The sequence below is a fragment of the Oryzias latipes genome, chromosome 9 (genome assembly GCF_053564925.1).
Source record: "Oryzias latipes strain Hd-rR chromosome 9, Olatipes_Hd-rR_3.1".
Taxonomy (NCBI): Eukaryota; Metazoa; Chordata; class Actinopteri; order Beloniformes; family Adrianichthyidae; genus Oryzias; species Oryzias latipes.
The window spans coordinates 15179732-15323597 of NC_136245.1; the positions used below are offsets into that span (position 1 = coordinate 15179732).

Below are 143866 nucleotides of genomic sequence, written 5' to 3' on the forward strand. Positions count from 1 at the left end.
GGCGGAAAGAGTGGTGGCCATGCTAGGTTCTAAGCTAAGGCTAGCGGTGTTTAGGTAAAGAGAAGTGGTTTATTTAGCAAAAATAGAAAGTGAACAGCAAGCGGTTTAACAGTGGTGTATTCGCTAATAAAAGGTACTAGATGTGAATATTTACCCAGATAACCCTTAGAGTAAGCAATAGTAGTCAGGCTAATGCCAAACAAGAGGACAGCAGTCAGACACGACTAGTACTGGGAATAGCTCACCCGGAAATGACGTCACAGGAACCACCACCACCACCATCAGAAGGGTTCTCCAACAGCCCAGGACCACTCGTGGAGAGCTCTGTCCTGCGAAATGGCCGAGCGTGGTGTTGAACCTTTCCTGCGATTAATTTTTTCCTTTATAACAATGGTCAGACCGAAGGGGGAGACCGAAGGGGGATACTCCTTTGGGGTTCACTTCCCCGTTCGGACCCTCAGATTCTCCAGAGCGGGTTAATAAACAGTCAGTAGCAGTTCTTCAGGGGAACCCTTCTTTTATTATCGTTCTCCTTCCTCCGGAACACACAACATGAATGCGTGCCCCCAACACACTTCTGCTGCCCCCTCTCACTCCTTCCTGCACTGAATGCAGGAAGGAGTGAGAGGGGGCTCTATCCTCTCTCTTAAACACACGCGCACGGCCCCAGCACACACACGTCCCCATTCCACAACAGTGGGTACAGACGATCCTGCCTCCAATGCCTTCTTAAAATGAGAAGATTGTAATTATGCTGGCTCCTTTGTGAAAATGAATTTAAAAATGCAAAAAGAGCTCAACTGTTGACAACACTGTTGTTGCAACCATTGTTAACGTTAGCCACTTCCGCAAACAACGAGTGACGTCGTTTACCGTTGAGTACTCTTCTGCGCACTTCGGGATCATTTCACGGTCACACAGGAGATCACAAAAGTTTGCATTTAATTGGAAATGTGAACGGCCTTGCAAAAAATTCAAATTCTTTCAAAAAATCGGAATGTCGCATTAAGTCCTGCAGTGTGAACGTAGCAAAAAAGACTTTGAAGGCAACTGGTGATTGGACAACCACATTCCATCCTAGAATGTTGTGGTGATGCTAATACTAATTAGCAAGCAATCTGGATCAGACAAGTGTTTCACAGTTTCCCATTTGTTTATGCATGTTTACAATTGTTGAAAAATTGACATAACTGACTGTTCTGTAGTAGAGACAATGTTCCTTTTTTAGAAGTAGCATACAAGTAAATGAAAGGCCTACAGTTGGTTTTATTAAAATGTGGTTGCAGAAGAGAGCAAAGTTTGGTTCTGGATAAAATTGAATAGCATCTGTTCCATGGATGTTTTCATGGTGACTCTAAAAACATGCAAGCATCTAATGACCAGTCATAGTCAGATGTGGTCTTACTCTTTACAGTCCCAAATCATTTATTGATCTGTTTTAAAAGCCTTCCCAGTGGTCTTTTGATTAGGTTTTTGCTGTTTTTAGCCAACATAAAAAAACCTGTTGTTTTCTAGAATGTAGTATCTGCAGAGCGGAAGGAGTTCATTTGAAATTAACCTCTGAGTTGTGGGTGGAAATGTTGGCGCAGAGTAAGCCCTTCCCAGTGTCCCATCATTCATTTATTTACACTCTCTCTAGCTTACAGCCCATCACAACCCTGACCTAACATTGGCAGTGCAACAAAAATTGCCTACTAGATAAAGCAGTATTAGAGATACTTCTGTGGCCATTGTAGGGTAGGAAAGATGGATACATACTTTTTGAGAGATAGTTCCAGCCATTGACTGTATATGAGAACTGGATTGAGTGTTGCCTCCCCCCTTGAGTTCCAAACAGGAAGTACCCACTAGTACAGAGAAGCCAAATTTCAAAGACTGCCGTTGGTAAATAATCAGCTATTACTCAGCCATTCTATTTGTCAGAATAACCATTCTTGCTCTGTTACTTTATTACTTTTTTTTCACATGTTCTTGATAATTCTAAATTTTAAATGATATACTGTCTGGGGAGCAAGTTATTCAAATTATAAAATGACCAATCAAATCCCACAGTAAAAGTTTGAGGTCTTATGGTGAAACGTTCAAAACGTTTGAAATGTTTGACAAACAGATTCTTCAGAGCCCGCTTTCAAGTGAAGGGTGTGGACTTCAAACAAGTTCCCTTCTGATTGGGGAGAGTGGTTGCTATAGAAACGTTGACTTGGACCAATCGCTGCTAGTGCACACTGACAGATAGTAATGTAGAAGTAAGTAAGAATGAGAGATTTATCTGTAGCTTTCACAGGTTAAATCACGACGTGCTTTACAGAGTAAAACAAATTTAAAACAAGATTAAAACAGTAAACAAAACAGACCACAGAACGATTAACAGCTTTAAGAACAGCATCTTGAGCTCTTTATTAAAGACAGTGTTGGGTGAGGTAAGGTTCAAACCAGAGGTAAGACGAGGACGACTGGAGACATCCGGTACCAACATTTAGGAAATATAATTAGGGACCTAACCATTTAGAGCTCAAAAAATCAAAACTAAAATCTTAAAATCAGTTCTAAAATGTATAGGTAGCCGATGTAAAGAAATAAAACCAGTGAAATATGAGCCCTTTGTACCATTTTGTACTTACTGCAGGCGAGTAACCCTTGTGCTATCCTAGGCACTATAAAATTGGGAGTTGGGTCATCCAGACCCACTAGACAGTGCGCTGAACCTTTTTTCTTCAATGATTTGTGATCTTCACTGGTGTCCATGGATTACATGAAATCTTTCCACCTTTATCCACCTTTGTCATGGTAGGGAGAACACATCAATGCAAGGGTGGGGTCATCTAAGATAGCACAAGGGGTTAACTGTGGATTTATAAAAAAACAAGCAAAAATAGAATAGCATTAGTATAAGTGTGATGAGATAAAGGCATAGCTTACAATCTCCAGATCATCTTTAGTTACCACTTTTCTCAGTTTAGGAATGTTTCTTTAATGACCAAGAGCACCTCAGTGGTGTTTAATAAGGGATACTATGTTTTCATTGGCTTCCGTTTTCCTTTTCATTTAGTTATAGGTAAGACAGTGTTTAAGCCACATGAAAGTAAATGTAAAAATGACAGAAATGTAATAATTATAGAAGGACTAATTATGGAAGAGTGGGATTAGTAAATTTGAGACTCCGAGAGTATGTTTTTTTCCTTTAAGCTTCTTTCAAACTAACAAACAACTGATGTGACATTATTTTAAATTGATCGAAAAGTGCTGTGAGATGTAAAAATAAAACAGTTTCTTTTGTTAACCTTTTTCAGCCATATCCCACTGTTCTTTAACCTACTAGTATTTACTAGTGGACCCATTAAAATCTTTAAATTGTAATTATAAACTGGACCATTTTTGGGTAATAATTGCCTAATATAGATTATTAAGTTTTAACTTTTGATCTGAAAACTTAATTCGTGTAAAAAAAGGGTGTGGTTTTTAAAACATCAACATCGCAAAAAATTATTTAACTCAGAATAGATCCTGAAAATGTCCCATGTTTTCTATAAGTTGATCTGAAACTTGTTTTATTTTTTGACTAGAAAAGTTTGAAAACACCCTAAAAACTTTTGCACAGGCAAAAGTGGAGCACATGATGGCAGTGCTAAAGCATAAAAGAGTGTGACTGTGTACTTTACTTAGTGTCTTCAGAGACTGGAGTGCTGCCATGAGCCCTGGGTTTCCCCCTAACTCTGTGAGCATTTCATGTTGGACACCCTTGAACTCCCTTTCCTGTTTTCCTGCCTGAGCATGTCGCATTGAAGCACGCCATTCTGTCTGCACAGGTGATCTTACGTACAGGATATGGAAACTCAGAATGTGCTTCGTGTGTGTATGTACATTGGTTGGGGGGGGGCTTGAAATGGGATATGTTGGGAATAACACAAAGCACAAAAAAGTGTCACATGATCTGAAGCACAGGGTTGATTTATTTGGCTTCAGAAAGAATCTGTTGCATGTGGTTTGGAGGAGTGAATGTTTTCCCTCTTTGCTCCCTGTGTGCTCAGACACAACACATGGAAACATTTTCTGAGAGGCCATGGGTCTACGAAAAAAAAAGAAAAACCGTAGCCGTTTTATTTCTTCTCAGTGCTTTTCGCATTTTTCTCTTCAAACTGATTGAATTACATACATCTGCAGACCATATGCACAAAAATCCCTCCACTAATGAATATTTGCAACATGTTCAATGATTGTAATTTTCTGTTATTAGATGTATTAATATATAATCAGCTATTGGAATTTTGCACCAAGTACAGAACTGGTCATTATGTCTCTGCAATTTATCAAGGAACATCCTATTTACAGGCTCTGTTTCCTTCTGTAATAAATACACTTGCACTCATATGAGACAGTTGCATGTCTGCTCTATTGTCTGCCATAAATATGCTGGAAGGATAGGTTAAATATTGATAACGCCAAATTTCTGTGCCCCCCCCCACCACCGCCCCACCCGCCACTGCATACCCCACTCAGTCTCCCTCCATTCCAGCGCATACACATTCTAAACCCCTCCTTCTTTTTCTTCTTCTATCTCGTGCTTATTTCACCCTCACAGTAACCTTGCTTATGCATATTGCATATGTAAATAAAGCCCCCCGCCTCTGAAGTAATTGCGTGCTTCTTACAGAGCTGCATATCTCAGCTGCGGGTAGAGAGGGCAGCACTATGGAGGGAACGGATCCTCTTTGTTTAGGGATGTTTCTTTTTTGTCTGATTTATTTGTTAAAAACTATAGATTTATTGAGTAACAACATATCTACAAGTAGTATTTGACCTACTTTTTTTGCACCACAAGAAATGGCCTAAAATATTATTTAGTACTTTTGTGCTGCTTTTTCCATGTATTTAATGGATATGACCTAAATTTAAAAAATAAACATCTCCTCTTGTGCTGTGGGTTTATTAAACTGTTGTCTTTCATCATTAAAATTTTGAGGTTGTTAGCTCATTGCACTGAATGCACATATTTTGGTTAATGGTTGCATTGCTTTATAGTTTACTTTTGTTGCGTCATTGCAAATTTCCGGGTGAACACGCTGTAAAAGAAAATAAATAAATAAAACACCAGACCCTAATGATTTTTATTCATTAGGCAGCCCCCTTCTTTGTTACATCCATGGTTGTCCACATAATTTCAAATATATTGGGAAGAAGTTGCTGATTTTTTTTATTGAATTAGTCTAAAGGCATTCACAACTGCCAAGTCTTTATGCATTTATAGTATTACAAGTACAAAACAAACACAATAATTTCATCAGATGTCAAATGCTGCACAAAAAAAGACTATTCTGTGCTTAGTTTTTCTGTTATTTTTCTTTCTTTTATCTGGCAAACTCAGTTTATGCTGCAGCTGTCATACTGTTATGTGATGCACCAAAGGCATCATAGTCTCATTTTGTACAATGAAATGAAAATATATCAAATGTTAAAGCTTAAACTATAGAGGTCCGAAGACAAAGACAAGTTCATACATGCCCTAAAGCATCATTTTGATCTTTCTTTGAGTAGTTTACATGCTTCCCATATCCCTTTTGGGGTCGAGGGGCTGCCAAACCCTGTCCTGGCTATTGTTGGGCAAAGGTGGGGTACACCCTAGACAGATCCCCAGTCTGTTGCAGGGCACATAATCACTCACACATGCACACTTTCGAGTTACCACTTAACCTATGAAGCATGTTTTTTGAGCTGTGGGAGTAAGCCGGAGTGCTCGGAGAAAACCCACACATGCACGGGGAGAACATGTGAACCCCTGTGAGGCAAGAGTACTAACCACTGCGGCACTTGAGTAGCTTACATGTATTTTGATCATTCCATAGGTAAAGACTGTGGCCTTTTCCCATTACATGAGTAGGTGTAAAAACCCTATCAGTTCCCAAATGCTGCACTTGTATTCAAAAACTGTTCTTAAAAAACTTTACAGTATGGTTAAAAAAGATCTTAATGCAAGTAACACCATTTAAGACCCGCTCTGATTCAAATCATGCTTTTGGTCTTTACAACATGTTCTTGTGACATTCTTCTCTTGATGGAGAACATATAAAGAAAGTTAATGTTCATACTGCATTTCTGAGTATTTCTTTTTTTCAAATTGTCATGAATCAGGAGCAGAGGAAAAATGCTCTTGGAAAAAGATTGTGGTGTGACGCAGAACCAACAAAGACAAGCCACAAGCTCCCTGCTCCACTCCATTTAGATGCATCTTGCTACAGAGGCTACATGTACGTCTTTGTTATCCTGGGCGGAGCAGGCATCTGACACAAAACTGCACGGCTGGATAGCTCCAATATTTCTAGACATTTTTGTTGCGCTGCTAATGTCCGTTTGGGGTTGTGAGGAGCTATAAGCTAGCAGGAGAGTGTAACAGATGGATGACGGGAAGGGGAGTAAATCTTACTCTGCAACAGTGATCCTACCCACAACTCAGAGGCAAATTTCTGACAAAACTACTGCCACTCTGTTGAAACTATGTCATAGATAACAATACAGATTTTTTTTAATTTGGCTAAAAACAGCATAATCATTATTAAAAGACCACCGGGAGCGCTTTTACTAAAGCTCAAAAGATGAACGGCGTGGGACTAAAAAGCAAACAATGGTGACAAAACAAAAAAGATAAAAAATAGCTTTAGAAAGATAAAACTACAGACCATTCATTGTACTAAAAAATGAAAAGCCAACAGACTACATAAAATTATAGTTGTGGAAGATTTCAGCAAAAAAAAAAAAAAATCCTTTGGAGGATAATTTTTGTTCGGGTCTCCCATAATGAAAAATATTCACATATGCCATTTATTTAGGTCACAAGAAATATATATTGATTTGTTCCTAAATCTTTAATCCAAAAAAATGATAAAGTTAAAAAGAAATGTATACCTTCTTCTAATATTCACTTAAAGTCTCACTTTGAGACCATTTTGCACATCTAAGAGAATTATTGAGAATGTTCAGTCACTACAAATCATAAGCATCATTTACAATACATGAGCTAATTTGTCTTCATCTCTCTGGGACAGAAGCATTCACAGTTCTATTTTGCAGAAACCCAACTGTTGTTAAAATCTATTTGTGTGACATACAAGGCTAATTCTGATCAATAGTGTTAGTTTTCATTCAAGGTACTAATCATTCTTTAAACTAAAAGACCAAGGACTCAGCTTTACCCTATTATCTAGACAAAATTTGAGGAAAAAACAGCTTTGAAAAAATTGCGATATGAATTTTTTTTTAATTCTTGAAATAGCTGCAGATACTCTACATTTTTAACTGCTAAAAGCAGTTTAGTATTAAACATTTTTTGTCAACTTCACTTGCTTTATACATAACTTATTCTTTTATTTGTAGTTTACTTTTTCACATTGCCTACTTGGACTATCATAAAACAGATCTATTGTTCTGCAACATTTTTTTTAATAGGACAATAACCTGAATGCTTTTTACATTTCTTCCAAATTATCATCAAGGCAGCTAATATGAAAATGCCTGTGTCATGTTTTATCCTGCATCCATCATTTCATAATCCAACTCTCCTCCTTCAAACTTTACATCAATCTGCCCTCCTGTTTTCCGACAAAATTCCCTGAAGACCAGATGTGTCGGACTCCAATTTACAGTATTATCAGAGCATGATAAGCATAATAGTTGCTGTCCTACTAATTTACTTCTTTGGCAGGAAATCAAAGTCCCTTCCAGGTGTTCAGGATGATGTCAGCCATCTGTGTGTATATACATACACAGATGTGACGCACAGATGACAGATAATCTCTATTCACACAGTTCTTTCACACAGGTGAGTGTAGAGAAAATGTTTTTTGTTACAAGCAGAAGTCCTGATGATAGAATTGTTTGCTTCCACCTGTAAACTGATGCGAACTAGAGTCTATATGGAAACAGTATATTTACTTTAGCAAACGTGTGCTACATACGATGTGAAGACAACAAACTGATGGTGCGGTTCAGCCTGGCGTAGCAGGATAAATCTTAGAGGAACACAGAGAATGACATGTCTTGCAGTGCTCAGGTTGTGAATTTGAATCTGTAACACTTGTGCTATCCTAGGCACTTTAACAATGGGAGTTGGGTCATCTAGACCCCACAAGACAGTGAACTGAACCTTTTTCTAAAATGATTTGTGATCTTCACTGGTGTCCATGGAATAAATGAAATTCTCTTCACCTTTACACACCTTTGTCATGGTAGGAAGAACACATCAGTGTAAGCGTGGGGTCATAGGAAAGCACAAGGGGTATATTTGGAATAGAACAATATTGATCTACTTAGGCAAAACCAAATGATTTTTTTTAAATTGGAAGAAGAAGAAGAAAAAGATAAATTTTGAAAAATGATCTACATGTAAAAATAACAGCAGTATCAGTTGGAAAATCGCTAAAATTAATAATTTGTGGCCATGAATTCGTATGCTGTGCACTCAAATTAGTATTTGGGCATTTATTTATTTAATTTAATGTTTATTTTGTGTACAGAAATGAGTGTTTTGTGGACACAAAGAAGTATTTTGTGGCAATACATTCGTAGAATGAATTGACACAAAAATATTAATTTGTGCACGAAATATTAATTTGAGTGCACAAATTCGAATTTACGCTAAAAAAATATTAATTTGTGTGCACAAAATGCTTATTTTTGCCCACAGAGTAATTTTAATTTATGCACACAAAACAATAATTTGTGTGCACAAAATGCAAATTTACACCCACAAAATTGTAATTTGTGGGCAAAAAGTGCTATTTTTTGTTTAGAAAGTATAAATTTGTTCCATCAAATGTTAATAAAATCCCAATTTGTTGCCAAAATATACCAATTTGTGCCTACAAAATACTAATTTGTGGCCACAAATTGTTAAATTGAGGAAACTATTTTTTTCTTTTCCTTTACTGTCATGTCCAAATTATGTTGTTATAAAGGTATAAAATGGAACAGGAAGTAATCAATTAGTTCCTGACAAACTTTGTCAATGTATTTTACTGTTGCGTCTGTTTATGACGGAGCCTGTGTCCTGACATGGAAAAAATAAAACATATCTTGTTCCCACAAATTAATATTCCGTTCCCACGAAATATTATTTCATTCCCTCGAAATAATTAATTCGTGCGAACGAAAAAAAATTTCACGTCATAAGTCATTCATAAACATGTATGTGCTCTCCGTCCTGCCACAAAAGCCGCTTTTAGCGGTAACTACCGTGTCTCTGTGACCCACATTCGTTCAAGAAAGGAAAAAGAAAAACAAGAATTTATTATTGTCTCAATGAATATAAGAAAAATATCAGACGATTTAGGATGCCCAAGCTTCGCCATACCACAGCGATTCTCCAGACATAGCTCCTAGCTCCACCGCAGAGCTCTTTTTCTTGTTATGCCGGCATTCGGGCAGCTGGCTGGCCGTCTACCGAAGGCTAGTAGGCTACATGCTACATAGCCTATCATTTGTCCTATTGTCTTTGAATGCATCACAGTTACAGGGCCACGGTGATTGGTCGAGATGCATTATGGGATATGTGTGATGCATGATGGGATGCGCAGCATGTAGCCTTCGGATGTTAAGTGACTACTAAAGAGTATGTTAATAAAAGACAAGTCCTGAATGTTATTATTCCTATTCGACCCTCAACTACAATATTCCATACCGCAGCTGGCTGTCCGTCTACCGGCCAGCCAGCAGTCCGGATGCCGGCATGACAAGCAAAAGAGCTCTGGGAGCTCTAGGAGCTATGTCTGGAGAATCGCTGTGGTCATATTTCATAATCATATTTTTCTTATATTCATTGAGAATAATAAATTGATCATTCTTGTTTTTCTTTTTCTTTTCTTGAACGAATGTGGGTCACAGAGACACGAAAGCGGCTTTTGTGGCAGGACAGAGAACGCATCCGTGTTTATGAATGACTTATGACGTGAATAATTTTTTCATTCGCACTAATTAATTATTTTCGAGGGAACGAAATGCTATTTCGAGGGAACAAAATAGTATTTTGTGGGAACGGGATATTATTTTGTGGAAACAAGATATTAATTTGTGGGAACGAGATATGTTTTATTTTTTTCATGTCAGGACACGGGCTCCGTAGTTTATCTACATGTGATCCAAACAAATAGACATCCAATCACAAGCTTGCACCTACCAAGTCGGGTTGATTATAATTGGCTGAAAGTGAACCACAGTGAAGTGTTGTGTGCAATAAACACATGATAACCCTTTTTCCCAGCACTGCAAACAATACCTGAACACATCAAAATGACCCTTTTTTTTAACCACAAAAGAGCCAAATAGGTATATTTTTGTGTTAAACGCTGTTTTTTTTAAAAGACATTTAGTTTTTGTTGGTTTAAATAAAAACAAGAAAACAAATGTTGAAATAGAACAAATAATCATGCCACCTAGATTAATGAGTCAGGTAACTTCTGCAATTCCTACTTTTTAAAATTACTATTAAGATTTCATAATAAACCAAAGTCCAACATAATACTTTGCAAGTATCATGTTAGGTGTTGTAAAACTGTATTTACATGCCCTGACATTTAGCATGGCAACTGTTAATACATTCTAACTGTAAATGTTTTTTGGATTACTCTTACTTGAATTGCTTCTTGTTACATTTTATTCAGGACCTTAAAGCGGTGTGGGGATTAGAACTAACCTCACACTGGAAGAAAGCCCTGGTTCAGAACCTGTTCTTCCTGTGTGCTGTTTGCATGTTCTCTCTGAGCCCATTTGGGTTTTCTCTGGGAACTTCAGCCTTCTTCCAGGCTAAAAACACATTTCACAAGTTAAATAGAGATTCTAAATTGCCCCTTAGGAGTGAGCATATGTGTGCGTGTGTTGCTCTGTGTGTGTCTGTAGCATGAGCCTGCGACCTATTCAGGGTGTACCCTGCATCTGCCCAAAAGACGACTGGGATGGGCTCCAGAGTCCAGCAACCCGTGATACCTACAATGAAAAGCAGGATAGAAAATGGATAAACAATTATCTTATATGTATAATAAAAAGTACTTTGAAAAACCTTGCTTAAATGTTTCTGTATGACGTTGATCCCCCATTTTCAAATGTTTATATGAATTTTTAATCATTTGGAACAGCTTATTCTGCACTGTTTTATTCTATATGATGAATTATTTTCCATTATCCCCCTTTTTGTTTGAAAATAGATCTATTTTATGTTTCACATACCTAACTTTATTTGTTCATGTAAATGTAAACATTCTCCGTCAATAGCTTCAAATTATTTTTACTTTATTAGTTATCATTTATAAAGGACACTTTGTACATTTTTGTGTGCCATATTATTAACTTCTTTGCTTATAAACAAAACCCTAAAAACTCCTCATTTTTGTTGTCACTGGGAGATCAGAACACGTTTTAGGAAACTGCAGCAGGCCTGCTCCTCCGCGCATTTTGAATGAGAGCCTGCTTGTGATATTTGCGTGTAACTGAGGCACCTCCTCCCTCCCATTGGACAATGTCTGGGGGAGGGCGTGGCAAGGAAAGATGAGAGTTAAAAATCCATGCCCTTACTGGGAAGACATGGAGCGCTATGGACACAGTCTACACGAGTCTAGTAGATTTTTGTACTAAAAACAACCAACATTTTTCTCTTCTTGCATAGAGCAACGCTTTGAGAGACTGCAGGGAAAGATCGGGCGGCCCTTTTGAGAATGGAGTGTGCATTTGAAGCACAGAATTTGATCTCCATTTCTTTAAGGAAAATCCAAAGCTCCAGGACGCAAAGAGGAGGCATCAAGCTCCATAAGAACTTGCTGGTAACATACGTTCTGAGGAACGCCAGGCAGTTTTATATGAACAAAAACGTGTCGCAGGCGCAGAGATCGCCTCCCTATGAGGATGCAGCGGCAGTCCGTGAAAAGCAAGAATACCTGGAATTGACGGGGAGCTTCACGGAGTTGGCGGATGACTTCTACTGCAACTTTACCGGGGCTGAGTCTGACTCTTGGCACTGCGGAGCGCACCAACACAACGGCCAGCTGACGGAGGTGCAGCACCAGGACGCATCCTCGTGCGTATTGGTCTCACCAAACGACTCTGATCTCATGCTTTCCGAAGCCTGTTGGAGCTGTGCGGACAAATCCTGGGAGTTACCTGTCCCGAACACGCAAGCCAACCAAAAGACTGTCCTGGACTTGGACACGCATGTGGTGACTACTGTCTCCAACGGTTACTTCCACTCAGACTGTTGCGCGCAACCAAGACAGCCGCAGGGCGCGCAGTGCCACAAAAAGCGAAAGATGGACACAAGTTATTTTATTGTTGACCCAGAGTTTTATTTGCCAGACTTTGTGCCAGTGCCATTCAAAAGAATGAGGAGTGACGATGATTCCCATTCAGACTCGGACCAGTTGGACAACACAAACATATCCAACCTGATCTCGGTGCTGGGTTCAGGTGGACTATCCGAGTTTGTGAGTTGGCAGCAGACGGACCTTGAGCAAATATTCGGGACTCAAACTATTTGTTTAAAACACACGCTGTTTACAGGCAGTGGCTGGACCAGAGCGATCGAAGCGTTTTGATTTGTATGTCTTGTTTTTTTTCTTTGTATCATTTTAATTTTGTGGATTTCAAATAAACAATGACACGACTGCAATTCTCACAATTTGTGCCCTCTTATTGAAGAACACACCTGAGTGTTAATTCATGCACCTTGAATTTAGAAATAATCGGATTTCTACACACTGCGTGAATAAGTGTATGTTCTCATGCGTGGTTGGGGTACTGGATATGTGGCTTTGGTTTGTGGGAGTAAAAAAGAAAAGAAAAAAAAAAATCAAAGTTACTTCTAGGATGTTGGTTGAGCACCATCATGTGGCCAGTAGAACGACGTGCACCAGCTTAATGCAGTTTTATTTGTAAATCTATTTATATTTTTTCTGTCAAGAAGCTGCTTTAATAAATCAATAAAGTGTGCAAAACCTAAAAAAGAGGCTGATGCGAAGGCTTTGAATAGTAATTGCTTTCATATTTAATTGTTTTATTTTTTTAATTGATTTAAAAAAACACACCCAAGCAGATTTGCGATGTTGATACTCTTTTTTTTTTAAATAATTTTTAGTTTTTTGTGGATTCTCGTATATGAGTCCCCCACAGACACGTATTCTATTTTTTATTTATTTATTATATATTATTTTTTTATTTTTGTTAACGCAGTTGACACATTTTCTATAATAAAAATAAAAGTCATGAATGAAAAGAGAGGGGGGGGGAGTGGTTTAATCAGGAAGTTGATTGTCAGATGCGCACGTGAGCTGAGTTTTGAAGCTGCAGTTCTCGCGCGCGTGCGCTTCAGTGTTTACAGACACACGCATTTCCCAAGCTTCCAAGCTTGACGCTTGTTTTTGCTCCGCGGGGCCGAGGGGGGGCGGACAGCTGAGGATTCACCGTGTCCTTGAGATATGACAACCCGAGGGTTTCCCATCTTTCTTCCCCGGACAGTTGAAGACTACTTGGGCGCGCCTTTTTGACAAGATGCTGGGTTTTTTCGTCAGAGCGGCGGTAAGTTTCAGGCCTTTCATGTCTTTGAGCAGCCCACCCACCCCGCCGGTATGCTTGCTGTTTGTGGGTGGGGCGATGTCGGACAACAACATTTAAAGGTCAACGTGTAGAATTCGCGTTTTTCAGACGTATGTTGTGGTAAAAAATGCGTGATTCCTAATTTTCCTAATCCAGATTTTTTTTTAGGGGCATCGTAGCTGCGTCTTTGTTTTACGCAATGTTAGCTTGATCAAGCTGATAGCATTAGTAAGTGTCCTTACTGCAGCTAATGCTGCATTAAGTGAACTGCAAAATGCATGCATACAGAAGCCGTTGTTAATATGACCAACTTTGACATTTTTGACGCAGTGGCATGAAGAGGTTATCGGCAATTAAACAAATTTAAAAAGAGGTACTGGTAATAGTTTTATTTTGGAAAGGCCGACCGGAAACGTTACTGTATTTTTCAATCAACTGAACAGACCTGAATGTTTCATAACTGAAAACCTACGTAGGCCTCCTAATATATGATATACGTAAACTTGGCCTTATTTAAATTCATCTTTACATTTATTTAAAGTACATAAATATTAAACAGATAGTGATTTAATTAAAAAACCTAAACATATGTAGGAACTACAAGTTTTGGGTTCAAATGTAAGTCTGTTTAAAAAAAACTGCCTTAAAGGTTCAGCTGTGTGAGCCTCCTATTTATAGACCAACACAAGTTACACCAGTGGCCATGAACAAATAGTGCAACAGGTCTATTAAGGTGCTTTGGTGTCAGTTTTCAAACCCCACATCATATCAACAAAAGAGAATATGTGCTTTAGTAAATAATATATAAAGCTGTTGACAAAGGTCTACTTCTTATTTCAAATAATTAAAAACAAAACAAAATCCAGGTACAATTTTCCTCATAAAAAAAAAGAAGATTTCTGGTTCCTGTCACTGCAATCGCCACAAATCTCAGTTTAAAACCAAACCATATACCACTGAATGGAATTGTGGTGAAGGTAAATTGTGGCATCTGTACTGCATACAGATGTTGAACTTGTCAAACACGTGTGGTACTACATCCAAGGATTCATAATTTATTGTTTTATTACATGACACCAGGTGAAGAATAATCTAAATTAGAGGGTTTTCTTCATTGTTACTTGGTTATTAGTTTATAAATAATAGATTTTTCTGATTTTTGTTGTTGTTTTGTAATACACAAATCATATAATAAACCCGAAACAAAACTGTGACGCAAAGTGAACCAGATCAATAAATCAATAAATCGATTTCTATTTCTTCGATTCAATCAGAGGCGAGTTGTTAATCCAATACTATTTAAAAAATTGTTTCAGAATGATATAAATCGGTCACATTGATATTGGAAAATACCATTTAGATCGAGGCACGCTACATTTATTTTACTATAACTAAAAAAACAACCAAGTGCATCACAGCAGACAGCACAGACGTAATGACATCAAAAAATGAACAATCCATCATTCCAGTCCAACGTGTGGAAACACAAAGACATGTGACCATACAGTGTGCTAGAATGTTCTAATAATGTTCAGTTTGTATTATTTTGATGGAGGGGAAAAAACAGCAGTGGGCTGAACCACAGGAAACTAAAATGTGAATGGATTCATTCTTATTTACTTGTTTTTTTTGGACACATTTTTAATTTACACTTAATTATCTTGCAAGAAATACAAGGAATCTGGAAAACTTCCACAGCACAGTGTCCATGTATGTATCTCTGAGTCACACTGGATGAACGTTTGGCTAAAGATGTCGTGGATCACTTTTATGTCAGTGAATTGTTCAAAATGAACCACTATCAACTATGAACCGTAGCATCAACCACAAATCTTGATATGAACGGAATTGTTAAAATGAATTGTTCCAACCCTATTATATAACTACAGTAAAGCAGATGTTTCGTGCTAATTGTCTTGTGTTTCTTATCTGTTCTGCCTTTAAGATCCACTGTTTTGTCCTTCCGTGTCTTTTAGCAGCGGCCTAGCGTTGTAAATCCATGCCGCTTGCTCAGAGCTGTAACACAGATCCCAGAGCGGTCCTATGTGCATCAGGAGGGTTTACCCAAGCTGCCCGTGCCACCCCTGAAGCAGACATGTGAGCGCTACCTCGCCATTCTGGAACCTATTGTGAGTAAGGAAGAGCTAGAACACACCCGACAATTAGTACAGGAGTTCCTCAAGGGTGGAGTGGGTGAAAGACTTCAGAAGGAACTGGAGAGGCGTGCACGAAAGACCGACAACTGGGTAGGTATTCAGATTCATTCATGGTTTTTTTTTGACTTAAAAGCAAAGGGAAACAGAACGACTCTGGGGGATGTTTGAGCATATCACCAAAATGTCAAGTCGTATATCCCAAAACATCTTGACAGTATTTATTGAAGGAAAAACATAAAACAAAATGCAAAGGGATTGTGTTAGCATTATAACTCTTCTATGGTATCAGTAGCTCCAATGCTAAAATGAAAACTAAAGAACTACATCTTTCACTCTATAGAATTGGTTTGTTAAAGGTTTGTTCATAAGTAACATTAAAGTAGGACATAATTATGATCATATAAAGATCCACTCCGATGAAAATTGTGTTTTTGTTGTTTTTACCATGTTTTTTAAGCATTTTTCCCACAACGTGAGCACATAAGTTGACAATTAAGCTGAATACTGCATTTCTGAGTTTTCCTTTATTTAAACTGTTGTAAATCAGGAGCAGACAAAAAAAATACTGTTCAACAAAAGATCGTATTTGTGACGTGGTAAATGGGCGGGCCACAAGATTTCTCCTTTGCTCCCTTCTGATGCATCCACTTGTAGACGCCTAAATCCATGTACGTCTTTGTTTTCCTCGTCTGAGCTGGCATCTGTTTTAAAACTGCATCGCGTGATAGCTCCAGTATTGCTGGTCATTTTCATCGCACCAGTAATGCTAGGGTTGGGACTGTGAGGAGTTGTAAGCTAGAGAGTGTAAACAGCTCTCAGTCATGATCTGTCAGTCATGGATGACGGCGCTCTGCAACATTAGTCCCGCCCACAACTCCGTGGCAAAATTTCTAATTAACTACTGCCGCTCAGCAAAAACTATTTTCTATTTAGGAAACGACCCAGGTTTATTTTAATTTGCCTAAAAATGGCACAATCATGATCAACACTTTAACAATATACCAAAAGATTATTAGAGTGGGACTTTAAATGGTAGCAAGAAAATAATGTCTCTCTTCCTAAATACCTTACCACAAAGTGAAGATATTTTGTCAAGCATGGCGGTAGAGAGGTCATGATTTGAGATTGTTTAGTATACACAGAACCTGAACATAGTTCATGACTGGAAAAATCCTTTGTGCCGGACCAAGCCAGCTTCATTTGTTCCCATCACATTTCAATGAGTTCCTCTGTATCATCGCTGTGGTGTTTTGACATTATTTTAAGAGTATTCTTTTAAGGAAACTACAAGGTAGATTTATAGGATGACGTGGCTTTTAGGATGATCTCATAGCCACGCCGGGGGCGTGCAGTGTAACGAGACACAGAAAAGCATGTAAGAAACATTTTCAGCTATGTTCAAATAAATTTTCTAACTAGGAATTGGACTCTTTATTTTTATTTTTTTCTGTTTGATATGACAGTCGTTGCTTTATATTTGTCTGCAGCTCATTCATTGCGTTATTCCTACTTTTGATACTCTTTAACTTGTTTTGTCATGACAGTACATACCATGATCTTTTTATCACACTAGCGTTTGTTCCTGTAGTTATCAGAGTGGTGGATGCAGTCGGCATATCTGGACTGCCGCATGCCATTAGCAGTTTACACGAGCCCCGGAGTGGTCCTTCCTCGGTTGCACTTTCAAGATCGACAAGGCCAGATGAGGTGAGAAACCAGAGCAAGAACCATGAAAGAGCAGTCACTCCGTCTAAACGACACACATTACAAAGTACATTAGCTTGAGCCATTCGAAAGAAGAGCTTGTTCTGCGATTGCACACCCTTCATCTTTGTGTTACAAGAATACATTTGAAGAATCATGTTTTGATTTAGTCTTTCACAAATGCAGTCATATAAGTGTTTCCTGTTTTTCTTAAGGTACAGTGAAAGCACACTCCTATATACAGTTTCAATTCGTGCCTGCCAAAGTCTCCAATTCCAAAGCTGACGGTGTTATTTAAAGCTCTTTGGACGCTCTACCATTGCTCAGCTGTTTTTAACTGCTGTGACACACAAGGCATGCTGCGAACTTAGTAGTCCCATGAAGACATAACACAGTGTTGTACTGTGTTTTTTTATGTGTTACTAACAACACTGGGTGTTAGCGTAGTCACAGTAAAGTTTGTGTTAGCGGTATCAGACGTGTTTTTTACATGTTCCAAACAAGGTTGAGTGTTATTGTGAACATGCTAATGCAGCTAACGTGTAACGGACTGCTTCTTTTTTTTGTTTGTTTAAATGTTACCTTCAATATTGGGAGTTAGCATTGTCACAGTAATGTCTTTTTTAGCTGTTTCAGTCGGTTTTTTACATGTTGCTAACAAGGTTGGGTTTTATTGTGAATACGCTAAAGTGACTAACGTGTTGCAGTGTCGGACTATGTTTTTGTTTATATTTTACTAACAAGCTTGGGAGTTAGCATAGTCACAGTAACATTTGTTTTCAGTCTGTCTTTTTTTGGGACTACGCTAATGTAGCTAACATGTAGTGGGTTACAAACAAGTTATAGAATTACTGTGATGGCAGTAAATAAATTCTGACAGATGGATTTATTTCTGACTCTTGTTTTGCTCGATGCGCCTTATATATCCCATACGCTTAAAAGTAGGCCATTCATTAGCATTGCGCAATTTAACCTCCTAAATTTCACAAACCTCCATTTAAATGTGGATGTATTTAAATTGTTGTTGTTTATTGTATTTTAGATACTGTGTTTATGTTGTACGGCAACCTTGAGGGCTCAGAAAAGCATCTTATAAATGAATGAATGTGTTTTCTACATTTTGTTTGGATTATAGCTGTGATGTCAAAATAGAATCCATCATGTAAGCTTTTTTTTTTTTTTTTTACTTCTTGCAGATTTGCAGCCAAACTGATTGCAGGAGTTTTGGACTTCAAAAGAATGATCGACACGTGAGTTTGCTTCGCATTAATACAAACTCTGTGCTACTCAAAATGTCCATTTTCAGTTTTGTTTCTTTAATTTGAAAACACCTATGATTGTGCCTCAGTGAAACGCTGCCAGTAGAGTATTTGAGTGGGAAGTCTCTCTGCATGGACCAGTATTATCAGATCCTTTCTTCCTGCCGAATCCCTGGACCAAAGAGAGACACTGTTGTAAATCATGCTGTAGGGAAGACACCTCCCACTCACATTGCAGTGGTCCACAACTTTCAGGTTCGCTGCAAGGCTGCACTTTTTTGCACTTCTTAATTTTACAAACCCCACAGGTGGCAGAAGAAACGCATGAATGTCTTCTTTTTTTTTCTGCAGTTTTTTGTCTTGGATGTGTACAACAGCGATGGCACGCCACTAACGGTGGATCAGATATACATGCAGCTGGAGAAGATCTGGAATTCCTCTCTGCAGACTAATAAGGAACCCATCGGCATCCTTACATCTCAGCACCGGAACACCTGGGGAAAAGCTTATAACAACCTAATAAAGGGTGAGCAGCAAACTCATTGCATTTTTTTTGAAAAGTAGATTTAAAAAAAAAAAGAAGTTTTTTTTCTGTTGGATTTAATGTTTTTTTTCCCCCCAGATAAGACAAATAAGGAGTCGGTCCGTGCCATCCAGAAAAGTATCTTTGCAGTATGTTTGGACGCTCCGCTGCCTCGAGTGTCAGACGAGCTGTATCTCAGCCGTGTGACTGCTCAGATGCTCCACGGAGGGGGGGCCCGCTGGAACAGCGGCAATCGCTGGTTTGATAAGACGTTGCAGGTCTGTTTGTGACACCTCAGGTGACATATGAACTATTTAGCAGGACTCTGATACTGTGGGAGAACTTGAATATACTTCAAAATGATCCTCAGTTCATTGTTGGGGAAGACGGTTCATGTGGACTGGTTTATGAACATGCTCCCGCTGAGGGTCCACCCATTGTGTTTCTCATCGATCACGTTGTTAAATACATGTAAGTTTTGATCAAATTTAGACAAGTGCTTTCTTTGCTTTAAAATTGAAATGGTTTCACATTTTTTCAACAGGCAGAACATACAAATGGTCCGCTCTCCCATGGTTCCGTTGCCCATGCCTCAGAAACTGCGATTCAACATCACACCAGAAATTAAGAGAGACATTGAGAATGCTAAACAGAACATGAACATGTGTGTAAAATGAAGTGTACTGATCATATTTAGCTTTTAATGACATTTTTCTAAACACCTTATTTTTGCTTTATTAGAATGGTTCATGACTTGGATGTGAAAGTGCTCAGATTTCCTCATTTTGGTAAAAAATTACCAAAGCAATATAAGCTAAGTCCAGATGGCTTTGTGCAAATGGCTCTACAGCTGGCATACTTCAGGTAAGAAGCCTTCTCTTGCTGTAAAATGTGTTCACCAAAGTGTAAACGTCATCTCTCTTGTCTTTGATTTGAAGGATGTACAATTGCTGCTGCTCCACCTATGAAAGTGCATCGCTCAGAATGTTTAAATATGGACGAACAGATGCCATCCGTTCCACCACAGCAGACTCGCTTCAGTTTGTCAAGGCGATGCAAGACTCTACAAAGCAGGTAGGGAGAGGCCACTTTAGCTGAATCCCAGTTTGAGCCCTTTGGCCGTACTCCATCACTGAGCGTTGCCTCTCAACAGCACTGTCTCCAACATTTTTACTGGGTTGGCCAAGGTTTGGTGGCTGTGGTTTGGTAAACCATAAAGAAATTAAAATGATCATAATATATTTGATGTCTTGTTTTTTTAAATTTTTAAATTCTTTTTTCTCAGATACTACTTTACATGTCAATTTGATTGTTCTGAACCCAGAAAGCTTCTCAGCAGGTTCAAAAAATGCATGAATGAATGGATTATATTAAAAATAACCTTTGGATATTTACTTTTTGTTCTAGAAACACTGCAAACATTAATATACAAATCTGCTTTAGAACAGAAGTATTTCTGTGTCTTGAAGTTGAGTCATAGCATATGGACTGAAAGGTTTCTCTTCTTGAAACGTTTCACCACTCATCCAAGTAGCTTCATCATCAGTCGACAGGCATACATGTCAAAAAACCTATAAACGCCATTAGTTTTCATTACATAAAAACATTTTTATTGCGTAAGCTCCACAATACAAGAGAAAAACTGCAAGACAACATTGAATCAGGTAATCAGTATTTGTCTCTTTGAGAATATCAAGGCTTTTGGACTTAACCAACCACAAACCAGAGTTTTCCCTTGTTGTGGCTGGAGAGGCGGCCTTTAAAATGAATGATGTGGCAATACACCCCTGACCCAGCCCCTGTACTGACTCTTAAACTACGTTCACTGCTGGCATTTAGCCCATGGTGTTCACACTGGACAAGCAGGGAGGGGCTCCTTCTTTTTCTGCTATTTACTAGCGCATGTCTGCCACCTACAGTTGGAAGAGGCTTGGTTTGAAATTTCAAAGTGGTGCAAAACGGTTCGTTTTATTGCTAGTATCCTTGCAATGGCGGATATGGATTACCATCATGTCAAGAGAGTGGTCTTGGTTTAATTTTATTTTAATTAAACAAAGGCAGACGTTGTCAAACTTGTTGCAAAGTCTGGTTCACCAGATAAACCATATCCATATTTCACTGCCAAATCTAAGTCCCTGATTGGTCTGACTTGGTTTAATTGGCATTGCGGATTGAATGGCCATGCGTTTTGTACATAGAGTCTAAAAACGGTTGTTGAAACTCGCGTAGCTACAAATGAATGCAATAGTTTTGAGCGTGTACCTTTATATAGACTTATCATTAAAAGTGGCCTCTTACACGCTGTCGAGGGTGACGTGGAGGTAGCTTTACTATGTAGGTTCGGTAGCGGCAGAAATGTAAAGATACAAGTCAGCATTCAGTACCATGATAATTAATGAGATTGGTGAATATATTTTTTCATTCATTCAGATTCTTAACCCGGTTTTTCCCATTCGGGGGTCACATCCCGGCCACTCATGGGCCAAGGCAGGGGACATCCTGGATAGGTCGCCAGTCTGTTGCAGGGCCACACTAATCACACACCCATGCAGACTCACATTAGGGGCAATTTATGGTAACCAATTAACCTATGGAGCATGTTTTTGGACAATTGGAGAAAGCCGGAGTCCCCGGATAAAACCCACGCATGCACTGGGAGAACATGCAAACTCCACACAGAGAGGTCCCCCATTTGTGTTCTGTTTCAGGTCCCCACCCGAGGGGCCTTCTTGCTGTGAGGCAGCGTGCAGCCCTAGTAAATATACTGAACATATAAAACAAGCCTTTAAAAGTTCGGCACAAACAGTGCAACAAAAATTCAAACGTGTCATCTTTATTGCCACCAGCAGTAAATGCATGACTACATGAGCAAACTCTTCGGATTGCTTACAATTTTTTTGGCATCCAAAACATTATAGTTGTTAATTCAATGTTTAGCTTTGGTTGCTGAATACTTTTTAAAATCTTTTGATGTGTCTTAGCCTGAGGCAATACAGAAACCCAAAGGGGTGGGGCTAAAGGGTAGAACTGAGGTTCAGCAGAAAGCCTTTGAGTCAGTATATTTTCCTTGACATGTATTACGGTTCACTGAGCTGCAAATGTCTGCCCTACAGAAAGAAGAGAAGGTTGCAATGCTGGAGAAAGCTGTCCAAACACACAAGGAAAACACATACAATGTGAGATCCAGATTTTTCTAGCAATGGAAAAGAATAAAACAATTCAAAATGTAACATACTTCCGTTTGTCTTCAGGCTATTCATGGACAGGCCATAGACAGACACCTTCTTGGGTTGAGGATGCAGAGTATTACTGACCTGACCTCTATGCCCGAGATATTCATGGATACCTCCTATGCTGTGGCTAATCATTTTAATCTCTCCACCAGCCAGGTATGTTTGTGTTTAAGAAAACCAACAATCTGCTATTACAGTTATCAGTTTGAATCATCCATATCAATATTTGCTTTTCCCCTCATCTCTACATCCAGGTTGGCTCCAAAACAGACTGTGTTATGTGCTTTGGCCCAGTGGTGCCAGATGGCTATGGAGTGTGTTACAATCCCATGGATGAGCACATAAACATTGCCATCACAGCCTTCAACAGCTGCGAGGAGACAAATGCTGCCAACTTTGCCCAGGCTGTAGAGGATTCACTGTTGGACATGAGAGCTCTCCTGGAAGACGCAGCCGTGACCAGACAGTGATCCCACACAGCAGTCTGGCTTGCCGGGCAGTGACGGGAACTGAAACGGAATCGAGTCATTGCCAGAGCTGTTGGCAGAATGCCTCACTGGCATAAACGTGCAATGTGCTAAGAAGAAACCTGCTTCCAGGGAACCTGCTGGAGGGAAGTTTAGAGTGTCAGGGCAAAAAGAATAATTTAAGAGAATGAAATATTTTAATATTTTGTGGGAACATTTGTGTTATGTTACAGATGCTTCTTTCCTTCTTTAATACACAAGATGTTTGTAGTAAAGCGTTAGCTTTACTCTGTGGATGTTGAGTGTCTGCTTTTTCATAGGTCAAAACAATGACAACATACTTTATGAACAGCATTTAAATGAAACAAACAGGTTCCTTTTACACCACAGAGGTTGGTTATTCTAACAAAAAATGTAAGTATTGCAAACAAATATTACATGAAGACACTGAAATGTGTAGACTCAAAAGTGCACGAATGAATATTTCGCTCTGAAAGCTCCTTTGGAATGAAGGTAGTCACCATGAAATTCCACCTCGGCCATGTTTCCAGAGGAGCGCCACGTGAACAGCTGCGAGCCTTTGAACACGTTGGTTTTCAACACATCCGTGTCCCGTATCTGCACCAGAAACACAGGTATGATGATGGATTATCACGCTTTTCCTTACTTAGTGCGCGGCGGACTGCAAGGTGATTATGCATACCATAATGTAGGACGTTTTGGAGTTGGTGGCGTTGAGTTCTAATCCTATATGCAAGGCTTGAATTCTGATCTTCACTAGTGGCGGGGCGCTGATGAGCACTCGGCAGGTGTGGTTGTTGCTTTGCGTCGTTGGGTTCTCAAAGGTGCCACTCTGAGAAAACAGCTGAATGTCACAGCCTGTGGAAAAGATAAGATACTCTTTAACTAAATAAAACACTATCTGTGTAGAACTCAAAAATGAAAGCACTTTCCAAAAGAAAAACCCAAAAGTTTTTCAAACTTCTATAGATTCTGATTTTTCTACACTGACACCGCATGTTTCTTATCTAGGGGTATTACCATTCATTTTAACAACAATTCTATTCGTAGCATAATTGATGGTTGACGATCCTATTCGTAGTTGATTTTAGTTCGTTTTGAATGATCCCATTCACTGATTGACATCCCTGAAATGGATCCAGCCAAAACTTGGCTGAAGATGTTTATACCAGTGTGACTCAGAGATAGCTACCTGGGTACTGAACAGTGCAGGTAAGGTTTTCCAGATTCCTTGTCTTTCTTTCAAGATAATCAAGTATAAATAAATATGTGTCCAAGCAAACAAGTACGGTAAACACGTATTAATAACAACTAGTTTCATAAAGTTCAGCCCATTGTTGTTTTTTCACATCAAAATAATACAAAATAGAAAATTATTGGAACATTCTAGCACACTGTATGGTCACATACATCAAATTCAGTGTTTCCACACATTGGACTGAATTGATTGATCATTATTTGCTGTCATAACATATGTATTGTCCACTGTTATGCACTTGGAGGTTTTTACATAATAATAAAATAAACCCACTGGTGCCTCAATCCAAATGGTATTTTCCATGATCAATTATAATTGATTCATTTTGTTTTGAAATGATTTTATGATCGTATTGGTCGATTTGATTAATGATTTGCCTCAGACAGATTGATCAGGTTGGAACATTGGAATATAAATTGATTCATCGACTAAGTTGACTGATCGTTACACCCCTATTCCTACCCTGATGGTGGCTCCTCTTCACATTCTTCTGTGAGCTGTAGGTGAACACAACGCCATCTCCAGGAGTGAACAAAGTTTGCCGAACAAGCAAGACATTGGTTCTTGTTGTCAGTTCACTGCCTGTTATCTGCTCACACTTCCTCACAAAAGCTAGCCGGTCAAAAAAAGCCAAAGACTCCTCTGCAAGAAAAAACATGCTGGAGTTACTGTCTTCTGCCTGTAAGAGAGAGGAATTGGTATAGTTTTTAAACAAAACCTACTTCTCCTGCAATTTAAAGAGCTTGATACCACTTTAATGTGGACGACTTCGTCAAGGGGTCGACCTATGGAGAGTGTGCAGCGACCGGTCACATTCCTCAAGTCCACTGTTCCTGATTCTTGCAGAAGTAGTTGTCCACATGCATCTACAAAAGGTAAAGTGTTCTTGACAGAGTCACACTTTAAGATCTTAAAGACTATGAAAGAATCATATGGGCACTAACTAGATGCAGGTGTTGGTTGGGTGACTGTTGGGGCCTCAGTTGGAGGTAGATGACCCCGTGGAGTAGAAATGTGGATCAGAGCAGGAGTTGGGTGAGGTCCCCCTGTGATTTCTGTGGTTTCAGAAGTTGCATCTCCGCACACGCCCGTGTAGCAGCCCTGGATGGTGATTGGTTTGGGCATGTGCATGCACAGCAGGGGGCTGAGGGGGGCTGGCTTTGACGGACCCATGCAGGACACTGCTCTGGACTGGATGCCATATCCACAAGGAACTGAACACTGAATGGTGACGATAAAATGTTTTTAGGTGGAGATTTTACAGAAATTGGATTTTTAACAAAGAAGCGCATTTTTGCAGAAGATTATGATGATTTAACTACAACTGCTTTTTTTTAAATTGTCCTGTGATAGTCTTTATAACAATTTTTTTTTAATTCTGTGAATTCCCATTTTAGAGGAACTATTATAATCCCGTCCTGTGAACATCACCTGGCTCCAAGGCTTCACCTCCCACCTGATGGTGCAGACTTGCACCAGACAGGGCACCATTGCTGCAGGTTTGATAGCTGCCTTGCACCTTTCCTCCAGCACCACGTTCTCCTTGCCATGAATATACTGAACGCAAGACACATTTCTCTGAGCTACACCCAGGTCACAGGACGCAGAGCAAGGGGACGTACTGAGCACCTTCCACCTGGATGAGCAAAACTAACGATTAGGTGGTTCTGCCTTTAAGAAAACACTGGTGTGGTGGTTTGTGGGTCATTTACTTAGCAGGGCAGCTGTGAGTGTTACATGCAACCACTGATGGGGGTTTGGGCAAGTCGCTGCAGTTGGAATCTTCCACCACCTCCCCCTCTTCCTCTCTCGCTCCAGCACAGTACAGCACCCTATTGGCTACTCCTCCTCCACATGTAACACTGCAAACTCCTTGCTTATAGCGCCACCTAGTTGTTTAACATGAAGAAACAGCTGAAATGTGCAAATGTGTTACGGCACTACAGTATATATGTAGCTTAAATACATGATGTCACGATGTCTCACTTTGGAGGACAAGGCTGTGTGCCACATATCTCAGCCTGGGGCTCAGGTTTGGTAGAAGCTTCACAGTTAGAGTCAAGGACCCCCAGTTTGGTCTGGTGATCCACACAAGAAGAAAATATCTGCCGGGTTCCTGCATTGCAAGAGTGTTAAGCTTTAAAATACTGTACACAAGAAAAAACATCTATTGTTTTTAGGGGAAAACCAGTTTTTAAAATAACTTAAAACTCACCATTGCCACAGGTCTGAGAACACTGGCTGATAACAGGGCTCCACACATACACAGGAGCCTGTCTGGAGCGTGGCATCAAAGCAGACTTCAAAAAGTGCCCTTCCTGGTCACAAGAGAGACACCATTTCCAAAGGCTTTTTGACAGTAGAAGCATTTAGGAGATATTTTTACCACTTTCTACCTCACCTCCCCCTTTGAGTCCCAGCCGATAGGACAAACGTCAACCACACATGCCACAGAATCAGACGGTTTGACCTGTTTAGCACAGAGACTTTCATGTAATTCAACATCTACACCGTCCTCTGCCCGGACGCATGACACAACACGTTTTGCTTGGCCTGGCCCGCACACCGCAGAACAGTTTGCTGCCTCTGACACACGCCATCTGCAAAGAAAGTAAAGGGGGTTCTAAGATAGTGAAATAAAAAAATTAATGAAAAAAATTGAAACAGTACTAGTGGTTGCTCGGAGCTGATTAAACGTAACGGCAGGCTTATTAATCTTAACAAGGTCTCTTTCAAGACTCTCCTTGTTCATTTTTCTCCTATAATTCTCTAAAAATACATTTTTGTTAAAAATAAATGATAAATCTTTCAATTTTGCATAATAGAAGAAGTGAAAAGTAACAACAAAAGGAGACACTGACCTTTCACCAGGTTAGACAAGTAAAGAAAAAATAAATATATGAAAAACATCATCTCGTATTTTCGATTGTTAACAAAACAACATCTGAACTCAGCAGAGCACTATTACATTTTTAAGACCACGGCAATAAACAGTCTTTGTACGTTTGAGAACTAAAGCTCATTTGAACATCTTCTAATCCAGTCAGGTGTTTTTTTCCACATCAGCATTCATTTTAGAACTAAGAAATTAATTTTGAAAGAATGAAAAGAGAACAAAGCATTATCAAACCAATGGGAGGAGTAACTGCTCCGCAATGGTGGAGCTGGAATATTTTATAGAGGGGGTGGGAGGGGGCAGAAGACCTTGGTAGGGTGGCAAATAAGGACAGCAGAGTGCAAGGCCATTACAAATGACAGGATCAACAATACATATTTCAAACCATTTTATTACTGAAGCAAATAGTTTAAGGAGCTCAAGATTTGCAAAGCTTGTATTGATGATTTGTAAATCTTTGTCAATAATTGTACTAATATTGACTCAAAAATTGTGTGTGTGTGTGTGTGGGGGGGGGGGGGGTGTCAAAGCTTCTTACTTGCCCCGCCCTGTAGCGTTTCCCACTAAAAATGGGGCTCCTTCTCCTGCTGAACCCTTTGGTAGTCTCTACACTCAATGCTGCATTTGACAATCGTATTCGTATAAGTCATTTAAAATGATGTACGAATGATACAGACCAGCCACAGTTCGATTCAAAATTTAATGTGAACGTTCAAGTTATGAGCTTTGGAATTTGGGGTTTAAGACAAACATAACAAGAGTTCTGACACATATGTGATACTCCTTAAAATAAAGGTTTTCAAATGGTTTTGGAGAGTTTCACCTGTTTCTTAAAATTCATTTTTCAGAACGTTTGAACCGTGTCTTTGCTTTTTTGAGGGATTTATTCGTTTGCATCAAATTTTTTGAATGTTGATCTTTGTAAAAACTGCTTAATCTCAATTGTGATCTTCTTCTTTCTCTTTCGGCTTTTCCCATCAGGGGTCGCCACAGCGAATCATCCTTTTCCACCTCACTCTATCATGGACATCTTCTACCCTAACATTAGCCAACTTCATGTCCTCTGTTAAGACATCCAGAGGACAATCTGTTAAGACATCCAAGACATCCAGAGGCTTAATCTCAATTGTGATATGTGTAGTAAAAACACTCAAAATGTTGTTATTTGACAGTCTAGGGTTTATTTTTGAATTATTACATAACATAATGAAAACATGTCAATTAAAAAAATGGTTTTACCAAAAATATGGTTGTAAGGCATGGTCACAAAAAACTGTTTAAAGATAAATTATTGAAAGTTGTAAAAAGAAAATGCAAAAACCCTGGATTACTAAGGGTTAAACCACTTTAAACCTCTCCATTTAAACTACTTGTTCATCCAGAATCTATTTTCCAACTATTTATTTTTAAACTGATTTACTTGTTTTTTATGTTTCTGTAGACGAATCTTTTATATTTTGGGATAATTGGAGTGTATGTGTTATTGAAACACTTGGATCTGACCTCCTACTGTTGGTTAGGTGGTACATGAACTTTACCTGGCAGGACAGTTTTGTAGGCTGCACTTTTCAGTGGTGGAAGGGGCGTTATCAGCGGAGCACTCAGAGTCTGAAACTTTTACCACATCTGATCCTTGTTTCTGAACACATCGCACGGGACGCACTCGCACTCCTCCGCCACAGGAGGCGCTACAAGTCCCAAACTTTCCTGCCATCCATCTGCAGAAAAGTAAACATTTTACTCCTATTTGGACTAGCAAACAGCAGATCTGAGGTTGTAATTCACCTTGGGGGACAGAATGAGAGCTGACAAGTTGTGGGGAGGGGAGCAGCTGGAAGAGGGGCGGAACAGTCGTCTTCTTTTAAGCGGCTGTTGGTATTTTCATCTACACAGATGTGTATGTGCTTCTGTACACCTGTAAAGATGATTAAAAAAAGAGGGAAAATATACAGTAGAGTTGTAGTCTTAGAAAAAAATTTACAAAAAATTCAAAGGTTGTTATAACAATTGGTGGAAAGATAGATGAAATAAAGAATAAAGCTAGACTTTTGCTTTGTAGCCTTTGTAATAGATAGAAAAAATTGGTTAGATATTGATTCATCATGGATATATTTCATTGGCAAAGACAGAGGTCAAAGGTTTCCTGTAGGTTTTCATCAGGTTTGCACTAGAGCTGCTATTTTGATCCATTTACCCATGCAGATCTTCTCAAGGGTTGTGATGTTTTGAGGCTGTTGCAAGGCAACATGCACTTTCTCCTCCATCCACAGATTACTGTATCTATTGGATTGAGGTCCAGAGACTGGCAAGGCCACTCCAGAACCTTGAACCTTTTAGGTAACCACCCCGTTCCTGTTATATTTGGGATATTTGTCATGCTATAGAAGTTCCAGCCACGTTTCACCCTCAATGGTCTCACTGATGGAAGGAAGTTTTTGCCAAAAATTTCTCCATGCATGGCCCCATTCATCCTTTGACATGTCCCTTTTGCAGGAAAGCAGCTCCAAAGCATAATGCTTCGCTGCCGTCATGGTGGGCCGCTCAACATTCTTCGCCATCCAAATACGGCGAGCGGCATTTCTACCAAAGTGTTCCATTTTGATCTCATCTGACCACATGACCTTTTCCCAATCCTCCTCTGAATCATCCAGATGGTCTCTGGTAACCTCTAGACAGACCTAGACACGTCCTGGCTTAAGCGGGAGGACCTTTGGAGCTCTGAAGGATTTAAATCCATCATGGAACAGACTATAGTAACCTTTGTTACTGTGGTACCTGCTCTCTTCAGGTCACTGACCAGTTCCCCCGTGTAGTTCTGGGCTTTTTCCTCAAGATTCTCTAGATCAGTTGTACACTCCACCAGGTGAGGTTTGACATAGAGCTTCCAGAAATCATACAATGTGGTTTCCTGTGTTCTTTGTTTACATTACAGTTGAAGTGCATCTATGATGAACATTACAGACCTCTCATCCTTTTATGGCAGACAACAGAACCAGTGACTGATAAATACTTTGTTGCCCTCTGTAGGCTAAAACCCATTCCTAAATTTTGTATTACCATATTTATTGTCTCATTTGAAAACTTTTACTTCCTAAAATCTATTGTAGCACATTGAAACTATCCATTATAGATGGAAATAAAATACTGTATCCAACATTACTTACCTGCTCCACAGGTCACCGAGCAGGGTGTTGTGAAACGGACCCATTGTCCACTTGGTTTGAAGCTTGTTAGAGGCTTACTATTTTTATTTGGCTCATAAAACTGATAGCTAACATTTGGATTCGTTCTTTCACCATATTCTTTTCCATATTTGCGATAGATCTGAAATAACGAAAAAGATAATGCATAATTTAAGGTTCACACTTAGGTTCTTTTTTTGAGAGAAAGTTGATGTTTTGGATCATGAGTCCTCAGTTTTTTATGACTTTTTTTTAAACTCCTGACCTGTACTTTTATTTCTCGTTGCAGCGGTCCAGGCACCAGCACCTCCTCCATCTCAGGTAGAAGGTCAGGTGTCAGGTGGAGAAGGTACTTTAGATGGTTTTCCAAAAGGGAGGGATGTGTTATGTTCAGGGCCATGCTGCCTTTTCCAGACACAATGTACTGATCTCCAATCATTACAGCTGTGGGTACAAAACACGTGAGTGGTTAAAGACGTTCTTCATGACTCAAAAATGTGGTTGCAGCATGATTACTCACCCGTATGGGTGAAAAGAGGTGCCCTGTTGACAATATGAACCTGTGTGGCATTCACTGGCAGAGTCAGAAAGGTGCTGTACTCTGAAACATCAACATTTTTAACCATTTGAAGCAATTATGTTAGTCTATCTGTTGTAAGAAGGAGTTCATCAACTTACCTTTAGCCTGACCACCAGTGTAGAAACCAGATATCAAACTGCAGGTTGATCCGTCTCCACCACACACTCCGCACACATCGTGCACCTTCCCAGAATGCAGCACACCATCACACCCAAACAGCTGTGCAGAAATCAGGCGACTAAGTCAGGAGCCAAATGGGACTCCAAACATTTGTAATGTACAATGAAACAAATACATATTTGAAGACCCTGTGATTTTGCAAGTTCTCCCACTTAGAAATCATGGAGGGGTCTGACATTGTCTACCTTGAGAGACAAAACCAAAAGAAATTGCATGATTTTTATAAAATAAAGGCTTGCGCACACTGCAGGAGGGATTTTGTCCCATTTATCCACACAGATCTTCTCTAGGTCAGTCAGGTTTTATGGCTTTTGCTGAGAAACACAAAGTTTGAGCTCTCTCCAAAGATTTTCTATTGGGTTGAGGTCTGAAGACTGGCTTTGCCACTCCAGTACCTTGATATGGTTCTTATGAAGCCACTCCTTGGTTATCCTGGCGCTGTGCTTCGGGTCATTGTCATGTTAAAAAGACCCAGCAATGACCCATCTTCAATGCTCTAACTGAAGGACAGAAGTTCTTCTCCAAAATCTTGCAACACATCGCCCTGGTCATCCTCTCCTTAATACAGTGTAGTCGTTCTTTCCCATGTGCAGAGAAACACCCCCATAGCATGATGCTACCACCCCCTGTTTCATGGTAGGGATGGTGTTCTTGGGATGGTACTCATCATCCTTCTTCCTCCAAACACAGCAAATAGAATTAGAACCAAAAAGTTCTATTTTGGTCTCATCTGACCACATGACTTTCTCCCATGACTCCTCTGGATCATCCAAATGTTCACTGGCAAACGTACGACAGGCCTGGATGTTCTGGTTTAGGAATCTGCCGCGCCGTGCATGATTTCAAACCATGACATCTTAGTTTATTACCAACAGTAACCTTGGAAACAATGGTTCAGGTTCTATTCAGGTCATTGACCACATGGGGGGTCATTGACCCCCCATGTAGTTCTGGGCTGAGTCCTTGCCCTTCTTAGAATCACTGAGACCGCACGAGGTGAGATCTTGCATGGAGCCCTAGTCTGAGGGAGATTGACATTCATGTTTAGCTTCTTCCATTTTCTAACAATGCTCCAATTGGGGATCTTTTTTCACCAAGCTGCTTGGCAACCTCCCCATAGCCGTTCCCAGCCTTGAGGAGGTCTACAATTTTGTCTCAGGTGTCTATGGACAGCTCTTTAGCCTTGCCCATTTTAGTAGTTGGAGTCTTACTGATTTTATGAGGTGGACGGGTGTCTTTATGCAGATAACAACCTCAAGTATTTCTAATTTAGGATAATAAAAGGGGAATGGAGGTGGACTATTTAAAGCCAGACGAAAGGCCGCAGTGCATCTTTATTGCAGTGCGCTGACACAAATAAATCATAAAAAGTTTATTAATCAATCACAATGTTTATTTCGCCTCCGTCATGTCCGTGGTCCACGTCCAGCCCGCCACAACGCAATGTAAGCCTTACGCAGGAGTTTTATTTCCAGTTACCGGTAATTTATGCAACGATGTCACAATAAAAAGCCGGGGAACTGAAAACAGATCTGGGTTTCAAAATAAAAACTTTGCTGTACTTTAAAAATATAACTTTAATATTTTTGGTGCCCTGCTCACGTGATTGTTATTGTTGCACTTGTCCTGCATACTTGTTCTATATGTTCTGTACAATAGAGTATAGAAAAAAAGAGCGCAGATAACACCACCATGGATGAGGAAAGTCTAATTGAGGAGGTTTAGAAACTTGACTTCATCTACAGCACTAAACACGTATTTTACAAGGACACAGTTAGGAAGCAGAGGGCATGAGATTTGATCATTTAAGTGTTGGATGAGCGAGGAGAGCAGGATGAACTACTTGACACAGGGATGACCGGACAAACCACTCCTCCCTGATCCAGGGGGGAGTGGGGGCAGACCAAAGACGCAACGAAGTCGATGTAAATTAACACAACGGAGACACCGCAGTGTAAATTTGGGGTAACAGGTCTTTGAGGGTCAGATCTAGCTGATAAACAGGTATTCAAATACTTATTTGCAGCAGTAGCAAACAAATAAATTATTTAAAAAAAAGATGAAATGTGATTTCCAGAATGCCAGATTGTCTCTACATGATTTCTGAGTGGGAGACTTGCAAAATCACAGGGTGTTAGAAATACTAGTTTGCCTTCTTTACCATGCATTTTCCTTGTACACAAGCAGCCGTGGTGCCATAAGAAGATGGGTTGTCAAACTCACAGCGAGTCCCATCAATGAACTGAACGCCGCGACTCACTATGAAGTTTTCACCATTGGACTGGCACATGTATCTGCACTGCTCATCTCCTAATTGTGATCAAAAGAAGAACAACATGTTAGAGAAAGTGGTTTTGGTTTCTGACAATGAAGGAAGGAATTTTTGGTGCCTACCTTTAACAAAACCAAGAGCAGGGATCCAGGTGTAGAAAGAGGCAGTGTTTGGCAGCAGGTAAAGGGGCAGCATATCTGTTTGGGAACACTGTTCTGCCATGAAATCCAATTGGGTTCGCACACAAGGCTGCATTACATGTGATGACATTGAGAAAGTATTAGAAACAACAACTTTGCCCCACACACTGTTAAAGCTGTTTAAACTCATACATCACACTTTTAAAGTTTAGCTGGCAAAAGGACAAAATACATCATTTTTGAGTTCACTATTTTTCACTATATTAAATAAATGTGTACAATTAAATAAATATATTAACTATATTAAATAGATATATAGGTTGAATAAAAATATTAACTGTATTAAATAAATAGAATAAAAACTCTAAAAGACATGTAAAAAATCAGTATCTAATTGTTTTTGAGACTAACCTCTACAGTAGCCCACATTTTACAAGTCTGGTACTGTTACATTTTTTGCAGTTTTGCTGTTTTACCTGCCTAGAAATTGAAATGACACTTATTATTATAGCTCAGTTGGCTGGGTGTTGGACTGATGTGCAGGAAACCAGGGTTTGCTTCCCAGAGGGTGTTAATGAGCTTCATCCAGTGTGGGTCCATGGGCAAGACTCTTCACACTACTACCTTACTATACAAGGGACCCAAGTCTGTGTATTTTATCCCAGCCTGGATAAAATACACAGTTTCTTTCCTCAGGTAGGACATCCGGCATAAAACTCTCTGCCAAAACCACCAGTCAAAGCTGATTCGCTGTGGCGACCTCTGTAGGGATATGCCGAAAGGTAAATAACAGTATTTTTTATATCCAAACTCATATTTAGTGAAACTTTTTAGTCACAGTCCCATACAGCCATGCACACACACATTCACACACCGATGGTGGCTACACTGCAGAACACTAAAGCCAACCTAAAAGGTTGCCCAAGGAAACTTCAGAACTCGGGTGGGCAAAGCAGAGCTGAACCAGAAATCTTCTGATCAGAGGTCAAAGGCTCTTAGCTCTGCACCGCACCTATCAGCAGATGATTACATGCATGACTTGGTAAACATGACTCAGTAGAATATTATTCTAATGCAAAAGCTTTAGTTTAGAAAAAAAGGAACAAAGGTTTATTCCTATTTATTTTCTAACTGTGGATAACAATAGACATGACCACAGGCTAAGAAGGATTTTCAGGTTTTAGCAGACATTTAAGCCATGTATAAGAGACTTAGTCAAAATCCTTATGGTTTACAAAAATTAAAAATCACAAAAAACAAATAAAAATAAACATCAAAGTTTCATGTAAAAGTCTACATTTTTAATATGGCACAATAGATCCCTTAAAAGTTTTTGAAATGTACATAATCTTGTTATTTCCTTTCAACAAATTGTTGATAAAGTTAGTACTTCAGAATAATAAGAAGTACTTTGTACCAAAAGTAGTTTGCCCTTTTTTAATACCCATTTCTTAAAATGTGATGACGTATGCATTCCTTATTTTAACAAAAACTCATAATGAAAATTAAGTAAAACATAAACTGCTCTAATGAACATTTTCCTTTAAATAACAAACATGTTTATTCTTTTTTTTAAACCTGCAAGTTCCATCACTTTGCTCAAAAATAGATTTTGGACGTAATTAACAATAAAAAAATCTCCTATTGCAGATTTGGTTTTTTGATTTCTTCCCAAAAAAGTGGCAGCTCTGTTTGGGGATGCTGCACTGATATTTCCTAAAAATCTTGCTGTGGTGTGCAGACAATTATTTTTTCTAAAATAGATGTACATGTTAAACACAGACGATTCAATATTTGACTGACAGGTTTTGTAAAGAATCTGTCTTTATTAACTTGATTTTTATCCACTTTCTTACTTTTTCAGTGTCATTTGAGAGAGCACACGGGATCATCTCTTTCCAAGACAAAATGGAGTTTGACACATCCTTTAACTCCATCCATGCTTCACAGCTCCAACTGACAAGCCTGAGCTTTATTAAAATGAGCTGTGGAAGCTGTCAGTTCTCTTATTTAAACTTTATATTTTGCTGACCATATTTGAAAGCCAGAGTTGCCGGAGAAAATCCACACATGCATGAGGAGAACATGCAACATGCTGGGATTCAAACCAGAACCTTTCTTGCTGTGAGGCGAGAGTCCTTCCCACCACCCCACTGTGCAGCTCCTCTTCTATATATGTTTGTATATGTTTATATATGTCTTCTATAAGTATGTTAATTACTCTTAACACCTTTCTTAAAAAGTAATGTTTGCCATTGTTTTTAAAGGGGCCAAAGCATCAGAGTTTTAGAATTTCCTCAACCTCTCTTCCCTGCTGGGGTGCTAAAGTAAATGTAGCTGCCCCTCCCACGCACAATTTGTCACTAATTTATCTGAAAGACAATGTTGAACCGTTGAAGAGTCCACAAAGAGCCATTTTGGTAATAAGTGAGTTTGGTAATAAATGTATTTTCTCTTTAGCATATCTTTCTTACGCTTTTATAAAATTGGGCAGGTTGACTTTCTTTGATGATCATTAATAAGGAATGTTCTTCTCAGTAACTAACATTTATGATATAATGTACATCCTCAGTTACCAATAAAGGAACATTGGCTGGAAGTGAGACCAGAAAAGAATTAAAGTTTGTGTTGGAAATGCAAATTGAAAGAAAAAATAAACAGAAAGGAAATGTTGAAATGTGCTACAGAACTAGATGTCATTTTGAATATGTAATTAGGTCACTGGAACAAAACACAGAACTTTTATTTCGTTATTCTGCATAGACACAAAAGCCTAACTATGTATCAAAACCCTAATTTGGGCTCTTTACGTGATTCTATAACAAATCATTAAAACCTTTGACTTAGAAAAATCCACTGGCTTAATAGCACTGATCTGTGTTGCATTTAGAGGTCTACAGTAAACATGAGCAGTGAGAACTTGCCTGTTGGTTACAAAGTTCAGCCTGAATGTTTGGACCTTTGCAATCAGCCCCTCCAAAAGCAGGTCTAAAAATGAGAACAAGCTTCTTTAAATAAAAGAAGTGAGAAATAAGAATGTTTTGATCCTACAAGACGTTTGTCACCGTGGGTTGTTGCACTGCCGTGTGCGCAGAGTGACCCCCCCACCACATGTCCGAGAGCAGGACGAAAAGTCCGACCAGCTGGACCAGGAGCCGTGAACCACAGCAGAGGAGCCCAGATCCCCCGGAGACACGCAGCGGCCCTTCAGACACCACTGCAAGAGAAGTTTGGAGGAGCAGAGCACTTGTCACTGATACATCTCTGTCATAGTGCCTGCACTGAAAAGACTCACTAAACATACAAGCAGCAGCACCTGGTTAAGAGCACACTCTGTTCCATCCAGCAGAGGAACTAGAAGGCGTTTGCACGAACTGTCATCATCAGGGTTCACATGGCAGGACAGAACTCGACAAGCTGGCTGACAGAGAACAAAAACACATCTATGAACCCAAATGAACCAACGAAACCACATACGTACTAATATTTTGACATGGGATGTCCCCTGAGGGCATTTCTTATATGCCAGGTGGCATACCAGGTCAGGATTAGTGAAGGAGCAGGCTCTTGCAGAGCTGCCAAAAGCTATACGGCACTGGTCATCAATGCCGTAGTACAAGCCAGGCTTCCAGTCCTGCAGGGAGCCCTCCATTGCAGGGACATCTTTTACGCATTCTGCTTTCCCGTCACTTAAAAAAAAACAAAGCAAGAGACGATTCAAGCACACCAATACTTCAGAACCCACTGACAGTGCATACCAGCTTTAAGATTTAACAGGAAAATTGAAAGTATCACTGTTGGCAGAATGGCCATTTAATCGTGATGATCATTTAATGCATTTTCATGCACAGCTGCTCTGAACACCTGAAAAATGTGAGGAATTGCTGTCGGCTACACGCAGACCAGGTCAAATCAACGCTGTTGTAGCCTCCGTCAGAGGCCATCATGAAGCCACTCCTGCTGCAGGTGTTTCCCACGCCGTCGTGGTCAATTCCAAAACTGAGTGAAAGGAAACACGATTTACAAATATGATAACTGGAAGTTATTGTAGAGTAACAACATACAAAAAGAATACCTCACATAAGGAAATATGAATTCAAAATATCATTTCAAAAGCTTGTTTGTGATATTATTGTATCAATTCTATTTTGAGTTATATAGGATAAACTTTTAAAAACGTACAGTTTGTTCATTAGAATAAGAGTCAGAAACAACAATCCTCCAAAAGGAAAAATATTTCCCTACTATACTGCCAATGCAAAGATTGAGGCTGGGTATCACCAATCATTTCCAGGACTAATTCAATTCAACTCACCAGAGCCTGGATCGATTTAATCAACAATTTTGTTTCGCTTCTTTCAATCCACTCGATTTGATTCAATTCAATGTGGAATTTACACAGTTTACATATTTAGACATACTTGCATTAGAAATGCATGAATAATCTGTAGACGTTTTAAAGATATTCCGATTAAACACAATTTTTCATTTGAGTGGGTCTTTAAAGGTTAACAGCTATCTTTGATATTTTCAATTTACATAAAAAAATCTCCCTCCGTTTTTCCCAAATAGATGTATAACACAAAAAAGCTTTTACCTTTGAATCATTTTTCCATGATTAATTTTACACAAATTGAATCTATTGTTATTAATCTGTAATAAAATGTAAACACTGTAAACTACAAAGGAAAGAATGCCCTCTTTTTTGCACATACTGTCCTGTTTGTCGAGTCTTGATGTGAAATGCATGTATGGGAAAGTGCAGCACTAGAGCAACTACCCTATAATTTGAACTACATTATGTTCCCTCAAAATGTTTAGAAAAGTGTCTTAAAACTTCCGACCCCCAAATTAAATAATTATTTAAAGGGCACGCATGCTTTAATGACTATATTAAACTGCATAATACACATTACCAGCAGGTGAAGTCTACTTTTGTTTTACCTGTGGCCAAGTTCGTGAGCAATGGTGATCCCCAGATCAAAGCCCGTGTCCTCTGTGATCACACAGCTCCATTCACTGGAGCAGGCTCCCCCCAGCTGTGCTACTCCTCTGACCTGATTATTCCCATTGGGCAACACCAGATCATACCTGTGTTAAAGCATTACCCGGTTTGTGTGTACACAAAGCACAACAGGTCAACTTGCAGCACAGTCACAGCATACATGGAACCGTCATACCTTGTAATGTAGAGCAGGAGATCAGCGTGTAGGGGGTCTGTGTCATTGGAGGGGTTGATCCTTCTGCCCCAGTCACACACACTTTTGAGAGAAGAAGTGATGTTGTTGGACATTAGGATCTCAGGCTGGAAGAGAAAGCACAGAGATGCCATGTGGAGTAGAAATCATAGAAGCAGAATGAACAAACTAAGAGGCAGTTTGCTATTACAAGGCGTTTTCTGTGGCAAAATAAAAGTCCTTAACTCACTTCTGGCTCTGAAAGGATGATCATGCGAACCAGATGCACCCTCATGTTAGCACCCAGAGTTATATCTCTCAACAGCTCAGAGGCCTGTTAGAAAATTAGAATAAAAAGTTTGTTATTACACTTTAGACTACGGGTCTGCAATCTGTGGCTCTGGAGCCACAAGTGGCCCTGGGACCCCCACTTTTGTGGTTGAAAAATAATAAAATAGTTTTAATTTGAGATGGAAATGTAATTGTCATGACTGCATATGGCTTCAAGTGAAACAAAAAACAAAACAGTCAGATAAGCCAAACTTTATTCAACATAACAGTAATCCAGCCAGGCTCCCGACTACACTACCCACAATGCACTAACAATCCATCACGCAGTGGGCCAAATTTAAAGATTTTGACAGATTTTTGAGCCTCGTGTTCCACGAAAAACTTCAGGTCAGTAAGCACACAGCCAGAATTCCTACTTAAGGCACATCAGATTTTAAGGTGGACTGTCTATTATTAAATAAAATTCAGGGATTTAAAGTACCCCAGCTGGTCTAAAAAAATCCAGCTGGAGTCATTTGATTAGCTCAGATTGGATTTTAGTTTGTTAGATTTAGGAATTTCTGGCAGAAATCCACCAACAACAATAAAATAAACTGTCTATAGTTTTTTTTCACTGCTGACATTACACTACTACTATGTTGTCTAGATTGAGATGGTACAGGGTGTCTTTTTTTTTTTTTAAAGAAACTCACATGAACTTCCTTTAAACATGAACTAGTTCATATTTGAAAAAAAAAAATCTGTTTCTGTTTTAACTATGCAAAAAAAAAAGTTTAATTATATTTATCATATTAGTAACATTAACTTTAATACAAATTTGTGTCTTATTTTTCTAAATGCTGAATTAAGATTTTGTGGTTCTTACTGGGTTGTTGTCAATGAGAAATTGACCCGAATGGGTTTTTTAAATGTTGAAGGTTGCAGACTCCTGAATTAGAGGAGTTAGACTTGAGATCTATAGATGGTAAGGAAAATTTGACATCATGAATTGCGTAAACAAATTCTTCTCCTTCTAATAGACTTCAAATGTTCAGCATCATTTGACCTTTACTCTACCTCCTTTAACACTATGTGATAAAAACACGTGTTTTCTGTCTGTCTGTGCTCAGACTTACAATATTAAGGTTGGTGAGGATGTATCTCTCTGTATCTTGCTTGTGAAACTGCTGCACGTCGGGCCCCACCACCACCAAAAGCTCCAGATGTGTGATATCAGGCATCACAGCAGAGCGATGCAGACGGAAACCCCCTGTGAGAAAAAAGAAAAAGATGGAGGTACATTAGGAAAGGTGAACACCTTACAAGCCCTAATTTTTATTTTTAATAGAATTGATCTTCATTTCATTTTTTAAAAGAACACAGAAATGTGTCTGTGTTTGCTTCATGCACATACCTGAAGTTTCAGAAGAAGAACTTGAGGAAGAAACATGTTTTGGGCTGGTAGAAAGAATAAGAGGTTTCTGAAAGAAAAAGAACACTAAATAGCTAGTGGTAGCCAAAGTGTCCGCTTGTACTGTATACATGTCTACTATAGGTATTACAGGTGAAACTCCCATAGTCAGATTTATCATTAGGTCATAGTGCTAAAATAGTAGCTTTTTCTGTCAAAACAGTCTTCTCAAAATGGATTTTCACTTGCAAAATAGGGGGAATTCATTCGTGGATGTTCATTCTGCAACATCTGCTTTAGATAAATAACAAAAACAGAAAGCTATCCAGTTAGATGGCAAGTGAGCTGGTGTTCTCTCAGCCTTTTTACCTTTAAATTCAGAGATTATCACCTATTTGTCAAATGCATTTCAAAATGCATTTGGGGAGGCTGTAGTGCAAAGGTAAACCTGTGATCAGGAGGTTGCCGGTTTTAGATTCTGCTTTGCCTGCTTATTTGTCTTTGGGTAAGACGCTGAACCCCATATTACTGCTAGTAGTTGGTCTATGACACAAGAATGGAACATGTGACTGTGAACAATCTAATTTTCACATTACGCCATAATCTAGTTTGTTCTCTTAGTCATTTGGTTTTAAACTGAACCTCAATTTGTTCTTTCTGTATTCCAAACTTAAAATATCCCAATACAATACAATACAATACAAATGACAGACTCTACCTGCAATCAATGAACACAAGAAAACATCTACTGATTTTGAATGGCTATTAATAAAGTCAGATAAAAATACTAAGAAAGTTCTCAATCTAACACAATTTGACCACTTAATATGAAATGAGTGATGTTTGTTCTGTGTATAAGCATGGAGAAGCCTGATGTTGGCCAACATCTAAAACTAACCAAAGCAGGAACTATACATAGTGCTGGCAAGCTCTTTTTCTACTTTACAATTTCCTTCATTCATTTATTTAAAAAGTACAACCCCAGCTTCTTTTTTGCAGATTTCTTTTTCATTGTATTACACAATAATTACACAACAAACCTGAAACTGTCCGAAATCTCAATTCCATGTGGTAAATGTTATCAATTTTTTAACTGCAAAAATCACAATAAATTGAGATGAAACAGTTTTATGCTTTATAGCAAAAGAGCAAACATGCAAAGACAACATAAAAATGTATAAATGCACAAACAAGTCAAATACAAGGTCAAAATACTGTAAAAAAAAACAATAAAAAAAAACATAGGAAACTCCTTTGAACACAAACCACAAAATTCCAAGGATTTATTCCAAAACCACAAATTTCATTCCCATTAAACTCTGAATTACATCAATGCTAAAGGGGGATCCGTTTCATTTCTGTCATTGTAATTAGCCAAAGCGATTGGCAAACCCACTTCTGCTGGAACACTCATGATTAATTTAAAAAAATAAAGTCAGGGGAAATAAAAGCATTAATAAAATTTGAAAAAAGTAGAACCACTTAAAAAGGATTTTAAAAAAAAAAAAAAAAAAAAAAAATCATATACCATAACTACTTAAAGTGACTTCAAAAGGTGTACTTGATACTTAAATGACCTGACTTTGTAATGCAAATAATAAGGATATATCACATAATAAAAGATTCTTGATGTGGTTTCTTGATGACCAACTTTTTACAGTTGAAGAGTTCAGTGCACTTTGTCAACCTAACGGCACATTCTGCTGTCCCAGACCTCCTTTCTGCCAGTAAGTTTCCACCTACCTCGTCTAGTAGAGTCCCCCTGAGAGCATTGAATCCAGGCCACAGCAGCAGAAAACACAGTGGAGCCATCAAAACCATGGCTGCCCACTATCTGTTTGTGAGTTTGTTTTGTTTTAATGAAATCCTCACTTGCTCATACAGGACAGAGCCCAGCACAGGGGGCTATGAGAAACAGCCGTTTAAGCAAACAAAAGGGCAGGGTAAAGTTGATGGTCGTCACATGTTATTGGCCTTTTTTTCCTCATTGTAGACTGAAAGAAAAACACTCATTGGTTGACCTCTTTTGCATGTACAATGAATAATTTTTGGAATTTTTTGCTTTATAACAGCCTAACTAGAAAGCAAAAAACTAAAATACAATACTTTTTTATATTTTGCAAATCAATACAATGCTTAAAATAAAACCTCACCACAAATGTATAATAGTGGGGGTAATCAAAGCAAGATCAAATGTGTATCTGTCTAAATCTCAAAATGTTGTTACCCATTTTAGCCGTTAGAGGGCAGACATGTCCCTCTCATTATCAACAAAATGCCAATAGGAGATAACCTATTGAAGATAACTGTGTAACAAGTGGGCAGGTTTTTAGGCAAGTTTTTGACTAAAAGTAGTAGAAATAGTCAGGAATTGCTATAATTTATGGGTTAAAATTAGTCAACATTTAGATTTAGCTTGAAATACACCTTGTTGTCATTGTCTCTAGCACAATGAAATTCAAAAAGTGCTCCCTGGTCCATGCAACACTCAGGCATTAAAACAACAATTTATCGTGGTAAAACTTGAATCAAAATAATAGATAATACATACAAATACATAAAATTAAGTTGTTGCCGGATAAAAATGCCTTAGTCATAAAAAAGGACACACAATTAATAAGTGTTAAAAATGTTTTAACCAGATAAAATAAGAAATATAAAAGAAAATACCACATGACCACATTGCTGTTCGTTCTAACTCCGTGGACTTAATTGTTACGATAATCTATTTATAGCAAAGAAGATATATTTCAGTAAAAAAAAATGTAAAAAATCTTTTTAGTGGCGTAAAATGTTCATTCTTTCTTTAACCCTTGTGTGGTGTTCATATTGTTGTTACTCAGCCAGTGTTCGTGGGTCTGGTGGACCCCGTTGCATGTTGTGGTTTTTAATGCATCACAATCAAACACTTTGATGTTAAAATACTCGACAGATGTTTACTTCATCCAATTACAAGCAGTATATTAATAATATTTGCCCTTTACCTTTACCTGTTAGAAAATCAATTAAAATCAGGATATGAGTGGAAACACATTCTCAAGTGAAGCAAGGGTTTTCAAAACTTCTGACTTGTTTATCCGTATTGTTCCCACCATGGTCAGCCTCCTCTTTAGGAGCTCCTGTCCCAGCTTGTGCGAGGTAAAAAAATTGTCGCAATGATGTTGTGTCCACTGAGTCCCTGAGACATGTCCAGGACAACTCTCATTCCTTGGTTTTTCTTAGGGGCTCCTCCATCAGGTTTCCCTGTGTAGACTTGTAAATTTCCAAGCATATGAGGAAGTGGCATCACAGGCAGCCCAGATCTTTATACCATATTTTGCAGATTTAGATGGTATATACTGCTGAAAGGGGCAGCGACTGTCTTGTTCTGGTCCTGTGGCTGGGTGCTGACGGTTTTGTTTTGGAACTGGCTGATGTTCAATCTCATCATCTTCTTCAGAGTCACTGTCAGACTCTGAATTTTCAGAAATGTGATCCTCTAATTCTAAAACCTCTTTTGAATCCTCTCCCTCTACATCATCATCAAAAACTGCTCTCTCTGCTAAAATCAATTCCAGGGCCCTCTGCGCAGAAAGTCTTTTGGCCATCTTGATCAGTTCTGATAAGAAAGCACACTGGCAAAGCTATATTTATAGTGTCCCACCTCCAATTTGTAGCAGATAAAGAGTAAGAAATTAAAAATTCCCGGAGGAAAGTCAAATGGTCAAATGTGCGGGAGAACGAGAGCGAAAAGAGTTGATGCTTGAATTTTGCATCGATGTTGCAACCTTGTGCGGGAACCGCAGGTGCAGAAACACAGAACTCACATTTACAGTAAAACTCTCTCTCTCTTTGTCACTGGTCACTCACACACACACACACCCACACACACACACACACACACACACAGCAGGCCCAGACAGGTGGAGGACAGAGTGTAGGTACACAAAACACCAATTTCCACACTTCTATTAGCCCCGGGTCCAGTGGACCCGAACATCTTATATGTAATAGAAATGTGTTGGGGGGGTATACGGTGTGTGGTCATTAAAAATGTATTCTGATATATGTTCTTCACAGAAATTGAGCCAAGGCCAGTGAGTCTGAGTTTGAAAAGTTAATTATTTGTTTCATCTTTCTTTTAATAAAAAATGAAAACGGGTCCCACAGACCCGAACACCATATAAGGGTTAAAATTCTTTTAAAATTCTTGTGGATTAAAATTCCATTTTGCTTTGTCACATAAAAAATAGGTCTGCATCTTTTCCAGCATTTAAAGTTCTTTCATCTTCTTCTGTCTCTGCTCCTCTTTCCCCACTTTTTCCTGAGGGGATACACTTTATCTCCAGGACTCAAGTTTCATCTAGCATTGGTCTGTCCGCCAGATATCTGTCCATTGTCAGTCTGAATTACCAAGTTGTTGTCAGAGGCATTAGACTGCATCTCTGCTGCAGCAAAGCCTCATAGCCATGTGAGATTTAACGAGCACAACAGACCGGAATAAGTGTTGTTGGATACTGATCCCCACGTCTGTTCGCTCAGAGGAGGGCAGCGATTGTATATTTATGATGTCCTAAATTATATATAACTAGCCATATGGGATACTCGAGTGGGCACAGCAGATTACGCCTCAGGAAATTCTCCTTTGGCTGCAGTTTCGGAAAAAGGGAAAAAAAAAAAACAGTTTTTGATACTAGCTTTCTCTTTGACATCCTTTAAAGTCATTTGTAGGGATTGCACAGTAGAAAAAGGTTTTTGACTCACCCTTTTCCATACCTGAATATGATTTTTGCTGCAAGGCTCGGCCACTATTAGAGATGTACTTGTATAAAATAGATTTAGTTTGTAAATAATAGGATCCTCTGCTCCTCTGTCCATCTGTTACAATCCCTATATTTGGGTGTTTATCTGAAATGTTGTCTGCCATTCAAAGGATTTTCACTGACACTGGTGTGTTATTTTGAGTGCACACAAAAAACAGGTTTTTAAATAATGACATCTAGAATGTCTTCAATAAAGCATGTCATTGAAGCTACATGCAAAGGTAGGCATGGGACTATTTATAAAGCTGCCAAAGCGATGGACCAGATGACTCAAACTTACAGCTGTGTGTAAAAATAGCACTAAACAGCCTTGTGACATCTATTTTATCCGCATTTCTCTGCCATTATTGTGTTTGTTTATCTCACTCTATAAGTTGTCATATAAGGACATCTGTAAACCCTGCTGATAATGTCTTTCCTGCCTTCCTGGATTTTTTTTTCTCTGCAAATGAAGACAAATAATGTGGCGATCCCATATTGTCAGCCATGGCAATGATCAGCGCTCAGCCTGAAATGATGCTCTCTCCAGATTGTAAACATGTTTCAGAACGGCAAATCACAGCAGTGAAAGACATTGCAAGGGCATTTTATGATTCGCTTCTGTTGATAATTTGTGAATTGTGATCACAACACAGCAACTGTGCAGAATCCCTTTCAGAAGAAAGCAGTTTTTGCATGTTTCACTAAAGGAATGATGGATGAAAAAGGGGAACTGGATTCTCTTTGTTGCTTCAGAGGATTCTGCTGTAGGTTTTGCTCTGTTCTGAATGCAAATGATTATCAGCTACCTAAAAGAAGAGTAGGAGTCCCATGCTGCACTGACATGTGTCTGGATGTGTGGGCTTAATTTTTCTGATAAATATGTGTGGGATGCCTTCAAATGTGCTGCATGTTCTCCTGCGTCTTCTATCAGTGACACAGCCGTAAACAAAAAGGAATGTAAATAGTGCCCTGAGGTAATTGCAATTAAAAAAAAAAAAGAAAGCTCTGGGAGAGCAGCTTTTATGTGTTTGCTTTCCAGTGAAAACGCCCACATCCTTCGCGCAAAACACAATAGTATTTATGCAAATGGAACTTTGAAATGAAGGTATAATTTACTGGTTGAGGGAAAATGCTTTATGTTGGTATACTTTGCAAGTAGAAAAAAATATGTATTTTTATTAAAGTGGGTAGTTTCTGTTTGCAACAGCAATTGAATAAAAAAAAAAAAAACTTTTCATTTTCTTTTTCTTCCACTTGAAGCCTGGCTTAATTTGTTGAGCATGCTTCAAGAAATGAATAGAAAAAATGGCACAGACTGTGAAACTGTCCCTGCCACAGGCTACAAAGTGATGCTACAGCTGCTGTTTACAGACAAATATAGAGAGTTAAGATTAACTCTTAGAGTAGAATTTAAATGGGCTGCACTTGAAAAGAGCTGACAACAAGCTTTAGATTCAAGCGTTAATGAAAAACAACTCAAATAAAGAAAATATTTATTTGGCTGCATAATTTACACGGCCTAAGAAGCAGCTGATACATGCGAAGACAGGCGAACACTCATCTTTCAAACCCATGCTCTCCTTTGCTTTTGAGAAAATCAGTAATGAATGTAAAGTAAATTGGCAAAGTGTCTCTCAGGAGGAGTAGCATTTCACACATCAGCAGCACTAGAGGGCTAATGTAGAAAACTACTCATAAAATCATCAGCATGATGTTTGTTGCTTCAAAAGGGAATATTTTATTGTGAAGGGATGCAGCCTGAAGATCAGCTTACAACAGAATTTAAACTGGAGCAAGAATTCTCAGAGAATTGATTACATTTATCAACTAGAGCATTCACTTTAATATAAATAAGGGGCATATAAGAGGGATGTAATTTGATTCATTCCATGTATAAATATTTGCAATAGAATGTTAAGGCATGAAAAAAAGATGCCAGAGAGAAGCAAGGCTACCCCAAAATACAATAAATTCAGAAATAATATAAAATAAAACAAAGAAAATGTGGGTACACACACCAAAGATCATTTCATGATAAAGGCTGACATCTTAATAAGAAGATGTAACCAAAAATTTGCCCACTTCGTCTCATTTTAGTAGTGGTGTTATACGGAACCTTGGACATGACATAAAACAAAAAAAAAAAACGTTATTTCAAATCAATAATTTGTTGTCACAAATTAGTATTTTGTGGGAACAGATAAGTATTTTGTGGCCCCAAATGAGCATTTTATTAGCATTTAAGGGCACAAATTAGTTTTCTCTGTGCACAAACGTGTATGTTTGTATCTTCAATTCCTACTACTATTACTAGTTTGTGTCCCTAAATACTAATTTCTGAGCCCATAATGCAAATTTGCGCACACTAAATGCCAATCTTTGCCTACAATAAAGACATTTATGTGCACAAAATGCAAATTTTGTGCCCACGATAAGCTAATTTGTGCCCACAAAATATGGATTTGTGCACACAAAGCTCTAATTTGTGCCAACAAAATTTGAAATACGAATTTGTGCACACAAAATTTTACTTTGCGCCCACAAAATGCTCATTTGTGCTCCAAAAAAATACAAATTTGTCCCAGCAAATACAAAAGCGTATGCACAAAATGAGAATTTTATGCGCAATAAAATGCCAATTTGCAGCCACAGAATACAAATTTATTCACATAAAATTTGTATTTGAGCATACAAAATTCTAATGTGTGCACATAAAATGCAAATGTTTGCCCACAAAATCCATATTTGTACCCACAACATTCCAAAATGTTAATTTGTACCCTCAAGGTGCTCATTTGTGCCTACAAAATGCCCATTTGTTCGCACCAATAATTGTTCACAATATTATTTTGAGGGAACAATTTTGTTTTAATGTCATGCTCAGGGCTCCGTAGTTTCTTGATGTGAACAACTGTAGATTTTTCCCCCTGTTTTTGTACACAGCTAGCTGCCTTTTTTATGATTTTTCTGAACAAGACTAAAAGTAACTTCTTGGTGCCCTATAGTCCCTCCTCCCGTTAGAAAAAAAAAGAAAAAGAAACTTGAATAGAGACAGTCTCCCTTCAAGGAGTTTACGGTTGTAAATCAGCTCTTTCATAGAGTAACAGCCAGTAGTGAGTGCAGACAGAAAGTCAGTGTGTGGACGTCGGTACCGCCGCGTCAGCGTCTCCGCTTGTGAGCTGACTCTGTCGGGCTATCGAGCGGCGTCACTCCCAGACGGCGCGGCGTCGGAGCGAGAGGCGGCCGGAACTCGACGGAAGCAGACAGGGTAGGACCGCGGCTCCCTGCTGCCGCTCACGCTTTCTTTGGACGGCGACTGTGAGCTCCTCCTGCTTCAGGTAACAACACCACGAGAGCGCCAAAAAGAAATCCATTACGGGGTTCCATCTACCCCCCCCCCCCCCGAAATAAATACCCGGCGTGGGTACTTTAAACCCTACGCGTAAACACTGACTGTCGAGCTCTTTGCATGATTGTCGCCGTTGTTGTCCTGGAGCCATTACCTGCGTTGCTATGGCACTGCCAGGCAACATCCCACCTGCTGCTGCCGTGACTCTTTACATTTCTTTTTACCTGTTAAATGTGTATTTTTTACTTAAAAAACATGTCAGTACAACTGTGTAGATGACTTACTGTACTCATAATACAGCTATCTAAAGCAGTATTGTCGGATATTCGTGTTTTTGCAGGTTTAACAATTCTGCTTTCTTTGAAACACAGACACATTTGTGAACCCTAAAAGCTCTATTTTTTGTCTTTCTCTCCCAGCAACTTGGTTAAACCCTGAAGACTTAAGCAAACAGAAGATGGTGATTTGCAGCAGGACGTCCCCCAGAAGGACCCCCCATGCTGCGGACACAGAGAGCAGATGTTTGCACTGAAGGTGCCCACTAGTGCACACAGTGGTTCCTGTCCTGTTCCCCAGAGAGCTGCTGTGGTTCATTCCAACGCAATGGTTGCACAGAAAATGCACTACATGTCCTCTGGTCCGCTGAGGCCAGAAGAGACCTATGAGTCAGAATGTAGGAGGAAGAGGAAAACTCTCACTCTTCAAATAGTAAACTTGGTGGACAGTTGTTTATTTTTAAAGCAGCTCGTAGGGGAGTCGTGATTAATCAACTTAATCGATGAATTGATTTCTGTTCCTAAAATCCAACCAGTTCGATCTGTCTGAGGAAAGTTATTTATCCAATCAACCTATACCATTATAAAATGGGTTCAAAATGATATAAATCGATTGTAATCAATAATGGAAAATACCATTTGGATGGAGGCACAGTAGGATAAAAATAACTTAGTACCATCGCAGCAGACAACACACATGCGATAGCAGCAATCTGTGAGTCACACTGGTTGAATTTTTGTCTAAAGATGTCCTGGATTGATTTTGGTTCAATGACTCGAATCGTTTAAAATGAACCAATATCGGCTATAAATTGTATCAGCAAACACAAATTGAGATATAAATCGAATTGTGGTTAAAATCAATCGTTACACCCCTAGCAGCTCTAGATCTAAAATTTCCTTGGCATTTGTAAAGGGCAACAGACACATTTTGTATACATTCTCACGTTCATGAATTACAGTTGAATGAGTGCAGAACTCAGGGCAAGGGAAGACTTTTAAGGTTCTATCTATTGTGTTTTAGTGTACACATCTTATCACAGCTGTCAAGGGGGAGGGATTTTGTACTTCAGTAACTTACCCGGAGCAGTAGAGATAGCGATGGGGAAGGGAAAAGTAGGAGGGGGTTAGGAGAGTGGAGAATGACTGTGAGGGAGTAATCTTGCTTTACCCAGCCTTTAAGTGACTCTTGTATCCAAGGACGAAGGTAGCAACGCATCAGAACGCCACTCTTCGCCCACGGACTGCTGTGGAGAAATGAGGCGAACACATAGGCTCTTGGCAACGCTTACTTTAACCCAACAACCTGCTGGCCCTGCTTCACAGAGCCCCTGGGGTTTGATGCATCTGTTTGGAGAGCGGGGACCGATGACTGAGCAGATCATGACCGCAGCTACACTGAAACTACTAGAAGGATAGGATCCCATCTTGAATGGGTGCTTCTCCTCTTTTTTTTCATGCTCAACTCCGTCAAAGCGAACATAAAAAGTCTGGTTGTCTTTCCTTCGTTGCCCGTTCGGCCACTGAGGCTCAAACGTCCCACGTTTGCTGTATGTTTTTGGCAGAGGAGAACACTGGAAAGGAGGAGGTAACAGGTGCCTGCTTGCCAAGGTGAATTTGGAGGAACATCATGGGGAAATCAAACAGCAAGCTCAAACCCGAGGTGGTTGAGGAACTGACAAGGAAAACATACTGTGAGTACTGACAGCTCTTTTTTTTAAAGCTTTTCTTTATGTTGGAAAAAAAAATACAGAAATTCTTTTAAAGGATGTGATGGGTGGAAACTTAGTCTTTGAATCAAGCTAAGAACATCTTTATATAGATCTTCTCTGCTTATTAATCCTCTGTGTAGAATGTGGAGAGGATCAAATTCCCAGTCCAATCATCTTTTTTTAAAATCTATTTTAAGTGTTCCAAGTGGTCTTTTAATTATAGTTAGGCCGTTTTTAGACAAAAACCTGTGTGGTTTTCTCGGACATAGTATCTCAAAGTGGCAGGAGTTCATTAGAAATTTGCCTCTGAGTTGTGGACAGGACTGTTATCCCTGCTTCCCGACATCCATCTCTCGCGCTAGCTTATAGTCCGTCACAACCTCAGCCTAACATTACTGGTTCAACAAAAATGGCGAGCAATATTGGAGCCATCTAGCCAGACAGTTTTGAGCCAGTTGCGAACACGGACGCGGAAAACGAACACGTATGCAGATCTTCCCCTTCTTTAAGTCGATGGAGCCAAGCAGGGAGCTTGCCGCTTGCCGTACTTCACACCTACAAGCCTTTTCCAGCTGTATTTTGTCATTTGTTTTTTATTTATCATGAGTTGAAGAAACAATCACTAAGATATTTCATTTAAAAAAAATGTTCTTTCTATGTGTCCTCCATTATCAGAAAAATGCCACAAGAACATGTTAAAAACACAAACAACACTATTTTCACCGGAGTGGGTCTTTAAATGTAACATTATTTCCTCTCTTCCTTACCTGCATCAATTCTAAATGAATTTCCCACATGATACACAGTGTCATAAAAGCTAAAGTTTTTTAGCTAAAATTTCAACTATGTTTCCTTGCAGTTTTCAACACATACGAGGAAACCTCACATTCACAGATATGGCAAACGGGACTATTTTAATCATGTCTGTGTGTTCTTTCTGCGGCACCGTTATTATTATTTGAGCAGTACAGCGTGCAGGTGTGGGTGGGAGAAGACATCCACTGGTTGCTTAATAACAGTGTTATTTATGTTGGGGGGGTCTGTCTTCAACAGAAGCAAGGAAGGCGGTTGTAGCAGGAAATTGCAGTGGAGGAAGATTAGGCATCACGCTGGGCTGGTCTGCTTTCTGCTGCCCTTCTCATTCTTTCTCTGCCTTTCACCCCGTCCTCCTTGCTTTTACCCCCTAATTTGCCCTTCTGGAGCAGGCTCTGGAATAGTGTAATTACTATCTTATTGGGTTCACGTCTCTGAGAGGGATTCCTATATTCTCTCCCAGTGTGATGCTTCTCTTTGCTTGTGTTGCTGCCTGACTTCAGAGTCTTGTCTTTTCTCTGCTGTCTTTCATCCTATTGCGTCTTTCTCTTGCTCTCCCACGAGAAGCCTTTTCTGCCTTTTTAGTCACTGCTTTCTTTTGGTTCTTGACAGATTGGGGACTTAAATTTCTCTGAACCTATATCTTTTTTCTCCAGTGGCAGAAGGAGCATGGTGGTTCTTGAATTATACAGTGTTGACAGAAAAACCAAAAATAACACCAGAATATGGGTCCTTTGCTTTATTTTTAGCTTACGCATTCTTAAAAAAAAATAAAGTTATGATTTTCTTTTAAATTGAATACTGACTATTCTGGAAAAAAAAACCTGAGATTTCTTTTATTTAAGGGTGCTAAACTGACTCCATTGGCATCCCATGCACAGACCAGCAGCCCTGTGAAAATTCCTGGGGGGGATGTAGGGCAAGCCCATGCAATACATGAGAATTTTGTAAGTTGTCAAAGATGCAGTGGCACTTCTAGTGACAGAGTCACAAGCCGAACGTGTTCAAGCAGACCCTGCAGGGCCAACGCGGCAGAGTGGACCCTGTAATTGGCTGATTGTATTATTGCCACTGCCTGAGTTATGTAAGACTTTTTTTTTATTATTATTAAATCGTGGCCTTGGTAAATTGCCTCTACTTTTGGCTGCATTGACTTTTCAGGCCAATTTAATGGTAGCTTGGCTTCACTAACAGTTGTGAGATTGACCTGACGTTTATTGCACAGGAGGAGGTCACATGATGGGAATTCTTGGTGAAACGCTGAGCAGAACAAATTAGGATGGAGATACACGCATGCAAAAGCAGTCTGACCTGGCCTGCTTATCTATAGCTTCTGCATGATTCAGCTCATTAGGAAAGGTGCTTTAGAAACCTCACAACAAAACAGACGAACTCACGTTCCATCTATATGATAATATTTTATTTGTCATTGTTCTCTCACTCATTTTATGGTTCAGAATGTTTTCCTTTTCCAGGGTCTCTGCGGATCCTTAAAAAGTGATTATGTTTAATTGAATTGCAATAAGGTCTGGAAAAGAATTTTCTCGTCAGCTGAATGTGACCTCCTGTTACGAAATAAACATTTCCAGTGTTACAAGGACATGAATTGGTTATGAATAGAAAACGAAATTTTCTGATTATACTATTATGAATAAATATTTAGAACAACAATGATAGTTTATAATTTATAATATTCAAGAAGTGCTACACTGGTTTAATATTTTGTCGTGCTCTTAGACTATTTACTGGTTGCATCTATGTTCGCAAAAGTACTGGTAGACATGTTAATTTTCTTTGTATATTTGGTCTTAAATTAGATCTCAAATTGTCATTAAAGTCTGAAGCCTTAAATTTAACTTCTGTAAATCTGCAGACACCCTGTTTTTGGTCAAACAGGTTAAACATTTCAGTCAATAAATTAGAGTTTAACCAGAATGCTTTATTTGTACTGGACAGCCTTGCTTCATGCCACGTCTTGGATGAATGGCAGCAGACAAAGTCTCTTCTAAAGCTTCAGTAGAGGAAATATTAAGACCTCAAAAAATCTTTCTCTGGATTTTATAGAAAAATATTGATTTTTATGATTCTTTTCGATATTTAACTCTAGAGCCCAAAAAGCTGTAATCTGCTTCAGTTGGGTCATAGAAAGCAAAGGGGTCCAGGAAATCCTCTGGTGTGAGTGCATGATAACACACCATGCTGTCTCAAACTGTCCTTTATTCTTAAATCGGTGGCTGACCTTCATTCTTTCAGCTTAGTGGCGTTCTGAGGTTAACGCTCACTTATCCACTAAAACCCTAACAAGCAGGAATGCTTATTTCTACCCTTTGAATGACAGAAGTCAGTTGTACCCTTTCTTCTTTTATAACACTAGCAGTGTTACATTTTGGTTATATTTGAAAGAATGACATCTGTAAAACTTTTTTCTCTTAAGCTACATCCACGCCGCTCTCGGCAACGCGTGTTCAAGTGGCCGCTTCCACTGAAAAGTCTTTGTAAAAACCTGCAATTGCACGTTCAGGCTTCTGCTTTCAAAACTGTTGCATTCATTGCGTAGCTAAGCAAGTTCCTACGACCGTTTTTGGGCTCTGCATACAAAATGCACGGCAATTGAAGTGAAACCAATCAGGGACACGGATTTGGTAATGACGTATGGATGGCGTCCCTTTTAATTCATAAAAGTGACAACCATTTAAAAATTGATCATGAAGGAGAAATTGATAATAATCTTGAATTACAACACAATAATTTAAGTAATTCATCTTTGTCATGTGTTTTATTGAAACCTAAGGATTCTTAATTCTGTCTGATAAAAGCTAGGAACTGGAAAATGATAAACCATGTAATAAAATGATTACGGTATAACGGAGTGGGATTATATAAGTTCGCTACCTTCCACTCCCTTTCAAGCAATATTTAATTTTATGTTTAATTATCCTAAGTTTGATGCTTCATTGTATGAATGTATAACTGATGATTTTAATGTTTTTGTGTATTATTCTTATTTGATTGCTTGAAATAAACCATTTCAAATCAAATCAAAATTATTTGAGACCAAGTCTTTTGTATATCTATATCGGAAGAGAGCTTTGAAAGAAGAAGCCTGGAGCAAGATTCACAACTTTTGTACCCCTTCAACATTTCCCACCAACTGTAGGTGGCTGACATGCGTTTGTAAGCAGTAGAAGAAGCCCCTCCATGCTTTTCCATTGTGAACACCATGGGGTAAATGCGTTTTCAAGAACCCGCATTTAGCACGTCCTTGAACGTACCCCACATGCCCCGGTGTGTCTGTACCCTAACAGTCAAAGTCTTCATCTTGGCTAACACCACCTTTCCTTCTCTTGCAGTTACGGAGAAAGAGGTGCAGCAGTGGTAAGTGTGTTCATATCCATTTAAGAAGAATCATAGTTTTCTCTTTTTTTGATTTTCTGCTCAGTGCCATTACTGTAGATTTGAAGTCATCCTCCTCACATTTCCCTGAAGACAGACAAGTTTCTGAAAATAGAAGTACTTTGAATCCTCACAAGCCTGAATGGCTTTAAAGGCTGATAGTGCAGATACAAACATTTCCATGATGCATTCCTCCTCAACCTTTTTACTCCATTTGCAAAAGAGCTGTCTGATAAGTGATGAAGGCTGAGGATGGTGCGGGGTTGCATCACTGTTTGGCTTTCATGAATGTATGACCAGAGAGCCTCCACATGGCTGCAGATTAGTCAAATTTTCTGTGAGATTGTGTTTCTGTTAATGAGTGTGACCCTCTACAGCATCACCTTTGCAAAGGTTTTCTTTGTTTGGTAAATGATGCGTTAGAATTCTTCACAAATGAAAAGTAATAGACTTTCTTTTTCTTTCTCCTGAAAAGAAAGTGTGACAGCTGTTGGCCCAAAGATAATAAACAATGCATCTTCATTAAATAGATGACTCAAGCATGAGAGTTTCTCTCCGTGGAATGCAGCTGTTAAAACAAAAAAGAGTTTATTTCGGATGTAATAAAGCAATCACTTTCCCCTGTTTACACTTGAGTTACTCTGCCTAGAATTTGTATTTCAGTGCCTAATTCTGCATGCATGAAACAGGTTTAGTCCTAAAGAGCTATAGTTGATCTTCTTGTCCTCTTATTTGGAGACAGGTTTGTGGCCTCGCTCACACACGCATCATTTTTCGAAATCCAAAGTCACTCCTAAGTATAAGTCGCAAGCACACACACACCCACACACACCCACACACACACACACACACACACACACACAAAGAAAGCATAATTAAAAAAATAACATGTATAACATTCAAAATCATATTGTAATGATATGTGATATCACATATAAGTCGCACTTTTGGGAGAAATTATGTGAAAAAATACGGGACCAAGAAAAGACATTTCATCTTGAAAGGCAAATCATAATACCAGCACAGCTAACAATAATAAACCAAATGTTTTCACGCTTCACTACCATCAGACATTGTTGCTAATTAAGTTTCATGAAACACAGGAGGAATTTAGTGGGCAACATATAAACAATTATTCAGATAACCATAACATAAAGAACATGCTAACAAGTCAACTAATTTATGTGAGTCAAATCACTAAATCTATTGAATTCTTGATCCTCTGCGTCGCTTTGGAGCAACTCCACCGCAGCCAGTGTTATTTTTATGTACACACCACCCTTGGCAGCGCATGTTCAAGCGATCACTTTCAATCAAAAGTCTATGTAAATGTACGCATATTTGCAGTTCGGGCTTCCACATTAAAAACTCCCTTTTTTGGACTCTGAGTGCATAACATGTGCCCATTGAACGCGTTTTGAAAGTCAAACCAGTTGAACATTGACCAGTCAGGGACTTGGATTTGGTAGCAATGGTTGGATAGCTTTCTTTTTCATTCATGGAAGTGCCAACCTTTGAAAATTGATAGTGAGAAGAACGAAGAGAAATTAACAGTTGCGGTTTGTACCTGGCTGGATTTACATGACACCAAGTCTTTGATATATCGGAATAAAGCTATGAAAGAAAAAACCTGAAGCAAGATTCTTGAGATTTCCACCCCATCAATATTTTGCACCAAACCTCTTCAACTGTAGACACATGCAGGTATTGGGTAGTGACAGTCCAGTGTGAAATACCACATGGTAAAAACGTGATCAAGAACACACGTTCAGCATATTATAGACCTTAACCTGGTGTGAACGCAGCATAAGATTGAGCGGTGCTTTTTCTGCGTTTCAGACAGTAGCAAATATTGATAAACACTCCTAGAGTGCCCCCTTGTGGTTATGAGTTAGAAGATAACTAGCACACAACCCTAACAATATTTTTGAAATCACATGCAAGTTGCATCTGAGTATAAGTTGCCAAAAAAGTTGCTAAAAAACACAACTTATGCGCCAAAAAGCAGGGTATATGCTAATCAATCCATAAAGGTAGAGAACTTTTATGACTTTCCTTTTCCGGTGACCTAACACATAACAGCAGCAAAAGCCAAAGTCTGCTAGCTTGATGCTAGCGTGACGTAACATGGATTTCCAATAGGACGGCTAATGCTAACGTTCGTTCCACCTAAACATACAATTGCTGACTAAATGAACAGCTTTATATACTCACAGGCATGCATTTTCCATGCATTTTTAAGTAACCATATGTGCTCAATCTTTTGGAATAAAGTGTAATGCTATGGCCCTATAAAATATTTCTTCCCCCTTTTTTATACTTGTAACCCACCGACTGTGCAGCTTGCTAGCTCACCATCAGTTTCAGTGTCTTTCACAGAAAAGTTTGCATGAGATCTCACTTGATGATTGGTAGCAATCAACACAGCTGAGTGTGAGCGATGAGAGAGGGAATTTTACCAGGGGAAATGCCAGATGGCGTGTAATTAGAGCACAGGCACAGACACAGTAGAATAAGAAGGGTTAGATAAATGCCTGTGTTGTGCATTAAATTTGTCCCTCTTTCTAATTCTCCTCTAAGGGAACATCATTAGTATGCCTGAAGCCTACCTGAAATCAATAACAAAATGCCATGGCTCAGTGATGTTCCTGCCAGAGGGACAGCAGCAAGCGAAACACAGCTTTTTGCTAAACCACCATGGTAGATGCTAATAAGAAGCAACCAGTGACATTAATAAATAGTTTATCACGCCAGACCTCCTGTGTGGTCTGATACACTATGAGGCATCTGTTATGTCAAGTTACATTGTTACACTTTTTCAAGTACAGGCTGATTGTGTGCGCTATCACTACTGCTGTCACCACAAAGAGCTCTTGAGCACGAAGAAGCAAAGCAAAGGGATTCTGACGGTGAATCCAAGCAGTAACTGCCAATGCAAACTCTGCAAAAACTGTGAGTCAGGGCTTGCTGTACCCACACTGCATAAAAATATCTACATTTACATGCTCTTCTAAAATAAAGTACTGTATTAAAACTAGCAAACCAATCACATTTGAGGTTACAATCAAATAAAAAATAACGCACTTCTATTAAAATCATTTCCAAATAACATTATTGCACTTTTCTGTAATGTCTTACTACTGTACTGTCAGAAAGAAAATATTTTAGAATATTTACTTTACTTTGCTGGTTGATAGATGTCAGCTGTAGTGATTTAAAAAAGGTTCCAGACTTAGTGCATGACTGTTTTGTTTTTCCGGTTTAAACAAAGTAGGTCTGAGTTCATTTAAAAAATCTATAGAATTCAAGTAACAAAGGAGGGACTTGAGTGATTAAACACTTCAGCATTTTAGAAAAAGAAAATTAGAGTTAAAAGTAAAAGAAATTGTTTTGTATTGGAGCAAAGATTTTCCTAGTTTTAATTAAACTGCCTTTAATTGAATTTCTCGTTACAATGAGTTGTAATTCAAAAGGTGTGAATCTATTTTTTTTGTAATCTGTGCCGAATTCCACAAAATTACCTAGCTGTTTAAAGGTATTGAATGCTCCCTTTTGATGGTTATGTCCAGGAGAGGGCAGACTAGTACAGGGGCAAAAGTTAGAAATTGTATTCATAAACTTGTTTCAGGGTGTTTATATTAGTCAAATTTCTAATTTGATTGCTTAAATTGTCTAGCATGGTCTGCATACAAACTAGCTGTAAGCATCCAAGTCTATTTCCTTTTTTTTAATTTAAAAGTTTTTTGAGGAGAAAGTAATCTCCCTGTTATTCTATTCCTGTTCTCAATTGATCTGTTTGGTTGGTAACATATCATTTTAGCTTATCTATCATTTTGCAATTTGTTTTGATTGCATTGATGTTCAGCCTTTTTTGCAAAGGTTTATAGGATATTTAAACATCTTTTTTTTATTTTATCTAATGCACATAGATACCAACCATGAAAAGTCTATTACCCGGGTTTAAAAATATAACAAAAACAGAATTTGGAATTTTTAAATATTCTGTTTAGTTTTCTCCTGTAAAGGAGTAAGGTGATGTGCTCAAGTTTTATTTATCTGTGATACGAGTAAGTGTCTATATAAAAGTTATAAAATCAATTTAGAAACATTTTTGTCATTTCTTCTGCTCATTTCTAATATTTTAACAGGGAAGTAAGTTAATTTGGATATCTTAATGTTCCTCTGTTTTCTAATTTATAACAGTCATTTATTGTTGTGAGAAAACATTAAAGTTAAATTTAGGTGGATAAGAATATACATCTGAACACTTCATGTCACCATTTCCTCAACAAGAACTGCAGAAGCACTGTAAAAAACAACTACACCCCTGACTCAGCAGTTTTTAAAACCACCTTTTAGAGCGGACCTGAGCCAAGGCAGATGACTCCCTGCCAGTGTTGAAATCAGATCTACTCTGATTGGTAATACAACTATAAACTTTGTGCTGGCTGACTTTCATCTGACTCACTGTTCTCAGATGTTATTTACTGTCTATGCCATTGACTGTATAACAGAACTGGACCTAGTGAATGAGACGTCACCCATAGAAAATGACTTACTTCTGGCTCCAACCAAATGAAGCCAAATCAGCCGCCATTTTTTCTTGATACAGATTTCAAAAGATTAGAGTTAGACGATGTCAGTAAGCAGTGATTGGGCCGAGTCAGTATGAGTCGACGCTTCTATGGCAACCACTCTCACCAATCAGGAGTGAGCTTGTTGGAAGTCCACACCCTCTTCCAATGAAAATGGACTCGGGAAAAATCTATCAAACATTTTGAGCGTTCAATGTGGGGGCCAGCGGGCACCACATGTTTTTAGTGCGTAATCTAATCGTTCAGCTTAGAATTTGATTAACTTACAATGAAGAAAAACATATCATAAAAAAGTAGGGATGAGTTGATGCAATGGATTAATCAATCTGAATCAATCTAAGCTTAATAAACAAACATTTACCTAACGCATAACAGCAGCAAAGTCCGCTAGCTTGATGCTAACGTATAAGGGAATTCCCCATAGGACGGCTAATGCTAACACTCATTTGACCTAAACATACATTGCTGACTAATTGAACAGCTTTATATACTCACAGGCAGGACTTTTCCAAACTCTTTTAAGGAAAGAGTTTAAGGAAACAAACTGATTGTTTTATTATTTCACTAATACATTTCACAGTAGATTTCCAACAAACTAATTCCTGACTGGCAAGAGTGGTTACCAAAGAAACATTGACTCAGACCAACTCAGACCAATCACTGCTAAGTGATGTTGTCGAGGCGCATATGGCGATATGTGCCATATAAAAAACGGCGACTGAATTGACTTATTTTGCTGGAGCCGGAAATAAGCTATTCTCTATGGATGACGTCACACTCGCTCCGATTAGTTATCATACAGTCAGGTGAAATCCTTTTATCTCTGTTCCTGTAATTTGTGTTTATCTTTGAAACAAAAAATCAGCCTCAAAACAAAGAACTTATCTTCAAAGAACAAAGATCTTTGCTGGTTTTATCACACATGGATTTATGCGTACGGTGGTTTGTTATGCGACACAGATTTCTGAAGGTTATGCCAACCCTTTTGCAGCAGAGGATCACACCCACTGTTTTCTTTCCTGCAGACTCAGTCTAAGCACCCCCTGATTTATGAAGCAATTTTGTGGCAAATCCAGTTTTATATTGAGTTACATTCAGAAAGGGGTCCTGAAATAATGCGAACAAACAAAACCTTCACAGCCATATTTCTTTTCCTTTGCTGCTGCCTGGGGAAAACTTTCAACAGCTTGAACATTTTGAGATTTTTTTTAATTAGAAAAACTTAAAACTCTGGACTTTTAACATAGGTTACAGGATTTGAACACTTACCCCCCTAGGAACTGATGTAAAATTAGTTGGTTGTGGAACATATGTTAAATGTCCAGCACTGCATTACAGAGAGCTGGACTTTCATTTTTCCTCATATCTCTAGATAATTCAAATTCAAGAATTAGAATGTTTTTTGCTGCTGCTACTCCACTGATTGAACTTGTTTCCAGCTCCTGCTCAAAGTGGCTCCTCGACCCTTTGACTATATGAAGCTGACTTTATCTTTTAGGCAGATTAAAAGAAACGCCAAGAGACGGCTTGTACAAAAAAAGCTTTGGCGTTTCATTTTTCATCAGCACCGTCTCTATATAACCTTATTTATAACCCTGATTTGGAGATGAACATGCTAAGCTCCCTTGTGTTATCAGTATTTTTTAGAATTTTTTTTCTTATAGATACAGTCCCTCGATTTCCATTATATGGTAGCACAAAACCTAATAAAAAAAAGCCTCATGCTCCTGGTTGTCTTTGACCTTTCAGTTTCTGCTCCACAATGGTTATTTTCAAAGACATTCCAGGAATCGGCCTACCTGTTAGTAGCTGCTCTTCAGGTTGCTTATGAGTTGCTTCTATATTTAGGCTAATAGAAATGTTAAGTCGCTCTTTAGAAATGCCGTCTCCAGGGGGAAAAAGGAAGCTCTCAGGCCTATCTTTCATCCATGCATATTATCAAAAGAGAAGCAGAGAGAAATTTGATTAGTCAAGCACTCTGGGGTTGCTATTGGATTAAGACAATTATCTTATCTTATGAATGAGACAAATGGCTTTGCACTTTGGCTTTATGATCTGGCACACTCATTCAAAAGGAAACGGTAATGCCTTCTTTGAAAGTGAAGAGAGAAATGTCCTCATTTATAGTCTTGTCTTGGTTATAAATTATTTGCATTATTTTCTGCACTCAGACGTTCAGCAACGAAACATTGGACCAATCGTATGGCATGAACGATGCATTTTGCATGTAAACAAGACAACCTGTTAAAATTCTACTCAATGTCAACTTCATTGACATTAAAGATGGTAAAGATGGATCTGAATTCTAAAATATTCAGACTACCACATCTGGCACTAGCAGCCACTTATTGGTAAAAACTTCAGCCCTATTCCTAATTGCTCATTTTTAACTTCAGCAGATTGTCTTCAATTTCTCATCGTGTGAAAATACTTTCAGTATTTGCTACATTTGCTCCAGAGTACGTCTAAAATGGTTCAAAAAGTAGCATCTGTTGAGAATTATAGTCAGTACGGTATATCTTTTAACATGTTAACCTTTTTTCATTTTTTTCAGGTACAAAGGTTTCATCAAGGATTGTCCAAGTGGGCAGCTGGACGCTGTGGGATTTCAAAAGATATACAAACAGTTTTTTCCTTTTGGAGATCCTACAAAGTTTGCTTCCTTCGTCTTCAATGTGTTTGATGAAAATAAGGTTGGTATTTATTTTTATTAGTATTTGTATTTTTTGTAACATTAAACTGAATATTATTGGATAAAATTGTGCTAAAAGGCCGACGTGAAGATCTGGACTCAATCAGCCTCTTTGTCCCACCAGTGGTTAAAATACAATAAAATGCCAGCATCTTTTGGCAAAGCATCTAATTTAAGTACTTTATGGTTAATGTATTCTTAATACTGGAGCATTCAATATTGTTTATACTTTTATTTTTAGTAAAAAAGTTCAGTCAAGTATTAAAATAGTTTGCACTTTAAACTTTCAGTGATTGACACCTAAAAACACATCCATGTTCATAAAAAGCCTTAAAGACTCACTCTTGTTTTTGGTGTTCTTAACATGTTTTTTTGGCATTTTTATGATGATAGAGGACGTGTATTAAGAAAAATTAGATTCCAAATTGTTTTCTGAGCATTTCTATATTCGAATCGTTGTGAAACAGGAGCCGACAAAAAAATCCAGTTTGTGACAGAAAATACACTGTGTGGGTCACAAACTCCAAGTGAGAAAAGGAGTGAATTTCTAATGATCTGCTACAGAAACTATGTCCTAGAAAGCGACATACTGCAGGTCTTTTGATTTTGTCTAAAAACTTCAAAATCTTAATTTAAATAGCACTGGAAACAGTTTTAAAATATATCAAAAAATGATAGAACTGGGTTTTTAACATTTTCTGATTTGCAACATCATTAAAGAAGCCTTAAAAGAATTACTATTTAATCTAATCTAATCTTTTTTTTCTCATATTAAATTATGTTTCTTTTTCACATCACAAAAAAAAAGACGACATGATCATAAAAATCAAATCTGCATTTCATAACACTTGATTGGTTTAGTGAGTGGGGATGAAAAATGAAAAATGATCCTCCAAATGAATTTAGTGCTTCAGAATGTCAGCGTGACGGATGATTCGATTTGCCAGGCTGTCGGAGTTTGGAGTTGAGGATTAGTCACAGCATCAACTGCGCCATAAATGTCCAACTCTTCAATTTGTGTAGCAAACTCTTCTCTGAGACGTTTTTTTTCCTTCTACCCACAAGTGTTTGTGCTTTTGTGATGTCAGGCTGTTGCCGCTTTTATGATCACACCAAGGATTTCAGGATGTGATGACAAAGGAAGTTTTCAAAGGCAGGCTGTTATTTATACATTCGTTTGAGGTCATCTCCCCCGCTGTCCTTCCATCATCACAGCTGGACGTGATTATTCAAACCACTTATAAATGGTTTGTGTGCAGCAGCACAGCAAGCCTCTGGATATGTATTGACATGTGTTTAGAGGCTTTGTGTGATGATCTGAGTGATCAGACAACCTCCTCATCAGATGCTAACTGTGACCCTCATTTGGAATCAGACACCCCGCTGTAATAGAATGCATTGATCTTAATAGTCATTATGGTTTATGTAATCGGCTGGGAATGACCTCAGCATTTTTCTGGCAAGATGAATGTCTGCGAGATATGCATTCAGCTGACTTAAGCAGCCTGGTCCCACCGGTACTTTTCTTTTTTAAACTTAAAGTGGGGAGGACCACTGAGGATTACAGGTAATCAGCTGGTGTTTTGGAAAAGAAGTAACCTTTAATTATGATGCAGAATCTTTTGGTATTTGTTGAGAATAAAGTCCTGATGGTTTTCATTTGTTAATTTTCCTAAGAAACAGTTGTTTTCACTTTGAAAATGATTAATTTGTTCTTTTCTTTTTGGGTTGCATTTGCTCTTTTTTAAAGTGTTGTTTCCAGTTGTCAAAGACAGATGTTGGTGTCACTTAAATGTTCCTCTCATGGATAATCACATTCCATATGTGCAGAACTTTTTTTTTGCAAAAAAATAAATAAAAAGAGCACATTTTCTTGAGGGAATTTTTGTGAGACATAATACGTGTGGCCTAAAAACGGGAAGTCAAAGAAATTGTTGGACAGCTTAATCTCCTGAGCTCATTCACAATGAAAAATAGTTGTTGTTGTTGTGATGTTCATGTTTAAATGAGCCACTAACATCCATCTAACTAATGATCAGAGATGACATGATTCAGGTCTTAGAGAGAACCAGGTGCAGGGCAGAAAATAGCTTGGAGAGAACGACTGACCCTGTTTCCAGCAGAAATCCAGTGAGGATTCTCACGAGGAGCAAGGAGGAGTTTAAGAAAGCACAGCAAAAGAAGTTGGGAGCGCAACAAATTAAGACATTTATGTTTTTTTCCTTTTTACAGAAAAGTCTTTCTTGAATTCTTTTTTTTCTTACATAGGATGGACGCATCGAGTTCTCAGAGTTCATCCAGGCCTTGTCAGTGACCTCCAGGGGGACTCTGGATGAGAAGCTGAGATGTAAGAAGATACTTCCTCTCCTATCATTTTTATAAAAAAAGAATCACAACTAAGCAATCTGCTTGAAATAAATGTAAATATCTGTCTTTTTGAAAGCAAGGATTATAGTGTTCCCTCGTTTATCACAAAGGTTATGTTTAAACGGTTAAATCTGCAAAGTAGCGTTATAGATGTTTTAAGGCTGTAAAGCCCCTCACTACACACTTTATACACTTTTCTCTCTTGTTTAAACTCTCAAAGTTCAATCAAAGCAGAAAAATGAGTCCAGTATTATAGAATTAAAACAAAAACCTGACCATGATCGAAGATTTATGTAAATATGGCTAAATGATTGTGTTTAAGGAGAAGATTGAGTCACAAGGTCTACAGCCAATCAGGATGCAGAGTGCAAAAAATGTTACGCTTCCCAGCTTGGCAAGCAGGGGGCGGAACACTACTAGAGCACCTATTTATTGATAGAAGATTCATAACACCCCAGGAACTTCAAGAGAAACATAGAACAAATAACTTCTTGGAATATCAGCAACTTAAATCTATTATTACTAAAAAGATAAATACAAAGACAATGACTGCGAAAGCTGAAACGCAATATAGCGAGAGACCAGTGTATACGTCAATCTTTTTTATATTGCAGATAGAAATGTTTTGTTGAGCTTGTAATTAGTCTCTGACTGCCGCAGCAAATGTTTCCACCGAGATATTTCTATTTCTATATATTTTTCTATTTTTATTTCTATTTTACCATATTTTTCTTCATGGAGAGTTATATGTTTTGACATTTTGTCTTTTTTTTCTACAGGGGCTTTTAAATTGTATGACCTCGACAATGACGGCTATATAACTCGTGATGAAATGCTAAACATCGTAGATGCCATATACCAAATGGTGGTAAGTTTAGAAACACATCCCCTCTGTTTACCTGCACTAGCATCACGGTTCACAGTGTAATGATGTGATGTCTAAGGGAAACACTGTGGAATTGCCAGAGGAGGAGAACACACCAGAAAAGCGAGTCGACCGCATTTTTGCAATGATGGACAAGGTTAGTATTGAACTAGACCTGACAAACAGCAAATTAAAGCAGAGAATTGCATCAATTGGTCCGACCTTTTAGAGGTCAGTATGAGCGCTTGACAGCATCAAGTGCAGTATTCATTGAATCACTTGTTTAAGAGTAATAGGACTGAGTGTAGCCTTACTGGCACCCTTGGGGCTCTAATACAGACACTGTTAAACTGAGAGCTCTCTGTAGCCATTTCAGCAGCATCACTTACACCACCTGCACTTATACTCATCTCCACTATTAGCCTTTACTGCCCACTCCATCTGCCCCCAGACTCTTTGCAGCTCTGGTAATAGATGAAACAGTATTGTCATATTAGATCCGCCTGTAGAGCTAACTCTACAGCCTGCACTATTTATTTGTCATTTTGTTAATGGCCAAGGCAGGATTTTTTGGGGAAAAAAAACAAATATATGAGAATAAAGTCGAAAAATGTTTAAAAAAAAAAGTCTAATTTTATGAAGATAAAGTCATAGCCTACAATGCTGAGAAAAAGCTTATTACTGTTCTGAAAAAAAAGTCAAATGATTTCTGAAAAAAGGCAGAATTATCAAGAGATGTCAACAATTTATGAGAATAAGGTAATTAATTTTACAAGGAAAAAGTCTTTTATTTTTGAAAATAAAATAACATTTTTAGCTTTTAAAATGTTTCAACACATTTCGAACATTACCCTTTTAATCAATGTTGCAAACAAATCAGAGAAATTGGATGGAGATCTGCTCCAAAAATCTTGCTGAATTTGCTTTACCTTTGTGTTGTAATAATAATGATAATAATAATACATTTTATTTCAAGCACCTTTCAGGTCACCCAAGGTCACTGTACAAGGTTTAAGAATAAGAAAAAAACAGAATAAAACATCAATTGTAAATATACAACTTTATTTTCATCAAATTCCAACTTTATTTTTGAAAAAGCACAACTTTTTCCGTGCAAAAATTATGACTTTTTAAATCTTAAAATTATTATTTTGTTCTTGAATAATGTAGATTTTTTTTAATTATTGCACAACTTTATTTTTGTCAAGTTTTGGCTTTTTTCTCAGAATGTATGACTATTCTCATGTATTTATGTTCTTTTATGGTTTCACCAAACACTTGTTTTATTTTAGAGATCAGCCAGTTCTACTTCAGACAGAAATCCCTTTTTGCCCTCTGCTGGCATATCTTTGCTAAACATTTTAATCTTGAGGGTCATTTTTGCTCCTCCTTGCAGAATGCAGATGGAAAGCTGACTCTGCAAGAGTTTCAGGAGGGCTCGAAGGCAGACCCCTCCATTGTTCAGGCCCTGTCTCTATATGATGGACTTGTGTAGGAATGGAAGGTGAGTGACAGATTGATGGACTGGTTCATGCATGCTTCTCATTGGGAATGCCATTTCCTAGTCACGCCTGAGTTCAGCTCTAATACACTCTAATGCTTTAAAAAAAAATCAGAAAAGATATTCAGTCCATGTGCTGAAACTCAGGGGTGTAAGCCAATTTCTGCTCTCAGTTTGTTCTTATGAATTATTCAGATGGCCCACTTGTTTTCTGGCAGCTTGATAGTCTTGCAGTGATGAATGAGGAGGGAGACATCCCTATCCTCTCACTGCCTGATGTCATATTCTGGCTGCTGACAATTGTTGCTAACATCCTGCTCAGCGTTTAATCAACTGTGAAGTGAGCTTATAAAGACATGTATCTTCAGTAAAGCTGTTTAGCCATTGTCTACCATGTTATAAGCACTCATGTATGATCACACTTTTCATCATGACTGTTTAAACTAATACAGTCTCTTCTCTTCTCAGATGGGACCATTTAGCATCCTCCTGCTGATAGTCAACAATCCAGCACCATCACCCTGCAGCAGGCGGAAACGCTTACTTAACTTTCATCACCAAGGGAGCGCACTATAAAGCTTTGTCGCATGGCCAAACGACACCTGTGCTGTAGCAGTTCATCCACATCGTTGTTGAGGACAGAGGACAATGACTTTCCTTGGCGTGAAGGAGGAGACAAACTTGTCAGCACACGTGCCATCGTTTGCTTCTGCAGCTATGTAGCGCCATGCACATTGCTCAGTGCTGGAGCATCTCTAGAAGGGCAGCGTTGGTCCTGGACGATCCGGAGAACTGAATCCCCACAGAGATGTGTCTTTGCCGCAAAGCAACAGCTGCCACGTGTGGAAATGTGTAACCCCCACATGATGGCATGATGGACTTCAAATCTCACTCCTAAAGATGATGATAAGAAAATGAACTTAAAATTATGAAGCAGTGTGGGGGTATGTTATATATTATAAAAACAAAAACAAAAAAACAATGCTAAATTATTTTCTGCCCTGCTGCATTTATGAGTATTTCCTCATAAAAATGGAATGGATCGTTATTTTTTATCAGAAGTGTTGAAATGTATTGCACTGCATTTTGCCATGGTTATTATTGTGTCATTTCTTTTCTCTTCACTTCCTTAGGTTGAGTTTTCCCTTAAGACATTCTGGGTTTTCTTTAAGGAGGAATGTTTAGGTAGCACAGAGTTTAGTAAGGATTCCTTTACTACGTTTACCGTCTGTGCTCCCTGTTGTTTCTTTCTTCCTTCCAGCACGACTGTAGTGTCTGCCCTGTTGCACGGTTACATCCTGAACTTACAGCTTTGCATCTGAATTGAGTCTGGGAGCATCACACTCCTCTCTCAACAACATAAAGCCCTGGTCATTGTGAGGAAAAGGAGGGCATCAATTCTGGTTGTAAAGCTTTTGTGAGGGCTGTGGCTGTAATTGTCACCTTAGTATTTATACTGTGTGAGACCAGAGCATGTGCCCAAACCTTTGATTTCTGATTGGAATGATTCTTATGCAGCAGTTAGATATAATGCTGATTTGTTTCTGCCTTCTGCAAATTTAGATTTACTGTATTATTGTAATTTATCTGTTAACAGTTTAGGAGCACAGAATGAAATGCTAATGCTAATAATACGTGGCCATTAAGTCATATTTTGCCCACAGAAATTAATATTTTGTATCTACAAATTAGCATGTTGCATTTTTTGCACACAAATAAGTATTTCATGGCCACAAATTATTAAATTATTAGTATTTTGTGCACAGACATTTTTTGTGGCTACAAATTAGCATTTTTTGCACACACATTAATATGTTAGTATCTTCAATTCCTACTGCTAATTTGTGGGCCCAAAATACTCATTTGTGGCCTGATAAAACTAACTTTTTGTGCCCAAAATATCAATTTTTGACTACGAAATGATAACTTGTGCCCACAAAATCCTAACAAAAGGCTAATTTGAAGCTACAAATTATTATTTTGAGTGAACAATTTTTGTTAATAATTTCTTTTTGTCATTTTCTACTTTTGTTTGGTTAAAAATTGTGTTTTATTTGATATATATGTTTTGCATCCCATGTTTTGTTTTTTTAATTGGTGCGATTTTTACGGATGATCATAATTCCATGTCAAGAAAAGGTTGCACGGTTAAGTAATGTATTGTTGGGTGCTGCGTCCAGTATTGCTTTAGCATTGAAAATGAAGGTGTCATGTTCAGCTTTAGTGCCTGTTGTGCTTTTCAGTCAGTCTAACCTGCCCACTGGATGGATGTGGAATTAACAACAATTGCTACTCTGGACGGTGTTGCCTTTACATGGATGGATGGATGGATGAGTTCCTGGACAGATAATAAAAGAGGACATGGTCAGAGCTTTAAGGGGGCTCTGCTCTGCTTTTGCTGCATCCTTGATTTTTTTGTATTTACAACACGTGTTCCTCAGTGGAGTAAATCACAAGTGTATTTTTAAATGACTGCTTCTTGTTTTTTTTTAATGTTTTCGTAACCCTTGTGCTATCCTAGGCACTTTAACATTGGGAGTTGGGTCATCTAGACCCCACGAAACAGTGCGCTGAACCTTTTTTCTTCAATGATTTGTGATCTTCAGTGGTTTCCATGGATTACATGAAATCCTCTTTACCTTTATCCACCTTTGTCATGGTAGGAAGAACACGTCAATGTAAGGGTGGGGTCATAGTAGCACAAGGGTTAAATGTTCCAGATCATCACAAGCTCCAGTTTCAATGTTCAACATTCTATACAGTTGGCTGTTCACATAATATAAGCAGCTATTTCTCAGCTGCGTATAAAATTAGACTGGTGTCATGAGTGTTTATAAAAAGAAGGCTGTCACTGAGACAATGTCCGAACACAGACTGCAGTCTGCCTCGTGGAGAAATGGAAATGAATGGGGGGTTGTGGGATGAGGTTAAAGCCTGGAAATCACTGTGGGCTCGAGTTTCACACACATTCACACGCGCATGCAAAAAAAAAAAAAAAACAGGTTGGGTCTTGAGAACCTTTTAAAATCCATCTCCGCCCCCGTTTGGAGCGTCAGAGCTCTCCTGGGGGCTCACCGGCGCAGAGCAAGCCCACACGCTCCAAACTTTTACGCGCCGATCTGTGGAATTACTCAAAACTTTACGCGTTCAAAAGATAGGATCTAAGATATTTCTATATCACCTGGAAACAATTTTGGTTGGAGTTTTTTCATCTGTCTCTTAGAATTATTATCGTTTCTGTTATTGAATTGTCTTTTTTTTACGCGATTCGTTTTATTCCAGCATACAAATGCAGTAAATCCGAGAGGAAAGGAGGGAAAAAGATGTCTGCATTGAAATGCCTGGTCTTGGTGGTTTTCATCAGCGCGCCCGGGCTCCTGGCTGAGCCGCTGGTTCCGATTGGGGAGGGGGATGAATCCGGTGACAGCGCCTCCAGTTTGGCCTTTGTGTTCGACGTTACCGGCTCCATGTATGACGATTTGAAACAGGTGATTGAGGGAGCCTCTCGGATCCTGGAAAAGACTCTGAGTCGGAGGACCAGACCCATCAAGAACTTTATCCTGGTTCCATTTCATGACCCAGGTATATGAAGTCTGGCAAACATGCTTTTATTGCACCTTCATCATATTTCCCCATGTCTAGATCCCTTCCTGTAGCTTTTAATAATAATAATTTAAAAAAAAGTCTTACATATCAGAGCTGCAGCACATTTATTCCAGCATTTTGTGAAGCCACACATTAAACCTAAATTGATGCAGCAACATCAGACAGGAATGTGGGAGCCTGCAGAGTGACTCATGGAGCAGGTAAGCTTCTTGGCCCTCCAGCATGTACCCTATGTGGCAGAGCTTCAGCTTGAAAACAAGAGTGCTCCACTGGTGTTTGTGCGATGATGAGAAGCATATGCTTTCTGCATGTGTGTAATTACCCCAATCACCCCCACACCACCACTCCTCCCTCACCCTCCGGAAAACCCTCACAGCCCCCAGCTAACCTGGGGGGTGAGCGGGCGGGAGTGCAACACCACACATGTTGTCTGTGTTTAATGTGCCCTGCCCGGAGGGGACCTTGTTAACTTCCAAGACTGCAAAGAAAAGACAGTAATGACAAAAAAAGGGAATGGCTGTCTTACTATGAGGAGGGACACTTGAAAGGCAGTGGTAGGAAATGTCAAAATAGAATGAAAAGATGTCCCTGATAAATGCATATATATATTGCAATGCAAGAACCAGACTTTCTCTGTGTTGTGGCTGATGTGTGTTTCTCCATCAATTGACCCAAGAGGAGGTCAAAGTGAGTGTCAGATGCTGACAAGCCCATCATCCATCCATCCATCATGCCTGGGACCAAAATACTGAGTACAGCTGTGGAATACAATTATTCTGCCATCATGAAATTGAAATGTTTTTTTGGTTTACACCTTATTTATGTGTGTTGAATTAGATTAGATTAGATTTGCTTTACTTTCATTGTCCGTAGTTGAATGATTTGCACTTTGATGACAAAGAATAATTTAGGTTCTGACTATTTAAACTTTGTCTTATCAGATACTTTAACCCTATATGATCATTTGTATCGTATTTGATAAATACATTTGTGAGACCTCTGTCTCGTTAACATGATCAAAGCTTAAAAAAGAAAAAAAGATATATAACGTTCCATGTTTTCTGTCCTGTAGTTCATCATCTGTCCTTTAGAGGCAGTAGAACGGCTTTCCTCCTCATTTCAAAATAGCTGCTTCTGTCAAATCTCAAAAACACTTGACGAGAAAAGTTGAGCTAGTTTTCAAATATTTATGGAGAGAATAACTCATTTATTAATATTCGTTTTTTAAAATGTCAACTTGCTGTATTAAAAAAAACTGTAGAGTTTGTTTTTAATAATTCTTTATAACACAGTTACGTCATATTAAAGTATGTGAATCAAATTTGCGTCATTGGGTGATTTTTCTTTAACACTTGTAAATGTTTTTGCATCTTAAAGTAACATTGTTGTCAGGAAAAAATTACCAAATCACCAATTATTTATAATTGTTACTATCTTTAAAAAAATGAGATTGCAATTTATGTTTCAAAAACATTTGAATTCCAAAAAATGTAAAATTTATGTCAATTCTTTGTTAGAAGATGTTTTCTGGGTTAATGATAGTCGTCTGGGGAAGTATGTTGAAAAAAAAAGAAATTCCTCGTCATGAGTAAAAACTTCTTTTTCATAGGAAGATGCAGCCACACCAGAACCACAGTAAACTAAAACAACCTGCTGTAATTTTCTGTCTTTTGTATCTTTTTTGTTATTTACTTTTGACAACATTTTTTGTGATTTTCATTTATAACTTTTTAGAGATTGGCCCCGTGTCCATCACTACTGACCCAAAGAGGTTCCAACAAGATTTGCAGGAGCTGTTTGTTCAGGTGAGAAACAAAATACAAAGAAGTTATTCAATTGGACAACTGTTGTGTCACTAAATCAAACTATAATAGTTATGTAAATTGTGTCAATTTTCTAATAAAGTTACAAAAAACTGTTAGAGAAAGGTCAACAGGTTGAGTATAAATTGGATCTTACAGCCGTGTTTGCTCAGAGCTGCTGTGCCGAATCTTGTGTTTTCACCAGCTGTGTTCAACATGATGTGACATGTGTCTTTTCTTGAATGACACACCCTACTCCACTGTTACAGTATAAAGCAAGACAAAGTGAACATTTACAGATGGATCTTTTCCTTTGAACAGTGTGTGATCATGTGTTGCTGTATCATGCAGGGAGGGGGAGACTGCCCTGAGATGAGCATAGGAGCCATAAAAAAAGCCTTGGAGGTTTCCCTCCCTGGATCCTTCATCTACGTCTTCACTGACGCTCGAGCCAAAGACTACCGTCTGAAAAGAGATGTTCTGCAGCTGGTGCAGCTCCGTCAATCACAGGTAAACAGACATTAGTCGACCAAATGTCGACTCTAATGAGCAGCTGTACCAAGAAAATATGCAGCAATTTCTTATCTTTATCTTAATGATTTTTAGCTTGTGCTATTAGGAGTAACCCATAAACACAGAGAAAACCTTCAGAGGGTTTACTGCTTCCATGTTTATTAAATTCTGCAGTGATGCTTTGCAAGATCTGAATTCCAGCTGTGTTTGAGTGCTTTTAGGAAGATAAAAAAGATACCTCCGTCCAAATCCGTACTTAAGGCATAACAATTAGAGTCTTTCTCAGGAGCAGGCCCAGATTTAGCCAGCCCCAAGTCTAGGCGTGCTTACAGTTTGGGGTGTCACAGCCCTCTGAGCCCCTAAAATGCAAAAAGAATCACGCTATCATCATCTCACTTCATCTATTCATATATCTATGTCCTAGAATAATTATATATTATTTATCTGCGCTTTTCAAGACACTCAAAGCGCTTACATTGTGTCCATTATTCATTCACTCCTCATTCATACTTGGTGATGGTAAGCTACGGTTGTAGCCACAACTGCCCTGGGGCAGACTGACAGAGGCGTGGCTGCCAGTTCGCGCCTACGGCCCCTCTGACCATCACCGGGATCATTCATGCACATTCACACACCAGTGGAGCCACACTGGAGGTAAGGAGGGTGAAGTGTCTTGCCCAAGGACAAAACGACATTTTGGCTGGTGGGAGCGGGGATCGAACCGCCAACCCTTCAATCATTGGACGACCCGCTCAACCACCTGAGCCACTGTCGCTGTTATTTTGAACGCTCCTCCTGATACTACCAAAGCATTTTTTTGGTCTTGGAACAGGCACAAGAAGGACACTGGTCTGAGCTCTGTTAAGGCTTTTTTCCCCCATTTATTTAGATCTTTGGATGTTTTTTGCTTTGGATTTTTTTTTTATTAGGCTAGCAGGAAAGCATGAAAACAGAGAGCTCTCAGCAATGTTTTTTTCTCTATATCTGTGCCCATTTGTCCATCTCTCTGTCCGTCTGTCCTTAAACGTCTGTGTGTTTTATACAATTTTCCTCTTTTACAGGGTTTTTTTGTTGCTTTAATTTTTATCTGGGGTGGCAGTTACGACATTTTAAGCCCCCCCCTGCCCATGCCTATATTTGGTCATGCTTAGGAGCCAACCAAAAAGCAAATCAGTGAAAAGAAGACGCTGCGGAGCAGACATCCACCTAACTCCACCCTTTTTGTTCCCAGGTTGTGTTTGTGTTGACTGGAGATTGCGGGGACCGCTCCCAGCCTGGATACCGGGCCTATGAGGAGATAGCTGCAACTTCGTCAGGACAAATTTTTCACTTGGACAAGCAGCAGGTTAATGAGGTGAGAGGTTGATGAGTTTTAATCAAAAACCTCATGTGTACATAATTGTTAACAAATGAAAAAATATGTAGCTGGATCAAATAAATGTTAAGATTAGAAAAGTAATTATTATTTGAATTTTGATCTTATCTTTACCCTGCAGGGTCTCTAAGCTCATAATTAAGGTAATTTAAATTTTTAACCGCGTGGTTTATCTCTGAGATTGTAAAAAAAAAAAGACCAACAATAAAACATGTAAATGCTTGGAATACTTAAAATCTTTTAAATCCCCGATATATGTCCTTACATGTCAAAAACGGAGTCTTGAGGAAGTAAAAAGAGCTTTGTTTCAATAAAATTCAGTTTTTCAAGAAAATGATCTTGTCACAAAAGTTTTTCAAATGAAAATTAGTCTTAGTTTGAGTAAACATGTCTTAGTGACTATAGCGTTTTCCTTAAAACAAGAATTCTTAAGAATTGCCAGATTTCTCTTTTTTTTTTGCTTATTTAAAGAAAATTTGTCAATGGGATCAGAATTTTTGTTTTATTTCTAAGTGGTCTGTTTTTGCAGAGCAGTGCAATGAGGCCCTTTAGCTTTGCTTTATGTGTGTATTTTTTTTAAAGAAACTATACTTTATTATAACAAAATTCCTCCTCGGTTGTGTAAAACTACGTTTTAAAACAAGCCTGGAAAATTTTAGAAAGATTTTCAGGCAGTGAGTAGGCCTTGCTTCAAATGCATGTTCTCCTCCCACAGTCCAAAAACTTGCTCTATAGGTTTAAAAATGGTAACTTTAAATTGCCCCTAGGTGTGAATGCGTGTGTACGGTTGGGTGACGAACGGGCGACATGTTTTGTATGTCTCCTGTCTTCCCCAGACAGTAACCAGGATAGGCTCCAGCAACCCCAAAAGGGATTAATCATGTTTGGAAAATGGATGGATGGATTCTCAGGTTGGGCTTTGATCATGTTGCTTAAAGATATTTCTGAACAGTCATGATTGTTTTTTTGTGATACAATCAACCAAAAAAATTTAAAAAAGAGAAAAACACGAAATGTTTAGCTTACAGCAGGAAAGCACTTTTGTGGTATGCAATGTGTTTCCAATGATTCACTTTAGTTTATCCATTTAGAAGCTTAAATTGTAGCCAGCTCTTGCTAATCATCTGTTCTTGATGAATGGCAGCACCTGCTTTTTTTCTGATCATGTATCTGGAATTTTTTTTTAAAAAGTTCCAGAAGGCTAAATGTGCAGTTTATTGTTGAACAAAGAGATAGATTAGCGATGAAAGATTGTAGTGGAGTTGCCAGTTTTGCTTGTTGTCAATGTACCAGGAGATGTATTTCAACTGTAGATCAAAGAAATGCAAAGGAAAAGAGCTGCAGACATCTCTGAGCAAGTTAAAAAGTTGAAAAGCCCTGACAGCACAGCCAGAAGACCGAATAAGTATGGTTTGTTTCAAAGAATGGATTCAACAAAGGGCATTGTTTGTGAAAAGGATGTGGAGTTATCACAGAATCTTTCAAAACGGCATCATGAAGGAATGAAAAAAACTACAGAGCAGGGTACTATGCACAGATGTGAGCTTGGCCACGTTTGGCAAAACCACACACAGCGGTTTAGTAGACTTTTTTGATTTGACTTGATTTATTTAAGTGTCATGCACTAATGTGCCCAGCCCACACGGGCTTATATGACACTGAAAGACAAAATACATAATACATAAAGATACATGCCCATCACAAAAATCCAATAGACACTGCCAATACCAACTGTCAAGCACGGCGATGGAGTGTAATAGTTGGTGCTTTTACTGTCTTGTAGCTAAAATCTAATAAGAGGTCAAACATGGTGTCCAGGGCAAAGGTTGTATTGTATTTGGGGGTAAATGAAAAATAAAAGATCTTTTTCTAACCTAAGTTCTCAGTGCTCAGATCTTCTAATAAAACATATGAGCAGTCGCAGGAACATATGAGAAGTGGCAGGACAGTCAGAACGACCTGCTGATGAAACAGCAGATTTCATTTGGTGGGATTCCAGCTCTGCAACTGAACTTCCTGTTCATGTGATGCGGCGGAGTGGGTCATCTTAGATCGGAAGTAGTATGCAACACAAGCCTCGCCCCAGAGGCCAGACACAGCGGGACTCACTTCCCAAAGTAAATGTGAAAGAGGCCTGAGTTTCCTCTGGATTGACACTGCTATCCTGCACGTCAACACAGGAGAAAGCTGGACAGCACTGAGCTGGAGCCAGCTTCTCTCTGCACTGGTGGCCCATTGAACCCCTGAACCCAGATGTGTGTGTATGTGGGTCTGTTTCCTGTCAGGTTGTGCTTGTATGTAGTAAAGCAAGCAGTGCCTGTGTGGAGAGTGGCTCAGTTCATTATCACACCATAATCCTGCAAGCTGTTTACAGAGAGCATGAATGTTAGTTTTTTGTGATGCAGGGTAAAGAGGTCAAGTTGTGTTTAGCTCTCACACCTTGGTGACTTTCCATAGCTTGAATGTTTCATAAAAAACAAGTGCACACATTTGAGTTTTTGCATTTATCCAGTCATCCAAGCAAGTGTAGGGGTGCTCATCTAAACCTGTGTGATTATAACTCTGAGCTCACAGGATTTTTTACAGTTAAATGCAAATCCTTTAATTCCCTCCAAACCTGCTTCAGTTCCAAATCAGAGTTTCAAATCTAACCAAAATATTCCTCGTAATAGCAGTTTCACAAAAGACACACACAGCATTTTGTTCTGGTCTCCAAGGGAGATTGGGCATAAAGCAGAAAGTGTATTTTACCCGCTAATCCCAGAATATGATCTGTTGTGGTTTTCCCACTTCCAACACATTTCCAGAGGTTTGGGGCTCAGTCCTCAAACAGCAACACATTGTCTTCTTTACATGATCAGAAAGAGGAAGAGTGAACAGGAAACAGCTGCATTACTGCGCTGTCAAACTGGGTGTAATTCCTTGACAGTAATCCGAGATCTTTGTCATCAGAGGACAACAGCGCTCATCAAAAGTTCACCGCAGCTTCCAAACAACCCCTGTGGTTATGTCCTGCAGAGGCAGGAAGTTTTTAAGAATGTTAGTGTTAGAAAGGAAAACCTTTCTACTTTTGGGTTTTCAGGTTTAATCACATTTTCAGTGTGGATGTAGAACTCTTAATTTAGTCATTTAAAAGTACAGTCTTCAATTGAATGTTATAATATTTGGCTAATTCCTTAAGAACAAGCAGTTGTCTTTTGATAAAAGAAAAAAACTTTCTAACAATCATTGAAAATAACCTCTAAAATGTTATGTGGCTCTGGGGAACCTTTATAATTGTTGTAACTCTGTAACTCTTGTGCCATCCTAGGCACTTTAACATTGGGAGTTGGGTCATCTAGACCCACTAGACAGTGCCCGGGATCTTTTTTCTTCAAAGATTTGTGAACCTCACTGGTGTCCATGGATTACATGAAATCTTTCCACCTTTATCTACCTTTGTCATGGTAGGGAGAACACGTCAATGTAAAGGCCCGTACACACCGGGACGAATTTCGCGCATGATTTTCGTCGATGTTTAAAGGCCTGTTCACACCGGGACGAATTTCGCCGGCGATTTTTGCCGACGTTTAACGCCTCGTGACTAAACAAAGGGCACCAATGTGAGTGTGCACACCGACGCGAAAAAACGCCACGCGCCAAAGCGCCAAAAAAAAAAAACGCCTCGGGTTCGTTTTTTTTTTTCGACGCGTCGCGTCGAAATCTATTCGACCAATGAGAATTGCGCTTTTGCACACGTGTCTGGAGCTTCTGAAGTTACAGTAAAACACAACTTGGGGGCGCTCAAACACAAAACTGCCTTGCTGAGCACACATACCAGCGAAGAAGATAGACGCCAAGTAGCGTCTACACTGCCGCGAAGAAATAATGACGGACATTCTTAAATATCCCCTTACCAAGTACCAGTTGGAGCTACTGATGCTTGAAATATTCATGTTTTCTTTGTATGATTCTGACAAGCGCGTAAATACTTGCTCTCTTCTTCTGAGTGAAAAGCGACTTTAAGAATCGTAAAGTTGCGCAGCGCCACCTTGTGTAAAGGAGTATTTCTGTTTACATTAAGCGCCATCTAATGTCAGGGAATGAAATTGCATGTTCGCTCGGCTCATCGTCAGCGAAAATCGCCTGGGTGTGAACACAAAAGACGTTGGGAAAAACGCTGGCGAATAACGCCTGGCGAATATTCGTCCCGGTGTGTACGGGCCTTAACGCCTCGTGACTAAACAAAGGGCACCAATGAGAGTGTGCACACCGACGCAAAAAAAACGCCACGCGTCAAAGCGTCAAAAAAAAAAAAAAACGCCTCGGGTTCGTTTTGTTTTTTTGACGCGTCGCGTCGAAATCTATTCGACCAATGAGAACGGTGCTTTTGCACACGTGTCTGGAGCTTCTGAAGTTACAGTAAAACACAACTTGCCGCGAAGAAATAATGACGGACATTCTAAAATATCCCCGAACCAAGCACCAGTTGGAGCAACTGGTGCTTGAAATATTCATGCTTTCTTTGTATGATTCTGACAAGCGCGTAAATACTTGCTCTCTTCTTTTGAGGGAAAAGCGACTTTAAGAAGCGTAAAGTTGCGCAGCGCCACCTTGTGTACAGGAGTATTTCTGTTTTACATTAAGCACCATCTAATGTCAGGGAATGAAATTGCATGTTCGCTCGGCTCATCGTCAGCGAAAATCGCCTGGGTGTGAACACAAAAAACGTGGCGAGAAAAGCTGGCGAATAATGCCTGGCGAATATTCGTCCCGGTGTGTACGGGCCTGGGGTGGGGTCATCTAAAATAGCACAAAGGTTAAAATTGTGTGGAGTTCAAGAAAAGAAATTAACCTGCAAATTTCACCCCCAAAAAAATAATTAAATTGAGGATATTTGAAGGCTGCTCCAGTTTTTATTTCTTAAAATAAATCTCAGGGTGATCCTAGATCAGGGGTCTGGAACCTTTAACATTTAAAGAGCCATTTCTTATTGACAAAAACCCATAGGAGCCACAAAGTCTTATTTCAAAATAAAAGTTAAACTTTTACCATACAGGAATATTTGAATGCAGCAAATGTAGAAGTAGGCAGTGTAATGTCAGAAGTGAAAAAAACACAAACTTTTCGTTTTGCCGTAGTTTTCAGCCAGAAATTTATAAAATAAAATAATAATCTGAAAAAAAATCTGTTTTTGTCTTTTTTTTGGAGAAAAAAGGTAGAATACAAAACCCAAAATATAATTATTTTTTTTATTTTAACCATGCCAAGTTGGCACCTCATGAAGTTTTCCATGTTGAAGGCAACCAACTAGGCACACATAATCTGCTCGACTCCATGCATTGCTGGGAGAACAGGTTTTAACCAAAAAAATCCCTTTTTTTTAACAAACAAAATGAGTTTTTATGCTCTGAAATAGCTTAGATCATGGCCTCTAGCTTTTTAAAATTCATCCAATGGTATACACTCACAGTCCGACCTCTTTGTTGTGAAGCCGTGGGAGCCAGAGAGTTTCTCTTGGGTAATAACATCGAAGGCCACCGCGATAAAGAGCTCTCAGAGCAGTGGTCTGTGAAACATCAAACCCAGAAGAAGCTGCAGACATCTTTGCAGACATCCAGAGATCCTTTTTACGTCTCTCAACATTTCCCCTTCAGAGTCTGAAAGTCTTTCAACTGTGGCCAACAATGTTTTATAAAGAGTTAGTATTCTGGTTCTCTGCAGTGATGCAATGAACAGATATATTGCCAACACTGAAACGTGTAGAAAAAGCAGTATAGCATTAATGCTAAAGTTTATAAAAAGGATTTTGTTATGCCATATTAAACCTAAACAGAGATCATTTTCCCACCACAGTTGCATTAAAAATATAGCTGCTTTTTTATATGCAGAAATAGTTCTTATATTTATATTAACATGAGCTAAACTGCTGAAAACAAGAACCTTGAAGAGTCATTTGAGCATCACCCTTATGGTTTCCTCATTATGAGAATTCAGTTTCAAGCGAAGGGATGGTAATGTTTGTCGAGCATATAATGTAATTTCACCAACATTTGTGCTCAGCCGCCCCTCAGAGTGTGCAAAACAGATGCCCCCCTCTCCCTGCTGTAAGAGCTACTTGACAGTGAGGGCCTCTGTGTGTCGAGACTCCTGCTGAGAAGGAGCAGGAGCTCCATCTGGTACTGGTCGACTCGATTTGCAGTGCAAGATTCTACCGTAAATGTTAGTGGTTGTAGTTTTTTAACCTGTGTAAAGACTGAGCTGACCCATGCTCACTGGGACGTCTGCAGCTTAATCACAGCACAGTCGCTCTTTTTTCTCCCTTGTTTACACGTTAGGGGAATGTAACATTAACCCAGCTTTTGCTCCATCTGTCACACTCCTATGAAAAGGAGAAGGGGGTCCTGGGGTCTGGGGTTTCACGTAAGGTCTTCCGCTTTCCAGCGATTCACAGAGACACAGTTCAAAGTGACCAGCAAAAACAGCATCACCTTCACCTTGCTTCACTTCTAGGTCCAGATTAGTTCTCAAGCTTCTCTTGCATAAGAAATGGACACAGTTCTGGTGCAGATGTGGGTCACTTGGTTGCAGCTTCCTGCTCTGTTGGCAGCCACTGCACATGTGGCAGACATTACAGCTGTTTCCAGTAGTAAAATGGTGAGAGGGACCAGCTGCTGTCGGCGCTCGGTGGAGTTAATAGAGGAAAAGTTGAAGGCGACGATTAAATTAAAGGTTTTCCTTGTTTTGTTTTTTTCATAAAAGTAATAAAAGGTGTTACAGTCGGGTCCTTTCCCCTAAGAACTTGCTGCAGAAGAGTTTTCAGCATGTTTCCTTTCAGAAGGAACTCCGCCATAACGCTTTTGTCTTGCTCATTCGGTCAATTTAAATCATTCATTTTAGTCAAAACAAAGAGGAGCTGATAATGATAATACGCGGTGGGTCAAGCTGCTGTCAAAACTGAGAGTCAAATATGTCCTCTGAGGGACTTGATCTTTTAAGTAATGACTGTTTTTACTATTGAGTGAAATCAACCTGTTCATGGTTATTTAAGCCTTGGGGTGATCTCTCCTTTCAGTGTTCACATAGTTCTAATGTGTCACTCTGACCTCATGCGGATTGCTAAAATATAGCCCACGCAGCTAGACCTTTCTGTTTTTAAAATGATGATTTTTTTATGTTTGTTTTGGTGCATATACTGTTTTTTTTTTCTCTAAAATGAAACCAAACCAGCACACCTCCATATCCACAGATGATTTAATTCTCAGGAACAAACTGTGTGATTCATGAAAGCTGCTGGCCGAGAGACGCCCTTCAGGATTTCTATCCTTCAGGGTGCAGAAAACTGTATGTTATCAGTTTGACAGCTGAGCTCTTTTACTTTTTATCTGTTTAGGCAAAAACTTTTTTTTTCTTCAATAAAAGAATAGTTAAAAGATAAAGAGCAGCAAAGAGAAAGGCCCACTGGGGTTTCTTTTGGATAGTCTGACTCAAGTCTTTCCTGTCCCTGCTGTGTCTTTCTTAGTCATCCCCAGTTTGACGACTCTCACAGTATGCTTTTCTTTTGTATGTTTTAGGAGTTTTGCTCCTGTTAATTTGTTTGTTTTTCACTTTTCAGGTTTTAAAGTGGGTAGAAGAGACAGTTCAGGCCATGAAAGTACACCTGCTGTCCTCCAACCATGACAGGGCCCAGGAAAACAAATGGGAAGTGCCTTTTGACCCCAGCCTCAGAGAGGTCACGGTGTCACTCAGTGGACCGGCGCCACAGATTGAGCTGAGTGATCCCTTTGGTAATTGCGCATTCTTTTCCTTACAACCATCCTAATAACTGTAGAGCCTCCTCCTCAGTGCTCAAGAACATTTCAATACACGCCAGGAGGTAAATAACCACGTCTTTGATCCTCTTGATCCAGGGCGGGTTGTTGGTGAGGAGCAGGGCCTGAAAGAGCTGTTGAATATTCCTAACTCGGCTCTTGTTGTCAACTTAAAATTTCCCAGACCTGGATCCTGGAAACTCAAGGTTACTGTCATGCAAACAGAAACCATAAATGTGTTTTTAATTGTTGTTCCATTGTAACTTGTCTTTATTTTTCTTTTGATTAAGGTCAGCTGCAGTGGCCGTCATACTTTGAGGGTCACAGGGGTCAGCAATCTGGACTTCAGAGCTGGCTTTTCCACCATTTCCGTTTCAAAGTTCAACCAGACCAGAGAGAGACCAGTCAAAGGTTCATACAACTTTCTTTTAACTTCATGAGTCTTCTTTGATTGACAGCTTATCTGGATGGATCTTTTTTTGTGTGTGTGTGTCCCTCAGGGCTTCCAGCACACGTTTTGCTCAAATGTACAGGCCTTAAGCCTCCAGGTTTTCTGAGCCATGTGGAGCTAATGTCAGGCTCCGGCCGCTCATTACGCACAATCCCTGTCCCTCTGCCCTATGACCTCGGCCAACAAGGTCTCTGGAGTCTCCCCGAGTTCCGCACCCCTCCACAGAGTTTCTTTCTCAAGATAACGGGTAAAGATGAGGAGGGTTTCCGCTTCCAGAGGCTGTCCAGCGTATCCTACACTAACATCATTCCAGGCAAGACACCTCCTGCAGGCATATGTCTCACCAGTGTTTCCCACACCTCATCAATCTCGCCGCTCAACCCTTTCCTCCCTTGTGTAGATCCTCCATTTGTGAGAATGCCTGATGCAGTGAAAGGCTTTTACATGCAGCCAGTGGTGATTGGCTGCTCAGTGCAAAGTGACATTCCCTACAGGCTAAGATTCACCAGAAGTGGGATTTCTCTTGGAGAGGAGAAGCTCTTTCAGTGAGTATTTTCCCATGTTTCCTCAGAACTCTGTAAAATGTGCCTCCTTCTGAGGCTGCACCCATGCCCTGCTTCAAAGACGGTAGTTGGTTGCTTATCTAAGCAGTTAGCCCTTCAGGCATTAGTGCTGCCAGACTCAAGCATTTTATCATCTCATCTGTTGAGAAACATTTGTGAACTGTTTATTTTGTAAACATTCCATAGTAGATTTGTCATCTCGGAAATCTGGAAAAAAGTGTTAATTTGTCCCCTCGTTTTGTGCTGAAATACATTTTTGATGTGAAAATCCATTTCTGTGAAATTTGTGTACCAGACTCACAAGTGAAAGCTCACACTGTGAGTGCTGCGTCTCACACAATAAGGCTCCCTCTTTACAAAATATATCCATCTGTTCATTTTCCTGACTCGTTGAATCTCTTTTGGGGTCATGGGGTCGACTGAGCCCGTCCCACCTACTGTTGGTGGGACAGGTTGCCAGTCTGCGGCAGGGCCACACAATCATTCAGACATTCACACATAGGGATCATTTAGAGCAGTGTTTCCCAACCCTCGGCCTCGGGTCACACTGTCCTGCATGTTTTCCATGTTGCCCCGTTTACGCACACCGGATTCAGCTCATCATCAGGCTCCCTGACAATGACAGTCATCAAAGGCAGGTGTGTTTGAGCAGCATCGGATTAAAAGAATGCAGGACAGTTTGCCCCAAGGACCAGGGTCGGGAAACACTGATTTTAGAGACACCAATTTAGAGAGGGATGGCATGAGGGAAGAACATGCAAACTCGGCATAGAACGATCTCAAGTGGAATTTGAGCCAGGGCCTTCTTGCTGTGAGGCGAGAGCGCTAACCACTGTCCCATCGTGCAGCCCTACTAAATATACAGGACACAAAAAAGAGAAAGAAAAAAAAAAAGGTCTAACTTCTTTTGTCTGCATTAGGATGTCAGCTGTTGCATCATGGGAGATTGCCCGTGCTTCTGCTAATGATGAAGGTTTGTACGAGTGCATAGCAACGAGCACTGTAGGACAAGGCCGGGCTTTAACTCAGCTAACTGTTCAGGGTAAGTCACAAAGCAACTCTCTGATGTTTTAGCACACATTCCTCCATTACTGTCCTATTAAATCTTTGAAACATGTCCAAAACTTGTTTTGTGTCTGCTTTAAATCGAAACCCAGATGGGAAAGATTCTAGCACAAACATTTAGTCTTAAGGGTAAACACAGTGTTCTGATAACACTTGTTTTTGTCATGTTTCTACAAAAACAGAGCCTCCTCCGGTTCTGAGACCCACAGTAAATGTGACTTCCTCTGTGGGCGGTGTGGCTGTGCTGTCCTGTCAGGTGGAAGGTAGCGTGCGCCACAACTTGACATGGCACAGAGCGGCTCGTACCATCCAAGCACACGTGGGAAGGGTGAAGCTGCTGTCTGACTCATCCCTGCAGATCAGTGGGGTTCGGACTCAGGATGCTGGAGAATACCACTGTGTAGCCAGCAATGCCCACGGAGAAAACAGAATCGCCGTGTGGCTTTTTGTCCCAGGTATGGTAGGACGACACCCTGCAGGTCATCTGCTTAAACACTTAAGTGCGCGGGGATTCCTCCCTGGGCCCCGTCATCTGGTTTCCATTCCTGCGTTAACCTCCTCGCAGTCAGATTAAGCCACTTCCTCTAAAGGAATAAAAAAAAAAGCATCACATGAGCCAAAACTGATGTTTAGTGAAAATTGCTGCTTTTCTTGTGGGCATGTCCTCAGATGTTTGTAATAAGCTTCAAAAGCAGCCAGACAAATGCAAAACTTGTCCTCATCATGCCATGATGTCAGACATGAAGTGCTGGGTAATTGCATCAAGTTGACTGTTTTTAATCTGGCGCTGTGGAAGATATAAATGACTTCACACAGCCTTGATAGAGCCCTGTCATAGCCAACTTTTTTTATTTTTTGCTTGTGTTTTACTGCGAATACAGAGGCTCCATCTGTGGTGGTTCACCCCCCGAGCCAGGCCTTCACCCTGGGGGATGAGATCCGCTTAGTCTGTTCGGCGTCCGGCTCCCCCCCTCCCCGGCTCCTCTGGAGCCACGGAAACATGTTTCTTACTAATCTGCCGAGGTAAGGGAGCTCTCGGCCCACTCAGCACCTCCAGCGCAGAGAACTCCGAGAATCAGTTTTTTCTAATTTTGCTGCGCACACTGTGGATGTCCTGTTTGTGTATCCAAATGAAAAGTTTATTCTTACATGATTGAAACTTCCATCTTTTAACAGAACATTACTACCAAGCATACAAAGACATTTAAAAAATAAACTGCACATGTTCTCGTCATCATGATGAGTTAATAAAAAGGACTTTGTTGATTGAATGCTACAGGTTTGGCCAAAATAATGGAATTTTGACCATCGGAGGAGCTGTTCCAGACGATGCTGGGAACTACACTTGCACGGCAACCAATGATGCTGGGACTGCCTCTCAGTCTGTGGCACTTACGTATGCAGGTAGTCTTGAAGGAGCTGATGTGTTTTATATCATCTTTTGACATTTTTAGTAAGTCTACCTTTAGCCAGTGGACATGAAGGAGGGTCTAAGGGCAGGGAAGCCCAGTTTAGTTTAGTCAGTTTAGTTTAGTTTAGCAATTAGCTATAGAAGTCCATGACTTTATGTTCTTTATGATTCATGTTTATTATACAATCACAGGCATGAGCCCATTGATGACTATTGTAGTAAATATTGGGCTATATAAGTAAAATTGAATTGAATTGAAGATGAACCACAAAATCAGAGCTTGATTGTGGACAGTTTCAGTCAAAGTATTGATTCGGTGCCTGACACTTTACCTTTCAATGTGAATGACAGATATTTTGACACTACGGTGGGGCTCACATTTATGAAGCCAAATGCCATTTTTGTGGCTTGATGAGTTTGTGAGCAGCCTGTTAGACAGATAATCTCTTCTATTCAAATGTCAGTGTTTGAAATGGATCCGTCACTTCAGACTTTTAGAGTCTTATGGAGCAAAGATGCATAAAAATACATGTATTTTCAGCTAAACTATACTGCTTCTGTTGATCCAGAGGTGCCAAAAATCACAGTTCCGCAGCAGGTCATACTTTCATCTGTTGGTGCTGACGCAACTCTGGAGTGTAAAGCCACAGGCATCCCTCCTCCACTTGTCCGCTGGTACAAAAGTAAGTTAAGGCCAAACACATTGACTAAATGAAACAGTCTTTTTTTTTTTGCCCTTTCTGGAGGCCAGAAATCTTATTTAGTTTGTATTTTCAGGTGCACTTGAGGTTGGGTCCGCTCCTTTTGTAGAACAGGATGTACACCGCGGGACCTTGCATATTCGAGCTGTGCAGGAGGTCGACGCCGGTCAGTACAGCTGTGTGGCAAGCAGCTCTGCTGGAACCTCGTCTGGTACTGTCAGCCTAGTGGTTGGAGGTGAGACCTCTGTGTTCCACATGAAGGTTTTTTTTTCTTCAGTATACACAAAGGAAAAACTCATTTATTGCCACTCATACTTGCACAGCGAGCCCTTTGTTCTCGGAGGAACCGACTGATGTTACAGCCAATGTGGGGGAGAATATCACCCTTCCATGTGTTGCCCGGGGTCTCCCACAACCAACAGTGACCTGGCACCGACAGAACGGCAGGCAGGTTCTGCCTTGGACAGACAGTCACAGCAGGACCACACAAAAGGAGAATGGACATCTAGAAATCCGAAGTGAGTTTTTGATGAGGAAGAATTGTGAAGCTATGGACACACCGACGGATGTAACATGCATTCAAGAATGCGCTTAGCACGGGTTCTTGAACACGCATATGGCAGTCATGCTATAGGGTTCACACCGGACAAGCAGGGAGGGGCTTCTTCTTTGTTTTCTGTTTACTAGTGCATGTCTGGCACCTACAGTTGGAAGAGGTTTGGTGCAAAATGTGAAAAACGGTACAAATATAACAAATCTTGCTCCAGGCTTTTTCTTTCACTGCTCCATTCTGATATAGGAAAGATTTGGTGTCATATTATTCCAGTCGGGCATTTACATTTTAACTTTACTTTTACTTTAAGGTGTATGCGGAGGGCGGTGTGAACGTGGTGTCACTTCAAAGAGAGTGCAGGCAAACATCATGGCTTTGCCTACACTGGCATGACTCAAGCCTTAACCCTTGTGCTATCTTAGATGACCCCACCCTTACATTGACGTGTTCTCCCTACCATGACAAAGGTGGATAAAGGTAGAAAGATTTCATGTAATCCATGGACACCAGTAAAGATCACAAATCATTGAAGAAAAAAGGTTCAGAGTACTGTCTAGTGGGTCTAGATGACCCAACGCCCAATGTTAAAGTGCCTAGGATAGCACAAGGGTTACAAATGACTATACATTTTATATTAAATTCAACTTACGTTTGTGACAGTAACTTTAAAGAGCCTAAAGTGTCTGCCCTGATAAAAAAAAAAGTTTCCTCTCTAATGATTTCAATAATATTTACTATTTTTGTGGGATTTCTTGTTACTACTTAGCAACCGTTGAGCCTGAAATAGGTCTAAATTTAGATGCTTCCCTTGTTCTCCCAGGACTAAAAGTTTACATGTAACATAAAACTAGAAAGGAATGAGCATTTCTGCATGGGCTACTTGTGTCACTGTTTCCATTTGTGTCTCCCGTCTGACCTAATTTGATCAATGTGTTACACATGGCTTCAGTTTATACCTGTCATTGTTGTAGAAAGTGCTTGTCCAAACTGTATAATTCACAAAGCCTCTCACCATCCTGCCCAGTCTGTTTTTACCCCATACTTTATGTCTTTTCATCACATATTCTAACAATGATCTGACTAGCTAAACAAGTGAGCTGAATTATGGGTCAATTGTCCCACATATGATCTCTGAGGAACTCAGCAAGCGGAGCATTTTTGTCAGTGGCAGGCAGCTGGGCCAAAACCATTAATCTAGTGGGTTTCTATTTTTAACTGGTACTATAATTTCACATTTAAAGGATACTCTCCCCTATTATTGGGACAGATTTTTCTATTCTCAATGAAGATGCTGCACATTGTGATGCTTCTGCTCACGTGTGTTTGACTGCAGGTATCTGGGTGGACGATGAAGGGTTGTACATCTGCGAGGCAAAAAACCAGTTTGGGACCATCAAAGCTGAAGCCACAGTTACTGTCACTGGACTGGGTAGGCTAGTTGGCTCTGCTCCTGATCCCATATGACCCACTGTTCATTTTCAGAACACTGCTATGCCAGTTGTGGCTTTGTCACGTCCAACATTGCTTTCTTTCACAGAGCCTCCTCTCTTGGCCCACACCACGCCAGTCATCACCACTGGTATCGGCCAATCCCTAAGCATCCCTTGCATGCTTTTGAATGGAATCCCTCTTCCAGAAAGATTCTGGTCTCGAAACGGAAAACCCGTAAGTCTAACTTAAATGCAAACAGGACTTGGGTCATACAAGTGAAGACTGTGTTTTGTTTGGATCAGGTTCAGCAGGATCGGAGGAGGTTTTTAAGGAGCGATGGCAGTTTGTACATAGAGAAAGCCATCCCACAAGACGCTGGGACTTACATTTGCACAGCAGAGAATGTAGCTGGGTCTGCCAACATCACAGTCAGCCTAGAGGTCCAAGGTATGAGAGCAATACAAAGCAAAGAAATCTTTTTTTTAAGTCGTTTTCTTTTTGGAAACCCACAAATTGATACCAAGGTTTTATGGGACTAAGTGTTATCTCACCTGTGCAAACTATCAAAAGCAGCACACATGAGGTAAAGTAAGAAAGCAGGCTTTATATTTACTAACTGAATAACAAAAATCTCACTTTGGCTTCTTATTTCATGAGTGCTAATGGATTTCATTTCTCTTAGAGAACTTTCACAAACAGCTGAACAGCGTTTGCTGAACACAGGCTTGCTTGGCAATGAAATAAAATTCATATGGCAAGGTCAGGATATGCTGATGCAGCATGAAAACAATTCCATGTTGATGGTTTGACCACCTGCTGTCATCGTCATGTGTGTGTGTGTGTGTGTGGGGGGGTCATTTACTGCAGGCTTTGATGAATGCAGTGCATTTAGTTCCTTGGCACACAGTGATGGACACGAATCAGCGAGGCTCATCATCACTTTGTAATGAAAACATACTTCACATACTGGTGTTGGCTGGCTGCAGCCAGCGGTAATGCTCTGCATGGTTTTTTCTCTCTGTTAAATCAGACAGCTGTTTTTTTTATAACCCACTTCCTTCCCAGTGCCCCCAGAGATTAATGCTGGTCCATACCACTACATAGCCAATGAGGGTGTAGCCATCACACTGTCATGTGAGGCCACCGGAGTTCCCAAACCAACTGTTGTCTGGTCTAAGGTAGGAAATCCTTTATTCGCATGCATACAGAGGGTCATACCTAACATTATTATTAATGTGTTGGAAAAACATGTTGAATCATGCACAATATATAACTGCAACCTTTAGCGCTATAAGGGCTATTGGGTCCAGTTTCTTAATAACCATAACCCAGCCAGGAGACACAAAGTTTAGAAAAACAACACTTTTTTTGTGGACATTAAGTCCTTCATTTTCAAAATGTAGCTTTTAAATATTACAATAATTTATAAAAGTGTTATATTTTTTTAATTTCCTTTACTTCTGACAGCAGCACATTCAAGGTTCTTTCAAAATAAAGTATACCCTGTGTCAAATAAGATCCTCTCGCCTAATTAAAAATGTAAGAAAGCCAAGCAAACATGGCATTTTCTATTATTATGATTTGGGGGAACTTTCTTTTATTTTTTTTCTTATTTTATTATCATTTATGAATATAATATTGGCTTAGAATCCAATTAAAACAAGAACATTGTGAGCATAATGCAAAAATTATACAAAGAAAAACAGCAATTAACCATTCTGAAAGTCATTTTAATCTTGTACCATCATTATTGGTTATCTGACATGTTAAAAATCTAAACCTAAATGACAGAACTAAATAACCAAAAACAAAGTAACCCAAACTACAAACCCTTTTTATTATTTAAATCGAATTTTTTTCAAAACAAAAATGGTCAAAATGGAGGATGAGAGAACCTCTAATATGGCTCAGGATACAGACCCCTGTTCTAGTTCATTTATTTAAAGTATCGTCATGTCAAAGGTAATTGTTTTTAAAAGCATAATTTATTTACTTGTCTATTGCCGGAAAAGGTTTTCATATCAAGAGCAATTTAAAGTCTATTTAGAAGAGGGAAAAAAGCCCAAACATTAAGAACGACTGTGAAATGGTATAATTACATTTACATGAAAGTTTTATTTTTATTTTTATTTGTTTTAATTTTATTTGCCGGAGCACTCCAAAACCAAAATACAACAGTTTGCGCTGCAATCAGACTTTGATTAATATGAGCAGGGACGATGTAACCATAGCAACCTAACCATCATGCAGCCCTGCTGTGAGCACAAACTAAGTATTGTATAGTGCTTTTTGGAATCTGTTTGAAGCCTCAGACACAATGCTTTTTTGTATCCTGAGAGGAAAACCCAAACATTTGTGTGGATTAAAGCAGAAACAAAACTTCCAAACCTCGACTTTATCCTCTGATAGTATCACTGCAGCCACCAGGCGGTTTGAGACTTGTGTTTGTCTTGCTGACTTCAACAATAGTCCAATCACTACAGAAATAATGGCATTTGGGAAAGTGCTTGAAGTGAATTTAAAAGAACACTTTTCCACAAAGATCTAAAGAATAAAAAACATGTAAAAATCTGTTCATTGCACTCTTACTCGTCTGCAGCACAGATAAAAGTAACCAGACTGTTGCATACTGCACACTGCTAAACTGAGCCAGACCTGCCTGCCTCATTTTTCCTCCAGCTTTTGGAGTGATTCCCTCTTGTCTAGTACATTTTTTCTTCTTGTCAGATAAAAGAGAATCTTTGAAAGTAGTTTGTGTTAAAAGTAAGTTCTTGCACAGCAAGTTGCATTCTTGTGTGTCTATTGCAGATGTGGAGGATTTCAGCGGCTGGTCTGTAATTACATTAGACATCAAAGGTTGTAAGTCAAAGCTTAGTTAAGCCTGTCTGCTCTGTTATGCAGCTAATTAGTTTAACTGCATTAAGCAATCAAACTAATGTGTTTGATTAATGCATATGATTTGTTTCTCCTGAATTCAGCCACTCGACTATCAAAAACTTTGGCTTATTGTCGCTCTCTGCAGCAAACCTTTCAGCAACTTTGAGTTTTTGCAGCAGTTTGCAGCAACATTTGGATTTTGGGAATTGTATCCTGGTATTTGCCACAGCTTTCCTCTTGTTCCATTCCTCCAGGGGAGGCAGCCTCTGCCTAGAGACCGCTCCTCGCTTCAGCCTGACTCTGACGGACACTTCCACATTCCACACCCCACCTCTGCCGATGCAGGCATCTACATCTGCACTGCCACCAGTCACGTTGGGTACGCGAGCAGGGAGATTCAGCTCAGTGTGAACAGTAAGCCAGAAATACTAATAATGGTCATACGGCTATAGTATTTTTTGTAACAAGAAAGCTCATTTTGCGTCTTTTAAGCCATGCCAACCATCCTGGGTGTGAGCAGCCATGACACCGTTATCAAGATGTCTGCAGAGGTGGGGACAGAAGTTGTTCTCCCCTGTGAGGTGCAGGGCAGCCCCTCTCCACTGGTCACATGGAGCCGAAATGGGCACCCCATCCCCCCTGTCACAGCTGGGTAATGACAAATCTCTGCTCTTTTTGCAAATCAAACATGAATTGACAATGCAGTAAGAGTTCTTTCTCAGCGTTGCCATGCCAATGCCCAACTCATCCTACCAAGATAGGTTACCATCCCATATTGCTGCTTTTGTTTGGTGAATCTCCTCCTAGTTCTGGTCGGTTGCAGAATCCACTTCACTGCAAAGATTGCATCTTTAGAAAGTAAAGGTTATTGCTTCAAGAATAAAATTCCTATTTTTGGTTTGGCAACAAAACAAATTATCTTACAAAGAAAGTTTTTCAATAGAAAAATAATCTTAGTTTTAGAAAAAATAGAATTCTTGGTGAGACAACTTTTCTGACGGATTTGTATTGCTAATTTATAGAATTTTTTTTCAAATTTTAAGAATTTTTGACGTATTTCTAGGGGCCTGTTTTTGCAGTGTGAAAGCCTTATGGGAATCCGAGTGGGAGCATCTAGTTTTTATGGGCTGCTTTCTGATTCTCATGTGTGGTCACTCGACATGCCGACAAACCGTCTGACTTCAAACATATGTTGGAAAGATGACTGACAAACTCTTACGGCAAGACACCAGACGAAGTAACGATGACTCAGATCGATGACCCACACCGGTTAGAAGGAAACAAGTAAGGCTGGAGTGGGCCATGCCGGGAAGATGGGAGAAATATGAACTAAGAGAAAAAGAGATACAAGCACTGTCTGCCTCTGGTTCCCTGGAGTGTTTTAACAGTAAAACAACGTGCTGACTCTTTACTACTCCTGTCTGATGAGAATAACACATCTCTGTGAACAGCCCCCGCACTTCATGCCTCACATGTGCTGGACCTGCGGAAAGAGGCAGGCTGCGTAGTATGAAATGTATTCTCTGGATGCTTTCTGTGGGTCAGAAGTGATCACGAGCTGCTGACTGTAGCAATAACAGGAACAGTGGGCAGTAAGGCCTCCATCTTTAGCTTTGAACCGAATACACCGCAGACAGCAAAAACACGGAGGAAGGAGTTCATTCTACACCTAATCCATGGCTACTTTTTGTGCTAGCTATTGAACCACAGATGACTTGACACTAACTGTGTGTAAAGTAATGGATGAGCATGAGGGCTTGTTCTTGTCCTAAGCAGTGGGCTGACCAGTGGAGAGTCAGTCATTTAGTTCATGTTAGATGTTGCCTCCTTTTCTTACGGCTGTTTGAGGAGGTGGGGGAGACATTACACCATGTGGACAGCTGAAATGGAAAGCTCTTTGTGTTTCCAGGCCTTTTCCACTTACATAAATGTGTTATTGTTATTATACAGTTGCTTAGCAGACACACATATCTCAGATAAATACGATAAATGATAGAGATGTGTTTACTTTTCTGTTGAATATAATTTTGTACAGCTGCATAGCTTCTGGTGGAATATTTGTTCTCTTTTACATCCCTGACCTACATTTAACTTCTGTAACCTGCAGGAAATTGCTGCTGTTTTTTAGACACAAATGCAGGTTTGTTTGCAGGGTTATTTATATCAAAAATGATTATGAAGTTAGACAAAAGCTTTGCTTTCTGCCATTTCTTTTTAAAGAACAAAACTTCAAGATGCACTGCAAAAACAGGCCCTTTAGAATAAGTTAAAAATTCTTACCCCTTTAATAGATTTTCTTCAAATAAGCTAAATAATCTGCCAATGGGTTAAGAAAAGTAAATAATTCTTATTTTAACAAAAAATTCTTGTCACTAAAATTATTTTTCTCTATCAAAAATTATTTAGCTATTGAAAAACTTTTATTAAAAGATTACTTTTATTGGAACCACAGGTCTTTTTGCTTTCCTAAGATTCCGTTTTTGCCGCTGCAAAAATAAGCAGCTTAAACATAAGACTAGAACACTAATCTTAAGAAGAAAAATTACTAGAAAGTAGTAAAATGATATTATAACTTAACAAGAAGTCTAAAAATAAATTGTAAAAATCTAGAAACAAGGTGTTTCAAACCAGCCTTCAAAAAGAGAAAAGTTAAAAAAAAGGCATCTGTGAGATGGAATTACTTCAAATTGAATGTTATACAGCCCAATAATAAGATTTTTTGATAGTACTAGTAAGCAAATGGTTTGTATTTTTTGAGTTTTTTTTAACCTAATTGTTTTTTTAGTTTTGGTTACAGTAAACAGATCCCTAGTGTAATTAGTGGAAACAAATCATTTTAGAACAAAATGTGAACAATATGAGAATACCATCTTATTACAAATTAGCCCATCTTAATAATTGCTAAAAAAAATCTAAACTTAGCACTTATTTTTAGAATATAAATCTAATTTTTGTTTCCAAAATAACAGCAATGGATGACAGTCTAAAATTTACTGAACTTTAAACTATAATCCTTAAAAATATAACCCAAAATTACAGTGAAAGTTTTTCGAGTATTAAAAATCATTTTAATTTATTTGAATAATCATATCCTTATTTTTTAGACCAAAGCTCTTAAAGAGACAACTCATTCTCAATTGTGCTGATTTAAAAAAAAAGCTTGGAAAGGTGTAGAGCAAAAATAGCGGTAAGCTAAAGCAACCTAAAACCTGAAAAAATGTTATCTAAAAATAGTTTGCAGTGTGTGCATCAAAACATTAAGGGAATCTTATTTTGTTTTCAAAAGGAAGAAATGCATAGATCTTTTTGAATATGTATTTTTCCCACAGTGATATCATCAAGATACTCACCACTCTGCACAATGGCTGTTCAGCTGGATGATTACTGGAAAACTGTTCTGTTCCAGATTTCTCTTGCTCATATCTGCCGGTCCTTAAAGAAATCTGTTTTCCTCCGCACAGTTAAAAAGCAGCCAGTAAATAGGTGCAAAAGCAGCTGCTTGAACATATGATTCAGCTCCTGGGTTCCTGTAATCCTCCTCTAAGTGTTTCCAATCTTGTAGCACTAGATCCACAAACATCAGGTTTTATTTTAGAATGACCCTGATTTAAATGTATATTTTAATGTCTATGTGCTACTAAAAACTTGTTTTTGCTACACAAGAAGTACAAAACACCTTTTAAAGAGGGTTATTTCGTTGCAGAAGCGTTTTCCTGAGCTACAGAGTCTAATAAATGGTTTGGTCCATTTCTTTACCTCTGCTCCTCAGGTTCACTATTTTGCCTTCAGGCTCTCTAAGGATCATTGATGTGCGCCTGATGGATAGTAAACTCTATACTTGCACTGCAGAAAACCCAGCAGGAAACGTGTCTGTTGGCTACAATTTACATGTTCAAGGTAACTCCTTCATAAGCAAACCAAACTTCTTATGGGATTTTTTTGCATTCTTCCCCTTTAATCTAAATAAAAAAAAACACTTTCTTTACTGTCTTCAGCTAAGCCAAGGATTCAGCCAGCACCCACCATCCTTAAAGTGCTGCTTGGACAAACGGTGACTCTGCCTTGTGTGGCTCAAGGAGAACCAAGCCCTGAGATCAGCTGGTTTCACAACGGACAGCCTGTTGGCGTGAAGAACTCTACGCTTCTAAGGATTCAGCGAGTCGACGTTGTCCACCAGGGCGCCTACCAATGTGTGGCAAAGAACAGTGCAGGACAGGAGACCCTGGAGATCCAGCTGGAAGTTCTTGGTAAACATTATACTTTAAATCTTCAGTTGTTTGATCAGAACAGAGAAACCTGCCGTTTAGATATCATGTAAGAATTTTTTCTGATTCAGGCTGTGGCTGATATTACAGATACTTTTCTCCTGGTCTCCTATTCTGAAGGTGAATAAGAAATTGTGCATTTCAAATATTGAGATGTTAAATATGAAAAGCACTTTGGGTTTTGGACTGGATATGCCCCCGGATGGGGTTTTCTGAAGCTAGATAGTCTTCCAACAAACTGTTATCAAGGAGGACAACAACCACTCCTTGTTTTGCTAAGGCAGCCCAAACATCTGTAGATGTTCTTGTGTGCATAGCAACTCCGTCTCGTTTTTGTTGTGTCTCATCACAACAATGGAGAAAATTGAGGCAATGGTGGTGCTACTGGGTCTCCTATCTCCAGTTTTCACTAAAGTGGTGACATTGAATAGTTACAAACGTAAACAGATTTATTTTAAAGCCTTTCGGGGGAAAAACGCTGAGGAGGATTTGAGGACATTTAGTTTTAGATGGAAAATTCAACACATTTGCCGTTTTACCTACTTTCCAGGTCCGGTCAGTTAGAACTAGACATGCAACGATTCCCTTTCCCCAAAATTCAGTTCAAACCTCGACTTTTGGTTCATATTTTTGTTTATTTGTGTATGACAAAACAACAACACAAAACTCAGAAATTCAGAAAATCCCTTTTTAATCCTTAAAAACACATAACGAATAAAAACCTTTCAGTTGGCTCTTACTAAGCCTGGTGTAATGTAATAATGCAATAAATAATACATACTTCTTAAACTTAGCACAATGTGTGTTCTGAACATAAACATAGTGGTTTGCAGAAGGGATGCAACGATTCACTTTCCCCAGGATGCGGTTCAACGATATAACACAGTACGGTTTTAAACTCCCTAATTAGAAGCACAGCCTCATGAGTTCTAAAAAAGCACACCATGAATCAGCATGGATCAAGACTGTGCAGAACAGAGCAGGGCTTATAGGTAAGCAATTACACAATACATGATCCTCTCATATTTGGGCGCCTATCCATCTTCAGCCTTCCAGTGTTTTTTTTATTTATTTATATTTTACTAAAATGGCTTAACACAGACTCATTTTGCTTCTCATTCCATGATTTCCTGGCGGTAACCCATTCATCAAATTCTATATCCATAGAGCACGCACCAAAGCCTCAAAGTCTTGTTTCCTGTACTTCCTCTCACCCCAGCAATGAATTTTACTCATCACTCATTCTTGATCTAAAACTCCACCTCTTGTCTTTACAGAGGCTCCATCTTTTGCAGAGCCTGGAGATGTCATCATGGAGAAAGTGGTGAACAGCAAGGTGACCATTCCTTGTCGTGCCAAAGGTAAGACTTGATTTCTACATAAGAAAGCCATGAACTAACAAAAATGTGATATTTACCGGGCTTGACGTATATTTTGTGAATGTCACGACAAGCAAAAAAAAAGTTTGGGTATCGATAACATGAGTGAAAATGAATTTTTAGATGATCATGGTCCTTTTCAAAAGAGCTCCTCTTTGTTGGAGTTTGAAGACACAAGTCCAAACATACATATTTGTGCTAATCCTGCAGTATTACAAGAACTCCCCTCTCAGACGTTTTCTCACAGTGCCTGCAATCAGGTATTGTTTGTGGGTTGTGCCATAGATACCAGCTGAGGGTGTGTCTAATGTGGCGCAACAGCTGGAACATCAGTCTGGCTCCTGCCTCACTGAGCCACATCTGCTTTCCTTTCCACCGCGGCCCGCTGAGAGAGGAATCCTAATTACAGGCTGCTGCTGGCAGATAAAGGACAGAAATGTCTCTGTGAGGTAGAGTAGGAGGAGGAAGAGACGCATGAACCCACGCTAGCCCACCTTTCATCCAGGCCATACAGTTGGGCAGCATTTCAAGTAAAAAATCCTCGCCACTCTTGATTAAAAAAAAGGGTCTTAAGAAACTGTCAGCAGCAGGAAGCAAAAATTCTCTCATTATTCACAAGAGTTCCATCTAAAGGAGACAAAAAAAAAGGTCTCAAACGGAAGGATATCATTAATTCAACAACAAGCACTGGTTTGGTTTTGTCTGAGCCAATAGTCTGAGAGGCACATGGAAGAGATATGCTCTAACTGTTGGCATGGGCAGTATGAATAGATCAATAAATAAATAAAATCAACCTTCTAATGAGATCTGTTAGCATCTAAAACGGAACATCTGCATGCATTTCCTCCCAGCGATGAGATAATGAATTTGCTTCAGAGCTCTTTAACTGTAAACATGTGTTCTGAACGCCAGCACTCGCTAACATCATCCTACAGTTGTAGCGGTCTCCTGTGGTTGCGGTTTCTTGGATCGGGGAAAGGTGCCGTGTTTGATTTCGCGCCTCCTCTGTTGGGTGTGAATGTAATACCTCTCTGAATACATGGGGATGTGTTTTCCTTCTTTTTTTTTTTTTTTTTGCTACTGCTCCATCAAAGTCAATCGCACTGTTGTGATGCTCATATTTTTCTCCTATTAACTGATTCCAAGTCTTTTCATTTTATCTTTTTTACCCACAGATCACATCTATTTTAGGCTCTGGAGCGAAGAAGTCTTTGAACTTCTAGTTTGGCCACTCCTTCTGTTTAAAGCTCTCAATTTTGGTTATAAATTTTAGGGTCTTCAATATTGCATCCCACATTACCCCAGCAAGCTGCACTATGTTCTCTTTTTTATGTGCTACTAACCTTGGGAGTCTTAAGCCTGCGAGCTACAAAAACTCCAACCACTTTGGAGTTGTCTTCCCTGCTGTGCTGCAGATAAATCGAGAGCTCGCGTTTTTTTCAGTCTGGGCTCCTTCCGCGATAAGTTCTACAGAAGCTGGGGTATCTGGGTGACTTATTTCTCTGTCAATAAAGCCTATTTTCTGCTCTGAATCGTTTTTCCCCCTTACCCTTGGAACTGCAGGCTCACCTCGTCCCAAGGTGCGGTGGTTCAAAAATGGCTTGGAGATACACCCGGAACAATCGGAGTTTTCTGTGGCGAAGGATGGAGCGCTTGTAATTAGCACAGCATCTGCCAGCCACAGTGGGGACTTCAAGTGTGTAGCAACCAATGAGGCAGGCTCTGTGGAGAAAAAGACCAGGCTGAAAGTAAATGGTGGGAATGTATTAATAGCTCTTAGGTTACTCCCTCTTTTCCTAACATAATGTATAAAATGGGATTTTTTTTCTTTGTTTCAGTTCCTCCAGAGATTCAAGATGATGGTCAGCCGCTAAACCTCACTGTCACCTTGAAGCAGCCCCTCACTCTGGGGTGTGATGCTTCTGGGATCCCCTCTCCATCAATAACCTGGACCAAAGATGGTCACCCTGTGAGTGCACCACCCAGGAACCATTTCTGCTTGATCTCTAGTTGCACAATGCCACCAAGTGGCTGTTAAATCAACAACAGTCAGATGGATTTTCTGTGTGCAGGTGGACAGCCCTGGGGTGTATGTGCAGAATGGAAACAGGTTCCTCAGAATCTACAGAGTCCAGCCTGAACATGCAGGACAGTTTGCCTGCACGGCTCAAAACTCTGCGGGAGAGGCACGGAGAAAATACAACATAGTGGTAGAAGGTGAGCTCATAAACCCACTGTCACACAGGAATGTGGGAACTGTGAGAAGCTGCGAAGATTCAAACCACAAATCTTGGGTTATGATTTCCAAATGATCTGAATGTCCCTCACTTTAACTCATGTTTGTGTAGCTTAAGTAAAAAAACAAAAAACAATAAAATGTCATACGGACAACACCTTGAATCCTCATAAACCTCAGTAAGAACTGGTTGACCCTCAAAAATTACATATATTTTTTTAAATTTTCTCCTAACTCAGTTATGCCTCTTTGTAAATGGTATTTGTTTATTTTTGTTTATTAATTTTGACTAAATTTGGGATTTTTTTGCAGCTCCTCCGGTGATTTCTGGAACATCCCAGCTGCAGGAGCTAACAGTAGCACAGGAACAGGAAGTGGAGTTTCAGTGTCGGGTCAGTGGACGACCAGCTCCCAGAGTGGAGTGGAGCCGCGATGGAGAGTAAGGACCCCCAACAGTTCACTGCTGCAGCCTTCAGACAAAACACATTACAACCAAGCTGTCTATTGAATCATTGGTCCATTTCTGTCTGTGTTAGGGTTCTGTCTCGTGATGGAGACCCTCATGTGGAGTTTCTGGAGGAAGGTCAGGTGCTGAAGGTCAAGTCGGTGAGACTGAGAGACCAGGGGCTTTACCAGTGTCTGGCCAGGAACAATGCAGGGACTCAGATGCGGCAGTTTAGACTCACAGTGCAAGGTTTGGGTCTGTTTTTGCTTTTAATTTCCCATGTATAAACACATTTTCATTAAAAAAATGTAAGTATGGCTGATGTGCCATAATTTGGCTTCCTGAAAGTGAGTTTTTTTTTTTTTTAAACTGCTGCTGTAGACTAAAGAAACCTTTCCCACCTCAAAAACAGATTATACCGGTGGTACATTGTCATCACTACATTGTGTGTTTATTAATCCCATCTCCATTCAACATTCTTTCTTTTTTTTTCTAGTTCCTCCAACCATTAAAGGAGGAAATGAGAGCACAGAGATGTCTGTGGTTCTGGGTTTCCCTACTGTTCTTCCCTGTGAGGTGGAAGGTTCACCAACACCCGGCATTACATGGCTGAAGGACAATCAGCCAATCGTGTCGTCTCCCCAGCTCACATACAGCCGTAATGGTCAGGCTCTGCGACTGGGATCAGCACAGGGAGACAGCAGCGGCCTGTACTCCTGCAGGGCCACAAATCCAGCTGGCATAGCCGTTAAACACTACTCTCTCAGTGTTCTGGGTAGGACGCAGTTATAACACTCACAGGTGAGCTATACCCAACAGAAAACTAATTTACATGTGACTCTTTGCCTGCATTTATTAGTTCCCCCACAGATTGAAGGAGACTCTTCAACCTTTACTTTTGCGGGTCAGGAAGAGAAAGTGCGCATCAATGGAAGTTTAGCTCTGTCTTGTGTGGCCAAAGGTTTCCCGGAACCAAAAGTGCGTTGGTTCAAAGATGGACAGGTTGGTGCGTTTTTCATATAAATTGCACATCTAAAATCCAGAAATTTGATGAGGAATTTACTGAAAATCAACCTTTGTCGGCCTCTGCTGGCAAATAGGCCGAATTACAGGCATTACGACAGAATGGAGATCCTCTGCATCCTCCTCTGCCTCCGCTCTGATGACTAAGACAGTTAGTTAGATCCGAGGCATTTATAAAAAAAAGACTGTGGTATTTAACATCACGACTCCAATGCAACCCCCCCCCCCTTCACCTGAAACTTCATATGTTTTTCTTGAACAAAAAAAGTGATGAGTCTATGTACTTTTATTCTGAATATTGTTTTCACATAAATGCAATGGGGATTGAAAGACTATAATTAATAGCAGAAAAAATAATTGAACAACTACTTTTTCATCAATTCAGTATAGTAAAATCAAATAAAAAAAGAGAAAAACATTATGTATTCAGTCTGATCAAATAACTTGTTTTATTTTCTCAAGATTTGTATTAATTGTCACATTGTCGAACTTGTATATTAAAATCTGATATATTTGGTGTGTGTGTGTGTGTGTGAAGTTGCTGAGTGGAAAGCACCATGCTGGCATTCAACACCATGGCAACTTCCTCCACATAGAGCCCGCCATGCTGTCCCACGAGGGACAGTACACCTGTGTGGTTACCAACTCAGCCGGAGAGGACAAGAGAGACTTTCACGTCACAATTCAAGGTAAAACTACGTTGCTAATAGATCTTGTTTGTAGAGGTAGAATTGTTGTTGATTCTCCATTTTCTTTTAGTTCCTCCAATCTTCCAGCGAGTAACCAACAGAGAAGCAGCCTGGGGTCTGGGGCACGAGGGGGATGATCACGAGGAAGAAATGACCGAAAAGAAGGAGGTCGTCTTGGGTCATTCTGTCAGTCTGTCTTGTGAAAACAATGCCATTCCCCCACCAAAACTTAGCTGGTACAAGGATGGAAGGAAACTCACCTCTGCTGATGGATTGGTGCTCCACCCAGGTGAGAATTGTTTTGTTTTTTGTTTGTTTGACTCCAACTTCATAGTTTTTTTTCTGGATACAACCAGTATATGTTATGGCTGCATCCTATCAGGAGGTCAGGTGCTACAAATCCCTCGAGTACGAAAGGAGGACACCGGAAAGTATACATGCAAGGCTGTTAATGAGGCAGGGGAGGACCACATGCATTTTGAACTAGAAGTCCTCAGTAAGTAATCACACCTTCTTTATGTGGTAGTATTTAGGCCTAAACAATGTACTGATATATAATACTTTTCATTGTTTTTCACCTCCTTAGTCCCCCCTGTCATTATGGGTACCTCTGAGTTCATGGAGGAGATGGGAGCGGTGGTCAACAGCACAGTGGTTTTACACTGTGAGGTGACAGGACATCCGGCTCCAGCCATCTCCTGGCTGAAAGATGGGCAGCCGGTGTACAAAGACTCTCAGCATCACATTAGCAGCGATGGCACACAACTCCAGGTGGGTTGTTGCTGATTTTGATACGTTGAGGACAGATCCTGCTTGAAGGAGTAACCCTTTTTGTCTGAACCTTCAGCTCAGCAGTGTCCAGGTTTCAGACATGGCTGGGTATATGTGTGTGGCTGAAAATAAGGTTGGGACGGTTGAGAAGCTATTCAGTCTTACAGTGCAAGGTAGGACACGGCTTTACCTCTGTGCCGCAATAAATACCTTTTATGAAGAAAACACACAAATTAACCAAACAAATGTGCAGTTCCTCCTACAATAACTGGGCCAAGAGAAGAGTCTGTGAGTGTAATCGAGGGCCATATGGCGTCATTGCTGTGTGATGTCCAAGCGTACCCTCCACCAGAGATCACCTGGACCAGAGATGGGCAGGTTCTCCAATTTAGCACCGGCGTTCATATTCTGCCTGGTCAGGACCTGCATTGTTTGCAGCTTTTCTCTGAATCCAATTGTGGAACTTTTATCACATTATTTAAACGGATTTATCTGCACTGCATGAAAGGTGGCCAGATGTTACAGTTGCCTCGGGCAAGACTGGAAGATGCAGGGCAGTATGTGTGCACAGCCAGCAACTCAGCAGGGCAGGACCAGAAGAGTTTTCTGCTCAGCATTTATGGTGAGTGAACGCCTCATGACCCATCTGCACAGAGCGGCTTTATATACACATGATCCAATTTCCAAACAACATCCGCACAAGAAGAAATGTTTATCTGTAGGTAGCTGTGATTGATGAAAGTTCAGGAACAAATCTTTTCAACACTAAATTGATCTAACAGTCCATTGTATATGTGTGTGTGTGTGTGTGTGTTTGTGTAAACAGTCTTGCCCACCCTGAAGCCCCTGCATGATGCTGAGTCAGAGTCGATGACCCCTCAGCTTGGCTCCTCTGTTACTTTGCGATGTGTAGCTAATGGATTCCCAAAGCCAGAGGTCACATGGTACAAGAACGGGCAGCAACTAGCTGCAGGAAACGGGCTGAAGATGAACAGCAACCAGCTGGAGATCATAGGAGTGCAGGTCACTATATTACACATGTCAGGCTGCAAAACAAAATACTCCTTTTAGGACCTCTTTGGCTTGTTGTGCAGATTTGAGTTTGCCTTATTCCTGTTTGTCTTCTACTGCATATGTAACACACATGTGAGGTTGGTGCAGAAACGCTAACGCTCACTGCTGTCTAGATTTCTGATGGAGGTACATACACTTGTAAAGTTTCTAATATGGCTGGCCAAGTGGACAGGACTTTCAAGCTGGCAGTTCATAGTAAGAAAACCACAGCTCCATTTCTGAACAGTTTCTAAGAAGGTTGCGTTCAGTAGTTTTGGACGTATCTCACAAAAATGTTTCCACAGTCCCACCTGTGCTTGATGGGCCACTGCGGGAGTCAATTAATTCCACACTGGGTTCCCATGTTGCCCTGCTGTGTGAAGCAACGGGAGTACCTGTTCCCAGCATCACCTGGCTCAAAGATGGAAGCCCAATTGGTAAATAAAGGGCAATTTAAAATCATGGATTTGTGTGACTGCTGGAGTGATCAGATGTGCTTGGCTTTTCAGAAAGTAGTCTGCAGTGGCAGTGGTCAGTTCGAGGCAACCGGCTGGAGCTGGGTCCTCTCAGTCTGTCTCACGCCGGAACATACACATGCGTGGCCAAGAACAGTGAGGGGCAAACACAGAAGGACTATACCCTCACAGTGCAAGGTAATTACCCTTCTTTTTACATGTCAGAGACAAAACCCGGAAGGACCACTAATGCTTCATTTGTGTGGCTCCCAGTATCCCCCACCATTCTAGATTCAGACCAAGCGTCTGACGTGAGTGCACCCATGGGGGAGGAGGTCACCCTGGATTGCAGAGTCAATGGAATCCCCACCCCCCGCATCAGCTGGCTGAAAGACGGAGTGACCCTGGTTGAGTCAAACTCCCATCACATCTCGTAAGCAATTTAAACTGAGTAGACCTGAAAGTATCCAGACTATTTCAGTGCTGTATATGACATGATAAACAAATTTCCCTTAAGGTTTGACTTAAACCCCATTAATCATTTCAGAGAACTACGCGGATGACTGAAGGATGTGTGGACGGACAAACAGTTTACAGTCCTTGTCTGTTTTTACGATGAACAGCTGTTTTCCAGCTGTTCGTGAGCTGATAAGGTTCACTGTAGCCAAATCAGCCAAACATAAAAAAATCACATCTATATGGGTTTTTGTCTAAAAAAGCTTGGGCAGTGATCATGATGAGCAAAATACATATTTAAATCAAAGGAAGGGGGTAGAATAAGATTAAAACGTAAAATCAATGTCACAAAATAATGTTTAATTTTTCTATTTGTACAGGTTGAGCCCCGATGGAGGCAAACTAACCTTCCTACGACTAAGTGCTGAGGATTCTGGGACATACACATGCTTGGCTGTCAGCACCGTCGGTCAAGATACCAAAATCTACACCGTCTATGTTCTTGGTAAATTTAAATTTACTATTTGTATCATTTTGTTTGGGTTCAGTTGTTTATTATTTGGTGCTCTCATTTGTCACAGTTCCTCCATCTATATCTGATGAGTCAACAATTCCCAGAGAGGTCCAGGTGACGCAGGACAGCGTGGTGACGCTGGAGTGTCGTGCAGCAGGACACCCACCTCCTCAGATCAGCTGGATGAAGAATGGCCGGCCGCTGCTCCTCTCGCCTCGGACACGCCTCCTCTCTGGTGACTCTTTGCTGAGGTCGGGTCAGACTCTTGCAGCTATCATGCTTAGCGGAATGCATGATTTTTACTGAAACAGTTCTGCTGTTTTTTTTGAAAAACATTAGGATTGCTCATGTGCAGCAGTCTGATTCTGGAGTCTACACTTGTGTGGCACGCAGTCGAGCCGGTCTGGCCGAGTTAAGCTATGATGTCCAAGTCCAAGGTACAATAAACTCACACCATCAACTGAAAAGACAAGAGGAAACTCTTTGGATTGACAGGTGTCATTTAGTGTGCGTTTGCGGTCTGCAGTGCCCCCTGGTGTGGATCATGTGGAACCAGTAGAGCCAGTCACAGTGGTTCAGGGATCCCTGGTGACCCTGACCTGTGAGGCACATGGTGTCCCTCCCCCCACTCTGACATGGATGAAAGATGGTCAGCCGCTGTCCCTGCACCGCAACCTGCTGCTGGATGGACAGGAAACGCGGCTGCAGCTGCCGGATGTAGCTCCTTCAGATGCAGGCCTCTACAGCTGTGTGGCAAGCAACCAGGCTGGAAGCAGCACCAAGAGCTTCAACCTCACCGTGCTCGGTAGTTGTCTTTATTCAATGTACCCCGGCTTTTAAAGCATTCGTGTAAATAATGAAAATAAATCCAAAACGTTCCGTTTTCTCATTCAGAGCCTCCTAAAATAATCAGCTCCAGTTTCCCAGTGGAGCTGACTTTAGCAGTGAACAGTCCTCTAGAGTTGGAGTGTTCTGCAGAGGGAGTCCCACCTCCAACCCTCAGCTGGCTCAAGGACGGCCGTCCCTTGGAAAGAAGTGACATTGTTCATCAGGATGGAAACTTTGTTCGGATCAGCAAAGTACAGGTACAATACACACTTAAAGCATACTGTATATACAATTGTGATCAGCATATTCACTGATCAAATTAAATGTGGCCATAAGGGGGCCCAAGACCAGGTGTCATAAACGCAGAGGGTTGTGTCAGGAAGGACATCCAATGTAAAATATTTGCCAAACCAAATTGCAAATCAGACCTATAGGAAACTGATTCGCTGGGGTGTCCCCTGAAAGAAAAATCTAAAAGGAAAGAAAGATATTCAGAAACTAAATTGCATTCTAAAATAATGCAGCTAAAACCAACCATTCATGCTTTTGGATTTTTTCTATGTTTTTTATTAAAATTACTATTAAAATGACAAAGAAATTATTAAAATGTTTGCAACATCAATATGAATATGGTCGCAGTTAAAATTCACATCACATTCATCATCGTCCATCCAGGCAAACTGTTGTGTTACGCAGGAAGCACTCAAGAAGATGAATGTGCTCTTTTTTAAGGTTGAGGATGCTGGACTGTACACCTGCTTAGCCAGCAGCCTGGCTGGAGAGGATGGAAAAAACACCTGGGTCAGAGTCCAAGGTGAAACCATGTGTTCTTATTTAAAACTGCATTTTGTGTCTTCTTCAGCTTCTTTAAACTTGATGAGACTGAAAATTGTGCTTTTCGGTTTCTGCAACTTGATATATACGTGTTGATACGCGTTAAAATTAATCATTTTAGTTTTAATTGGATTAATGACTTAGCTTTTCCATCTTCTCCTAATTTCTGAGAAAAATGATACCACAAAGAGGCACAATCTTTGAGCTTTTGTGTGCCAGACTTAAATCTGAGTAAATGCAGAGGGCTGTGTCAGGAAGGCAAAACCAAAGTCAAGGTTTGTTATCTGAATCACAAACTGGATCCGTCATGGCAATGGCAACTGCCGCCTCTTGCATAGGGTGGTGGTGTGTAGGATGACTTTGATGGTGAAGAAGATGAAGAGGCCAAGGGAAGAGCATTAGGAGACGTTTTAGATAAGGAGACTGTCCCACATGATTGGGCAGCCACAGCTAAAGTGATCACAGAGACTGAGTCATCTGCCATGTGTCATCTGGAAAGAAAGAAGGCCGATCGGGACACTTGGAGATGGAATGAAGAAGTTCAGTAGTAGGTTGAGAGGAAAAGGTTTGCTAAGGAAAAGTGCAACACTAAGAGGACAAAAGGCAGGGTACTGTGAGATGCTGAGCAAGGTAAATGTGGTAAAGGCTTGAAGAATGCAGGAGAAGTGTTTTCATGTCTATTTTTAAAAGGAAATGGAGATTTATGGAAACTAAAAATGAATGAAGTTATTGGAGAGTAGAGTGAACTTTTGTTCCCTTAACCCTTATGCTATCCTAGGCACTTTAACATTGGGAGTTGGGTCATCTAGACCCCACAACCTTTTTCTTCAATGATTTGTGATCTTCACTGGTGTCCATGGATTACATGAAATCCTCTTCACCTTTATCCACCTTTGTCATGGTAGGGAGACCACGTCAATGTAAGGGTGGAGTCATAGGATAACACAAGGTTTAAGCAAACCACCACTTTAATAAAAAGCTCATAAGCTTTATATCTGTTTGCAGAGAGTATCTGTTTACTGTTTTCTTTTTGATTTGTTTGGGGGTCAAATCTCAATCCTGGATGCCTGAATTAATTCACCAGGTGAAAAGACCTCAATTTCTTTTTGTGCTTCAGTCCCACCAACGCTTCTTGGTTCTGGCGATGTAAGGACGTTATCAGTTCCACTGAATGGGCACCTGACCATGGAGTGCCTGGCTGATAGTGACCCCCCTCCAGATATACAGTGGTACAAAGATGAAGTCAAACTGCAGGTACACACTGAAAAATGGGATTAAATATTTATCTTTTTTCACCATTTACTCACTCCCTCTTTCCTTGTCTTTGCCTACATCAGTTGGGTGGTCGTGTCCAGCGGCTGGCAGGTGGTCAGTATCTGGAGATACAAGAGATGAGGCCTGAAGACGGCGGACAGTACAGCTGTGTTGTTACCAACATGGCTGGAAGCAGCAGTCTCTTTTTTACAATAGACATTGTTTGTAAGTCTTACTTGGATAAGTTACTTTTTCCAGGTCATTCTTTTCTTTAAGTGTTATTACGGGTTTAGTTTGTAATAAGATTTGTGCTTTCATGATTTTTTCCCATGATTTCTTTGAGGAGAAATCACTGTAGATACATATTAGACCTGAATGAAAAAAAAGCTTTCTGTGCTGTAAGCTATTTTAATGATGTACTCAGAATTATAGGAAGGCTGTAAGTTGCTTTTTGAAATTCAAAGACTTCCATTTAGAGTATCTTGTGACATAAAACTGATGTGTGCGTCTCTGCATTCCCAGTGCCGCCTGTAATAAAGGAGAGCAGTTCTGTGGTGACCGTACGGGTGAACCAGGATGCTGTTTTATCCTGTGAGGTTGAAGGTGACTCTTCACCTTCAGTCATGTGGAGGAAAGACGGCTTCCCTCTGCCTAAACATAACAAGTATGATGGCATAAAAACTATTATTGGCTCAGTGTGTTGGTAAACTTTAAGCATTGATGTTTATATGTTCATTTTGTTCAGATACACTGCAATGTCGGAGGGTTCCCTGCATATTCACCAAGTCCAGTTAAGTGATGCAGGTCGATACTATTGCACAGCCTCCAACCAGGCTGGCTCAGACCACCAAGCAATGGACCTTCGAGTATTTGGTAAGTTCATAAAAACTAAACAGTAATTTGATTTTAAATCCAGAGCAGAGGCTGTGTTCATTGCTGTACCTGATATAATCTGTTTTGTTTAATTAGTGGCTCCTTCCATCAGCCCGGGTCCATTTAATGTAACAGTAACCGCTGGAGTCAGAGCTCTGCTAAGCTGTGAAACAACAGGGATACCCTCACCAAAAGTTAGCTGGAAGAGGAACGGCACTCCTCTTGACATTAGTCATCATCCTGGAGAATACAGGTGATAAAAAAGCCATTAACACTCTTTATGTGCAGGGAAGAGGCATTTTTAGTCCGTCCGGCTTTTTTCTCCAGGTTGTTGGCTTCTGGATCACTGGTTCTGTTGTCTCCATCGAGTGAGGATGAAGGTTATTTTGAATGCACTGCAGTCAATGATGTTGGAGAGGAGCGTAGGGTCATTGAAGTCATCTTGCAGGGTAACAATTGGAGTTTTTTTATTTTTTTTATATAGATTGGATTTTCAGTGGTGTCTTTTATGAATTGGTATTTGTTTTCTCTGTAGTCCCACCATCCATTGAGGATGATGTTACAGCTGTCAAAGCTGTAAAAAGGTCTTCTGTAGTGTTGCCATGTCACGCACAAGGTGAGCCTGAGCCCACTGTCACCTGGACAAAGAGTGGAGCCAAACTGGGTGTCAGAGGTGGAAGTTACCGTGTTCTTCCCACTGGTAAGATCTCTATATATTTGGACCTTTCGACCATATGTTTAGGTGCAACAAAAAGGAAGCTTTAGTACATTTTTTCCCCTCACCAAGATTTATTTTCTGTCCTTATTTTTATGCAGGAGTGTTGGAAATAACTTCGGCTTTGCCAAGTCATGCTGGCAGATACACATGTTCTGCCCGAAACCCAGCTGGAGTGGCTCACAAACACATCTCCCTAACAATACAAGGTAACTCTACTGAGCGTGCTGCAAATCAGCCAAGTGAGGAAAACATGTCAATCTAATCAACAAAGAGCTCTTCTTTCACTCTTAGAGCCACCGGAGATCAGGCAGATGCCAGAGGAAGTGCAGGCCGTGTTGCATCATGGAACTGTTCTTCCGTGTGACGTTCAAGGACTCCCAAGACCATCAGTCACCTGGCAAAGAGAAGGAGTTCCCATAGCAGCAGGTTTGAAGCTGAAAAATGTTTTTTTTTAATAATACTTTAAGCCTCTTTTAAATTAACTTTTTTATAAATGACCTCCATCATGAGAAAAATACTACAAGAACATGTTAAAAACACAATTTTTATGGGGATGGGTCTTTAACAAAATGTCCTGTAATTGCAAAGACAGCACTTCCCAGTCTATAGGTTCAACCTCCACATTGATCACTGGGAGTCTTGATTTTTCTGCTCTTCCCTTTGTATCTGTTGCAGGACACAGGCTGGCTGTGCTCTCCAGCGGGGCACTGAAGTTTTCTCGTGTCACACTTGGTGACGCCGGAACCTACCAGTGTGTGGCGAAGAATGACGCCGGTGTAGCTGTGGCAAAAACCAAACTGGTCCTTCAAGGTAGACTTTAGTCTTACTCACATAGTAAATCTTTGGAGCTCAAAACGTTATCTCATGTGCAAAAGTAATTCTAGTTTGGCAGATAGCTACACCAAATACATATAAGGAACTATTTTTGGTGTTTTATAATGGAAGACACCTCTTCTGGTGTGTGTGTTTTTTTTTTCCAGTTCCACCAGTGTTGAGTGTGCCAAGAGTTGAGTACACAGCTGTGTTGGGTCAGCCAGTCAGTCTGGAGTGTGTGGCGGACGGGCAGCCGCAGCCTGAGGTTACATGGCATAAAGACAGGAGGCCTGTTGCCGACAGTACTCACACACATGTATTTTCCAATGGAACTCTGGCCATCACCTCCACCCAGCGCAGCGATGCTGGCTTTTACACGTGCACTGCCAGAAATGTGGCTGGCAGAGCCAGTCATGATATGAGGCTGCAGGTTCAAGGTGGGTGAAGACTTACATCAACTCCTGGTCATGTTTTGCAGCAACTGTAACATCTGTGCGGTTTATTTCAGTCCCACCAATGATTCCTCCGGTGCAGACTGAGCTGTCAGTCATTCAAGGGTTTCAGGCCCTTTTGCCCTGCGCCGCTCAGGGCTCTCCAGAGCCCAGGGTATCGTGGGAGAAAGACGGTGCAATAGTTCCCAACGTTCCTGGCAAGTTCACATTCCTCAGATCAGGAGAGCTGATTATTGAAAGGGCAGAGGTTGGTCTAACTGTCACTAATAAAAAAGGCTCATATAAGTTATAGTTTTGGGCAGAGGAATCAGTTATGAGGGCTTTTCTTTCCACAGCCAGGAGACGCAGGTGTGTTCACATGTGTGGCCACAAATCCTGCAGGCTCTGCAAGACAAGACATTCGCCTGTCTATCAACATGAGGCCTGTCTTCAAAGAGCTGCCAGGTGATGTAACCTTAAACAAGGGGCAGAGCCTGCTCTTATCTTGTCATGCACAGGGAACACCTCCTCCCGTTATCTCCTGGACTGTCAACAACATTCCTTATGAAGGTACCTTTCTATCTTTTTTTATTAAATAGCTGCAGACTGAAACAATTTCTTCTTTGTCTTGGATGTTTTGCATGGTATTGCTGGTCTGAAGAGAATCTTGAAGCCTGCCTGCAGAGTAAATGTAACCGCAATGATTGCAAATGTTTCAGGAGGTGTTGTAGATGAAGCTGGCAGGAGCTCAGTCATCATTGACAATGTGACTTTGAGTCATGCTGGGACGTTTGTGTGTGTCGCTGAAAACAGCGTGGGAGCCATCCGAGCGCTCTCGTTTGTCAGAGTCAGAGGTGAGGGTTTGTTTCCCCACTTAAACCCTTTTAACCCTCTCGGATCAGTTGGCATCAATGCCTGTGCTCTGAATTCTCAGAGCCTCCAGTGTTGAAAGGCGAGGCCCACACCTCTCAGACTGTCATCCAGGGGGGCTCTGCTAACCTCGACTGTCCAGTCCACGGAGACCCCAGCCCGGTGATCCACTGGTTACGAAATGGAAACCCTGTAGGACGGCTGCTTCGAATGCAAAGCCTGCACAACGGATCTTTGGTCATCTACAGCATCACAGTAAATCCATCCATGCATTTTCCAAACCCTCTTTTGAGTTCACGGGATCACAGTAAATGTAATGTATATTTTGTCCTGCATTGACCCCATCTGTGCAAAACTTTATAACGTCTTGTGTCTCATACTTAAATGACTGAAGCATTGTTTCATCCTGGGGAAAAAATATGGCTGTGTCAGCATCATCTGAATTGCTCTTGCATTCATAAACATTGAGTGACTGTCCTACAGTGTCCTGCCTCCGCCCAAATCAGATTCAGTTTAGCCACACGCGTTAACTGTATTAGCAAAAGAGGAAAAAAAGGAACAGAGCGCTGGATCTTCCCAGACTCTGCCCCTTTTTCCTTTGCCTCTAACCTTGTTATGGTCTCTTTCTGCTGCTATAATTGCACTGCCTGCAGCTGAGACTTACTCACAGATGGGTGACTTTGCTTCCCACAGAACACTCTAATGTAAAATCTGCCCTCTCTGGCTCAGTAATATCTATCATGACAATTCAGTGAAATAAATTAGATGTCCCATTCAGATTGTCAACTTTCCTTCCTTCTCTGTTGACTCTCCTTTTTAAAAAAGTAAAAAAAATCAGGAGTTTTGTTCGGGTTTGTGCAATTGTTTGGACAAAGGTATGAGTGAAGATTGAAGTTGTAATTTTGGTATATTTGATTTGCAGACTGCTGATGAAGGAGAATATCAGTGTGTGGCTAAGAGTGAGGCTGGAACAGCTGAGAGGACCATCACTCTCAAAGTTCAAGGTGAGTTCTGCCTTCATAACCTAATGCACACTTAACCCTTGTGCTATCTTAGATGACCCCACCCTTACATTTACGTGTTCTCCCAACCATGACAAAGGTGGATAAAGGTGGAAAGATTTCATGTAATCCATGGACACCAGTGAAGATCACAAATCATTGAAGAAAAAAGCTTCAGCGCACTGTCTAGTGGGTCTAGATGACCCAACTCCCAATTTTAAAGTGCCTAGGATAGCACAAGGGTTACACATTTTCATACATTTCTTGAAAGGAAAAGTTTTGTATTTACTTATTTTTTATCTCACTTTAAGAATTGATACAAACATCAAACTCTGGATAGTTTTTTCCCCCCTTTTTAATGAGCTTTAAAGTCCAACTCTGATCATTCGGAAAGCGTTACCAGTGGTCTTAATTATGATTTTGCAGTTTTTAGCCTAAATAGAAAAAAACAGTTGTTTTCCAGAACATAGTTTCTGCAGAGCTGCAATAGTTCATTAGAAATTCCCTTCTGAGCTGTTGGTGGGACTCTTGGCATGGAGGAAGCCCGACCCTACTTCCCGTGATTCACCTGTTTACTCTCTACCGCTGGCTTACAACCCCAGTTCAACCCCAACTAACAATACCAGGGCAACAAAAATGGCAAGTAATATTGGAGTTATCCAGCTGTACAGTTTAGAGCTAGATGCCAGCTCAGATGAAAAAAAAAGAAAAAGAAACAAGTTGTACATGCTTGTAACATGCCAATTGTAGCTTCTATGTCACACCTAAAACCCTTTTCCAACTGTATTTTTTTCATCTGCTCCCGAGTCACACAGATTTGAATAAATTGAAAAACTCAGAAATGCAATTGTGTGCTTAATTTTGTTTTTATATGTCCTCCATCATCAGAAAAATGCCACAAGAACATGCTAAAAACATTAAAAAAATTTTTTTCCTTGGAATGGATCTTTAAGCCTTGAGCTGTTTTTACAAACCAGTGTTTGGGGTTTCAGTCAATGGAGGCTACTCTCTTTGGGGAGAGTGGAGTCCATGTAGCAGCAGCTGTGGGGAAGGCCTTCAGGAACGGGTACGATCATGCAGTAACCCAGAACCGGCAAACGGTGGACGACCATGCAGCGGTCCCAGTGTTGATACTAAGAAATGTTATGCTGGACTGTGTCCAGGTAAGATTTACTCAATTTCTTTTTACATCATTTTCACGACAAATAATCCACTTTAGGTTATTAGTGATTATAAAAAACAAGTATTTTTTTTTTCTAAATTAAAGTTTGGTTTTTATCTGTAACTGAAAATGATGGTCACACTTTTCTGTATTTTTGCTGGTTTTTGGTGAAAGGTGAGGTTCCACGCAGAACAAGAGGCAGCCTGATAGGGATGATGAATGAGAGAGAGTTCGGGGTGTCCTTCCTTGAAGCCAACATTACCGACAATGTGGAAGAAGGCAGCAGCACTTTACAGGCACGTCTGGAAAACATCCCCCCTTCTGTGGGTGAGTCACAAAACGCCCTGTGGGTCAATTACTTCAAAACACGCAGTTTTAGTTTAGTCACAGGTTTAAGTGCAGTTTTCTTTGCAGTTTTGACCCAAACCGTGTTTGCATCATAGGGCCCCTGCTGCGGGTACTTGTCTCTGTGTTCACCCCTGTCTACTGGACCACTGTGCTGCAGAACGGCGCCGCCATGAATGGCTACGCTTTCACTCAGGGCAACTTCAGGCAGGAGTCTCAGCTGGAGTTTGAGACTGGTGAGGTTTGCCCAACATCACATGTGTCATTTCATTTTCCAGTTAATGTATTTCATGCCTTTAAACGTTTTAATGTGACTTTTAGAGAGATTTGATTTATGTAACTACTTGTTAAATGACTAAACTGCTGTCTGAACTACTTTATTTTTGGTCCAAAACTCTGACTGTGATGGAAACGTCTTAAAAACAGAATAAGGCTTAGTACATTCCCTCATATGAGGAGGACAAGCATGGCCAGCAGGTGGCGGCACTATCTAGGTTCACAAGAAAAACTATGCTTGTCTGGTCAATCACAGGAGAGGTTCTTCGTTTGACCCACGTTGCCAGAGGTCTAGATCCTGAGGGGGTTCTGCTAATCGACATTGTGATAAACGGATTTGTTCCTCCATCATTATCATCGTCTCACCTGAGCCTCCAGGTGAGTTTCATGGGGTCTAACATATGTCATCCTCAGAAAAGTCCTAATTCTCTGATGTGATTCTGTCCTGCAGGAGTTTGACGAATCGTATGTGCAGACGGGCCAGGGGGAGCTGTATTCGTGGTCCTCTCAGACCCATCAGAGAGGGGGAAGCCCCATGGTGCTGCGCTGTAATCACACCATCACTTATGAGGGCCAGCAGGAGCGGCAGGGCCCTCTGCTCCAGCTGCTGAAGATCTCCGGCATGAACAGTGTCTACAACATGTTTACTCTCACTTTGGACTTCCACATCACTTCCAGCCTCATCATTCCAGGTTACATTACTGCCATTGCTACGTATCACAGTTTGTGAAGTTTTGCAGCAGCTAACCCTGATTGTCTGCAGATGGCTATGAGGACACTTGCCCCAAAGGTTTCACTCTTGACGAAACCTCTTACTGCGCTGGTAAGCTGCTTTCCCTTGCGAAGTCTCCTTCCTGTAATTGTTTATTGTGATATTTATCATTTTGTCTGTATTGTGTGTTCCTGTTAGATGAAGATGAGTGTGTGCTGCAGTCCCCCTGCTCTCATTCATGCAACAACATCATGGGGGGCTTCTCCTGCTCCTGCCCTTCTGGTTTCACCATTTCCACAGAGACCAACATGTGTCAAGGTGGGATGAAAGAAGCAGTTAAGCCTTTTCTGCTTAAAGTCCCACTCCGTTCATTTTTTTTTCTATTCATAAAGCATTCCCAGTGATCCTTAATAATGATTAGGCTGTTTAAGGCACATCTTAGAAAAAAAAAACTGTCATCCTCTATACTTTCTGCAGAGTGGCAATAGTTCATTAGAATTTCACTTCTGAGTTGTTGGCATGACTTACAACCTTTTACAAATGGCATTTTTTTGTTTTTTGGTTACTTACGATTTGAATAAAGAAAATACTCAGAAAACGTTATTATACGCTTAATTTTCTTCATAAATATCCTCCATCATCAGAAAAATACCACAAAAACATGTTAAAAACACCAAAAACACAATTTTTCATCGGAGTGGGTCTTTAAATTATCTGCTTAGGCCCGTTTAAACCCCCTGCTTCTGTTTTAATTTCAATGTTCCAGACATTGATGAGTGTTCCCAAGGCTCCCACATGTGCCACTACAACCAGCAGTGTGTAAACACAGTGGGCACGTACCGCTGCCAGGCCAAATGTGGAGCCGGGTTTAAGCCCAGCATCACTGGAACCATCTGTGAAGGCAAATCTCTGATCCCGCTTTAGCAGTCATTCTAACTGATCAATGCATTTTCTGTCTCTGTGTGGATTTTTTTTTTCACATGGAAATCTGCTAAATCTATTTTTCAGATGTGGATGAGTGCCAGGAGTCTTCCGTCTCCCCGTGCCAGCATCAGTGCCTCAATACTCTGGGCTCCTACCGCTGCGTCTGCCATCCGGGGTACCAGCAGGCTGGACATCGCTGCATTGGTCAGACAGCTCAGTGATCAAACATGGCTTCCTAAACACTGAGGATCAACAGAGAAATAATTATACATTAAAAGTTCAATTTGGGCTTTTACAGACATCAACGAGTGCATGAGAAATATTTGCCCGGCTCACCAGCAGTGCCGTAACACCGAGGGAGGATACACATGTTTTGACAGCTGCCCAGCTGGAATGACCACAGCAGAGGATGGAGTCTGTGTGGGTTAGTGGCGGTCACTTTATGTTTGCTGATTTACCTTTAGACTATGAAACACAAGGGGTTAAATCTACATTTACTCACTACATTAAAGTATTTTCCATTAATTAGATATAAAAAAACTGATATACAGAACATGACAATATGGGATATCTTCTGTTTTTCAGATATTGATGAGTGCCAGGATGGGAGTCACATGTGTCGCTACACTCAGATCTGTCAAAACACCGTTGGAGGTTATGCTTGCATTTGTCCAAGAGGCTACAGATCCCAGGGTGTGGGGCTTCCATGTCTTGGTAGAACCTTTTAATTCCCTTTTTTATGAAATATCTCCCATTAATGAAAAATAAAACTGAATGCTATTTTGCTTTTCAGATATTAACGAGTGCCTGCAAACTCCTAACCCTTGCGCCCACCAGTGCCGTAATGTTCCCGGCAGCTTCAGGTGCCTCTGCCCTCCTGGGACCGTGCTGCTAGGGGATGGGCGGTCCTGTGCCGGGCTGGAAAGAGGACAAGCTTTTACTAATGGCACTAGAGTCAGGGCAAGACTCCGCCCACAGCTGGTGTCATCCATAGGCCGGCCAATCCTGTCTCGTTCTAATGGAGTTTCTCGAATTACCAGACAGAGCTGTCCCGTTGGGTACACCAACAAAGACGGCACATGTGTCGGTATGTTTACATAATAAAAGAAAAAGAAAAAAGGATTCAAAATATTCATAATATTTTCTGGACAGATGTGGATGAGTGCCTCCTGAGGAAACCGTGTCAGCATGAGTGTCGGAACACTGTTGGAAGTTTCCAGTGTTTGTGTCCCCCAGGGTACCAGCTGCTGCCCAACGGCAAAAGCTGTAAAGGTAGGAGTTTCCTTTGACAGTCTCCAAACTAAACAACTCTCCATCTCTCCTTCCACTATTACTGCTAAGTTCTTTTTTTTCCCCTCAACATCAGACATTGATGAATGTTCTGAACAAGGCATTCAGTGTGGACACAATCAGATGTGCTTCAACACTAGAGGAGGGTACCAGTGTCTGGATACACCTTGTCCTTCATCCTACCAAAGAGGGGGCAGCCCTGGGTAAATTTGAGCATTCTACTGTTTAAAACAGTAAAGTTTATACTAAAAGTGACAAATTTTCTCTTTTTTTAAGGACCTGTTTCAGGTCTTGCTCCGCGGACTGCAGCACAGAGGGCTCCCTTCTGCTCCTGCAGTATAAGCTGCTCACGCTCCCCTCTGGCATACCAGCCAATCACAACGTGGTACGACTGTCTGCGTTCTCGGAGTCTGGCGTCCTGCAAGAACGTACGTCGTTCACAATACTTGAACAGGAATGGGAGGCAGGAGGCATGGGCCGGGTTTTCGGCATCAGAGACGAGGCTGGCAGAGGGATCATCTTCACCCTGCGACACCTCAGCAGGCCGGGATTGGTTCGGCTCAAAGTGCAGGCCACCACTGTCTCGCTACAGGGTCGCATTACATACCAGAGCATTTTCATTATCTACATCTCCATCTCAGCGTACCCCTACTAAGCTTACGTCGTCTGATCCTCTGCGACTTTTGACCCTTACGCCACAAACAGAACATTTCACCTCAAAAAATCAAACTAAGCAAATAAAAATTTCCTAATAAAACTTCGAAAGTTATGATAAATAAGGAAAAACAGTGGAGGGAAGGCATGAATAAAACTATCAAGATTTTCTTTTCAAAACATTTTGCAATCTGCCATTTTTATGATGTTAGGAATGGTACAACATTGATTTTTTTTTTAATCCTAACACTAAATGAAGCTTATTTCCCATCACATTGAAATATTAACATAAGGTTTTCCTATTATTTATTTAAGACATTGAACACATCACTGGTTAAGCCACCTTCAGTCACAGGAGGTTTAAGGTAACACGGATCTACTGTTGTTGCATTGGCACATTTTTTTTTAGAAGCTTCTGGCTCTCCTGCCAATGTAGAACCCTGTTTAATCTATTGTAAACATGTTTTACCCTCTATACTAAGGTAAGGTGCTATTCTGAATGTAAATGAGTGTTGGGGATTAGTGCAAGAAAACAAAATAAGAGCTTGCAGTCCCTATGGTGTGGCGTGAACCACAAAGCTGTAGTTTTATTTTTTTTCAGCATTTGTAAAGCCTTTCAAAAATTAAAGTTGTGACACAAATGTTTGATGTTAAAGTGTGACTCACTTTTTTATACAAATTAAAATAAACATCTTGTTTTTTTTAAACTCAGAATGTAGCAAATGGCATTCCTACTACAGTTTACTTTGACAGGAACTACTTTTTAAATTAATTAAGGTATAATGCCCTATGAAGTGGCCATTATCAGAAATTATACTACGGCCCGGGTAAATACTCAATTCTGATTGGCTGCTAGGTATGTATTATGTAAGGGTTAATGGCCGACGACGTGTGAATTATCAGAAATGAACGTACGCCGTGGAAGCCTGACCTGTCCGGCGCGAACGTGGTCATTTACAAAAGAAATAATAAGTATTATTTTATTATTATATAAATATTATATATAATATTATATATTATAATATTGTATAAACATTATTATTTCTTATTTTATGATTAAAGACTGGTTGAATGTTTGTTTGGTTTAGATAGCTTTTTCACGAAAAGCGGACTATTTGTCACGTGCTGTGGCGCATTGTCACTGTAACATGACAACATGCCGGTTGGCGGGACTGCCTTCGACTGCAGCGACAAAGGAAAGTAATACATGTTCTGATCGTCACCATAGGTTAAAGAAAGCATCAGTTCAGAGAGAAAGTTCCCCTCTTATTCATTGTTTTTGTCCAGATGATGAAGGTTATGGTTGTTTTAAAATGATGTAGAACATTTAAGCTATGTGACCAGAACTTATTTTTTAGGCATGCATTATCACAGTTGATTGTCAACTTTTAAATCCACACCCAGCAGCCAATCAGAATCAAGTATTCACCCGGACCATGGTATAAATAAATGTTCTGCACACTAAATGACAACCAGTGATTGAAATAAGTAGTTTTTGAGTGATTTAATGTTGTCTTGGTTACTGACTGCGTTTTTAAGAGTAAAGTTATCTCAAACTGAATTCTTTTTTTTTTTTTTCCTGAAATTTTCTGAACCTAAAAATATATATTTTAAAGATAACATTTGCTATAGTGTATTTAACGGCCCAGTCCTTTAAAGTAGTATGTGAATGTGTAAGTAGACTAAAAAATATAAACACAACACTTCTGAGATAATCCATCCCACCTCATAGGAGTGCCATATCCAGATGCTGATTTGACAGCATGATTATTGCACTGGTGAGCAGAACGATAAGAGCTGTAGGCCTCTTGTGTTTAACATATTTGACTGTTACGACAGGGGGTTGTGTGTCTCCTGACACACAAGATGTGTATTTGTATAAACCCCTTCTGTAATTTATGCTAAACTTTATTTAAACTGATTACATTTTAGAAAAGAAGAAGAGGAAAGAAGGGAGGAATGTTAGAGACAGGGTGTCAATCAATAACCCTTGTGCTATCCTAGGCACTTTAACGTTGGGAGTTGGGTCATCTAGACCCACTAGACAGTGCACTGAACCTTTTTTCTTCAATGATTTGTGATCTTCACTGGTGTCCATGGATTACATGAAATCTTTCCACCTTTGTCATGGTACACGTCAATGTAAGGGTGGGGTCATCTAAGATAGCACAAGATGCTGGAAGATTGTCATCATTACTGTCTGGTGTAAATGTTAGTCAAAAGGGGCGGGGCCTGTCCACACACATACTCAAGTGTTACAAACATAACTGTTGGCTCCAAAAATCTTCACATACAATCATGTCAACATGTACTCAACACAACTACAGTTCCCACACCCGTATGCATACAAACAAGCAAACACATGGAAAGCATTTCATTATGTCACACATACCATTTGTGCAAAGGTGAGCTGACACCTGTGCTCAGGTGGGTGTTTATGTTCTGCTGAAGTGAATGATGGAATGCAAAAAGAGGGAGAGTGCCTGGCTGTCCACACCAAGACCCCCGCCAAAGCTGGAGCGGTAGCCAGGGCCCCCCGACTCCGGCACAGTACAGCAGACAGACAGGGAATCCACCTGCCGAGCAATCCAGCCAGACACCCAGACCAAGGCTAGCAGAACCGCCACCAGAGAGCAGGGAGAGACAGAAGTACGGAGAGTGCAAGCCTCAGCCAGGAGGATAGCCCTCCGCCGTGCCAGGGGGCCCAGCATAGGACCCCCCAACCAAGAGGGGAGGGGAGGTCTACTGCCAAAATACAGGGTTGTGTCGGGAATGGCATCCAGGGTAAAAATCTCTGCCAACCAACTTATGCAAATCAAAGAAAGCTGATTTGCTGTGGTGACCCCTGATGGGACATGCTGAAAGGTCAACAATGACAATGTTCAAACCCACTGAAAAACAGTTAAATAAAAATACAATTGTCATTCAATAATTTTTCATTAATTCCATTAAAATCCAGATTATCTTTTCATTACAGAAAAACATGTAGCAATTTGTTTGTGATTCCAACCACTGCAGAGCGTGCCAGCTGAGAATCATGTTTTCCATGCTACTTCCTCATAAATGCGTCTAAATAAACATCAATAAAGTCCGATTCCTCCTGACTGTGCAACATGGGAGCTCACTTGAAATCATTTGCAAAAAGTGGCAGAATGTATGGAAAAAGCAGTCAGCAACTCTTTTCTGGAGGGCGAGACATTCATTTACGGATTCATGAAGCTGCACACATTCCCTGTAACATGTGCAAAAAGTTCTGGACGGCACTCTGAAGTCTTTTTCCCCCTTTCCATAAAACACTAACTATTAGTGGAAATGAAGGCTTTGGGCCTAGCGATGGCTACAAGTACTATCACCCCCACTGCTTTACACAGTCAGGATGTCAGTGGAAAGTGGGACTTGCTGCGCTCTACCCACTAATGAGGCCAACACTGCTGCCTATTAGAAGTTTTAAGCAACTGAGCTCAGACCAAAAGCATCATTAGTAAAGTGCATTTGCAAACAACAACATCAATTTAGAGACTTGTCAAACAAATTTCCTTTTGTCCTGCAATTTCCCTTCCATGTTTGCTAGCTTTTATTTCAAAACACAAACAGGATGAAGCAGCAGTTGTAAATGTTCTTGATACAAGATGACGGTGATGTAAATAAGTTGTAAGGCTGATGCTATAGTATTTGTTTTTAAGAGATTATTAATGGCTTTTCACTAAACAACCTAAAGAGACATGGTTTAACAACATTGTTTCTCAACGGCCATTTTTTAGTGGAAAAATTGTAAACTAAAGTGTTTGAAAAATAAACAGTAATGGTGAAACAAGTGGAACATTGTGGAGTGAGGCAGATTTGCCTCAGGAGTAAGATTGTGACACAAGCGCTGGAAGAAAGGAGGGAGAACAGTGCCTTACATTAGTCAGGCTGTCAGAAAGATGAAGCAAAATGTTGGAAATTTGGACAGATGGTCTTTTGTTGAAAGAAAACAAACCCACAAGCTGGTTGTATGTCATTGTGCCCACTTTACTTGCCAAATTTAGCTAAATGTTGTTCTGAGCAAATGGAGTGTTGCTGAAATAGCTTCCATGAGTACCGATCATGAGTAATGTCCCAGTTTCAGATGGTCATAACCTGCGTGTCTCTAACTGGGACTGGAGAAACTGAGTAATACCATGGATGGACGGCTGAGATGCACAGTAATGCTGAAGGTTTAAACAAATGTTCAAGCCAAGGTATGACTGTAACCCTTGTGCTATCCTAGGCACTTTAACGTTGGGAGTTGGGTCATCTAGACCCACTAGACAGTGCGCTGAACCTTTTTTCTTCAATGATTTGTGATCTTCACTGGTGTCCATGGATTACATGAAATCTTTCCACCTTCATCCACCTTTGTCGTGGTAGGGAGAACACGTAAATGTCAGGGTGGGGTCGTTTAAGATAGCACAAGGATGGAGACACATCATTCCTCACATCTTCACATTCACACCTGATATTAATCTTGTGCTTTTCAATTGGAATAAATTTCTGGATCAGCCATATCTAATGTCCCTTCTGTTTGGTCCCTTGCACGGTGAGTTCTGTTCATGATCCACTGTCACTTGCATACACAAAAAAAGACATCTAATGGAGGGTTTGTCTACTAAAAAACTTCAAACTATGTGTTGATCTGTTGTGGTACACAAACAAATCTCCCCTGGTGAACTCTGCACGCCATTTACATAAAAATAGGGCCCAATGCAGAGAGCATTAGGGTTGTAAAAGAAAACGTGAAAGCAACAATTGCTTTGTTTTGTTTGTTTTGAAAAAGAACAACAAATGTGTGACAAGGAGGGGATCTGAACTAAATCCCCCCTTTGACCATCTCTCTTTTTTTTAAGTGTTCCCAGATTGTCATTTACATTTACATTTACATTAATCATCTGTGGCCAGCCAAGCTTCTTCTGCAAGGATATTCAGAATCTACAATGTTAGAAATTTCTGGACTGTTAAAAAATGTTACTCTTGCATCACTTGTGCTATCTTAGATGACCCCACCCTTACTTTGACGTGTTATTCCTACCATGACAAAGGTGGATAAAGGTGGAAAGATTTCATGTAATCCATGGACACCAGTGAAGATCACAAATCATTGAAGAAAAAAGGTTCAGCGCACTGTCTAGTGAGTCTAGATGACCCAACTCCCAATGTTACTGCTCACATTTCATTTTAAATTGCATTATAAAGTAACAAAAAATATTTTAAGTAAAAAAATTGGAATCTTACATGTGCAGAAGAAAAAGCAAGGTTTTGTGTGTTCTTGTCCTAGAATTTTAATTTTTGTAAACATATACATGTCTTTACAGTTTAGAAAAATTCATTACTAAAAATCCTTTTTGTTAAACTTTAAAGGAAATGATTCCGGTGCAAAAGTGCGGATTTAGCTAGGGCTTACTTTCTAAATCAAATAATTAGACAAGTTTATGAAAATGAAGTAAGTTTTTCACATGACACATCAGGCTTTCAGTCTCAGACACTTTTATTGCCAATAAATGTTGAAATCATTGGACATTGGCAGTCTATTCTTGCCCAAAATATTCCCACATGTCTTGCAGGAAATTAGTTGTGCACAGATGAAAAGATGAAGCATCAATATTTACTTGTTGCCATGACAGCAGCAGAATGTATGCATAAAATTTGAGGGACAATTTTTGAAGAAAAAAAAAGAGTGAAATAGCACACTGAAAATGGTAATCAGAGGTAATTCAAGTTTAGGAAAAGACGTTATAGATGTGTGTAATGTCTTTTATGAGACAAAATAATGTTGTTACAGAAATGATCAGAGATTAGCATCTGCTGTGTTGGAGCTTGCCTGGGCTCTCAGAGATCAGGGTTTTAGAGCCTGTACCAACATGAAACAGACTTTGAACCACAAAGCCGTCTCTCCATTCAGGGAGGCTATAAAGTCTTTGCATGGTGTGTGGCAGATTTCCTTGACATCATTCTTTTCAACTGGCTTGACAGAATTTCCTGCACACATAAGGAAAGGGGCTGCCAAGAACATCAGAAAGTTTTGGACCAATGTTTACCTTTTTACAGGCTTCTTATGGGCGTCTGGGGAATTTGCAGTCAGCAGCATCATCACCGGGACGATGTGCTCTGAGAGCCACCCACAAAGCAACCTTGTTTTTCACACTAATTGCAGGAAATCTAAAATGACTTCGGCTTGTCTTAGTCAAAATAACGCCTCTATGTGTTCTAAACATGTTGGCTAGAGTGAAGCTGGTGTGTGACAGCAGCTATCTGGTTCAGTAAAAATGTGAGCCAGACACTTACTTCATCCCCATAAGGTTTACCGCAGTAGTTCCATCCATCTTGCTTCCCAGCCAAGTCCCGTTTCCTGTCTCTACTCCCTTCAACAGCAGGAGAAAGGGGGGGTTGGAGGGTGGTTTGCATCAAATCAAACATTTGGTAGCTGCAAATGGAAAGAGGTAGCACATCCACCGCATGAACAGCTCTTCAGTAGCAATTCCATTCAAGTCCCAAAGCTACTGTTTTGGGTTTAGTTTTCAATTTCATACCTTTTAGGCAATACAGCAGATCCACCAGCGCCAGATTCTCCTGTTCCAAACCTCACAATCACAACTTGAGCCAGTAAAAATGACTTTCCAGGCTCATGTGTATAAAAACTATCATAAAAAGATTTACTCAAGAGGTCGTCGGTTATCTGAACATACTAAATTATACACGTTCTACCTTGGATGATTACATAACAGCGGGATGGCGGCAGTTCAGGAGGCGGAACAATTGTCTGCTAATCAGAAAATTGGGGGTTCAATTCCTAGGTTTGGCAGTCTGGATTCACTCATTGCTGTTGGTGTGCTTTCATCAGTTTGTGCACGTAAAAGATAACATTTTTTGAACCTAAAAAAAGAAATAGAAAAATACTATCATTTTAAGAAAGCGCATGGTCAATGTGGATTCCAAGGAACAAGTTCTTAAAAGATACTAAATAGGAAAAGAAAAGGTTAAATAAATGCAAGCAGAGGAAAACCTTATGTAATCATTTTAAAAACCTTCAGGGAAATTTACAAAAGTAAAAGTCTCTTACTAAACCTTAGCCAAGAACATGCAATTGTCACAAGCTTGACACCTTTAAAACCTACAGTTTGTTTAAAAAATACAAGTAAAAAAGAAAAAAGCATTTAGCTTAAAACAAAGCCCGGGCACATAAGGCTTTTTAATGAATGAGCAATCAAAAATATAGCCGTTGAACAGCTTATGCCTTACTCACAACTGACTGCCCTTATGGTAGATATGGGCTGGCTGCGTGCGAAAAATGAGCAAACCTGTACGTAGAGTGGATTATTCATTCTTAAATCCCCCCGAAACCTACACGCTGCACAAGGGGCCTTTTGTGCTGTTTACGCAGAAGTGCCTCTTCTGCACTTATCATTCTGTACTTTCAGCTTGACTGTTAAATAACAATAATGGATTGGATTTATCTGCGCTTTTCCAGACACTCAAAGCTCTTACGTGTCCATTATTCATTCACTCTTCATTCATACTTGGTGACGGGGAGCTACTGATGTAGCCACAGCTGCCCTGGGGCAGCCTGACAGAGGCGGGGCTGCCAGTTCGCGCCTATGGCGCCTCTGACCATCAACAGGACATTCATGCACATTCACACACCAGCGGAGCTGCACTGGAGGCAAGGAGGGTGAAGTGTCTTGCCCAAATGAGAAATGAGGAAACTAGGCAATCAGAGTGTAGTTTGTGTAGGCGTTCTACGGGCGCTTCCGCATCACATGCACACCCCACGCAAGCAGCATTTGCATGGGATCAGTAAGTGGCCAGTAAATCTGCCTAACTAACGATTAGCGTGTGGTGTAAGGGCACCGTACAACAGCATCACCCGTATGTCCTAAGTGCTTGCAACTACAAATACTTCACGATACACTTACCACACACACGAAAATCATGACGTGCCTTGAGGTGGCAGCATGACCCTCAAGGGAACTGCAAGATGATGCGGCAACACCTGTCTATAACCCTCTTCAGGCCTGGAGAACCCAAAAACCTGCAGCAACCTCTGTACGGGTGCATGTAACTAAGGTATTACCCTTCACAAATGAACCAAACATTTAGCAGACTTGCCATCCCCTTAAGGTGTCTGTTTCATCATTGAGGATGGAGCCTCAGTTTTCCAGAGCTGCAGTTGTTCGCTAATCACTGCTGAGGTTTACAGCCCCAACAGGACAAGGAAATTTCAATTTTACTTGAGTGATTACTTTCAGATATGACATATGCTGTCAAAACCAAGTCTATGAAAAAAAAAAAAAATCACACCAAATTTTAACTAATCCATGGGACGTAGGGGGATCTATGAAAAAAAAGCAAAAAAGACCCACAACTTTTCAGTTACATGTGATGTGCTGCACCACGTGTTTAAATGAGAACATGTTCCATTGCTGTAGCCCCATGTGTGCAAACTTTTCCAGTGATTTTTCTGAGCTGTGCAACAGTAGGACCATTAATCAGAACAGCTGCAATTAACTTGTTAACAAAAGAAAAAGCCATTTTAGGGAATTCGGTCCATATATTTTAAGCTCACATAAAAACTAAAAGTATGGGAACATTTTCATTTATTAAGAGAATACCATAGTCCTGAAGAAGGATAACATCTGTGTTTCTCTGTTTCCAAACAGATGCTCTTCAAGCTCCAATCTGTAATCATGCATTGTAAACACAGTTTCACAGTTTTTTACAGGGTTAAGTTATTCATACCATGTTTTTCCACAGCTGTTCCCCAATCTTTGCCTCTGCAAGACTGGACTCATGCAGCTTTAAGAACTTTAATGATCACCCGTGTCTCAGTTCAACACCAAACTTGAAAGCTGACTGTTTCTACTTTGTCCAAGTTTTTCAAATGAGATTAGCTGGAAATAAAACTATTGAAGGAAGGAAAAAAAGGCAAAGATAAATCACTGAAGTCATGAGTGGGCCACACAGAAGCTAGGAAAAACTGAAAAAAAACAAACATGATTTATAGAATGATTTATAGAAGTGAAGTCAAGATTAATTTATTTAGGGATGGCCCGTTTGGCACGGCGCTTCGGCGCGCGGTTCTCCTTCATGAAACAGAGTGTTTCAGCACAATGTTTCGGGGGGTGTGTCAACTAGCGCAGATCACGTGGTTGATGATGTATGAAGCGCCAAATGCTTCGTTTGGTCAAACCACGCTTCAGATGTCACTTGTGTTTTGAACAGTTGGGCGCGCTATTCTCTAGAAATGCGAAATAAATCCTGAACGTTTCCAAACCAGTTCTATTGTTTCGCTTGTATTGGAATCAGCGTCAGTTCATTGCACTTTACCATGGCTCCTAGTAAGAAACGTTCTGTGGCTCAGGATCATTTCAACTCGGTTTTTCCTATTAAAACAGGAAAAACCGAGAACGTTGTGTATAAAAAAACACTGCAATGAATCTACAATGGCATATCATTGCTTTGTTAATAAAGATAGCTCAGTGGAATAGTTAGTGGTACTTACACCTAGAGGTCCTAGGCTCGAGCTTGGCTTTAAACGTTTATTTTTTTGCGTTTATTTTTTTCTTCACGTGATGTGTATTTTGCTGTGTCAAGCACTTCTCACAGAAAACGTCACATGTTGTGTTTTATATGTTTTTTTTTATCAACATTAACAAAATTGTTCTGTTTTACGTTTTTTTTAATCATCATTTCCACATTAAAGTGTTACAAGGAGCTTTGTTGAAACATATGTCCATATATGTCCAGTCCGCCACCAGATGCCGCTGTTCTGTGTGGTCTCGAAGCCCTGAATGGGTGGTTCATTTTTCCGGCACAATTACATGAACCCCAATGAGGCTTCATGGGGCTTCTATTCCCATCTCTAAATTTATTTATTATGATATTTTTTTAATTTTTGTGATTTCAATTGAGCAATTGTGTGAGTTCTATCATGGGTTTGATGGGGTTACACAAAAGGTAAGTGGGAGGAAGTAAAAATCTAATTAGAAAAATTCAAACGCTTGTCAAAACTGGAACCGAGAAGGGGTGAGGAACAGATGATCTGACCAGAAAGAGCAGAAAACTAGACACTTAAATATACTGAGGGTAATCAACACAAGCAGAGACAGCTGAGTAATTGAAAATGTGAACCAGGTGTGCAGTGAAAGTGGAAAAGCAAAACATGACAGACAAACGGGACCAATAAAACACTGAAACAACAAGACGCCATTTCCCACAACTGGACTTTATTCTGCCCTTTCTCTTTTTATACTAAGAAGGATGTACTTATTTTTAAGTGCATTAATGAAAGTTGTTTAAATATTTTTTATGTCGAAAAAGACAAAACAAAGGGTTTACCGTAACAGGGCCTGCAAAGCAGTGAACTCTGTCCTACAGCCTGTTGCTGGACGCCCTCTCTTCCTCTGCGGGTGGTTCCTCACACAAACTCGGGTCCTCTCCAGAGGCCTGGGAGCTCGAGGGTCCAACACAGCACTGCTCTTCTCTGGACTCAACGCGCGTTACCGATGGTGGTGTTGAACATAACTTAAGATATCATCAAGTTCATTTTATCCACAAACCACAAAACTATGGAAGACAATGTGTTAAACTGTAAGCAACATTTGTTTTCATTCTGTTATCTTCAGCCTCACTGTCTCTTGTTGAGGTTTTCCTCTGTCTGACAGTTTATGCCCATGTGTGATGAACCGGATCGGACTCTTTCATACTAGAGCGCTGGCGGCTCACATTCAGAGAGGGTTGACCTCCTACATCGACACCGCGGGAAATAGTGTGGCACTGGAGGGCCTGACAGCCATCCATCAGCGCTCTCATACATGCAGCAGAGCACCGTTCTGCCACGTTCTCTTGCTTTCCCCTCAACTATTTCACGCTTCCTGAAATCCAATACATCTTTAGATTTAGCTTGTCCTTCCTACATTTTACAACAAGACCAGGGGCAGCAAATGATCGTAACTCATGAGACATGGCAGTTAAAGGCTGCTGTGTGATATATTGCTGCTCATGGCAACAAACTGAGGCTGCTTCGTTGTTTTGTAGCAAATAATACGACAGCCTCAAATTTTTAGAATGATGGCCACTGAAAAAAACGGTACATTGAAAGCAGCTGTCAGTGATGAACCAGCAAAATCAGGAAATGATGTTACATTTTCACATTGTTCAGAAGCAGCTATGATGTCTTTCATTTGTTTCAAGTTCCCCTAGCACGCTATACACCCAGGCAAAAAAAACTTTGTTGTTTTGAGATTTTTACTTCAATGGTCAGGATAGAAGGATTATAGGCCAAAAATGTGCGTAATGGTTTATGAACCAGTTAGAATTTACTGCAAACCAGCTGTGCACTCATAAAGTCAATTAATTTATTGTCAGAAAAAAATAACAATTCAATAAAATACGCTTACTGCAATCAGTCTTTAGACTGCATCTTGGTCAAAAACGCCTTACATCATGCACAGGCGCGTTTGTGTCGAGACAAACAACTACAGAGAGCCTGATCGTCATTATATCAATACTTCAGTTTTTACCTCAACGGTTTTTCTAAAAACGTAGATCCACCCTTATTTACCATAAGTTCAGCACTATAGAGCACACTGGATTGTAGGCACACCATCAATGGATGCTCCTTAAAAAAAAAAAAGCAAACTGTAAGGCGCATTGAGCAAAACAAAAAACATCATTGATAAGCCAATCAGTCAGACAGACTTAACTATGTTCAAAGTAACTCTGGAACTTGTTTGTAACAAGCTACATGTTGGCTATGTTAGAAGCCACATTAACATATTCACAATACCTGTAACTCCCAACCTTGTTTGCAACACGTAAAGAAGCAGTTTGTTACCGTTAAAACAACGTTACTGGAACTGCTTTTACGCCCAACCGTGCTAGTAAGATGTAAAACACATCTATATGTTAGCTGGGTTAGTGGATTTAAAATAACACCTAACCTTGTTTGCAACTCGTGTAAAAAACAGACTGACATTTTGACAGAGTGTACCTCTCAAAATCGCTTCAACAATAACACACACGACCAGAATTCATCCATATATAACGTACACTGGGTTATAAGACGCACTGTATGTTTTTTTTTAAATTAACGCATTTTAGTATCCAATAGTGTGGAAAATACGGTAATTGAGGAAGCTGTATATAGGTGCAGCGCCATAGAGTTTTCTCCAGTTATAAATTAGAAAAGGATCATTTCCACATACATTTTTATTTGTATTTTAATCTTCGCCTGCAAAAACTGTATAATCTAATAGTTTGCAACTAACTGAAGGCAGCTGAACCATGACATGAATGGGTTCATGTGTTTGAACTGCTTCTTTTTACTTTTCCCTCTGCAACTTCCAAAGTTTCATGTGTGAGGCTGGAGGACTGTAACAGGAACTGTTCAAACTGATTTCCTGTGACTGATATTTATAATGACAACACAATGTAATAAAATTTGTCAAATATTACGGGTGAACTGCAGTGACCAAGAGCTTTAAGTCCAACTACACTGTTTGTTGCCAGAGTCTTCACAGCTAATGCAATAACAATGACTCCATCCATAAATCTTCATAAAACCAAAAACACAGCAATTTTGCAAACCACAACATATTTTTTAAAGTCTTTTGATTTTTAAAAGTCTGAAACAAGTTAGGAAAAAAAAAGGAATAAAACTGACTGGTATGAAATGTAGTTTTAGAAAGAATAACAGTTTGGAATCATTGAAAAAAAAAAAAAAAATCCATCCCAGTTTCAACATGATTGCTCGCTGCCAGAGAGAGGACTTTTAACTGCAGTCGTACGGCTGATTATGCAAAACTTAAAAGAGCAGAAAAGGAACTACATCCTTAGATAAGTGCTGATGGAACAACAGTGTCTCCTTCAGATCTGCTGCACAGTCTCGAACAGCACGTCAACCCTGACCACAGCAGTAATTTATACGCGTCTGAAAGTCACAACTGTTTGAACTTCAAGACTGAAACTGCAAGACAAGCAGACACAAAGAGACAGTTCTCAAAGAGTCTGCGTGCTTTCAGGAGAAAATTCATGTTTCAACGACACACTCATCTATCCAACTTTATTTGGCCAGAGGTAAAAATATTAGCTTCTAAATAAAAAAACCCAAATTAAGAATAATTAGTGTCTTAGCAGGCATTTTATTTCTTCCCTTTTAATATTTATAGTGCTCTCTATAGGGAGTTTGCAAGGATTTCATCAGTATTTTATTAAGGTTTTAACACCTTCAACTATGGATAGTTTTTTTTTTTCATGAATGATAAATTTCACTAACTTTACAGTTTTTCTCAGTCGCTTTAGTACAATTCTCAGATCAGAATGAAATTCCCAAAACTATTTGTTCAATCTTCACATCATGATGTCACTTGTGCACATCATATAAGAAGTTTCTCACTTCTTTGAACAAGTTGCAATTGCTTTGGTACATCCATGCAAATGATTATGTACAAGTCTCTGCTCTTTGCGACATTATCAATTGTTTATGTCATGTTGATCAAAATGTATTATATATTTCACTGTGCAATAGTCTTACTCCTCAAAACACCTAGTCATTAGTTCATCGTATAAGTCATTAACTGCAAAATGGTTGACCAAGTTGTCATAATGTGACAAACATATTTCGCTGCATTGCAAGAGAGGATATTCGCTGTGATGTGGATGAGAATTTGTGGCCTAACATACAGGAACGACAAGAGGTGTAGGAAGACCACACCAATTCCTACTGCACTACCTGTACTGTTGTACAGAATATTGTCCTATCTTTTTTTCCCTTTGTGTTACTGTTTGCAGTGGGTTTTTTCTATGTTTGTATGACATGGTCTGGCAACAAATTACAATATGAACAATAAAAGTATAAATGGGAATCTTGTCCAGTTTCTCGCAATCAAACAAAAAAGGTGTAACTTACATTTTACAATAATTGTCATCAAAACTTTAGCCATAGTTTACATCAGAACCTCCCTCTAAAGTACACAGTTATATTGACAACATGACTAAGTAATTTGACTGTCTTGTTCGTAGACAATGACACAAGGACTTGATATTCTGATGGCACTGACATGTTCAATGACATAAAGACTTCGTTTTGAGAGATGAACTAAGGATTTTGAGCAAGTTACAGGCTTTTGCAAGAAATCCATAGTGTTTTGCTGTTTGTACAAATTGTTTTGAGAAATGCACACACGTTTTTGCAAACTTCAATTCTGATCTGAGAATTGTACTAAAGCGACTGAGAAAAACTGTAATGAGAGCTTTCTTTATCTGTTTTCAAAAGCTAATTCACTCATAATCTTCTTGGTCTGCATAATTTAAAACAAATAAAGCAGACACATGTACCAAACGAAAAATTGAAAATGTTTTCAGAAAGTGTTCATTCGTAACAGTTTTTCATAGAAATACTGGTCAAACATTTGTTTTAATTATTACTACTGAGAAATAAAAAAAAAAACATTAAACTGACTGCAATTCTAGCCAGGTACATTATCACATAATTAGACTTTTATATTTCTCCGAAATTTAGGAATCTTGGAAAACTGGATGTGTAAAATCCGATACATAAATGTTCTCGCCAGATTGCACAATACCAACCTATTTAAGTCCATGAGTCACTTTTACTACACCAACTCATTTCAACTTTTGCTGTGAAGGCAGGTCCTTTACCATCTTTAACAATCATTTGATACACACCATGTGTGCTGACACAAGCCCTGTTTTTTTTTTTTTTTTTTTTTTAACAAGCTCCATGCTAGTTAGTGCTGCAGAAATGCTGACGGCCCAGAAACCCAGGCTGCTTTTCTTCATGTTTAAAGAAATGGAAAGTCTGAGGTGTAAAATTCACAACAAACAGGTCAAGTGCTCTGACCTGACTTTTACTTCACTCTACGGGACATTCCTCCAAAATGACCTCATGGTGGACGGAACGCTTGCAAAGCAATAAAATTTGTCTCTGCAGAAATGGCTTTTCCATCAACTCTTACAGCTGCAGTTCAGATTTGCATTGTTGGACCCCCTGTGACAGCTTCACAGGGGACAGAGGTTGTAGGAACTTTTACTTGGGTACAAGCTCCTACATCTTATAAACCTAAAAGTGGCAAGGGGTCATCTCAGAATTATTAGAAGGTCACATGGCCAAATATTTGGTCAAAAGAATTTTAAGAGTAAGAATGTAGAAAGTAGATAGCATCTCTCTCACCATTTCTTTGAAATTATACTTGCAGAAGATAGGAAAATGTTGGCAGTTAACATCCTTTTCAAACAAGCACCATCACTGTCAAAATCTGTAAACAAAATAAGAAAGAAACAAACAGAAAAATGAAGAAATCCAGCAACTTGCGTTACTGTCTGTCTGCCGCTCTGACCTTTAAATGGCAGCAGTTTCCTTGACAAGGTGAAACAGCTGATGCTGGCAGGCATTTAAGTGTAATCATGATACTTAGTGTAAGGAAGTTATGACCGACTCTTTAATTTTAATAAAAGGATCAAGTATAACATCTTCCATCAACACTTATAGAAATGACAGCAGAGTTTTGGAGTCAGTCTTCTGCATAAACATCACGCGGGTTGCAGCCACAAAACAACTTGAAACTCAATCTGCTGCATTGCATTGGATGATAAAAATAAATAAAAGCGTGCTTTACTCATGGGAGTGTTTGTTCCAAAAGAGACTCACTGCCAACCATGAGAAGAGAAGGTCATAAAGCTTTTATTTGATTGCATTTGCTGGTAAACTTCTGTATCCTTCAGCGTTGGATGTCAGGGTCTAATTCTTTGCAACAGGATGTTACATGTACAGGGGTAATCATCACTGTTCTTCTACTTAGGGAAAAGAGGAAATGATCTGCAGGACAGAAAAAATTCTCATCCTTCTCTAGATAGTGTGTTTGAATATGCTGCCAGGTAGGGAAAGGGTGGGGAGCAATCAGGAAACACTTTTATAGACCTTAAATCAAAATCTGCTTAAAATTTAGTACCTTCCTCTTGTTTGTTTGGGTTATTTTCTTTAACAATCAACAATGACAAAACAACATATACATTGAAATAGGTTTGCAAACGATTTCAAGCTAAACCTCTGGAGTAAATTTTCTAATGTTGGTGTTCAAAATCAAAGGGCAGTAGTTCTACATGGACGTGTGAATGTGCTGTACGAGCAGTATGAAGTCAAACAATGACCTCAACACTGGCAGCCTGTGCTGAGAGGATCCTAAGTGCATACATGTGTTTGCTCAGACGTGTAGGGTTAATAAGCCCGTCTCGTTTTCTGATGTGGTCCAAGAAATGCCTCTCTGTTCCGCTCAAGGCATGTTTAGGTTACAGCAGTAAACATTTTGTAGCCAGATTTCTCCACACAGTTAGTCATGGTAGAAGACCTTATAAAATCTTTCCAGAGGCGTCTGCTCAATAAACTGTGAAGTTTGAAATAACGTTCGATTCCCAAAAGAAGGGATCTTGATAGGACCATCTCTGTTCTTTGTACTTATCCAACAAGAACCTGGAGATATAACGTTTCAAGGAAATCTAAGCCAGAACTGATGATGCTTTGGCAGCCGGTCACATTATCTCATGCACTTGAAAAGCATTTCCCGCTTCTGTGGTTTGTTCGGTTTTTCCTGTATAACTGGAGTCATTGCAGTGATGGTGGGGAGCGTGCTTTAATCTGGAAAATATTATTGTGGGTGGAAGAACATGGGAAACAATAACAGAAGGAGGATTTCTTCTTCCATCCTCTGGGTCCCATGATTTGAAGATTATGCTTGGGTCTGCAATTTCAGCTGACCAAAGTTAACCGCTCGACCCCATCTTTCCTACTCTTTTTTTTTTTCCATCTTTTGCGCAGGCCAGCCCATGAGGTGGAATGACAAGAGGGGAACAAATCCCACAGGTTGCACCTTTAGCTGAGACATATACCCTTCTGTATCATCCATATGACTTTAAATTGTCATGTGACCCCACAGTCCTTCTGCCTGTCCAATTATAGTAGAGGATAGGTCAAGGGGTCCCGCAGCTCTGCATGGAAAGCTTCACGTCTGGTCCAGATATCCCTCTTCACACATGGAGAAGCCATCACTATAAATGAAGAAAGTAGGTTTTTCCTAAAAGAGGTTTGATTCCCTCCTGTTTTTGACATCGCAGGAGTCAAAGTTTGCAATCAACTACTGTTTCCACATGGGGAACCATAAGAAATGATTTGCAAGCTGTTGTCTCAAAAAATTCTCAGAAGGGACAATGAATTGAAAACTCCAATCCACATTTTCCTCCCACTGCTTGTACTGTGAAAGACATCTCGTGAAAAGATAGGGCAACTGGGAGAAGAAAGTGTGGAAACACTTGCATTTATGACTAACTGAATTTCAAACCCAATAATTGACATAGATAGATAGATAGATAGATAGATAGATAGATAGATAGATAGATAGATAGATAGATAGATAGATAGATAGATAGATAGATAGATAGATAGATAGATAGATAGATAGATAGATAGATAGATAGATAGATAGATAGATAGATAGATGGATGGATGGATGGATGGATGGATGGATGGATGGATGGATGGATGGATGGATGGATGGATGGATGGATGGATGGGTGGGTGGGTGGGTGGGTGGGTGGGTGGGTGGGTGGGTGGGTGGATGGATGGATGGATGGATGGATGGATGGATCGATGGATGGATGGATGGATGGATGGATGGATCGATAGATAGATAGATAGCAATTAAATAGCTGCGCACTACAAAAAATAAAATCCAGTAATAGAACACTAGAAGACGATTTAAACTAAGAAGATGAAAGCCAATCTGTAGCTACAGAGGATGACTATACCCACTGTGGGGTCCGATCAAGCCCAGTCTGTCCATGAAGACAAAAGTGTTACCTGAAAACATACCATAAAGACCACAAAACAACATGACTGTGAAAACTGAAGATTTCATTATTTTGTAACACCTAGAAATACCCAGAAATTCATTTTTGAGCTTAATTTTCTTAATGTATGTCCTCCATCTTGAGAAAATTGCCAAAAGAATATTTTAAAAACACCAAAAACACAAATTTCATTAGAGGGGGGTCTTTGACCAATTGAAGCTGGAAAAGACTAGAAGACTAGTTTTGACCAACCTGAGCATCTGTGATCAACATTTTTTACTTTTTTTTTTCACTTTGGGGATAATTTTTGACATGCCTTTTATATATATATATATATATATATATATATATATATATATATATATATATATATATATATATATATATATATATATATATATATATATATATATATATATAGTAAAAGTCAGAAACTATATATGATGGACAACCCATTTGTGGAACCTCTTCTCAATGACTGTTTGTAGAAATTAACAAGATTTGCACCATGAGTTTTTTTATGTATTTTGGTTCCAAACTCTTGAATTTGCTACCAATAATGTTGTATTTGCAGCAGCGTCAACATTTACAGAGAGGTCAGAAAAACAGTCTCTCTTTGAAAAGTTTTGCAGATGATCACTCAGGCTGGAACCCAACATGCAGACAGGGCAACAAGAACACAGAGAAACCTATCAACCACCAAAGCTACACCACAGTTTCACAAAGACAGAGAGAGCCTGTGTAGGGGCCAACAGATTACATCAGATTAATGAGGAAGTTATTAGGGGACGACAGAGAAGGAAACTCCCTTTAAAAAGTAGAAAATGAAGAAAGCAGACTTGGGAAAGTCAACCATCTGCCGATCTGTCATTGAGATTAGGACAGAGCAAGACAGAGACAAAAACACTGGAAGGTCCGTTAAAGGACAAAAGTGTACTCATAGCACTGTACCTCAAATGGAATGGAATGAGAAAAAGTCTACAAGGAGGACAAAAGACAAACATCTGATTGTGTGAAATCTCAAAAACTGTTCAGTAAAAATGGTGTTAAGATGAAAAACTGTGTGAATTCCCTCTGAAAGCTCAGAATGGATTGAAGATATCATCTCATTTCCACAGGAATGTTTTATGTCTACAGATTAGGACACATCAAACTCTATAATTATTACATGCAGCTCCTTATGTGCTTTGATCACACCAACACAGATTTACAGGTGCTGATGGGGAATTTTACTTGAAAAATAATAAATCTGGATCTAAGACAGTTCTTTATACAGGTTTACCGCCAATACCTTGCAGTTTCTGAGCCGAAAAAGTAAGATTTGCCCAAAAGATGCTCAATTGGAGCACTAACCAGAAGAGAGACTTAAATTTTCATTCTTTATGGCGATAGCAAGTGATTATAATTTCTGCTTGAAGAAAAATACTATATTTCCAAAACTATTCATTCACCTGCCTTGACTCACATGAACTGAAGTGCCATCCCATTCCTAACCCACAGCTATTACAGCATCACCTCTTCTGGGAAGGCTGTCCACAAGGTTGAGGACTGTTTTTGTAGGAATTTTTGATCATTTGGAAGAACTAACGCAGCAAACATATAGCTGTGTTTTTACATCTTACTAGCACGGTTGGGCGTAAAAGCAGTTACGCTGTTTTAACGGTACTAGCATTGAGAATTATCTGTCTATCTGTCTGCCGGCCTGCCTGCCTGCCTGCCTGCCTGCCTGCCTGCCGGCCGGCCGACCCACCGACCCACCAACCGACCGACCTACCTACCTACCTACCTACGTACATACATAAGTAAATACGTAAATACATAAGTATATACGTAAATACATAAATACAAGTATTTCTGAAAAACAATCCCGCACCATAATTCCTCCTCCACCAAATTTCACACTCGGCACAATGCAGTCCATAATGCACCGTTCTCCTAGCAACTTCCAAACCCAGACTCGTCCATCAGTTTGCCAGATGGTAAAGCATGATTCATCACTCCAGAGAACGCGTCTCTGTTGCTCTAAAGTGGCAACGTGCTTTACCCCAGTGTTCTCCAACCTTTATGTGGCTGCGGACCAGTCACTCCCTGGGGATTTTATCGCGGCCCAGCGGCAAGGGGTGGGGGTTGCCGGGGATGGTTACTGTAATTTTGGTCTGATCATCACAAACAAACATAACTTTTAAAAATAACAATTACAACAGATAACACCACTGGAACATCAATCTCTAGTAACTTATTCTGCCAATGAATATTGTGAGTACTCTGTAAACAGGCTCCGTGTGTGGGAAATCACCTGTTGCAATAAATCCATGTTTTACTGTAAGCAGTGCTCCTGGTGGCCTAATGTTGTCGTAGCCCGTTCTTCCACCTGTTCTTCCATCCATCCATCCATCCATCCATCCATCCATACATCATCTTCCACTCATCCGGGAGCGGGTGGCGGGGGCAGCTGTCTAAGAAAAGACGTCCAGACTTCTAGACATTCGAGAAAAGTATTGGCGTCCCTCCAGAATCCCAAAAATAAAAGATCTTTTAAAATAAAAGAGTGTTGAAACTTAAAGGAAAAAAAAAAGAACCAGGCATAAGTAGTTATTTCTTCTGTGGCCCGGTGCCAATTGATCCACGGACCAGTACCGGTCTGTGGCCCAGTGGTTGGAGACCACTGCTTTACACCACTGCATCCGACGCTCTGCATTGCACTTGGTGATGTGTGAATTGGATGCAGCTGCTCGGCCATAGAAACCCATTTCATGAAGCTCTCTGCGTACTGAATGGGTTTATCTGAAGGTAACATAAAGTTTGGAGCTCTGTAGCAATTGACTATGCAGAAAGTTGACGACTACCGTTGACAAATTACTGATTTGTTCTGTGTTCTGTAAATGTATTCTAAAACATTCTTTAAGGGAAGTTCATCAGGTCTTTACGCTGATCCTTTTTGAATTTTAACTCTATAAACAGAACTAGTCTCCAGGCATTTTTTGCAATAACTTCAATACATATGACAATGACATTTATTTATTTATTTATTTATTTATTTATTTTTTTAAACTTGTCCTGTCCAACAGCTAGGCAAACAGATGAGAGCTGAGGGCCTCTTGTGTTGGACATATTTTATTTTAACAAGAGGGGTTATTAATCTTCAGACAAACCAAAGGTATGTCTGAATAAACCCCTTTTGTAATTGAGGCCAAACTTTATTAATTTCAATCATGTTTGAAAATCTTTGGTGTTGGACCGGACGGAAAAGGAAAGAGGGGAAGAAGAGAGAGGGACGATAGAGAGAGGGGGGGGTAGGAGGGTGATAATAGGAGGGGAAGGGGGGTAAGACCATGAAGCAGCATAGAGCAGACAGGTTTACTGGTTGTTTATCATTACGGTATGGTTCAAATGTAGTACAAAAAGGGCGGGGCCCGTTCACACACACTCAAATATTATCAACACACCTGCTAGCTGCAAAAATGTCCACATGTCAACATGTACACAAAACAGATAGCGTTCACGAACGCATACCTATGCCTTTAAACCAACTAGTGTGAAATCTTTCATTCATTCAATCATGCAAACTATTAGTGCAAAGGTGAGCTAACACCTGTGCTCAAGTGAGTGTTTATGTTCTTCTAAAATGGATGGTGGAATGTGAAAAGAAGGAGGAGGAGCGACAATGACATTTATTTGATGCCTTTTGTTTAGAAGACGCACACAAGAGAACCTGGCTGCAGATGTCAAAATTCCAGAACAGGAAGAACCCTCAAATCACTTGAAAATAACTTTATTTTAACTGACTACCATAACATGGTTTTTCTTGTTTTAGGCTTCAGCAAAAGTTTTTTTCTACAATTCTGAACCAACAAAGTCTGAAAAGCACTTGGTGAAAATTGCTAAAACAACAGAAAGATTCTCCGGATGTTTGGGTATTTTTAATAATGCACCGGAAATCTACTGCACCAACAGTGGTAAGTACATATTAGACAAGGCCACACATGCAGCTCATGCTGTCAACATCAGACTAATGAAGTCTGAGTCCTCACACAAAACACATTTACTGCTTTCATTTGGTATTTCTGCAACTGTTGGGGGGAGTTTGACGAAATCCTGAGCTGGCCTCATTCTTTCCACTCAGATCATAAAACTCCAACATTTTCTCCCAACAGAACCAGTCCTTTGGGTCTCTTTATCAGGCGCACAGAGCTCTGCCAACCAAGTCTAAAGACAAATAAAAAAACTCTTCCCATATCACATTGCAAATAGAAATAATGCTGGAAATATTTCAGAAAATAGATTTCTTCTCTTCTCTTTAATATTTGATGCATGCTGCAGGAAACTTGTCTCTCCACAGCAAAAAAAGAAGAAAAGAAAACAACCAAAAACATGCTACGTGAAACTGCATGAATTAAAAACCTCTCGACTGCGATTAGTGCAGAAAAGATGTTTGTCTATAAAACCAAATGGTCAGAAAATTATCTTTGCAGGAAGAAATCTATAATAGGAATCAGCTGTATTCCCTTATTGCTCCATGTGCTGGACTTTTGATTCAGCCGTGACGATTTCCCGTATTATATCACAAATTTTAATTGAGTTATTGTCAGAACACAGCTGTGCCTCTGAGATTTGATTTGAGATTTCCAGTAACATGTCCAATCACATACAAAGCAAATTTGAACAATTGATTATGTCATTTGTGCAGCAAAAGCCAATTTAGGACTTTTTTTTTTAAAAGCTAAAGTCTCTCCCTGAGTTTAGAGATTGTGTAACTTGTCGGAGACAAACATTTGCAAGTTTATCATCATGTATTTGAATTTGATTCACAACTTTATATTTAGGGCCCGAGCACGGAGTGCAAGGACCCTATTGTAATTCGAATGTTTATTATTATTAGGGCCCGAGCACGGAGTGCAAGGAGCCTATTGTATCTGTTAGAGTTATTATTATTATTATTATTATTCTTTTTCTTCCGACGGAAGAGTCGCCTTTTTGAGGCCTTTAACATACCCCAAAACTCACCAAATTTGGCACACACATCAGGAGTCGCGAAAAATTTCGTATTTTACAGGAGATTGGCATGGGCGCACAAAAACGGCTCGACAGCGCCACCTACAGTGACATTTGTCCCGAGCCCCCGCATATGCTTTAACATACAAGCTTGATTTTTTCAGGACATGTTCATCAGATGGAAACCTACAAAAAAGTCTCTTGGTACCAAGCTGTCAGTCGCACAGGAAGTCTGCTATATTGGTGTCAATATGTCATTTTTGCTCTATTTTGGACATTTGTAGGCCTCCTTCTAGAACGAACTCCTCCTAGAGATTTATGAATAATGACTCCAAACTTTGGTTTTGTAAACTAAACCCATGTCTGATGTTAAATTGCGAAGCTTTAAAAGTATTACGGATGTTTGTGACCGTGGCGGCGCGTCGAACTTGGAGGTCATTTCGAAAACACGCCATGAAACGGAAAATGGCCATTACTCAGCCATGTATAATCCAATCTGATCCAAAATTGATATGCATGATTTTAGTCTGACTCTGAACACATCTGCAGTGAAAGAATCTGGAAAAAGTTTAGCGCCACCTGCTGGCAAGAGGAAATGACATGTTTGACTTGGAGCATCACTGCTCCAAGTAGGATGAGCCGACAAACCTCAAAATGATGTCCACCTGTTGAAAAGCCATTGAAGTTTACTCTGATAAAAAGCCATAACTTTCAATGCGGGGGTGTGGTCGTGACAGAGCGGCGAAGTTGGGCGCCTCGCCGTGCACACAAAAGTTGCTCTCACGTGCACATTCCTTGTCCAATCTCACTGAAATTCGATGGAGGTGATGAGGCTTCCATTCTGAACCAATGGATATGACAATCTTGGACGAGCTCTATAGCGCCACCTAGATATTGACAAATACATTTTATGTCACATTCTGACCTGTCTTTTCTCTGTGCTTTGTCCGATGTTCATAAAATTACAACAGGAGATACTCACAAGGGTTTTCTCTCATTGTGTAAAGTTTCATGGGTGTACACCTGACGGTGCCTGCGCAAGCCACCGCCAAACAGGAAGTGGTTGATTGCGTTGCAGTCAGATAATTAAAAATTCATAAAAAATCAGCCGTTTTTCTGACGAGGCTGAGATTTCAGAATGAAATTCCCCCATACATATCTCCAACTTAGATATACAGCACTCGCACGGGTGCACAAAAACGGCTCAATAGCGCCACCTACAATGTTTGTTTTCGCGAGCCCCGCCATGTTCTTTAACATACAAGCTTGATATTTACAGGACATGTTCATCAGATGAAAACCTACAAAAAAGTCTCTTGGTACCAAGCCGTCAGTTGCACAGGAAGTCTGCTATATTGGTGTCAATATGTCATTTTTGGTGTATTTTGGTCATTTGCAGGCCTCCTTCTAGAACGAACTCCTCCTAGAGATTTGTGAATAATGACTCCAAACTTTGGTTTTGTAAACTAAACACATGTCCGATGTTAAATTGCGAAGCTTTTAAGTTTTTACGGTTGTTTGTGACCGTGGCTGCGCGTCAAAATTGGACGTCGTTTCGAAAACACGCCATGAAAAGAATGGCCATAACTCAGCCATGCATAATCTAATCTGATCCAAAATTTATGTGCATGATTGTAGTCTGACTCTGAACAAATCTGCAGTGGAAAAATATGGAATAAGTGTAGCGCCACCTGTTGGCAACAGGAAATGACATGTCTTACTTGGAGCATCACTGCTCCAAGTAGGATGAGCAAACGCACCTCAAAATGACATCCACCTGTTAAAAATCCATTGAAGTTTACTCTGATAAAAAACCAAATCTTTCAAAGCGGGGGTGTGGTCGTGACAGAGCGGCGAAGTTGGGCGTCTCGCCATGCACACAAATGTTGCTCTCACGTGCACATTCCTTGTCCGATCTCACTGAAAATAAATGGATATGATGAAGCTTCAATTCTGAACCCATGGATATGATAAGTTTGGACGAGCTCTATAGCGCCACCTAGTTATTGCATGGGGCACATTCTGCCCTGTATTTTCTCAGTGCTTTGTCCGATGTTCATAAAATTACAACAGGAGATACTCACAAGGGTCTTCTCTCATCGTTTAAAGTTTCATGGGTTTACACCTGACAATGATTGCGCAAGCCACCACCAAACAGGAAGTGGTTGATTGCGTTGCAGTCAGATAATTAAAAATTCATAAAAAATCAGCCGTTTGTATCACAAGGCTGAGATTTCAGAATGAGATGCCTCCTACATATCTCCAACTTAGTGTCCAGAGCCAATCACTTTTACACTTAAGGCCTACTGGTGAATGAAGCAGCAGTAATGCAGACATTTTGGAAAGTCTGGGTCAGCTTTACAGTGAGTGATGAAACCTGTTTGTCTATTGATCATAGCAGGAGCCCCGTCTGCAGTCACTGCTACCAGCTTTTCTAATGGTACCTTTTTCTGCACAAAAACTCCTTTACCGTGTTATACATTTCAACTCCTCCTATATTTGTTTGTAAGGGCAGTTCTGTCAAGAGTTCTTCTCTTGATGTAAAGAAAAACAAAAAAAACAAACAAACACACAGCTGCGCTGCACTGCTGCTGTCTAGAGAATCTTCAAACTGGATGCAAAACAACATGCGCTTTGCAAGATCCCATTCCACCTGATCAGCCAATTTATCAAACATAGCTGACACATGTCGAGACATTGTAGTGGAAATTAGATCACTTCTATTCTTCACATCTTTAGGTACAGTGTTAGTGATTATCATCATTGCTTGATTGACAACTTTTTAATCTGAAAAGGCCTTCTGGATGAGAAAATGAGCAGGACTAAACAAAGCTTTGTTTGAATTTTTTTTCACAATATATGCAAAAATATCAGTCCTTCAAGGAAACAGATTACAGCCCCCCCCCACCCCCACCTTCCGCCGAAAGGCTGCTGTCATGTTAAATGTAGCTTGCAGCGCCAGAATGCAGAAGGAAGAACGACACAAAACGGCTCGAGCAGGGCATTGTTCATTCACTCACTCGTTCACGCTATATGCAAAAGTCTTTGTCCCTTAAGGCAACAGATTACAGTCCCCCCCTCCCACACCCCCCACAGGCTGCTTTCATATTAACATTAGCTTGGAGCTCCAGAATGGACAAGAAAGAACGACGAGAATGGCTCGAGCAGGGCGTTGCTCACGGGGCGGTCGCTCGTGCCAGGCGGTCGCACGTGCTCGGGCCCGCTAAATGCTACTTGTAGCTTTAATTATTATTATTATTATTATTCTACCGGAAGAGTCGCCTTTTTGAGGCCTTTAACATACCCCAAAACTCACCAAATTTGGCACACACATCAGGAGTCGCGAAAAATTTTGTATTTTATAGGAGATTGGCATGGGCGCAGAAAAACGGCTCGATAGCGCCACCTACAGTGACTTTTGTCCCGACGCCCCGCATACGCTTTAACGTACAAGCTTGATTTTTACAGGGCATGTTCTTCAGATGGAGACCTACAAAAAAGTCTGAAAGGACCCACCCGTCACTCGCACAGGAAGTCTGATATATTGAGGTCAATATGTCATTTTTGCTTCATTTTGGACATTTGCAGGCCTCGCTCTAGAACGAACTCCTCCTAGAGATTTTGGAGTAATGACTCCAAACTTTGGTTTTGTAAACTAGACACATGTCCGATGTTAAATTGCGAAGCTTTTAAGTTTTTACGGTTGTTTGTGACCGTGGCGGCGCGTCGAAAATGGAGGTCATTTTGAAAATACGCCATGAAAAGAAAAATGGCCATTACTCAGCCATGCAAAATCCAATCTGATCCAAAATTGATATGCATGATTGTAGTCCAACTCTGAACACATCAGAGGTGGAAAAATCCAGAACATGTGTAGCGCCACCTGCTGGCAACATGAAATGACATGTTTTACTTGGAGCATCACTGCTCCAAGTAGGATGAGCCGACACACC

The 143866-nt window shown here is 39.9% G+C and overlaps 5 protein-coding genes and 1 long non-coding RNA gene across 11 annotated transcripts; 5 read left to right on the plus strand and 1 right to left on the minus strand.

Moving 5' to 3' along the window:
• Window positions 1–11190: 11190 nt before the first annotated feature.
• On the plus strand, window positions 11191–12649 carry LOC101160564 (immediate early response gene 5-like protein). Its single transcript, XM_004072532.5, has one exon. It carries the CDS (start codon window positions 11694–11696, stop codon window positions 12564–12566), a length of 873 nt encoding a protein of 290 aa, XP_004072580.1. The 5' UTR covers window positions 11191–11693; the 3' UTR covers window positions 12567–12649.
• Window positions 12650–13320: 671 nt separating this feature from the next.
• zgc:154046 (Carnitine O-acetyltransferase-like) lies at window positions 13321–23201 on the plus strand. Of its 2 annotated transcripts, none has more exons than XM_004072531.5 (14): window positions 13321–13545; window positions 15540–15809; window positions 17308–17426; window positions 18620–18673; window positions 18772–18937; window positions 19034–19208; window positions 19305–19483; window positions 19576–19676; window positions 19750–19869; window positions 19947–20069; window positions 20144–20279; window positions 22319–22381; window positions 22457–22594; window positions 22693–23201. In XM_004072531.5, the coding sequence occupies exons 1-14, from the start codon at window positions 13519–13521 to the stop codon at window positions 22906–22908; spliced, it is 1887 nt and encodes a 628-aa protein (XP_004072579.1). In that variant the 5' UTR covers window positions 13321–13518; the 3' UTR covers window positions 22909–23201. The 2 variants fall into 2 exon arrangements, with proteins under 2 accessions (XP_004072579.1, XP_011477719.1); XM_011479417.4 differs by having other exon boundaries at window positions 13326–13545; window positions 15543–15809.
• adamts13 (ADAM metallopeptidase with thrombospondin type 1 motif, 13) lies at window positions 23084–42239 on the minus strand. 2 transcript variants are annotated; one of them, XM_020706117.3, is made up of 29 exons: window positions 42036–42239; window positions 40296–40362; window positions 40018–40151; window positions 38862–38945; window positions 38615–38739; window positions 38379–38525; window positions 37299–37433; window positions 36973–37123; window positions 36751–36855; window positions 36500–36651; window positions 36359–36422; window positions 33417–33543; window positions 33184–33332; window positions 30941–31061; window positions 30783–30863; window positions 30528–30706; window positions 30245–30404; window positions 28866–28995; window positions 28619–28798; window positions 26586–26784; window positions 26400–26502; window positions 26171–26300; window positions 25897–26073; window positions 25616–25820; window positions 25129–25405; window positions 24907–25050; window positions 24647–24826; window positions 23609–23784; window positions 23084–23523 (listed from the first exon to the last, which is right to left on the minus strand). In XM_020706117.3, exons 1-29 carry the CDS (start codon window positions 42111–42113, stop codon window positions 23368–23370), a joined length of 4116 nt encoding a protein of 1371 aa, XP_020561776.1. In that variant the 5' UTR covers window positions 42114–42239; the 3' UTR covers window positions 23084–23367. The 2 variants fall into 2 exon arrangements, with proteins under 2 accessions (XP_020561776.1, XP_020561777.1); XM_020706118.2 differs by lacking the exons at window positions 40296–40362; window positions 42036–42239 and having other exon boundaries at window positions 38379–38491; window positions 40018–40050.
• Window positions 29805–35436, plus strand: LOC144994562 (uncharacterized). Its single transcript, XR_013658123.1, has 4 exons — window positions 29805–29943; window positions 30552–30611; window positions 34131–34216; window positions 35299–35436. It is a non-coding gene; the product is annotated as an uncharacterized LOC144994562 (long non-coding RNA).
• A 5783-nt stretch (window positions 42240–48022) lies between the features above and the next one.
• ncs1b (neuronal calcium sensor 1b) lies at window positions 48023–69107 on the plus strand. 4 transcript variants are annotated; one of them, XM_020706119.3, is made up of 11 exons: window positions 48023–48414; window positions 48845–48959; window positions 50027–50136; window positions 50266–50394; window positions 54576–54600; window positions 61768–61906; window positions 64174–64252; window positions 65052–65140; window positions 65217–65294; window positions 66534–66641; window positions 67107–69107. In XM_020706119.3, the coding sequence occupies exons 4-10, from the start codon at window positions 50331–50333 to the stop codon at window positions 66630–66632; spliced, it is 573 nt and encodes a 190-aa protein (XP_020561778.1). In that variant the 5' UTR covers window positions 48023–48414; window positions 48845–48959; window positions 50027–50136; window positions 50266–50330; the 3' UTR covers window positions 66633–66641; window positions 67107–69107. The 4 variants fall into 4 exon arrangements, with proteins under 4 accessions (XP_020561778.1, XP_011477718.1, XP_078808855.1 ...); XM_011479416.4 differs by lacking the exon at window positions 50027–50136; XM_078952729.1 differs by lacking the exons at window positions 48023–48414; window positions 50027–50136 and adding an exon at window positions 48664–48682.
• Window positions 69108–69700: 593 nt separating this feature from the next.
• Window positions 69701–117688, plus strand: hmcn2 (hemicentin 2). Its single transcript, XM_023958631.2, has 82 exons — window positions 69701–69834; window positions 69921–70220; window positions 71979–72049; window positions 72398–72556; window positions 73791–73913; window positions 81529–81700; window positions 81824–81930; window positions 82015–82135; window positions 82225–82488; window positions 82576–82720; window positions 83659–83780; window positions 83986–84258; window positions 84685–84826; window positions 85083–85207; window positions 85784–85897; window positions 85992–86150; window positions 86239–86433; window positions 87802–87897; window positions 88006–88133; window positions 88202–88346; window positions 88965–89077; window positions 91031–91190; window positions 91269–91428; window positions 94546–94673; window positions 94772–95023; window positions 96319–96402; window positions 97984–98175; window positions 98259–98389; window positions 98493–98637; window positions 98969–99095; window positions 99193–99350; window positions 99598–99876; window positions 99961–100103; window positions 100663–100813; window positions 100884–101102; window positions 101196–101309; window positions 101400–101584; window positions 101661–101757; window positions 101838–101999; window positions 102093–102206; window positions 102411–102607; window positions 102772–102853; window positions 102943–103074; window positions 103147–103290; window positions 103366–103525; window positions 103929–104053; window positions 104130–104313; window positions 104402–104499; window positions 104589–104867; window positions 104957–105147; window positions 105623–105704; window positions 106842–106978; window positions 107062–107203; window positions 107501–107642; window positions 107724–107851; window positions 107948–108104; window positions 108179–108300; window positions 108387–108551; window positions 108668–108775; window positions 108861–108995; window positions 109245–109379; window positions 109550–109819; window positions 109891–110081; window positions 110170–110383; window positions 110533–110667; window positions 110748–110938; window positions 111606–111687; window positions 112677–112847; window positions 113021–113173; window positions 113290–113427; window positions 113724–113845; window positions 113919–114159; window positions 114231–114290; window positions 114378–114497; window positions 114946–115080; window positions 115188–115307; window positions 115402–115527; window positions 115689–115817; window positions 115897–116190; window positions 116256–116375; window positions 116470–116596; window positions 116670–117688. The coding sequence occupies exons 2-82, from the start codon at window positions 69962–69964 to the stop codon at window positions 117046–117048; spliced, it is 12597 nt and encodes a 4198-aa protein (XP_023814399.1). The 5' UTR covers window positions 69701–69834; window positions 69921–69961; the 3' UTR covers window positions 117049–117688.
• Window positions 117689–143866: the final 26178 nt, after the last annotated feature.

Bases quoted from the DNA above. Each gene is read 5' to 3' on its own strand.
- LOC101160564 (XM_004072532.5), top strand. From the start codon at position 11,694: ATGGAGTGTGCATTTGAAGCACAGAATTTGATCTCCATTTCTTTAAGG.
- zgc:154046 (XM_004072531.5), top strand. From the start codon at position 13,519: ATGCTGGGTTTTTTCGTCAGAGCGGCG. The intron at 15,810-17,307 runs GTAGGTATTCAG...TTGTTCCTGTAG, and splicing joins CACGAAAGACCGACAACTGG to TTATCAGAGTGGTGGATGCA. The intron at 17,427-18,619 runs GTGAGAAACCAG...TACTTCTTGCAG, and splicing joins GATCGACAAGGCCAGATGAG to ATTTGCAGCCAAACTGATTG.
- adamts13 (XM_020706117.3), bottom strand. From the start codon at position 42,113: ATGGTTTTGATGGCTCCACTGTGTTTTCTGCTGCTGTGGCCTGGATTC. The intron at 24,827-24,906 runs GTAGGTTTTGTT...TTTTTCTTGCAG, and splicing joins CTCTTTAAATTGCAGGAGAA to AGGAGTCTTTGGCTTTTTTT. The intron at 23,524-23,608 runs GTATGCATAATC...TTTCTGGTGCAG, and splicing joins CCAAAACGTCCTACATTATG to ATACGGGACACGGATGTGTT.
- ncs1b (XM_020706119.3), top strand. From the start codon at position 50,331: ATGGGGAAATCAAACAGCAAGCTCAAACCCGAGGTGGTTGAGGAACTG. The intron at 54,601-61,767 runs GTAAGTGTGTTC...CATTTTTTTCAG, and splicing joins GAGAAAGAGGTGCAGCAGTG to GTACAAAGGTTTCATCAAGG. The intron at 65,141-65,216 runs GTAAGTTTAGAA...GTGATGTCTAAG, and splicing joins ATGCCATATACCAAATGGTG to GGAAACACTGTGGAATTGCC.
- hmcn2 (XM_023958631.2), top strand. From the start codon at position 69,962: ATGTCTGCATTGAAATGCCTGGTCTTGGTGGTTTTCATCAGCGCGCCC. The intron at 84,259-84,684 runs GTATGGTAGGAC...CTGCGAATACAG, and splicing joins CGTGTGGCTTTTTGTCCCAG to AGGCTCCATCTGTGGTGGTT. The intron at 101,585-101,660 runs GTGGGTTGTTGC...CTGAACCTTCAG, and splicing joins GCGATGGCACACAACTCCAG to CTCAGCAGTGTCCAGGTTTC.